The sequence below is a fragment of the Oreochromis niloticus genome, linkage group LG4 (genome assembly GCF_001858045.2).
Source record: "Oreochromis niloticus isolate F11D_XX linkage group LG4, O_niloticus_UMD_NMBU, whole genome shotgun sequence".
Taxonomy (NCBI): Eukaryota; Metazoa; Chordata; class Actinopteri; order Cichliformes; family Cichlidae; genus Oreochromis; species Oreochromis niloticus.
This window is the reverse complement of record NC_031969.2, coordinates 19,648,167-19,791,931: the sequence shown is the minus strand read 5'-3', so window position 1 is coordinate 19,791,931 and position 143,765 is coordinate 19,648,167. Positions and strand designations below refer to the sequence as shown.

At 37.6% G+C, this 143,765-nt stretch overlaps 6 protein-coding genes and 3 long non-coding RNA genes across 23 annotated transcripts in view; 7 read left to right on the top strand and 2 right to left on the bottom strand.

Moving 5' to 3' along the window:
- Positions 1-10,050, top strand: part of LOC100702553 (nuclear GTPase SLIP-GC) — a 10,317-nt gene extending 267 nt beyond the window's left edge. Inside the window, exons 1-22 of one of the 4 annotated variants that reach the window (XM_019357917.2) lie at positions 1-7; positions 149-230; positions 388-500; positions 833-874; positions 987-1,025; positions 1,435-1,459; positions 1,617-1,703; positions 2,017-2,104; positions 3,660-3,876; positions 3,997-4,212; positions 5,393-5,599; positions 5,692-5,867; positions 7,116-7,209; positions 7,292-7,379; positions 7,497-7,618; positions 7,831-8,007; positions 8,099-8,247; positions 8,342-8,459; positions 8,569-8,677; positions 8,764-8,894; positions 9,186-9,273; positions 9,359-10,050. The exon at positions 1-7 is cut by the window's left edge and continues 266 nt beyond it. In XM_019357917.2, the coding sequence (XP_019213462.1) occupies positions 164-230; positions 388-500; positions 833-874; positions 987-1,025; positions 1,435-1,459; positions 1,617-1,703; positions 2,017-2,104; positions 3,660-3,876; positions 3,997-4,212; positions 5,393-5,599; positions 5,692-5,867; positions 7,116-7,209; positions 7,292-7,379; positions 7,497-7,618; positions 7,831-8,007; positions 8,099-8,247; positions 8,342-8,459; positions 8,569-8,677; positions 8,764-8,894; positions 9,186-9,273; positions 9,359-9,555 (2,550 nt within the window). In that variant the 5' untranslated portion in view covers positions 1-7; positions 149-163 and the 3' untranslated portion in view covers positions 9,556-10,050. Of the gene's footprint in view, positions 8-142; positions 231-387; positions 501-832; positions 875-986; positions 1,026-1,434; positions 1,460-1,616; positions 1,704-2,016; positions 2,105-3,659; positions 3,877-3,996; positions 4,213-5,392; positions 5,600-5,691; positions 5,868-7,115; positions 7,210-7,291; positions 7,380-7,496; positions 7,619-7,830; positions 8,008-8,098; positions 8,248-8,341; positions 8,460-8,568; positions 8,678-8,763; positions 8,895-9,185; positions 9,274-9,358 lie in introns of all 4 variants that reach the window. The other 3 variants (XM_019357916.2, XM_019357918.2, XM_019357920.2) reach the window with 3 other exon arrangements.
- LOC102081603 (nuclear GTPase SLIP-GC) overlaps positions 1-30,336 on the top strand; it is an 83,953-nt gene extending 53,617 nt beyond the window's left edge. For 2 of the 4 annotated variants that reach the window (XM_025906215.1, XM_025906213.1), the window contains exons 21-24: positions 28,303-28,433; positions 28,642-28,723; positions 28,897-28,947; positions 29,315-30,336. In XM_025906215.1, the coding sequence (XP_025762000.1) occupies positions 28,303-28,433; positions 28,642-28,723; positions 28,897-28,947; positions 29,315-29,331 (281 nt within the window). In that variant the 3' untranslated portion in view covers positions 29,332-30,336. Of the gene's footprint in view, positions 1-28,302; positions 28,434-28,641; positions 28,724-28,896; positions 28,948-29,314 lie in introns of those variants that run through there. The other 2 variants (XM_025906214.1, XR_003219608.1) reach the window with 2 other exon arrangements.
- A 2,778-nt stretch (positions 30,337-33,114) lies between these two features.
- LOC102082057 (nuclear GTPase SLIP-GC) lies at positions 33,115-51,576 on the top strand. The gene is made up of 25 exons (XM_025906220.1): positions 33,115-33,401; positions 34,594-34,675; positions 34,836-34,948; positions 35,265-35,303; positions 36,061-36,102; positions 36,204-36,245; positions 36,668-36,692; positions 36,835-36,906; positions 37,058-37,063; positions 37,179-37,266; positions 37,470-37,686; positions 37,828-38,025; positions 39,339-39,545; positions 40,083-40,249; positions 46,694-46,751; positions 46,830-46,917; positions 47,047-47,168; positions 47,382-47,558; positions 47,659-47,807; positions 47,898-48,015; positions 48,125-48,233; positions 48,321-48,451; positions 48,981-49,068; positions 49,151-49,237; positions 50,105-51,576. Exons 2-24 carry the CDS (start codon positions 34,609-34,611, stop codon positions 49,231-49,233), a joined length of 2,406 nt encoding a protein of 801 aa, XP_025762005.1. The 5' UTR covers positions 33,115-33,401; positions 34,594-34,608; the 3' UTR covers positions 49,234-49,237; positions 50,105-51,576.
- Positions 51,577-58,471: 6,895 nt separating this feature from the next.
- LOC106098577 (uncharacterized) lies at positions 58,472-63,037 on the top strand. Its single transcript, XR_003219609.1, has 6 exons — positions 58,472-58,530; positions 59,279-59,387; positions 59,474-59,604; positions 60,565-60,649; positions 60,739-60,783; positions 61,653-63,037. It is a non-coding gene; the product is annotated as an uncharacterized LOC106098577 (long non-coding RNA).
- A 1,618-nt stretch (positions 63,038-64,655) lies between these two features.
- LOC109201930 (uncharacterized) lies at positions 64,656-65,419 on the top strand. The gene is made up of 3 exons (XR_002061869.2): positions 64,656-64,920; positions 65,056-65,137; positions 65,306-65,419. It is a non-coding gene; the product is annotated as an uncharacterized LOC109201930 (long non-coding RNA).
- Positions 65,420-71,225: 5,806 nt separating this feature from the next.
- Positions 71,226-77,944, top strand: LOC106098578 (uncharacterized). Its single transcript, XR_002061868.2, has 2 exons — positions 71,226-75,671; positions 75,753-77,944. It is a non-coding gene; the product is annotated as an uncharacterized LOC106098578 (long non-coding RNA).
- A 3,622-nt stretch (positions 77,945-81,566) lies between these two features.
- Positions 81,567-95,063, bottom strand: LOC109194209 (nuclear GTPase SLIP-GC-like). 4 transcript variants are annotated; one of them, XM_019357924.2, is made up of 21 exons: positions 94,456-95,063; positions 93,989-94,101; positions 93,742-93,795; positions 91,608-91,632; positions 90,725-90,835; positions 90,461-90,548; positions 89,607-89,820; positions 89,258-89,509; positions 88,162-88,362; positions 87,912-88,084; positions 87,379-87,433; positions 87,201-87,288; positions 86,974-87,095; positions 86,065-86,241; positions 85,822-85,976; positions 85,568-85,685; positions 85,328-85,436; positions 83,976-84,106; positions 83,716-83,797; positions 83,546-83,628; positions 81,567-83,440 (listed from the first exon to the last, which is right to left on the bottom strand). In XM_019357924.2, the coding sequence occupies exons 1-20, from the start codon at positions 94,520-94,522 to the stop codon at positions 83,555-83,557; spliced, it is 2,409 nt and encodes an 802-aa protein (XP_019213469.1). In that variant the 5' UTR covers positions 94,523-95,063; the 3' UTR covers positions 81,567-83,440; positions 83,546-83,554. The 4 variants fall into 4 exon arrangements, with proteins under 4 accessions (XP_019213469.1, XP_025762004.1, XP_005454936.1 ...); XM_025906219.1 differs by having other exon boundaries at positions 81,567-83,437; XM_005454879.4 differs by having other exon boundaries at positions 81,567-83,416.
- Positions 95,064-108,936: 13,873 nt separating this feature from the next.
- Positions 108,937-127,124, bottom strand: LOC102082117 (nuclear GTPase SLIP-GC). 2 transcript variants are annotated; one of them, XM_019357911.2, is made up of 21 exons: positions 126,563-127,124; positions 124,940-124,981; positions 124,786-124,824; positions 122,082-122,106; positions 121,827-121,913; positions 121,431-121,518; positions 120,328-120,544; positions 119,992-120,207; positions 114,261-114,467; positions 113,993-114,168; positions 112,659-112,752; positions 112,489-112,576; positions 112,253-112,374; positions 111,816-111,989; positions 111,585-111,736; positions 111,316-111,433; positions 111,073-111,181; positions 110,837-110,967; positions 110,548-110,629; positions 110,254-110,359; positions 108,937-109,970 (listed from the first exon to the last, which is right to left on the bottom strand). In XM_019357911.2, the coding sequence occupies exons 1-20, from the start codon at positions 126,836-126,838 to the stop codon at positions 110,274-110,276; spliced, it is 2,529 nt and encodes an 842-aa protein (XP_019213456.1). In that variant the 5' UTR covers positions 126,839-127,124; the 3' UTR covers positions 108,937-109,970; positions 110,254-110,273. The 2 variants fall into 2 exon arrangements, with proteins under 2 accessions (XP_019213456.1, XP_019213455.1); XM_019357910.2 differs by having other exon boundaries at positions 110,278-110,359.
- A 1,813-nt stretch (positions 127,125-128,937) lies between these two features.
- The window catches only part of LOC102083097 (nuclear GTPase SLIP-GC), a 70,411-nt gene continuing 55,583 nt past the window's right edge, over positions 128,938-143,765 (top strand). Inside the window, exons 1-25 of one of the 5 annotated variants that reach the window (XM_019357912.2) lie at positions 128,943-129,276; positions 129,411-129,492; positions 129,663-129,775; positions 129,938-129,979; positions 130,085-130,123; positions 131,602-131,640; positions 131,858-131,882; positions 132,043-132,129; positions 132,438-132,525; positions 134,609-134,825; positions 134,946-135,161; positions 136,557-136,763; positions 136,856-137,031; positions 138,787-138,880; positions 138,963-139,050; positions 139,167-139,288; positions 139,502-139,678; positions 139,770-139,918; positions 140,009-140,126; positions 140,236-140,344; positions 140,429-140,559; positions 140,843-140,930; positions 141,021-141,065; positions 141,145-141,208; positions 141,921-143,318. In XM_019357912.2, coding sequence (XP_019213457.1) covers positions 129,426-129,492; positions 129,663-129,775; positions 129,938-129,979; positions 130,085-130,123; positions 131,602-131,640; positions 131,858-131,882; positions 132,043-132,129; positions 132,438-132,525; positions 134,609-134,825; positions 134,946-135,161; positions 136,557-136,763; positions 136,856-137,031; positions 138,787-138,880; positions 138,963-139,050; positions 139,167-139,288; positions 139,502-139,678; positions 139,770-139,918; positions 140,009-140,126; positions 140,236-140,344; positions 140,429-140,559; positions 140,843-140,930; positions 141,021-141,065; positions 141,145-141,208; positions 141,921-141,984 — 2,565 coding nt within the window. In that variant the 5' untranslated portion in view covers positions 128,943-129,276; positions 129,411-129,425 and the 3' untranslated portion in view covers positions 141,985-143,318. Of the gene's footprint in view, positions 129,277-129,410; positions 129,493-129,662; positions 129,776-129,937; positions 129,980-130,084; positions 130,124-131,601; positions 131,641-131,857; positions 131,883-132,042; positions 132,130-132,437; positions 132,526-134,608; positions 134,826-134,945; positions 135,162-136,556; positions 136,764-136,855; positions 137,032-138,786; positions 138,881-138,962; positions 139,051-139,166; positions 139,289-139,501; positions 139,679-139,769; positions 139,919-140,008; positions 140,127-140,235; positions 140,345-140,428; positions 140,560-140,842; positions 140,931-141,020; positions 141,108-141,144; positions 141,209-141,920; positions 143,319-143,765 lie in introns of those variants that run through there. The other 4 variants (XM_019357915.2, XM_019357914.2, XM_025906206.1 and 1 more) reach the window with 4 other exon arrangements.

The window sequence follows — 143,765 nt, the reverse complement described above, 5'->3', positions numbered from 1 at the left end:
ACAAAAGGTGAGCAGTTTGAACTTTTAATCTGAATTTAATATCAGTGTCTCTGATTATATATGCATTAAAGAAGAAGCTGGTCACAAATGTCTAATCTGTAAAGCAGTACTGTCTGGTTAAATATTACATTTTATATTTCAGTTTCAGTTTCATTTCTTGGTCATGGATGATTTCGTAAGAACCAAACTGGTTGAATGGGGGCTAAGTGAGTGGGTGGAGAAATTTAAAGGTAAAGTATTAACGTGAATCCCTGATGGGTACAGATATTGATCCTGATGTGATCTGTTAACTGTAAAACAGCTCATAGATTTTTCACTCATCTAACAAGAATTTCTGAAGCAAGTTGAAAATAAACTTTATCTCTGCAACTTTATTTTTAATTACAGATGAACAAATCGATGCTGAAAGTCTGTATGATCTTGATGATCGAGAAATTGATAATTTGATCACAAAAGCTGGACCAAGAGTGAAATTCAAGAAGAACCTCAAGCTGTTAAAGGTAATTAAGTTTTTTTTAAACAATTATTGCTATTTCAGTGTACAGCGGTGAATTTTTGTTAGAACTATCTGGATATTAAAAAAAGTTACTTGCAGTAATATTATATAATGTAATTTTTGTTAACTCTTTACTAAGATGGATTTACAATGTTTTTACTGTTGTAGGAAGAACAAAATAAGCTACACAAAAATACCACTGTGTGTTGGAACCTCAGAGAGTGAACACCAAGTGACCCACTGGTGTTTGACAATGTCTCACTGGCAGTAATTATTTGTGGAGTAGTTTTATTAATTTTTAACTAACATAGATTTGAATTGTTTTGATTGTGGCAGGAAAAACGAAACTCAAATCAGGAAACAGTCATTTCTTTTCAAGTAAGTTTAAAACTGTTTTTTCCTTCAGATTTAATGTCCATATGACAAATACAATTTTAATACATTTTTAAGAGCTCAATATTCTACACGGCTTTGTACTTTTTATCAACAGTGTGAACAGGAGCATGAAGAAGCAGCTGATGTGGTTCAGGTAAGGGTTCTACTGAATTTCAGACATATGAGCCAACTACCTGAGACAAAGTAAAGCTCCATTCTCTGGTCTATAGAGACTGACCACTCTCTACAGAAACCAGTAAATGACTGAATCTAAAAACTTAATTCATAGGGGGTTGGAGAATATACATTTTGCTCTAGCTAGGGGGTTCGCCAACCGTCTCTGTAGGTCTTCGTGACTGGGACTTAATAGAATTGTCTCACAGATGTTTACTAAGAAGAAGGTAATTTATAATATATTCTTCATCAGTCTGCTGCTTGAAAACATAACTGCATGTAAGTTTGTTGATTGTAAAACTTGAATGTTAGTGTCCTTTAAATGTTGTTAAAGAGCAATGCCAATGCAAATAGTGATAATTTCCTGTATAACTCATATTCATCCTCAGGTCTTGCCATCCACAAGTGATACAGGTGAGACACATGCATCGTATTTATTGCATCTCATATTAGTCTGTGTTTTAAAGACACCAATAGTTTTTGCAATCTACATAACTTTACTAAGAATAAATTACAATGCTGAGAGAAACACATTTTTAGTTCTTGTTTTTTGTTGTTTTTATCCAATCAGGAAAGAGAAAATCAGACCTTCAAAGTAACCCCAGCAGGTTGCAGTCACCAGCTAAGCGACAGCGTCTGTCAATGCCAGGATTTGAAGGTATTTATGTTTCTTTCTAAACAGTGTCACAGTTTAAGCCACTATAGGGTTAAATTTCTTCGAAGCACAATTTGACCAACATGCCAGTTTCATCTTTGATGCTAGAAATTACTTTTTCTTTGGCCTGTTGTCAAAATTTAACAGTCACATGATGCATGATATAGTAAGTTTGATTGGTAAGTGGTCACATTATGCTCCTCATATACTCTAATTCACACAGGTTTGCTTTTTTTTTTTTAAACATGAGATTTTACATTTTCTGGTTATTCTAGTCTATAAATCATAAATAGTTCTTTCCTTTCTTTGTCCACAGAATCAATCATACTGTCTGATGTGAAAAGCATCATGACATTTGTACATGAAAGACTAAATGACCAAGACAAACTCAGTGCTTTCTTGAAGTGAGTATTAAGTTTTTTTCATATTCTCTGATGTATGGGCCTGGTTCCACTCCTGATCGTGTGACAGTTTCACAAACAGATCAAAGAGAGATTGTTTTTAAAGAAAGCAAAAATGCAGAAAATGGCTGTAAAACATCCTCAGAAGCTGCTAGTTATGTGTAATTTAAACACACACAGAAGATGGTTATGGGCTCAAATTGTGGTCATAAATATTTTGTACTTGACACATACAAATCCTGATTTACAAGTACAAAACTGATTTACACATACAAAATATTTATGACCACAATTTGAGCCCATAGATGGTCCCTTTTCAAGAGTCTTGACTCACACAAAAATAAGCAGTATATTTAAATCACGACAATTAAAATGATTCAGTCCATACACACTTTATGGATGTCACACTATTTACACCAAGATACAGTCACAGGAATGAGTAACTACATCGATGAGGATTTAGAATCACCAATTAACCTAAACGCGCTAATTGCACGTCTTTGGACTGTTGGAGAAAGCCGGAATACCTGGAGAGAACCGAGGCAAACATGGATGAGAGAGAGATGAGAGATGAAATAGACTTTATTTGTCAGTTGCAAGTCTTTTGCCCACAACCGAGATGACAGACCTTGCCGACCGTACATACAATACAAACATCACATTGGGGAGACAGGTCAGGCCAGGTAGCGAGGAAAAAAACATCAAAATATGTAACACAAAAGGATAATACAGGAATGCACAGATATCAACACACCATAACACAATAAACACAGACAAGCAACATGCGAAAGTGTTCCAGTGTGTACATCTGATCTGGGACCGCTGCAATCTTCGACTGCGCCTCCAACTGACCCGATGTCCACATCAGAGGGGAGGTAAGCGTTGGAGGTGGCGTTTGGTAGGGAGGGTGATGCGTCAGTGAGTGCTTATCAGTATCAGTATATGTATGTGTCTGCGTGTCCATAGTTCAGCTGAGACAGTGTCCTTCGCCCTGCCAGGCTAAGTAAACAGTCTTCCAGCCAACCCAGGTGGCCTTGTATGGAATGGGAAGGAACAGACTCAACACAGTCGTTATCAGGGAGTTTTTGTTCAGCTCCAGCCTTGAGCCCACAGCTGGCGCCGAAGGGGTAGCCGCATTGGAGATAACACGTAAACTCAAAACAAAAAGTCCCCCAGCCAGATGGTGGTGTGAGAGAACTATGCCAAACATCATGCCACCGTGCTGCCTGTACATGAACCCTTTTGGTTCAGTATTCATCAATTTGTTTCTTGTGTCAGATTGTATAATGTGTTGGTTCTTTGTCCAATTATTATTAAGTTATACTGCCCACATACAGCAGTACAAATATAGATGATGAAATAATTTAGTAGTAAAATAAAACTACATACAGTAAACAATTAGTGGAACAAGTGTATAAAACTGAAATATGTAGTAATAATTCATTGAATAATCACTACCATGATTATAATGCTCTTTTAAACTCTCACTTTTAAAGCATGCTTAAAAATGTTTTCATGACTGAATCAATTAACCCATGTTTAAAATCTTGTTCAACAGGAAAAAGATCAGTGATTTGGAGATAGAAAAGAGGGAGCTGGTTGGTGTCTTTGGTAAAACTGGGGCTGGAAAGAGCTCTTTGATAAATGCCATCATCAAAGAGAAGAATCTTTTACCCTCAGGAAGCATCAATGCCTGCACCTCAGTCATGATCAAAGTGGAAGCTAACAGAGATAGCTTAAAGTATGAGGCAGAAATTGAGTTCATCACAAAGGAGGTAAAATGAGTTCTGAAAGTTTGATTTTTACTTAAACCTATAACACGTGTTACACTGCAGTTCTTGCAGCTTAAGGCTGGGTACATACCTCAATAAATGGCATGTCATCTATTTTTGTAGGAGTGGAAAGAAGAGTTGTGGTCATTTCGTCAGTTTCTTGACAATAATAAAAATCAGAAAAAGGAAGACGATGATTATCATGATGCTGTTGAAAAGCTGTCAGCACTGTATGGAGAAGACTGGACAAGGTCCTTTGAAAACCTCATGGATCGCAAATATTTCAAAGAAATTCCAGAATTTCTCCAATCCAGGCGGAAGATTTTGACATGTGAATCAGTAAGACAAAAACTCTCATATTACTACTATAACAGACAGTCATGATAGACTACACACGGGATGCTGGGAAGGACACACAGGTGAAACTAGGACAACCTGGACACAAAAGGGAACTGACCAAATAATCAGATTATGCTGAGATCCCATAATGCCATTTAGATGATCACACATCCAGAAAAAAAAAATCTCTTGTAATAACTGTGGTTAACAGATCCCAAGACTGGTCCATTATGTAGAGCAGTGTTTTCCAACCACTCTGAGAAATGATCAGGTGTGCTGTGGAAGACAACTACCTGCTCTAATTAAATGGGTTACCAACTGCTAGTAATACAGAAGAAGAAGAAGAAATTACACAATAGTCATACTGTGAGTGAGACGATGCAGCACGTAATAACAACAGATAAATATTTGGAAAGAAAAAGTAGTCAATCTGACCTGGGTCCAGGAGAAAATTCCGACCCAGATGAAAGCCCCAGCATGAGTAGTGGTAGAAAGAAAGCTAAAAAGGTATATTTTAGACAAACCGAGCCCGGTGCGCGGAAAAATTATCAATATGGTTTTTGGACATTTTTGTTTGGTGGTGTGCCGTGTGATTTTTCTAATGTGAAAAATGTGCCGTGGCTCCAAAAGGTTGTGAAACACTGATGCAGAGCATGATTTATTCATTTTTTACATCGCAGTACGTCTTCACACAACAGTGATCAGTTCCTTGTTTTAACCTACTCTTACCCTTTTAAAATCGCTCTGTAGAAATTCACTGCTGAGCAAAGTCAACAAAGATTAAATCAAAGTGGCCACAAACTTTAGTAAATCAGTGTCTGACAGTCGGTTGCATCAGGAATGGCATAGTGTAAAACCCTGACAGTCAAAACATGCCAAGTTATCCGCTGTAGGGACCTCTTGCAAGTAGTTTCTGCTAATAGTAATTCTGGCTGTTGAGAACAAGAGTGTACTTAGTGTGATTTAAATAGAGAATAATAAAAAAAAAAAATCTATTTTCATTTTCGTTTTGAATAATAATTAGGCACGTTCTTGAAAAAATCAAATGGTTGATTGTTCTAAAAAGGATTTCACATGACCTGATTTTTTTATGTCACTGACTTTTTAATGGTTTTTTTAAAGCACTATCTGCAAGGACTGAAATTACACTGCCCTGTTTTACTTTTAATATTTATTGCAGGCTAATGAACTCTCTGCAAAATGTGTCAAGTACACAAGAAGTGAGTCAAAACAAGGAGAAGGTAATGAAGGAAAAACATGGTTTTGGCCACTAGTGAAGTGTGTGACTGTCAGGGTGCCAAACAATCCTTTTCTCCAGCATGTCACACTTGTGGACCTTCCTGGAAATGGTGACTGTAACAAGAGCAGAGATCAGATGTGGAAAGGGGTAATTCACATTTACTGTTCTTTGCTTATACTGTGTTGTCTGTAAACAGTCATCTTTCAATGAAGCACTGAGACATGTTATTCTCCTTTCAGATAGTTGGAGATTGTTCTACTGTGTGGATTGTGACTGAAATTAACCGAGCAGCATCAGATAAAGCAGCCTGGGGGATCCTGGAAAGTGTCAGTAGTCTGATTGGAAATGGTGGCGAATGTCAGCAAATTCACTTTATCTGCACCAAGTCTGATCTTGTTGATGATTCAGATGATCTGTAAGTAAATTTTAAATGCTGATCAACTACAGGGTGTTTCCATGTAAGATCAATCCAGGCTAGACAAAGAATGAAGCACAGGGTTGAGCCTTTGTTGTAATTAATACAGAACATTTGGGTCAAAAGGAGTCTCAGAAGCAGATACAATTTTATAAAGTTTTGTGAGGATGGTGGACTGAGTAATAAAGAGAGAGGGAGGGGAACAGCGGAGAGTGGGAAAGGCAGTGGAATTATTTTGTTCTGGAGGGACAGCAAGAGAGAAGAGGGTGAGCAATAACAGGAGAGCAGGAGGAGAAAGAGATGCAAATGACATCATGGCAGCTTTAATGTATGTTGCACATAATGTATGAGATTATAGGAAATCATGTATATCCTGGTCCTTACAGTCGAATAATTCAACTATTTTACACTGTAAAGCAAAGGTGTAATTATAGCAACAAAGTTAAAGTAGTTGCTGTGACAAAAAAAAAATTGTATGTAAACATGTCAGCGTGTGGTGACGTCACGATCCAAATAAAACATGCTGGCCTTTCTCCGAGTGCTTTAAGTATAAATGGTACCAATCTCCCATATTTGCGAGTTCATTTGTTTTTTAAACAGTCAAAATAAACAAATAAAGTCATTAACCCTTTAAGACCTACCGTAGAACCAAGTCCGCCAGAGCTTATCTTTATATTTTTACATGCTGTAGTGCCATTTTTAGGAGCATTTCAAGATGCTATACATCAATACAACCGTTATAGCCCAAATTTTAATAATATGTATGCATTAAGTCCATAGTAACTACATAAATTGCAAGAAAGTACAATAAAGTACAAAAAAATTGAAAATCGCTTTTGTTTTTTTTCCATATATTTCTTGTTAGAGAAATTTAAGAGGTTTATCCCTCAAAACTGTAAATACAAGAAGTTGCACAAAATAGTTTCCAACAACAGGAAAATTTATTTTGAGTGTCTTCATAGTTTTATTTTTGAGACACACCAATTTTTATATACAGCAGGAAAAACGAAAATAAATATTGTAATCCAAATTTGCAAAAAAACAGCATGTGCATCAAAATAAAAATAAACAATGAGTTGCAGGTGTGCAACAGTCAGGGAAAGCTCTGCTTGGTCAGAAGGGAGATTCCCACATTTTCACCTAAAGGCCAAGAATAAATCAAAATCACCCAGCCTGCCCCAGATTATTGATGGTGATGGTGATGATAATAGTGATGATGGTAACAGTACATATGCACATTTCTTGTAGTTCATCAGCTGATATCCATGATCAGATAATTAAAAGAAACATTCAAGCCAAGGATGGAGTAAGGAAAGAATTCAACAAGAGAAGCAAGATTAATGTGAGTTTTATAGGCTGACAGAAAATAATACAGACTCTCCACAGTTGCAAGGATGCTTTAAAATAAAATCATTTTTCCCCAGAAACACTTCACTGATGACAGTTTCAAAGTGTTCACAGTGAGCTCCAAAGAGTTCCTAAAAGGGAAGCATCTAAGTCCAGAAGAAACTGGTAGGTGAAGTCTTGATGCACATGTTGTTTTAGTTTGCTCTGACTGAAAGAGGAATTATGTAATTTGAATTTAAGTATGTAATGTCAAACTGTGGCACTGAAATTTCTTCTTAACAGAAATAACCAAACTTCAGGGATTTTTGCAAGATCTGAATGACTGTCACTCAGAGACAGTAAACTATGTGAATGGAGCTTATGGGATTCTGTCTTTGATTGAAGGTGCCAGGCGCAGAAAAGAGGTGAGGTCAAGTTATCTATGTGGAACAATATTTTAATGACAAATTTAAAACTTCAAATGTTTCCATAACTCTGACACCTAACAAAATTTTAGTCATCAAGATTTCTTGACAGGCACTGAGTGACAACATTTCAAAATGATGAATAAAAATAAAAAGTTGTATTTATGTTATTACTGCTTTAATAGAAAATAAATATACTGTTTTAATTTCAGGGTGTTGGAAAAGCAGATGATGTATGTAAAGTCCTTGAGAAAAACATGACAGAACAACTTGATCAAGTGAAAAAAGCAGTTGAAAAAGCGATCAAGGATTTTGAACAATGTCTTACAGAAGGGGTTAAAAATTCCAAAACCTCTGAAGAAAAACTGAAATCCTTTTTGGACCGTGATGTATGTATCTGAATTATAATTAACATCATAGCAACAGATTTTGCACTTTATACGAGCATGTGTTTAGAAATGTTTTCCTGATTTGTTTCAGAAACAGCCTAGTTTTTTCAAGACACTAGAGGCTGTGGTTAGGAAAGACGGCATGCACAAAACAAAAAAAGGGGAACACATAAATCTCAACACAGTATTAGCTTCATGCTTGACTGACAGCATTGATGAAAAATTCAGAAAGACCTTCCCGTAAGAATAAACAAATTTTAAACTATCATATTACACTATACTTAAAATGATTAAAACAAACTTGTCAATACTGCCATCATGAAACATTTTTCAGAAATGATGTTAAAGGCGGATCTTTCAATGGAGTCATCAGTAGATTTTCACTTGACCCCAATTCGCTGATTCAAAAATACCAAGATGTCAAACTGCAGCTGATATTTCTCCAGACAGAGGTACGACATGAAACAATCCAGTTTATCAGTTCATTATAGCAGAATTGACCTATTCACTCTTCAAATGCTAATTTGGTTTATTAACTCATCCATGTTTCATGTTTTTAAGGAGGATAAAATTAAGGCAAAACTCAACAAAATAATCCTAAAAGAGAAGAAAATCATCTACAACAGTCTAACAGAGACAATTGAGAAAAACATGAAAAAGTGCTATGAAGGTAAGAAGATGGTCAACTTGTCACTATATTAAATCACAATTGTACATAAAAAAAATGTTTTGACAACGTTCATTTTCTTCTTGTAGATGCACGAAAAATTTCAGGAAAAGATGCACTGAAAAAAATGAGGAAGACTATTGAGACACATGTATCCTTAAATAGGAACATTTATGAGGACGCAAAAAAGACCATGTTGGAGAAGATGGATATATTGATGGTTTGTCAAATTATAACATATATTGAGACCAAGTTGTGTTTTTTCTATATCTGAGTGCTTTTGCTCAGTCTGAACATTCTCTAAACATTAGTGAGGCTGCTGTTAACATTTGTATTTTTCAGCATTACAAAGATTTAGTCTGCAATGATGAGCTGAACTGAAGAGCTTAAAGTATAAACTGGCCACAAGAACTCTAAACAAACATCTTCTCATTAATTCAGATGTTTCAGTTGTTTTGAACCTCAATATTTGACTCTGTGAAAAGTAATAAAAGCTCTGATGTTTAATTAGACGATCATCTGCAAGGAACTGAAGGAAACCTTGGACCACTCCATTAAACTCTCACTCAAGGCATCAGCTTTGAGTGAGAATCTCCCAGGTAAAGAAAATATAGGCTATGAAAGTAAATCATGTATGTTGAACAATGCCAAACACATGTTTTTATTTATTTGTTTGTTTTTCAGATGTTTCAAAGCATCTTGAAACTGTGCAGCAACATTACAATGAAGGTAAGTGTAGTCAAGAGGGAGAAGTGACATCACAGTACCCAGGTAAATATTTAAATGTTATTTCATGTCACAGGATTATTATTATTAACCGTTTTCTACTAAATTACTTTAACAGTTTCTATGAATTGTCAAAGAAATGGGGTACAATCTGACGACAATCCTAAGCACCTAAATATACAGTAACTTTTAATTTTTTTAGTGTTTAACGTCAATTATTGTCACAAGGGCGGAACAGACTCGGGGGCAGACCAGCTGAATTCAGAATGAAAGTCACAGGTGTTATTTACAATAACACCTGGTGAAACTTTATACATGTGGGGGTAGGGATTTTCAGAGGTCCAGGGAAGGAAGGGAAGCAGGTCCAAAACACACACTCCACTCCTTCGTCCTCTTCAGACACTCACACTCTGCTCCACTTCACTGTACTTTGCCAGACTTCTGGGAAATAGGTCAGGGAATTCCAGGGAATCTATTTCCAAGAAATCACAATCAGAACAGGCTACAGAATCACACAGCCAGGGCTTTGCTAACTGAGGTTACTCAACAATCCAGCGAAGAATATGTCTGTGTAGGTTCTCAGTCATCCAGGTCATCATAGTCTAAGGAGCTTGGAAAGAAAAGCTACTGGATTTCTTTAAGTTGCTTGAAGACGTTTCACCTCTCATCTGAGAAGCTTCTTCAGTTCTAAGGTCAAATGGTGGAGAGTCCCAGATTTAAGCCCTGTGGGAGTGTCCCCCCAAGAGGGACAATGGACCCCCTATGGATCCTCTACCTAATCACATGAGCCAAGGTGTGAAGACGGGTGTAAGTCACAATCAGCCAAGGTTTCGGGTGAGCTCATTGTGAAACCTAGCCCCACCCTATCATGTGATTTCCTGAGGTTACAAGGCCCAGGATGTGAGTGGACGTTGAAGCGAGATCGATCAACTGCAGACCAGACAACAAACGGAGGAGGCACCAGACAAATGCAATCAAATGATGAGTTTATTAACACCGGAGAGGAACCATCAGCATATGTCTTCCTCTGACAAAAATACATTGAATGCTGGTTTTATAGCATAGAAAATTAACGCCCACACATACACGTCAACACAGGTCAAAAATACATTGTTTACAGACATGAGCACATCTCGTACATCTTAATAACTATAAACAGTCATATAACTTCTCTTTTCTATAACACCTGCCTTTTAAGGTAATAAACTTCAAGCTTCGGGATCGTTAAGAGCTAATAATTGACCCTCGTCACCAATCACTAAGTAGACTGAATTGCAGCAAGTCTCAAAAAGAAGCAGAAGACACTTGGGCCTTCGCTCAGGCCTGCTACTAGATTTAATGTGTATTGTAAGCATGCATGCAATTAACCTGCTATGTTCTCATCTTCCCTCAACATGTATCACCTGGACACTCTCACCAGTGAAGCTTAAAACCCTCTTGGATGGAACATCAACTCTAAACAAGCACAGATATGCATTGTGTATAGAATGAACTCAACCTGTGAATAGAAAGGTCAATGTGATGACAAACATATTCAATGCAATATGAACCCTATAAGAAATATTACTGATAATACTGTAAAACATGTTATTAATGCATTTATCATAAGGCAGGTTATATGGTAACAGTAAAAGAATCTCTGAATCCCAACAGCGTTAAGGCGTCTGGGAAGGGATCTCAAAACTGGATTATAGATGGCAGACAGTTGGTGTCCCAGATGCCTTAACGCACACTCACAGAGGTGAAACGTCTTCAAGCAACTTAAAGAAGTCTAGACGCTTTTCTTTCCAAGCTCCTTAGACTCAAGCGAAGAATTCCACTGAACCACCATCTTAAATAGTGGCTTAGGCAATTAGGCAGATCAGAGAGATTTGTGGCAGGTGGGTGATTACACCAGGTGCATGGGCCAAGGGCAGGAGCCCAGCTGAGCTCCGCCCAGGCAGACAGAGGAGGAACAGGGGAGAAAGAGAGAGACAAACAAAAACCAACATGTAGCCTGCAAACTAGGGCTACGTCCACACTAATGTGTTTTTGTTTGAAAACGCATAGATTTCTCTCCGTTTTGGCCTCCTGTCCACACTGAGACGGCGTTTTCGCTGAAGGAAAACGATCTCGAAAACGCATACATTTGAAAACTGTGCTTTTGCGTTACAGTGTGGACAGCGAAAACGGAGACTTTTTGAAAACGATGATTGGTCATATGATGCAGTCATGTCACCAATTAAACTAAGATAGCGGAGGGCATTATACAGCAGTTGTCTTGTTTGCTCTCAATTTTGACAGCCCTATTAAAGATTAATATCAGTTTGTACATGCTTCAGATAGCTTTTCTTCAAATTCTTTAATTCTCACTCGCTTTTGTAATTTTGTACTTTTGTGTTACTTGCAGCAACAACTCCACCTCATTGTTAGTCCATTTAAAAAACTTGGTGCTTTTCCTCAACATTTTGCCGCGACGTTTCAACGAGACGGAAAGTAAATAAACGGCAGACAGAAATGAGGCAGGTTGAATCGTCTTGCGTTTCACGCATGAGCAGTACTGGAACGTAAGCGTTCTCGGCCATTTCAATGTGGATGCACAACTCCGTGAAAACGACTGAAAACGCTTGTGTGGACGCGGTGCGTTTTCAGACAAAAACGCCGTTTTCAAATCTATCCGGGCTAGTGTGGACGTAGCCTAGGTCACCCCAGGAGACACAGAGACCATGACAATTACAAGTTTGTCATAATTTAAGATCAGAAATCGCCATGCTAAACTACATATGGCCATTTAAGAGCTGTCCTTTTCTATTTTCATCATCTCAGCTAAAAAACAAACAAAAAACAAACAAAAAAAAAACAGCTGGTTCTTATCTCACATTGTGCCAGGTAATTTTATGCACCAGTGCCCTAAAAATCCAGACTTCTCTCTGATAAAACGTTTGATTCTTACATTGGATGAGAGTTTTAAAGTGTTAAAGTATGACACCACATACTTTATCTACTTTAAAAGAAGTTTACTTGCAGCTGCTAAACAACTGCTAACAGTGGCGAAAACAGCAGCACTACCAACATAAACGTTCAGGACATGCTCAAAAACTTCCCTGAATATTGTCCACAGTCTTTGGACAGAAGTAACTTATCGACTGATATCGGACTGACAGCTGAGGTAAACATGCTGAATTTGTTATTGCTGCGCACAGACAAAGTATTTGAATAATATCACCACTTATAATTTGCGCTATTTTACCCTTTTTACATCCGAGTCACCTCAAACGTGTTAAAATAAAGTGTTTCCAAAAATGATTTTCTACACAAACAGTAACAGAAACAACAGATATTAAGATCTTTTATTCTAGGGTGAGGAGCTTTCAAGACATTTTAAAGCACATTTTAAGTACTGACACTTGTACTGTTTGCCTGAGTAGCTGAGTGTTAAAAATCTTTGTGCTTATTATTACTGGATGTTTCAGATTTGCTCCACACAGTAACAGCAGAAACCTGATGACCCACTCAACATCTCTGAGGGAACACTGACCAAAAGCATGAGGTCTCTGGATATCACCACAGACATTTTTGTCAAGTTGTGTTGCCTGCTGTCTTTGAATGTTGTGTTTGACTTTTAATGAATTTAATGAAATTAGATTTTTTAGTCCTCACTGCAAGAAAGTCCTGGGTTTGAATCCAGTTTGAGGCCTTTCTGTGTGGACTTTGCATGTTCTTGCTGTGTCTGCGTGGGTGCCCTCCTGGTACTCCAACTTCTTCCCACAGGCCAAAAACATGCATGGGGGTTACAGTGGGTTAAAAAAAGTATTTAGTCAGCCACCAAGTTCTCCCACTTAAAGAGATGAGAGAGGCCTGTAAGTTTCAACTATGAGACATAAAATGAGAAAAAGAATCCAGAAAATTACGTTGTCTGATTTTTATAGAATTTATTTGCAAATTATGGTGGAAAATAAGTATTTGGTTAATAACAAAAGTTCATCTCAATACTTCGTTTTGTACCCTTTGTTGGCAATGACAGAGGTCAAACGTTGTCTCTTAGTCTTCACAAGGTTTTCACACACTGTTGCTGGTATTTTGGCCCATTCCTCCATTCACATCTCCTCTAGAGCAGTGATGTTTTGGGGCTGTCGCTGGGCAACAAAGATTCAAAGATTTTCTATGGGGTTGCGATCTGGAGACTGGCTAGGCCATTCCAATGCTTCTTACAAAGTCACTCCTTCATTACCCGGGCGGTGTGTTTGGGATCATTGTCATGCTGAAAGACCCAGCCACGTTTCATCTTCAATGACATTGCTGATGGAAGGAGGTTTTCACTCAAAATCTCACGATAGTTAGAGACAACGTTTGACCTCTGTCATTGCCAAGAAAGGGTACAAAACTAAAAAAAAAAATACATGGCCCCATTCATTCTTTCCTTTACACGGATCAGTCGTCCTGGTCCCTTTGCAGAAAAACAGCCCCAAAGCAGGATGTTTTCACGCCCTTGCTTCACAGTAGGTATGGTGTTCTTTGGATGCAACTCAGCATTCTATCTCCTCCAAAAACGACAAGTAGAGTTTTTACCAAAAAGTTCTATTTTGGTTTCATCTGACCATATGACATTCTCCCAATCCTCTTCTGGATTGGGAGAATGTCATTCACTGGGCCCCCCCGTGTGGTTTTGGGATTTTTGCTCACTGTTCTTGTCATCATTTTGACCCCATGGGAGATTATCAGTGGTCTTGTATGTCTTCCATTTTCTAGTAATTGCTCCCACAGTTGATTTCATCACACCAAGTCTTCCCAGCCTGGTGCAGGTCTACAATTATGTTTCTGGTGTCCTTGGACAGCTCTTTGTCTTGGCCATAGTAGAGTTTGGAGTGTGAGTGTTTGAGGTTGTGGGCAGGTGTCTTTTATACAGGTAACGACTTCAAACAGGTGCATTAATTAATACAGGTAATGAATGGACAGAGGACCCTCTTACAGAAGTTGTTACAGGTCTGTGAGAACCAGAAATCTTGCTTGTTTGTAGGTGACCAAATACTTATTTTCCACCATAATTTGCAAATAAATTCTTTAAAAATCAGACAGCGTGATTTTCTGGATTTGTTTTTCTCATTTTGTCTTTCATAGTTGAGGTATACCTATGATGAAAATTACAGGCCTCTCTCATCTTTTTAAGTGGGAGAACTTGCACAGTTGGTTGCTGACTAAATACTTTTTTGCCTCACTGTAGGTTAATTGGTGATCTTGAATACGGAAGTACATGTAAGTAAGAATGATTGTGTTTCACTGTTAGCTGTATGACAAAATTATTATAGTTTTGTATTTTGTAATTCATTTTTATTTTATTTCATTTTAACTTTTTGTTTTTATTTCTGTTTAGTTTCAGTAAGTTCCAAGACTGTTCTTGTTTCAATTATTTTTTATTGTTTGAAAATGTTTAGTTTTAGTTCAGTTTTATTAGTTTTATAATTTTTTTAATTATTGTTGTATTTAGTGCAAATGTCAGAGGCAAACTTGAGGAAAACCAGTGCAGGTATTACCATAGAAACATTTCACTTTTTGAAAACAGTTGACCCACTTGTCTTGTAGATGTCCAGTGTCTCAAACACGTCCATCAATGCCATGTCAGGCACATTGTAATAACATTTTTACCAAACTAACAAATACTAAAACTAAAACTATTTCCTCTATAAACTGATTTGTATTTCAAATTAGTTCATATAGTTGTTTCTGATGTTTGTTGTTTTTATTTTGTTTAACTAAAATATTCATATCTAGTCTTAGTTTTTAGTTTAGTTTTAGTTGAGTGGAATAACCTTAGCAACCTGTTCAGGGTGTACTCTGCCTCTCGCCTGACAACTGGGAAAGGCTCCAGCAACTCCGAATTGGATAAGCAGAAGAAAATGGATGGATGGAGATTTTTAAGTATTAATTCCTCCCAGGGGTATTAAGGTTTTAATTGTGAGGGTCTAAACCAAATGGCCAGCATTATTCATTATTTGTAGACCCTAGTTATACAGAAGATTAGATGATTAGATGAAACTTTATTAATCCCTTGGGTGGGTTCCTCCGGGAAATTCAGTCAAATTAGATACAGCAGTAGAACTACAATGTTACAGATTTTAATTTTAGTGTTTTAAACCACAGGAATACTGTGATATTCCGACTCTTTTCAGTTTTAAGGATTCAATTTATGTTTTTCTTTCTATTGTAGATTTTTTTTAGTCATGATTCATTTATTTTCATGATGAATTTGTCAGTTGTATTCTTCAGACTTTTATAGCACATGACTTATGTATACCATTTTCATATTATTTACTGTGTTACAATGGTTTTTTTGGTTGTCATATGAGTAATAAAGCAGCAACAAAAAAACAAGTCTCAGCTTCTACTTTAACTATTATATCATATTGTTTTCAGTTGTTTCTATTCTGTATTGATTCTATGCTGTAAGATGGAAACATGTTTTTCAAACCCTGTTCTTGTTTTTCTGACCCTAAAAATAAGCTGCCTGCCAAAAAGTATTTCACAGCACCACAGCAGTTTGTAACATACAACAAAATTATCTATGAACTGTAAAGACTGAACCACAAACCATTTATCAGTCAGAAGTCGAATGATTGGTGATCCTGCTTCTTTTGAAGGCGTTCTTGTCTCAGTGGCCTTACAGGTCATCTACAATCCTCCAGTCACATCTGTTATCAGCAGCTCTCCCCTATAATCTGTGTAACTGGTAACTAACTGGGTTAAAGTTTAGTGGCCTGCAAAATAGGGCCCAAAGATCTGTTAACTTTTATGGCCAAAGTAACCTTTTATAACCTTTTGTGTGATATTAAAATAATAGAGGTTTTTACATTTACTGTTTCACAAAGGGTTAAAAGACCAATGTCCACAATTTAGACTTTTTGAATGCCGAATATTAAATTAAAGAAATTTAGCAGGAGGAAAGCAAAAGCTCAATCAAGTAATATTAATAATCACTTAATAAAATCACTTGATTTTGTACTTATCTAATTAATCTACTCTACTGTAGATTCCTAATACTGATCTTGGGAGGAATGAGAGAGAGAGGATGGGCTCATCCAGGCCTGAAGATGGATTTATTTCTGTTCCCTGTCAATATAATCCAATAGGAAGGTAGTAACTCTATAGTGTTCTTCAATTACTTTGAAATTATGATCCAACATTGTACGAGTAGAGAAAAAAGCCAAAAAATTATAATTTGTAAGTTCATAGTGTTCGGCAGCACCTAATCCTTTGGCAGTTTTTTTGCTGTCATTTCCAACTGTGAACTACCAAGTCTGGATTTACTGATAATGTTCTCTACCCATTGCTGGAAACTAGAAGAATCCTCAGTGCTCCTAAGTGACCTCTTAGGAGCATTCTTGGCCATTTGGCTATGCTATATGCATAACTTCTGCCCTTCTTCCTCTTACCACATTTGGTAAGAGGAAGAAGGGCAGAAGATGGGCATCCCATCCTGTTGTTTCTCTCACATGTGAATATACTTTCCTTCATACACTTCATGTATAATCATATATATTCTATTAATTACACATGAATTTTTTGCATTTACCAATCACAACATACTTAATATAACTTCTTTCTTAATCATGCACGGTAAACTCAGAGATTCTCACATCTCTCAGACTTCCACAATCTCACACACACACAGAGACACAAGGATGAGCAGCGTAGTCAAAAACACTCCCCCAATCTGGGTGAAAAAGTCAGGCATCAAAATAATTTCATTATTTTCTCTTTCATCATATTGATTAGATTTAAACGTGATAAACTATTAGCAAATAACATCTAAATAAACTCAGTTTTATCACTCTGCATTGCGATTCCCATAAAAAGGCCGGATGTTAAGTCCTTTTATTTGTATTATTCCACAATACAACATTTGAGCATGTTAAATACGCCATTCTAAAAACACAAACACTGATTAAGCAACAACTTTCAGTCAAGATTTATAAATTCTTTTTGCTTCTAATTGTCAGTGAATCTACTAGCTATACACCATAATTCAGCAAGTCAAACTTAACAGTTGCATATTATTTGCTGTTCGAGGGCGGGCTGATGACTGTGACAGAAAATAGTGGCAATTTATATTTTTCTTAGTATTTGTGAGGATTAAAGATGGTATTAATTAAGAATTTTTTTAAAAGTGTTCATCACCCAACATCGTTTCACTTCCTTGTTTAAAAAAAAAAAAAAAAGACCCTTGCTCTGAGGAAGGTTGTTAACTGTCTGCCAGTCACTCCCATCTGCGCTGCACAAACACCTCCTCTTCCTGCTTTTCTCAGTTCTCCGTTCTGCTTTCCCCTGCACCCGCTTTACTCATGTTGGATTTACCTTTCTATTATATGTATAGATGCAGTTGCACCTGTGCAGTCTGAGCCACACAGTTCCAGTTTGTTTTTAACCGTATCTGTTTGTGGACTTTGCTTTTTGCTCGATTTCTTTTTTCCCGCCTGTTTCCTGTTTGTGTCTCGCTGCTTACTTCACATCTCCCTCAGCAGCCTTTTCCTGCATTACTTCTAACAAAAGGTGAGCAGTTTGAACTTTTAATCTCAATTTAATATCAGTATCTCTGATTATATATTGTTGGGAAATCAGTTTTACCCCGGTTCTTTTTTATTCCTCGGGCCTCCAGAGATGCACTGGACCCAGTAGTCATTTTTACAAAATCTTTATTCAACTTTATTCATCTTCATTTAAGCATGCACTTCTAGAAGGGAAGACGAGGCCGGTGTCCCTCTGAAACAATCTTCACCTCTTTGTTAGTTACACCCAGCTTTATAGAGGCGACCCCATCATAAAACCCCCTGCAAACTCTGTGTCTGTGTCTATGTGCACGAGCACGTGAGTGCCTGTGTGTGCACGTTCCCACGTGTCTATGTGAGTGCACGTGAGTGAGTGTGCATGTGGATGTGTGAGTGTAACAGTTAAAACACTGTGGGTGTGTGTCTCTTCCTAGGGGCCATAAAAACCATCTCCCTTCCAGACCACAGTTATCAAGTTACAAATGTTGAGACCCCCACCTAGGTATGCCCTGAGGAATTTCCACTTAACATTAACTCCTTTCTGTCTTAGCTTCACCGTTCAAACTGGGGGGGGGTTGGTCTCCTAAGATCTACTCCTAAGTTCATGACACAGTCAGGCCTTTATTTATATCCAGGGCAGTGTCAGTGTCTCTACCATAATTCTACATTCTATCTTAACACATTTCTAAACTCTAAAACAAACTAAACATTCCTACATATCTAAACTCTAAAATAAGCTAAACATTTCTACAATATGCATTAAAGAAGAAGCTGGTCACAAATGTCTAATCTGTAAAGCAGTACTGTCTGGTTAAATATTACATTTTATATTTCAGTTTCAGTTTCATTTCTTGGTCATGGATGATTTCGTAAGAACCAAACTGGTTGAATGGGGGCTAAGTGAGTGGGTGGAGAAATTTAAAGGTAAAGTATTAACGTGAATCCCTGATGGGTACAGATATTGATCCTGATGTGATCTGTTGACTGTAAAACAGCTCATAGATTTTTCACTCATCTAACAAGAATTTCTGAAGCAAGTTGAGAATAATCTTTATCTCTGCAACTTTATTTTTAATTACAGATGAACAAATCGATGCAGAAAGTCTGTGTGATCTTGATGATTGGGAAATTGATAATTTGATCACAAAAGCTGGACCAAGAGTGAAATTCAAGAAGAAACTCAAGCTGTTAAAGGTAATTAAGTTTTTTGACAATCCTTGTTATTTTAGTGTACAGAGGTGAATTTTTGCTAGAATTATCTGGATATTAAAAAAATGTGCTGGCAGTAATAATATGTAGTGTAATTTTTGTTAACTCTTTACTAAGATGGATTTACAATGTTTTGATTGTAGAGGAAGAACAAAACAGAAATCAAGAAACAGATTTAGCATCTATACAAGAAATACAATTTTTAATACATGTTTAAGTGCTCATTATTATATTTGGCTTTGCACCTTTTATCTGCAGTGTGAACAGGAGCATGAAGAAGCAGCTGATGTGGTTCAGGTAAGGATTATACTGAACTTCAGACATATGACCCAACTGCCTGAGACAAAGTAAAGCTCCATTCTTTTGCCTATAAGGTTACATACTGATTCAATATTAATTTTAGTGACCACCGATTGATGTAACGGAGTGTCATTACTGCCGACGTAAGTTACAGTTTTACTTAGCCAGCAGTTTTAAATTTCCCTCAGTGTCGCCTGTTCTGGTCGTCTTTGCTAGTGTCTCTAGATTCACGTCTCAGAACAGAATCACCAATTACCAGAGTTTGATCCCCGGCGGGTGTGTCACCAAGTGGGGAAAAACAGTTAGACACATGAATGGGTTGGTGGTGTACCAGGGGCTTCTGTTTAAGACTACGCTTCCTCCTCATTGTCACCCAGCCATCTTATTTCCCCGGCTGCTCAGGACAATCTGCCAGAGGGAGCTAACCTTTGGCTGGACAGGCTACAGGGGCCTGGCTAGCTATGGGATTTTTAAGGGTGCTAAGCAGAGTTTCCAATTCTGTGATCCTAACCTCCAGAGCTGCAAATAGGATACATTTAATGCAAGTATCATTATTGCTAAAGGAGACTGAGGAGTAACTAAACATCTGACACAATAAGCAGGAAAGTGCAGAAGGGACAGGTGAAGAGGCCATGCTCCTAGTGAGCTGGCTACAGCCAAGCTAAGCTAATGAATGACAATCATTGCTATGCTAGTGTACAGAGGTGAATTTTTTGTTAGAATTATCTGTATATTTAAAAATACACTGGCAGTAATAATCAGTGATGGAAATAACAGCGTTAAAAGTAACGCCGTAGGTTTTTTTCAGTAACTACTAATCTTAATTATATAACTGCATTTAAGTTTGTTGATTGTAAAACTTGTATGTTAGTGTCCTTTAAATGTTGTTAAACAACAATGCCAATGCAAATAGTGATAATTTCCTGTATAACTCATATTCATCCTCAGGTCTTGCCATCCACAAGTGATACAGGTGAGACATGCATCATATTTATTGCATCTCATATTATTCTGTGTTTGCATAAAATATTGGTGCCTTTCAATCTACATAACTTTACTAAGAATAAATTACAATGCTGATTGAAACACATTTTTTGTTCTTATTTTTTGTTGTTTTTATCCAATCAGGAAAGAGAAAATCAGACCTTCAAAGTGATGCCAGCAGGTTGCAGTCACCAGCTAAGCGACAGCGTCTGTCTATGTCAGGATTTAAAGGTATTTACGTCTCTTTCTAAACCGTGTCACAGTTTAAGCCACTATAGGGTTAAAGTTTTGTGCAGCACAATTTTTCCAACATGTGAGTTCCATCTTTGATGCTAGAAATTACTTTTTCTTTGGGCTGTTGTCAAAATTTACCAGTCACATGATGCATGGTATACTAAGTTCAACTGCTAAGTTGTCACATTATGCTTCTGATATTTAATTCACACAGGTTTTTATTGTTTTTTAACATGAGTTTTTACATTTTCTGGTTATTCTAGTCTATAGTTCCTTCTAAATAGTTTATTTACTACTTTTTTTGTCCACAGAATCAATCATACTGTCTGATGTGAAAAGCATCATGACATTTGTACATGCCAGACTAAATGACCAAGACAAACTCAGTGCTTTCTTGAGGTAAGTATTACGTTTTTTATATTGGTAAATGGCCTGTATTTGTATAGCGCTTTACTAGTCCCTAAGGACCCCAAAGCGCTTTACACACCCAGTCATCCATATATTCTCTAATGTATCAGCCTGGTTCCACACAGCAAAAATGCACAAAATGGACTGATGAGGATTTAGAATCACCAATTAACCTAAATCCACTAATTGCATGTCTTTGGACTGTTGGAAAAAGCCAGAGTACCTGGAGAGAACCGAGGCAAACATGGAGATAACACGTAAACTCAAAACAAAAAGTCCCCCAGCCAGATGGTGGTGTGAGACAACAGTGCCAAACATCAAACATTTTGCCGCCTGTTCATGAACCCTTTTGGTTCAATATTCACCAATTTGTTTCTGGTCTCCTTCTGTTTGGTGTGTTGGTTCATTGTTTAGTTATTTTTAAGTTATACTGCTGACTTATAGCCGCACAATTATAGATGATGGAATGATTCAGTAGTAAACTAAAACTTTCCAAGTTAAGACCAACAAAGACTGATATTTTTAGGAAGTTTTGGTGACTTAGCTACATTTTTTTCCTGTTCCCCGTATCTACCAACTCTTGAGGGAAACATTTTCACTTTAGCTGACACAGAAAGGAAGGTGTGGATCAAAACAACATACAGTAAACAATTAGTGGAACAAGTGTATAAAACTGAAATATCTGCTGATAATTCAGTGGATAATCACGACCATGATTATAACTCTTTGAAATCTTTTAACGCATGCTTAAAAATGTTTTTGTGACTGAATCAATTAACTATATTTAAAATCTTGTTCAACAGGAAAAAGATCAGTGATTTGGAGACAGACAAGAGGGAGCTGGTTGGTGTCTTTGGTAAAACTGGAGCTGGAAAGAGCTCTTTGATAAATGCCATCATCAAAGAGAAGAATCTTTTACCTTCAGGAAGCATCGATGCCTGCACCTCAGTCATGGTCAAAGTGGAAGCTAACACACGTAGCTTAAAGTATGAAGCAGAAATCGAGTTCATCACAAAGGAGGTAAAATTAATTCTCAAAATTTGATTTTTACTTCAAGCAAAATCATGTGTTACACTGCAGTTCTTGGGGCTTAAGGTTGGGTACATGCCTCAATAAATGGCATGTCATCTATTTTTGTAGGAGTGGAAAGATGAGTTGTGGTCATTTCGTCAGCTTCTTGACAATAATGAAAATCAAGAAAAGGAAGATGATGATGACTATCGTGATGCTGTTGAAAAGCTGTCAGCACTGTATGGACAAGAATGGAGAAAGTCCTTTGAAAATCCCATGGACAGCAAATATTTCAAAGAAATTCCAGAATTTCTCCAATCCAGGCGGAAGATTTTGACATGTGAATCAGTAAGTGATTCACATGTCAAGTGTTGCAAGTGTTGCACTGTGAGCATCAGCACTGAACAACTCTGCTGTGTAACAGACTGACTATCACAGAGCGCCATGATAGAATACACACTGGGGATGCTGGAAAAAGCACACAGGTGAAGCTAGGACAACCTGGACACAAAAGGGAACTGACCAGATTATCAAAAGACTAAGAATTGGAAACATAATTCACTTCTGAAAACAGAATGCAGCATAGATTCAAAAGTCTAAAAAACACAAAACACTGAAAACAGATCCAGTAATCGCAACGAAACAGATCTTACTGAGATCCCACAATGAATTTAGATGATCACATATCCATAAAAAAATCTGTTCTTGTAATAACTGTGGTTAACAAGACCCAAGACTGGTCCAGGTCCATTTTTTTTAAATCGCAGTAAGAACCTTTACCTCTTCACACAACAGTTCCCTGTTTTAACCTACTCTTACCCTTTTTAAATCGCTCTGTAGAAATTCACTGCTGAGCAAAGTCAGCAAAGATTGAATCAAAGTGACCAAAAACTTTAGTAAATCAGTGTCTGACAGTCAGTTGCATAAGGAATGGCGTAAAGTGGTGTAAAACCCTGAAAATCAAAACATGCCAAGTAATCCGCTGTAGTGACCCCTTGTAAATAAGGGAGCAGCCTAAAGTGTCCCAAAGTGACAACTGTGCAAAATGACCAAAGGAAGTACTTTCTGTAAATACTAATACTAACTGTTGAGAACAAGTGCGTACTTAGTGTAACTTAAATCGAGAATAAAAACTTTTACATAAATCATAAATATCTATTTTCATTTTGGTTTAGAATAATAATTAGGCACTTTCTCCAAACTATCAAATGGTTGAGTGTTCTAAAAAGGATTTCCCATGACCTGAATTCCCCCTCTCTGCCCCTCAGAGTGGGGGACTGTCTTGGTCCAATACAAAACAAGGGGAAGTTTGTACTAGAGATGGCACGATACCACTTTTTAAATGTCCAATACCGATATCATAAATTTGGATATCTACCGATATGAATCCGATATAGTGTACTTTATAATCAATAAAGCTGTTTTTTTTTATATCTTGCTGCATTTTGTATAAGTTCATACTCAAGTTTTAAAAAACAAAACACTAAAGCTATTCTGTTATACCTGTATGCAAAAAACACACTGCACCCAAAATATTTCATAGTTCAGCAACACTGATCAATCTAATAAACTTAAACCTACACCATCCTCCCTATTCTGGTATTCTAAAGAGTACTTAGCGGAAATATTAAACAACCTAACTAATAGGGTTGACAAATTCCAGCAAAAAAAAAAAAATAGAGAACTACACCCACCCTCCGCCTCATGGTGATTAATCGACATCATCAAATTTAATTTAATGCATGTGTAAAACAAATGCACAGAAACCAATTATTTTTCTACAATGATTAAATAGATTCAACATACATCTTCAACAGAATTGCAGACTGCACAGATGGTACCTTCCCAAAGGAAAAAGTACTATAGCTTACTAGGGTGTATATTAGACTTAATAGTTACTATATACAATAATGGACTTCTATATATTTTTTCATCAAATGAAAACTTTGGTTGCAAGATTCGGATAATTATTTATTAAAAGCTAGACATTTTAAATGAGAATAAGAAAGAAAAGTATTTCTTTGTGCCCCCCTTTTTCCTGTTAATGCCCTACCTGGCACCCTGGCAAAACTTTGCTAGATCCGCCCCTGCACAGTTACCAGCCGTCAGCTACGTAGAAACGGATCCTGGTGTAGAAAGTAATATTAAATAAATTCTAACAACAGTTTATCAAGCTTAAACGTGCTGCTGTTGTTTATCCGCTGGTTTCCTCTTTGTTGCACAAAACGGGCGATAAGCAAATAAGAGAGTCGCGACAGAAAAGCCGATCAGCTGATCATTGATCAGTTTCATGTTTTAAAGTAGCAAAAGGAGAGGGAGGGGGAGAGAAGAGGCAGTCGCTCCATATATCGGTTGTTAAGCTTAACATGGGAATGCTTTACAAACATTCAGAGATGAACTTACACACTTGCTTTACTTCTCTGAGATAACTTTCTCGGAGATGAAATGCCGGTTTGGTAGCGAGGCTCCAAATGCTCAACCAGACCGCTGACAGGTCTCGCACGCCACAGCCGCTCTATCACGTGATGCATATTGCTCCGACTTGCTAAGGTCATGAGCTGGGTTACGCCATGTCGCAAGTTTTGTGAGGTGCTCTTGTGATATTTAATGGATTGCATGGATTACATTTTTTTTTAATTCTCTCCGATATCCGATCCAGCAATTTATGTCAGTATATAATCCGATCCGATACATAATATCTGATCGGTCCATCCCTAGCTTGTACATGACACAATCTGTTCATTTAAATTTAATTTGAAAACTAATTACTCAACTTTTAGTGATCCAATTTCTATAAGTAATTTTTTTATGTCACTGACTTTTTAATGGTTTTTGTAAAGCAGTTTCTGTGAGGACTGAAATTAAACTGCACCACTTTACTTTTATTATTTATTGCAGGCTAATGAACTCTCTGCAAAATGTATCAAGTACACAAGAAGTGATTCAAAACAAGAAGAAGGTAATGAAGGAAAAAAGTGGTTTTGGCCACTAGTGAAGTGTGTGACTGTCAGGGTGCCAAACAATCCTTTTCTCCAGCATGTCACACTTGTGGACCTTCCTGGAAATGGAGACTGTAACAAGAGCAGAGATCAGATGTGGAAAGGGGTAATTCACATTTACTGTTCTTTGCTTATACTGCGTTGTCTGTAAACAGTCATCTTTCTATTAAGCACTGAGACATGTTTTTCTCCTTTCAGATAGTTGGAGATTGTTCTGCTGTATGGATTGTGACTGAAATTAATCGAGCAGCATCAGACAAAGAGGCCTGGGGGATCCTGGAAAGTGTCAGTAGTCTGATTGGAAATGGTGGCGAATGTCAGCAAATTCACTTTATCTGCAACAAGTCTGATCTTCTTGATGATTCAGATGATCTGTAAGTAAATTTTGCATGCTGATCAACTACAGGGTGTTTCCATATAAGATCAATCCAGGCTAGAATGAAACACAGAGTTGAGTGTTTGTTGTAATTAATACAGAACATTTATTGAAGATGGTGGACTGAGTAATAAACAGAGAATTCCCTGGCCAGAGTGGAACAGGCAGTGGAATTTTTTAGTTCTAGAGGGACAGCAAGAGAGAAAAGGATGAGCAATGAGGAGAGCAAGAGGATAAAGAGATATAAATGACATCATGGCAGCTAATGTATGTTGCACATAATCTATGAGATTATAGGAAATCATGCATATCCTGGTCCTTACAGTCGAGTAATTCAGCTATTTTACATTGTAAAGCAAAGGTGCCATTACACTGTCCTTCAGCAACAAAGTTAAAGTAGTTGCTGTGACAAAAAAAACACTTGTATGTAAGCATGTCAGCGTGTGGTGACGTCACTATCCAAATAAACATGCTGGCCTTTCTCCGAGTGCTTTAAGTATAAATGTTACCAATCTCCCATATTTGGAAGTTTTTTTTTTTTTCAAACAGTCAAAATAAATACATTAAACAAATAACGTCATATCATCATAAATGACTGGACCTGCAAGGTGGACAACTGAAGCTTAATAGGTTTATTTACAATGAAAGAAACATATACTATGAACTGTGAATTAGTGGAGAGCACCACACTAAAGTGGTTGGCAAGTAGGAGTGTGAGAGGATATTAACCAGACCAGACATTTAAAAATAGAAAGCAACAAATTGGAGGACCACCACCATCAGGCAGAGAAACATTGCCACAGCCAGTCTTTAAATACAGTCCTAGGTGTTGATAGTGAGTTGCAGGTGTGCAACAGTCAGGGAAAGCTCTGCTTGGTCAGAAAGGGAGATTCCCACATTTTCACCTAAAGGCCAAGAATAAAACAAAACCACCCAGCCTGCCCGAGATCATTGATGGTGATGATAATAGTGATGATGGTAACAGTACATATTTGCACATTTCTTGTAGTTCATCAGCTGATATCCATGATCGAATAGTTAAAAGAAACATTCAAGCCAAGGATGGAGTAAGGAAAGAATTCAACAAGAGAAGCAAGATTAAAGTGAGTTTTATAGGCTGACAGAAAATAATACAGACTCTCCACAGTTGTAAGGATGCTTTAAAATAATATCATTTTTCTGCAGAAACACTTCACTGATGACAGTTTCAAAGTGTTCACAGTGAGCTCCAAAGAGTTCCTAAAAGGGAAGCATCTAAGTCCAGAAGAAACTGGTAGGTGAAGTCTCAGTGAACATGTTGTTTTAGTTTGCTCTGACTGAAAGAAGAATTATTTATTTTGAATTAAAGTATGTAATGTCAAACTGTGGCACTGAAATTTCTTCTTAACAGAAATAACCAAACTTCAGGGATTTTTGCAAGAGCTCAATGACTGTCACTCAGAGACAGTAAACTATGTGAGTGGAGCTTATGGGATTCTGTCTTTGATTCAAGGAGCCAACTCCAGAGGAGTGGTAAGGTCAAGTAAAAGATACCGAACAACATACATGTTGGAATTTCTCAAATGTCTTTGTGTTTCTTATTTCAGTTTTTGTTTATTTATTAATTTATAGGTTATTAATTGATCAATTGATTCATGTTTTTTGCTGTTCTATTTTACTTCTCAGGTCTTTATTACAGGAGAGTGACTTTTAAAACCAACTGAAATTCATAATGTATAAGAAACATTTTTTTTATGGTTTCATTTCTTTAAATATTTTTCAGAAAGTTAAAAAGGGCGAGGCGTATGCAGAACTTGAGAGAATCATGATCCTCCAACTTGATAATGTCAACAACGAAATGGAAGACACCTATACGGCTTTTAAAAAATGCCTTGATGATGGCGTTGAGAAATCCAAATGTACATTTGGAGAAAAACTCAAGATCTTCTTGTATCGTGTATGTATTTTAAATCTAGTTGTAACAAAACAACAGATTTTACATGAATATGTGTTTAAATAATTCTGTTTTGTGCTCTAGGGAAGGAACAGTGCTTTTTGGAGGGTACTGAAGTGTGTCGTTGAGAATGGTGGCGTCCACAAACCAAAGAACGGGACCCTAATAAACCTTAACATGAAGTTGGCTTCATGTCTGACTGACAGCATTGATGAAGAATTCAGAAAGACCTTCCCGTAAGAAAAAACAATTTCTAAACAGTCACATAATATTATCCAATAATGATAGGGCTACTGTGCTACTGCTGTTCCGAGTGTAACTACCGCTGAGGGGCGGTACCGAGGGGCGCAAACGCAAGGCTCTGTTTGCGCCCCTCCCGTCTGTGCTCAGTGCAAACACAAGGCTGACGTGCAGTGTGAAGCGAAAAAAAGTGAGAGAGAAGGCAAGAGAAAAAAAAAATTTAAAAAAAATCCACGCCTCCCAATAAGGAGCCGGGTCGCATTGTTCACTTCAAAGAGTCGGCTCTAAGAGCCATTTTGTTCGCGACCGACCCATCACTATTATCCACGATATGTAATTTATAACATATGATATTTATAAAAAAATAAATCCAACTCTGCCATTAATAACCACAATGTTTACATGTTTTAGAAATGACTCAGAATGTGGAGCATTCAACGGAGTCATCAAGACTTTTTCACTTAACACTGATTCTCTGATTGAAAAGTACAAAAATGCTGAACTGCAGCTCAGATTTCTCAAGACAGAGGTAAGAGATCAAACTTTCCTATACATCAATTCAAACAGTAAAGTACAGTAAAAGAGTAAGAAATAATATCAGAGATTCACAACTTGACACTAAAACACATATTTATATTTATCATTATTCAGTAAGAGAAATCTGATTGGAGCTTTCTGTCTTATTATAGAGGCTGCAGAATTTAGAGGAGAAGGCATGCTGTACTGCATGAGGGAGACTATTAAGAACCATGTGCACTCAAAGAAGGACATGTTTGAGCAGGCAAAAAATACCATGTTGGAGAAGTTGCACAGTTTAATGGTTTGTCATGTTTTATGAAGAAATATGACCATATTTTGTTATAGCTCACCTGAAGGCTTTTTCTGTGTTTAACTGGAATAGAGTTATACAAAAATGTATGTTTCCATTTATGTTTTAAATCCAGTCTGAGAAACTTCTAAATGTAATTGTATTTGACTTTAACACAATATTTTGATCTGTGATAAGTGAATGCAATTTTTCAAATTAGAGAGACATCCTGGAGACTCTGGAGGAAACTATGAAGGAATCCTTTGAACTTTCATTCAAGACTGATGGGAGCTCACTCCCAGGTAAACAGGACAGTTTGCTGTAATTACATTGGTTCCAAGTGCCTGTTAATGCTTCCTTCCTTTTCTCTTTATCTTTGCAATCTTGCACCTGATAACTCAGTCTATGTAACTATTTTTTAATTAACTTATAAATTACTGAGTCACAACAATTCAAAAAATGTTTTCCTTTTCAGATGTTTCAACAGAGCTTGATATGGTGAAGAAACGTTATCATCAACTTGCAGGTACTCCAGATGATGAAGTGTCCCTTACTGGTTAAATCCTAATATGTTATCAATAGTATTACATTAAATATATTAAATTTTACAAAAAAGTAAACAAATTTTTGTCCTTAACAATGTAACATTTATGTTAAGTAAATATGCTGATCAGCCCAGAGGCTGCAATGAGTCCATTTTAGGGGAATCTGCAATTCAACATTTAAACTAATTATAGCAATTAGTATTCTTTAGTGTGAGGAGTTTTACAAGCAATATTAATATTTAAAAAATGTAGAAATTATATTATTTCCATTTGTTATTGCTCATTGTCAAACCTTTGCTCTCTCTTTTTTTTTTTTTTTTTTTTTTTTTTTTTTTGTGGATGTTTCAGATTTGCTGACCAGGTAGAAACTGCAGAAGCCTGGACACAAACAGGTCTTCCCAGAGGAAGTATTGTTTAAAACAAAAAACCATCTGATTTGGTCTCAATCCTTTTCGGTTGTTTTTATTTGTTCTTTTTAAAAGTTGTTTGGTGACATTTGACTTTGATTTTGTGAATGTCATTATAAGTGATTGTGGAGTTTTATTTCTGTAAGACATATTTATCTTTTAATGTTTTAAATCTTGAGGCTGACAAAGAAGTTTGAGGAAAAACTGTAAGAAATTTACATCACATCACTCTACATATGTTTCAAATCTATTTTAATGCTTTTATTCATGAGTTTAGTAATGGCTCATTCAGATGACAATGACATTTATATAGCATATTTCAGTACATGTAAAATCAGTCTACTTAACACAGAAGATGAAAACATGGTAACACTTTATAATACGGCCCACATGTAAGGCGTAATTCCCCTGTAATTAAATAGAATATCAATGTATTTTATCTAGATTTACAATTAAAATTGTAATTGTATTTACCTACAAATATTTAAAGGTAGGGATTTCTAAAATGTTTAGTACTCAAATCTAATGAATCCTAAAATTTATCTTGTAAACATTGATTGGTCAGTTAGGATAAGTAACTCCATCTCATGCAGCTACAGGACTAGTTTTATCCCTCTGCATTGTGTCTAACTTTTTCCTCAAATAAATGTTTAATTTTTCATCTCAACCTTTCACACACAAACACGTGTGTTTTTGACAGGTTTTCATACATTACAGCCACAGCAGAGGGTGTTTTTCTTGAAAACAATATCAAACAATAGATTACATGGATTTGTGTATGAAAAACACAAGTAGTCATAGATTTATTTGTAAAAGTTAACGTTTCTGTTTTTTTTCAAGGACGCATTCACACTTCTTGTCATGCTCTTTAATTGTTGGTTTCTTGTTCCCTACAACCTATTACCTGTCATGTTTATTCTTCACAAAAAATATGATTATATAAACATTATTTTGGTAGTAGTATCAGTGGACTCTGTTGTGATATGTTGACAATGTGTGCAGCTGACAGAATTTGAGTTTGTCTAAGGTGCGCCTCTGTCACACCTAACAGCCATTGTTGTTGTTGCAGGTCTTTCTAAGTATTCTATGCCATTTGAGTCCCCACAAAAGAACTGAGTATATTTTGTATAAAATATATTATCACATTATTTCTAAAAGCTTTTCTTACAATGTTAATCGCAATTTACCTTGGATCTTAATTAGACTTTGTTTTGTTCTTTTTTAGCACAAATATCCTAAAATGCCATCATTTTTGATTAAGTTTAGTTGTTAATATAATTTATAAAAATGAAAAACATTTGACCTTCTCCATTACAGTTGTACATCCTTACTCATAATATTATAGCCAGATGTTATTTGAATTCTATTAATACATTTTCAATACTTAAAGTCTTTGAAATAAGTCCCTGAATTGTCTGTAATCCCCATTATGGAAATCCTTATGAATAGTTATGAAAGGGCATTGTTTTCTTGTTGTTGTTATTTTTCTTTGTTTTCTTTTGTTTTGTTTTTGGACAGCTCTATCTCAGGGCTAACACAGAGAGGCAGACAATTATACTCACTCACATTCACACAATGGGCAACTTATAATTTCTAAGTCTAATATCAGTCTGCAATTGAGTCAAGTTGACAATTGGATGCAATCTGTGTTTGACAATCCAGGAACTGTGATAAATCATCAGATCACATATCTGCTGCTTGTTACGCAGAGAGGTGTAGTGTGGAAAACAGCGGACGTCACTCTGACTTGACTGAGCAGAAAACAACATTAGTTTATTGTCTAATCTTTCACACAAGCAGCAACTTCCAAAATGGCAACCCATCCATATATACAGTATATACTCTCAGACCACGCCGTCTCAATTCAAACTTGACCTATCGCATTATCCTTCCAGTGAGGGAAACGAAAAACACAGAAGATTAATTTTCACAAATAATCCTAACCTAACACAATTGTCAATAATGGAAGCAGATGTGTCATATATGCACATACACAATTTATAAATCATTTGACACTTCTCTAATTACATTTCTTCAAATGGTTGACCAACCAAACTCCTACTCTTTCCAGCTCACACCCTATAAAAGAGCTACATTTAAAGAGGGCTTCCTCTTTCCCAGCAAGACAAGATGGTTGCCACAGAGGAGTGACTTAAACCAAACATTTTGCTTATATGTTGGTGCACAGACAGTAGCGGTTTTTAATATGGGCGACATGGGTGGTTGCCCAGGGCGGCATCACAGGCATCAGCAAAAAAAGTTGCTCGTACTCATGCTGCCCCAACATCATGCCAGCACATTTTGGGGATGGCATGGGCACCGATCGGTGTTCTTACGGCCATTTGCTGGGAGTAAGGGCGCCCTCCGTTTGCGAGGTGCGCCTGCTGCTTGCTGCACAGGGAGGAGAGGGCGGGGCGGCGGGGGATTCTTTGGCTGGCTGGAGCAGCATCTAATAACCAGCTCGCAAAATAAAACAAAATAAAAACAAACCAACAAACACGAAAACACCAGACATTATGACACAGACTTATAATTTGCACCGATGTTTTTTTGAAATTCTATGCGAAAAGTGAGCGCGAGAGCCCTCGGTGCGCCTGCTTGCTGCTGTGCTGAAGTCAAAGTAAACTTTATTGTCATCTCCGCTATATACAGTACAGTATATAGAGAGACGAGACAACGAGGCTCCAATTACAACAGTGCAAAAAAACAAACAATAACTATAAGAAGAGTAAGAAAATAAATATACACTTTAGGGGTAAAGGAAACAATAACAATTTAAAGTTTATAGTTTAAAGTTTGATAATTTAAAGTCTCACACACAACCTGTCGAAAGGGAAGGGGGGCCCTGCTGCTTCCAAATAGAGCACATTTCATTCATAATGTTGTAAATCCAAGCCCATTATGTATTCATGATTTGAATCCTGGGTTGTGTGAAATCCCAGAAATAAACCATAGACAAAGCGAATCTGTGAACTAAGGTGTAGGTCTGTTAGGTTATGTTGTGGTGATCCTCGCGTTGGGGGATGGGTGTTCATACTGGAGTGCAACATTAAAACCAATGGAAGATGGACAAGACAAGTTCAAAGCCATCAGGTGCTCAGTTTAGAAAAAAGAGCAAAGAAGAGGAGGAGAAACGAGCAAAAGATACAGGTAATCAGATGTGTCATCGGGAGTGTTCGCCCAGGGTGCCAAACAGGCTAGGACCGCCACTGCTTGAGGCTGTTGTTGTTGCAATTTGGTGATCTTTAAATAACACTGAAATGAAATGCATAGTAATAATAAAGATTTTTTTTTAAATGTCTTAATCACCCAACATTGTTTCACGCCTTTATTATCAGTACAATGTGGCAGCATATAATAAAACCTATGGTGATATTTTTAATCTAAGAACCTTAATGTAGTTTGGCAACTTAATAATGTTAGTGGCTCCATAATATAGTTATTTTTCTGTTTGCCTAAGAAGTGAAAGATCCCTGATTTGATTCTGGTTAGCAGCACAAATTCTTAACATATGAAGCTGTCTGTTGTGATGAGCTCTTGTGAAAAAGGGAACAGCTGAAAGAATTTTTTCTCCCTTTTTTAATGTTTTTTTCCAGTGTACTTTAAGTATAGATGAAACTGCGTTTTTAAACTATAATATTTGTAAACTTTAATCCCTTTGATTGATTTTAAACAAACAAACAAACAAAAAAATCCCACTTCCTCTGAGGCAGGTTACCCGTCTGCCACCCACTCCCATCTGCGCTGCACAAACTCCTCCTCTTCCCGCCTTTCTCGGTTCTCCGTTCTGCATTTCCCTGCACCGGCTTTATTCATGTTGGATTTACCTTTCTATTATATGTATATGTACATTTCTATTATATTGCAGTTGCAATAGTGCAGTCTGAGCCACACAGTTCCAGTTTGATTTTAACCGTATCCATTTGTGGGCTTTGCTTTTTGCTCGATTTTTATTTTTTCCGCCTGTTTCCTGTTTGTGTCTCACTGCTTTCTTCACCAGCCTTTTCCAGCATTACTTCTAACAAAAGGTGAGCAGTTTAAACTTCTAATCTGAATTTAATCTCAGCGTTTCTGATTATGAGAGTGCGACGATGGCGCACTTGGACAGTTCTTTTAAACTTGACCAACAAACAAAGTCTCCACTGTAATTAAATCTAGCTTTTACCAATTACGCCAAATTGCCAAGGCCAAGCCTTATATACCCAGTAAGGACCTCGAGAAACTTATCCATGCCTTTATTGCCTCTAGATTAGACTACTGTAACTCCCTCTATTTTGGCCGCCAATCTACCCTTCTCCGCAGACTTCAGCTTGTTCAAAATGCGGCGGCACGCCTCTTAACTGGAACTGGCAGGTTTGATTCTATCACCCCTATCCTCGCTGACCTCCATTGGCTTCCCATCAAATACCGTATTGATTTTAAATGACTATTGGTTACCTTTAAAATTATAAATAACATTGCTCCCAGCTATCTTGTTGAACTTCGCAGCGTGTACACTCCTAGTAGAGCACTGAGATCAATGGGCCAGTTGCTCTTAGTGCAACCTAGGGCACGGCTGAAGAACAGAGCTTACTAGAGTGTAAATAGGAAGAGGTTTTATCTTAAAATGGCATAGGAGGTTGGCTAAATGGCTAGTGCCACCAAGGCAAAGACTAGTGAGCTCCCTGGAAGCTTGCCTCAGGTATGCTTTTATCCACACCTGACTAGGTGTGGCCAATTAGCACCAGCTGAAAACATTGAGGGGATCGTGCTTTTGCCATAGTTGCACCCAAACTCTGAAATAACCTTCCTATTGCTATTCGTGAGTCTGAATCAGTTCAATATTTTAAATCGCGGTTGAAAACCTTTTTATTCAATTTAGCCTTCCCTAGTTAGTATTTGTATCCTGCAAATGTTCTTTTATGTAGTTTTAATGATTTTATTTTATTTTCTTGCTGAATAATCTCCTAGTCGAGTTGTGTTTGTATTTTCTTTTACATATTTTCACTGCGCTGCGGCTAATTAGTGCTCTCCACCTGTTGGTGTATTTATTCCCTGTTAATGTTTCCTTTCTTTAAATTATTGTATTACTGTAAAGCACTTTGGTGTACCGCTAGTTTTAAATGTGATATACAAATAAAGTTCTGTTGTATTCTGTATGCATTAAAGGATTAAAGTTGATCACAATGTCTAATCTGTAAAGCAGTACTGTCTGGTTAAATATTGCATTTTATATTTCAGTTTCATTTCTTGGTCATGGATGATTTCGTAAGAAACACACTGTTTAAATGGGGCCTAGCTGAGTGGGTGGAGAAATTTAAAGGTAAAGTATTGATCTGATTGACAGATATTGATTATGATTTGATCTGTTAACTGTAAAACAGCTCATAGAACTGTGCGGATTGCTTTTTCACTCTTTAGCGAGAATTTCTGAAGCAAGTTGAGAATAATCTTTATCTCTTCAATTTTACTTTTAATTACAGATGAAGAAATCAATGCGCAAAGTCTGTATTATCTAGATGATCGAGAAATTGATAATTTGATCACAAAAGCTGGGCCAAGAGTGATATTCAAGAATAACCTCAAGCGGTTAAAGGTAATTGATTTCTTTGACAATCATTGTTATTTTAGTGTACAGAGGTGAATTTTTTTTTAGAATTATCTTGATATTAAAAAGTACTGGCAGTAATAATATGTAGCATAATTTTTTTTAATTCTTCACTAATATGGATTTACAATGTATTGATGGTGCTAGAAAGAAATAAACACAAATCAAGAAATAGTCACTTCTTTTCAATTAAGTTACAAACTATTTTGTTTCCTTGAGATTTAGTATCTATATGAGAAATACAATTTTTAATACATGTTTAAGTGCTCAGTATTTTATTTGGCTTTGCACTTTTTATCTGTAGGGTAAACAGGAGCATGCAGAAGCAGCTGATGTGGTTCAGGTAAGGATTATACTGAACTTCAGACATATGACCCAACTGCCTGAGACAAAGTAAAGCTCCATTCTTTTGCCTATAAGGTTACATACCGATTGAATATTAATTTTAGTGACCTTCGATTGACATAACCGGATGTCATTATTGCCGACGTAAATTACAATTTTACTGAATTTATGTTTACCCTTAGCCAGCAGTTTTAAATTTCCTTCAGTGTTGCCTGTTCAGGCCGTCTTAACTGATGTCTCTAGCTGTACATGTCTCAGAACAGAATCACCAATTACCAGAGTTTGATCCCCTGCGGGTGTGTCGCCAAGTAGGGAAAAACAGTTAGACACATGAATGGGTTGGTGGTGTACCAGGGGCTTCCTCCTCATTGTCACCCAGTCATCTTGTTTCCCCGACTGCTCGGGACAATCTGCCAGAGGAAGCTAATGGGGCCTACACTACCTTCGGCTGTGCCGGCTAAAGGGGCCTGGCTAGCTACAGGATGTTTAAGGGTGTGAAGTCGAGTCTCCAATTCTGTGTTCCTGAGTGAATGGTTGAAGATTACACCTTGAAATACGTTATAAGTTTTTAATTAAATTGGCTACCCAGATAAGCTACACAAAACCACCACTGTGTGTTGGAACAAGGAGTCATACTCTAATGCAGAGAGCGAACACCAAGTGACCCACTGGTGACAGTGTTTCACTGGCAGTAATTATATTTAATTGTATTAATTCTTAACTAATGTAGGTTTTAATTGTTTTGATTGTGATAGGAAGAACAAAGCTCAAATCAGGGACCAACTGTTTTTTTTCAAGTAAGTTAAAAACATTTTTTTTTTCCCTTCAGATTTAATGTCCATATGACAAATACATGTTTAAGAGCTTAATATTAAACACTGCTTTGCACTTTTATCAGCAGTGTGAACAGGAGCATGAAGAAGCAGCTGATGTGGTTCAGGTAAGGGTTATACTGAACTTCAGACATTTGGGCCAACTGCCTGAGACAAAGTAAAGCTCCATTCTCTGGTCTATAGAGACTGACCACTCTCTACAGAAACCAATAAATTACTGAATCTAAAAACTTAATTCATAGGGGGTTGGGGAATATACATTTTGCCCTAGCTAGGGGGTTTGCCAACCGTCTCTATACCTCTTTGTGACTGGGACTTAATTATGCGAAAGAATTGTCTCATAGTATCACCAATGTTTACTAAGAAGAAGGTTATTATAATTTATTTTTCATCAGTCTGCTGGCTAATAAAAAAAATAACTGCATTTACGTTTGTTGATTGTAAAACCTGTATGTTAGTGTCCTTTAAATGTTGTTAACGAACAATGCCAATGCAAATAGTGATCTGTATAGCTGATATTCATCCTCAGGTTTTGCCATCCACAAGTTCCAAAGGTAAGATATATACTATCTATTACATCTGATATTCATCTTTCAAAGCAGAAATATTTTTATTTTGACTTAATGATTCCATTGAGCTCAAGTTTGGATATCGAGAGAGACCCAGCCAACAAACGGATATTTTTTTGTGGATTAGGAAAGCGAAAGTCGGATCTTCAGGCTGAGTCCCTCAAATGTTCCCCAGCAGCTAAAAGACGTTGTGACTCAGGTATTTTTATTTGTTTCTAAACAACATATTCAATGAAATTTTTCTTGTATAGCAAGAAAAAACTTTATCATCAGGTTGCTGGTATCTGAGGTATCATATTAAATTTTTCTTATTTCAAATCAAACATTGAACAATCAACTTGTGCCATAAGTACTTGGTAAGTGGTCCATAAAAACCTGATACATTACCCTTTTTGGATATCAGTCTATCACATTGTGTGTTATAATGGTTCATAATTCCTGCTAAACACTTCTTTACTTTCACTTTGACAGACACCAAAATATTGTCTGAAGTGAAAAGCATAATGAAACAAATCAAGGACGATATAAACGACAAAGAAGAACTTGGTGCTTTTATAAAGTGGGTATATAAACATTTAAGTAAGACCTTTTACTTAAGGTATAATGAAGCTTTATTTATATGAGATCCAGATCTCTTTTGTAAGACCATTCTGGTGAACGAAAATCATGCACACAAGGTGTTCACAAAGAGATGGCTTTCTAATTTTGCGATACATTTCATTGTTGAATAAATTAACTCACATTTAAACTCTTGTTCAATAGGAATAAAATCAGTGATTTAGAGATTGACAAGAGAGAGCTTGTTGGTGTCTTTGGAAGAAGTGGGGCTGGAAAGAGCTCGTTAATCAATGCCATCATTGATGAGAAGAATCTTTTGCCCACTGGAAGTATCAGCGCATGCACCTCAGTCGTGATTAAAGTGGAGGCTAACACACGTAGCTTAAAGTATGAAGCGGAAATTGAGTTCATTAAAAAAGAGGTACAATCAAATTTATTTTTTACAGTATATGTATATATAAGTATGTATATAATACATAATTATAATAATTATAATTTCTAGTTAGTCTGCATGACATTTAAAAAAAAAACAAAGATTTTTTTTGTTTTTGTCTTGTTTTAGGAGTGGCATGATGAATTATGGTCACTGAAAACTTACAAGAAAGGTGATGATGACTATCGGGACATGGTTAAAAAGCTGTCAGCCCTGTATGGAGAAGAATGGAGAGACAAATCCCCTAAAAACCTTATAGAACCAAAGTATTTCAAAAATATTCCAGAATTTCTAGCGTCCAAGCGGAAATCTTTGAGTTGTGACACAGTAAGGTCTATTCTATTACTTAGAATGTTTCTTGTTTTACTGAGTGAAATTTGTTTGCAAAGTCTGAAATTGATATAATTTATAGACAGCCTACTCTATGCAAATTGGGCTTTAACTGTTATTAAGAAATGAAGAAAAAAAAAATAGAAGCAGAGTAGAATATAATGCATCTTTGATAAGTGCTACAGACCAAAATCACAAAACAAATCTGTTCTTGCCTTATCAAACCTCAGTGCTGCTTTTGACCGGTTTGAAAACTAGATGTGATCAAAGGACCAAAGGCACAAAAGTTTGGAAGGCACGTGAATGTTTATTTGCACTGTTTTCCAGCTGCCTCCTGCAGCTCAGCACACTGAGCTCCCTTGTCAGGTCCTGCCATCCTACTTAAATAGGGGAGACTGATTCTTATATAGATCTTTTTTACTTTATCTGAGCACTCAGAGAGTGGAAAAACAAAAACCTCATTGAAGAAAAGCATTTCAGACATATTCCAGAATTTTTAAACTCCATGAAGAAATCTTTGGAATGTGACACAGTGAGCTCAGAAACTCTAAATAAAGCATTCTTTGAGAAAGTATTTATGTTTTCAGTTTGCAAAGACTGACATAATTTACTGTGGGCCTACTCTATAGAAATTGGGCTAATTTAACTGCAAGTTTAGTGGATTTGTAACTGAGAACATTTTTATTTATCACACCTCCAAATCCATAAAATGACAACCAAACGTACCAGGGCAGGTTCTAATTCTTTTTTGTTTTTAGTTTTTTAACAGAATGAGTGATAGTCGCTGTGCAACTCAGCAAGTTCATCAAGGAATAGCTTTAAAAAAGGAGAAAAAAAACACAAATTTGAGTTGCACTGAAATGGATTTAGAGGATTTGAAACAAACAAAAAAATCATGTTATGGATAGATGGTATGAGAAAAGCTTTCATAAAGTTTTTCATCCTAAAGATGTCAGTAGTAGCTCCTGAGGTCAAGAGTGTACATATGGTTGTACGTACTTACATTAGCCTGTGCTGTATTTGGGGTTTTCTGCTCCTAATTTACTGATGTAATTGTAAGTTTTAGCAAGATTGTAAAGATAGATAGAACTTTATTAATTCCTTGGGTTGGTTCCTCCGGGAAATTCAGTTAGGTATAGGTACGCATTCAGGTATAGTATCACTAAAAGCTACAATACTCACTACACGTTATCATTGCTCTTCAGTCATATTTTACGTTGCACTACTTCTTTAATCCAATTTGTAAGACACGTTCAGTGATTGTACAGGTTACGTGTTTTGCATTATCATATTTATTTCATTTATTGCAGGCTCAAGAGCTATCTCAAAAACTTCGTATATACACAAAGGGTGGACCAAAGCAGGAAGATGGATATACAGCACCGCAGTGGTTTTGGCCACTAGTGAAAAGTGTGACTGTCAGGGTGCCACACAATGAGCTCCTCCAGCATGTCACACTTGTGGACCTTCCTGGAAATGGTGATCGTAACAAGAGCAGGAATGAAATGTGGAAACAGGTATCTTGATGTATTCTCAATCATCCAGGAAAGTAAATCTCCAAAAGTTGATTCTGTTCATCTGGACGTAGCGTTTTGTGGGAGAAACGTTTCGTCACTCATCCAAGTCACTTCTTCAGTCTCAGCTGACTGCAGGTTTCCCCAAATCTTATAAACAGTACATTTGCATCAGTGTTCTTTGATCAGTGGGTTTTGGTCAGTGATTGTTGATCAATGGTCATGGGAATTTGCATAATTATGATTAAGGAACTGACCTCATAGCCCATTGTTCCTTCAGTGGGCTGGTTTCAGTCATTATGCAAATGTACTGTTTATAAGATTTGGGGAAACCTGCAGTTAGCTGAGACTGAAGAAGTCACTTGGATGAGTGACGAAACGTTTCTTCCACAAAACGCTACGTCCAGATGAACAGAATCAACTTTTGGAGGTGGAAACAGGTAATTTATTCACATCCACTGCATCTTGTTTTGTCCTGTGTTGTCTGAACATTGTTTTGTGTAATTATTTAAAATTGACATTCTATGATTCTCCTTTCAGATTGTTGTAGATTGTTCTACTGTGTGGATTGTGGCTGAAATTACTCGAGCAGCATCAGAAGTTGAAGCCTGGGAGATCCTAAAAAGTGCACATGGCCTCATTGGAAATGGTGGTCAATGTCAGCAAATCCACTTTATCTGCACCAAGTCTGATCCTGCAGATGATCGGTAAGTGAATTACCAAACCACACAGTGCTGGATGTGTTGGCAAAAGTACTCAATAACTGATATCAAAAATCATATTAAAGACACATACTATTATCAAGACTTAGATAGTACCAGTTTACTAGAGAATGCATTTCTTGAAGAAAATTCAGTGTGAACGCTGACAGCTGAATGGTTTGAGTTGAATTTTTATAATTACTTAGTCTTGTACACCAGTGTGTACACTGAATACACCAACTCATTCACATGAGAGCAGAAGTTCACACAGAAGAAGTAGTTTCAGAGTTTGAAAGTAGCTGAGCAGAATAAGCTGATTAATGACAAAAGAAAATTTAGACTTTGAAACTTTTTCTGTGTGAACTTCAGCTTTCAGCAATTCTGCACTTTGACTTTCAGATGAATGATTCAGTGTATTTCAGCTCAATGGATATTTTTCCAACCAAAGATTCAGAAGTTATGACATTTCATCTCAAACAATTCAGCTATCAGCATTCACACTTGAGTTTTCTTTAGGAAATGTGTTCTGTAGTTATTCCTTTGTTGTTATTTCAAGGGCAGGGATTTTTAAAATATTTTGAAAAGACTTAAGGTGTTCCAATTGCATGTTAAAGAATAAATTGTTCCATGGATGTTAATGTCAGCGGCCATTTTGTTTATTTGTATTTTCATTGGATCGTTGTAAAGCAGCAGCCATTTTGCTTATTATTATTCTGTCTTTAGCCGCTAACTAGTCTCACACTGTTTGTCGCTTGTCCGTGAGCTGCGTGCTTCCATTCAGATTTTTAAAATTTTATACACTTTCTGCAATATTCCACTTTTCTGTTGATAGGGTCACATTGACTTTGAATCACTTTCCTTCTTTTAGGCCATATTTCTCCCACACCGTTTGACTTAGACACTACTGTTACACCAAATTGACCAGAACAACTGTGTCTGCAAAACTAAGATATTTATTTCACTTCATTTCTACAGTTTTTCTCTCTCTCAAATCCCTCCCCATTCATGTGTATTGGAGAGTTAGCATGAGGCTAGTGTGAGACACACAAATCCTCGGGTGAATTTTTTTTCTTTAACATGTAGATACATGCTCAATCATCCAAGTAAGTTAATCCCCAAAAGTTGATTCTGTTCAACTGGACATAGTGGGAGAAATGTTTCGTCGTGACGAAAGCTTACTGCAGGTTTCCCCAGCCTTATAAACAGTACCCGGAAATTCACTCCCTGTTTAATTTCACCAACCACTTTTGGAGCAAAGTTTTTACAGAACATTTTTTAACTTGCACTTGTGACCTTAAATTTAAGCTCTATACAAACAAAAATCCACACATGTGTAGAACAACTTCTTGGGATCCCCACAGTTTTTAAAGCACATCGATATCACGTTCACTTCCCAATTTATAAGCCATAAGGCAACAATTCACTCTATTACAGCATCCCTCATTTGAATATAATTTGTGTACTGGTTTGTCTGTGTCTCACCATAGTCTGGGCCCCACCTATGAGGTAATACTCACCACAAGGCTCATCTACAGTTTGTTAGCTTGTCATGTGTCTCACTGAGAGGTTTAGTGGGTAAACTGCTACTCTTTCTGTGGGGGGCCATTGCGTATTGGCTGTAATGCATTCAGTGTGAATGCAGCAACAGCCAATGAAATAAAAAACAGAACCGTCAGAGAACAGGTTCGAGGCCTGGTAGGGACAAAGCTTGTGTTACATTATCAAAGGATAAACACCAGTTTGTACTTAGATAATGTAGGTAACATTAATTTTTCACATTACTTTATGATTTTATTTGATTGTCTTGTTTATTTGTAAATTATATTATATAGTGTTACCACCCTTGGGGCTGTGTTTCTGCATTAATTACCTATACTTTCATGAAGTACATTTGAGATGATATCCTGCTCGCTAAACACTGTTCATAGTGTTGAACTCTGCTTGTTAACCCCTAACTATGGTTGAACTTAGCTTGAGTAGATTTTTGTGGTGTTACTGCTCGTGAGGTTAGCCTTAGTTAGCTTTAGGTTTTAGGTTTAGTTAATTTTGTGCTGGTTATATTATATTCCTTTCGACCTCCACGCATCTGATTCCATTGCACTGTTCAAATCACAACTAAAAACCCACTTATTCAATCTTGCCTTTCCCTCTAGTTAATATTTCTTTTATGATTTTATATGATGCACTTTTATGCTCATTTAAATTCTTGTTTGCTCTGTACCTGTTGCTTTCCTATGTATCAGTGACAGCTACCTGCTTGCATACTTAGTACTTGCTTTGGTCCTATTTCTATTATCCTCCTCCTATTCTCTATCTTACTTGTTAAGCACCTTGGCATACCCTTGGTTTTTAAGTGTGCTTTATAAATAAAGTTTATTATTATTATTATTATTATATGCCCAGTGGTCTGCAATACAGAAACAGAAACCCTGCCGGTTTTCTGTTTGAATTTTGCAATAAAACCTTTATTTCACTCCCTGTCCCCTAGCAGAGGAGGTTGTAACAAAACCATGATAATCCTGTGTTGTTTATTAGGTGTATGCAAAGACAGTGTTTTGCACCAGGAAGCATCTCTGTATAGACAGTATAATTTAGAAGGGCAGTAAAGAAAGTCTGCATGCAAGTATGGGCAAGATGCTGACCCCTGATTTGCTTTTGATTGATTGATTGATTGATAATATGTCAAGAGATTTATTCTAAATGACACTTCTTCAGCTGAGGGTCAGAGAGTGGAGACACACACACGCTGCAGATTTTACTTGCAAGGGCGGTCACAGAGCGCTCACACGAGAGTGGGGGTCCTGTGATCAGCGCTCTGTTCTTGCACTTGTCTTTATTTATACACGAGAAAAGTAATACAATAATGAATACATTTGTTCAGTGGAATGTTGGTACGTGAGCATGTGCGTATGTGATTGTGTGTGTGTGTGTGTGTGTGTGTGGTGGAATGTGGGAAGCAGCTCTTTTTCCTGGTAAGAGGTCAGAACTGCTTGTTGAGCTTCTTACTATTGCTGTGGGAAGATTCAGATAAAAAGATCAGAACAAGTTTTATAAAGAACAATCAGTTCTAAGTAATAAAAAGGTCATCATGCAGTATTCTATCACATGTAAATTTATATCATTAAAAGCTTATACTGACTACTAAGTACAATTTTCCATTGACATAATACTTTATTCATCCCGAGGGAAATTGGGTTGCTGCCAGCCTTGCCAGCGCCATCTTACCCTTCCGACCATACATACATTACGTCACATGGGGAAGACAGGTCAGAGAGGTATAACAATGGAAGGGGTTAGGGCAGGGGTCTGCAACCTTTAACACCGAAAGAGCCATTTGGACCCGGTTTCCACGCAAAAGAAAACACTGGGAGCCGCAAATACTTTTTGACATCTAAAATGAAGATAACACTGTATATATATTTTTTACCTTTGTGCTTTGTGTAAACAACTAAAGTAAGTAAGTAAAGTTTATTTATTAAGCGCTTTTCACAGACAGGCAGTCACAAAGCGCTGTACACAAATATTAAAATAAACAATACAATCAATAGACATTATACACAATGTAAAAGATCAAATGTAAATAATGTAAAGAATATAAAATACATAGATCAACAAAAGGCTTGTTTGAACAGAAAAGTTTTTAACTGCTTTTTAAAAGAATCCACAGAGAAACTACGGTGTGTTGCTTATGAAATCCATGAAGTGCTACAGAGAAAATTACGTTTTATTTATGCAATTAACACATTTTGAACTCATAATGAAATATAACAAAAGGAAAGACACCCAGCTGAACTTAAATGATCCATGTAGCAAACAAAAACCATTGTGAGCCGCCACCCTCACAACAGTTTTTTTTTTCCAATTAAAAAGTAATTGAAAAAAAAAAGCACTATGCCGCTAAAAAAATAGATATTTGCAAAATTCTGCCTAAATATGTATTTTACCTGGTTAATGTGTGTGGCGGGGCGTGGTCTGCAGTGCTGCTGCATGGGAATCGGACGCACCTGAGCGGCACCCGCAATCACGCCTCACCGCCTTAGAGTCTGTGCTCTCTCTGCTGTTGTTGGTATATGTCGGGCTGTGAGCTGAAAAGCTACAGCCGGCTTTATGTGTACAGCAACCATGTGTGAAAAGTGGTCAATAAAGAGATGCTGAAAAGCATGTCCATGTAAACATCGTCGGGTCTGCCGTGATATGTTTACAATGAGACTTCTGGTCCCGAACCTCGGCGCACAGCGTCTGCAAATCGGGGCTTTCATCTTTACGCAGGACTGTAAGCTGTCATCTGTGAGGCGTGAGCGGCGTTTGTTTTTAACAGAGTTCACGGTTGAGAACAGCTGCCGACATAATGTGAATTCGAAGATCCATAATTGGCCTACCTGGGGTCGAAAGTCTCGATAAATGCACGGCGTTTCGGCGGGTATACCGGCTTCCGCAAGTGTGACGCTTATTGTGAGCGATGAAATAATAAAATATAATTGTATTTTTATATTTCAAAATCACAATAATCTTCCAATTTAGAACTACAAGTTAAAAAAGCACTAACATAAATAAAATACACTTCAGCTAAATACTTCTAATTTATTTTCCCAAACCACCCGGAGCCGCAGTATAAGGACAAAAGAGCCGCATGCCGACCCCTGGGTTAGGGGTTAGGGAGGAGAAAAAAGAACTCCCCCCAGACTGAGCTCCAACAGGGAGATCAGTTTGACACAGAAAAAAAAAACACCTCAGCACATAGCACATGAATCATCACATCTTACAACATAGAAGACATAAGCTTCCAAGGCGTTTGGAGGGGGTGGGGGGTGAATGTAGGTCTGTTTCAGTGTACATGCGTGTGTGTGTGTGTGTGTGTGTGTGTTCCGTGTTTAGCTGATCTTCTTCTCCAAGATCTTATCCATATTGCGTTCAATAAACACAGTCTGAGTACTCACAGCCCTGCCCATCGTCTATCATGTCAGCCAGCCTTGTGGGATTTTGAACAGCTGTAGCCGCTTCTTGTTCTTCAATAAGCCAGGTCCGAGCCAGCTCCAATCAGCCAGAATTCTGTTATCGTGGTTCCAAATTGATAGATGTCATTCAATGTCCTCCATCAAGAGTGTCGCCAGACACACGACGCAACCGACCATCTGATGTATTCATCTTAGTTTGAATGTTAGATATAAAACACTTGGATATAGAAAAAAGTGTTTGAATGAAATTTTTATTTAAAGACATGAAAACAGCAGGTCTGTGCTCTATTTCTGTCAGTGAGCGTTTCTAATGTTCGTAAGATATGAACACAACACTGTCAGAAACCCACCCAGCTTATTTACCATTACAACATGACAGCAACACACGAATAAATGAAACCTCCCGTTCATTCATCATTTAGCTCGTCACTTCAGCACAACTGACACAACTGTTTAACCAAATGATGGACGCCAGCTGTCATAAATCAGATAACCCTTCAAAACACAGCTGCATATTCGTTCTGTCGGTTTACTCTTATTTCAGATAACCTTTTTCTTACCTGTGATTAATGATCACAGAGCTCTGAGATCTGATTTCTTCTCTGGAAGTGGAAAGTTTTAAAAGTGCCGCGACTCAGATTTGAAACAGCGCCGGAAAACCATAGTGGACAAAAGTATATTACATCTGTAGTGATTTAGCACTACCATACAAAACGAATGCGAAACAGTTTAGATCTGTTTATCTAAGGTTGTGGGTTCAAGTACAGCATGGGACATGTTTCTCATTTTCCACTTTCAGCATGTTTGACAAAAAGGTGCCACTTTTAATATATCCCGTGGTATACACATAGCTAAACACAACTTTCTAGAAAATCACAAAGCGTTGTCCTTTTATACTTCAGAACAGGGTCTCAAACTCCTGGCCCGGGGCCACTTGCGGCCCACGTCACCCCCCCCCCCCCCCTCCTTGCAGCCTGTATATTGACGTGAAGAAATATATTGCAATTTGGCCCTTTAAGTTTGTTGTTGAATGCAATGTTAAAATAAGTTATTTAAAAATTATTTAATATGAAGGAATATAAGCAGAGAGTACAAACATTTTGAGGAATTGTGTTAGTTCAGTGATTCAGTTATTTGTAAATAAAACTATTTTCACTAGCAGTCAGAAATATTACTTTAACTACTGTGGTCTGCAGAATCTGTATAAGCATGTGGCCATTTACCATTGAATGAAACCATAAACAATAAAAAAAAGGGTCAGGAATAATAGAAAGCAAGATCCATCAGAAAATAAAAAGAAGGCAGAAAAGCGGGGCCTGAAGTGGTCAGTCCTTTAATTATGCTGATCTTATTGACACATCTTTTTGAAGTGGTAAAGGTATCTTGCACTCCACATGCAAATCCTTTGAAAGACAAACACTCAGCTATTTTCTTGATGTGTTGCTGTATGATTAAGCTATATGTTGAATCCAGTTTTCCTTTCTATCCATTTAAGAGTTCCAAAAAACAAGGAAGCCAAGGAAGAAGTGATGAACGAATTCCAGGAACTGAGTGTGAGTTTTAAAGATGTTCAAACAGTTTTCTGTAATGGCGAGGCAAAGCTTCATTAAAATTAAAACACATTATTTCAGGAGCAGTTCAGTGATAAAGGTTTCAAAGTGTTCACATTGAGTGCTGATGAGTTCCTGAAAAGAAAACGTGTAAAAGAAGATGACAATGGTAGGTTGTAAGCATGTCAGAATATTTTGTGATTAAAAGAAAACAATCTTATTCAATGCATATCTTGTTTTATTTACCCTCTATGTAAACCAGGAAGAAGTTACTAGATTAAATTACTTTTATTTACAGAAATACCCAAACTTCAAGACTTCCTGCAAAATCTCAACGACTGCCACTCTGAGACAGTAAACTATGTGAATGGAGCTTATGGGATTCTGTCTTTGATTGAAGGTGCCAGGTGCAGCAAAGCGGTGAGATCAAGTTATCTATGTGGAACTATATATTAATGACAAATTTATAACTTCAAATGTTTCCATAACTCTGACACCTAACAAGATTTTAGTTATCAAGATTTCTTGACAGGAACTGACTGAAATACAACTCTCTATTTTCATTCATCATTTTGAAAATTTTTTATGTTATTACTGCTTTAATAGAAAATAAATATACTGTTTTAATTTCAGGGTGTTGGAAAAGCAGATGATGTATGTAAAGTTCTCGAGAAAAACATGAGAGAACAACTTGATCAAGTCAAAAGAGCAGTTGATGAAGCGATGAAGGATTTTGAACAATGTCTTACAGAAGGGGTTAAAAATTCCAAAACCTCTGAAGAAAAACTGAAATTTTTTTTGGACCGTGATGTATGTATCTGAATTATAATTATTATAATTAACATCATAGCAACAGATTTTGACCTTTATATGAGCATGTGTTTAGAAATGGTTTTCCAATTTGTTTCAGCAAGAGCCTAGTTTTTTCAAGACACTGGAGGCTGTGGTTTGGAAATACGGCATCCACCAAACAAAAAAAGGGGAACAAATTAATCTCAACACAGTATTAGCTTCATGCTTGACTGACAGCATTGATGAAGAATTCAGAAAGACCTTCCCGTGAGAATAAACAAATTTTAAACTGTACACTATACTTAAAATGATTAAAACAAACTTGTCAATACTGCCATCATGAAACATTTTTTTCAGAAATGATGTTAAAGGCGGATCTTTCAATGGAGTCATCAGTAGATTTTCACTTGACACAAAGTCACTGATTCAAAAATACCAAGATGTCAAACTGCAGCTGATATTTCTCCAGACAGAGGTACAAGATGAAACAATCCAGTTTGTCAGTTCATTATAGCAGAATTGACCTATTCACTCTTCAAATGCTAATTTGGTTTATTAACTCATCCATGTTTCATGTTTTTAAGGAGGATAAAATTAAGGCAAAACTCAACAAAATAATCCTAAAGGGGAAGAAAATCATCTACAACAGTCTAACAGAGACAATTGAGAAAAACATGAAAAAGTGTTATGAAGGTAAAAAGATTGTCAACTTGTCACTATATTAAATCACAATTGTACATTGTACAAAATGTTTTGACAACGTTTATTCTTTTCTTGTAGATGCACGAAAAATTTCTGGAACTGATGCACTGAAAAAAATGAGGAAGACTATTGAGACACATGTATCCTCAAATAGGAACATGTATGAGGACGCAAAAAAGACCATGATGAAGAAGATGAATATATTGATGGTTTGTCAAATTATAACATATAATGAGACCAAGTAGTGTTTTTTCTGTATTTGAGTGCTTTGGCTCAGTCTGAACATTCTCTAAACCAGGGCTAGGCAACTCCAGGCCTCAAGGGCCGGTTTCCTGCAGGTTTTAGATATCACTCTGGGTCAACACAGCTAAATCAAATGATTAGTTCGTTACCAGGCCTCTGGAGAACTTCAGGACATGTTGAGGAGGTAATGTAGCGATTTAAATCAGCTGTGTTGGATCAAGGACACATCCAAAACCTACATGACACCGGCCTTTGAAGCCTGGAAGTTGCCCACCCCTGCTCTCTAAACATTAGTGAGGCTGCTGTTAATATTTTTATTTTTCAGCATTACAAAGATTTAGTCTGCTACGATGGGTTGAACTGAAGAGTTTGAAGTATAAACTGGCCACAAGCACTCTAAACAAACATCTACCCATTAATTTAGATGTTTCAGGTGTTTCTAAACCTCAATATTTGACTTTGAAAAAAGTAATAAAAGCTCTGATGTTTAATTAGACGATCATCTGTAAGGAACTGGAGGAAACCATGGACCACTCCATTAAACACTCACTCAAGGCATCAGCTTTGAGTGAGAGTCTCCCAGGTAAAGAAAATATAGGCTATGAAAGTAAATCATGTATGTTGAACAATGCCAAAGCATGTTTTATTTATTTTTTGTTTTTCAGATGTTTCAGAGCATCTTGAAACTGTGCAGCAACATTACAGTGAAGTTAAGCGCAGTCAAGAGGGAGAAATGACATCACAGTAACCAGGTAAATATTTAAATGTTATTTCATGTCACAGAATTATTATTATTAAACGTTTTGTGCTAAATTACTTTAATACTTCCTGTGAATTCTCAAAGAGAGGGGTGAAATCTGATGACGATCCTAAGCACCTAAATATACATTAACTTTTGTCATAATTTAAAGATCCGAAATAGCCATTTTAAATTACATATGTCCATTTAAGCTGTCCACTTGTATTTTCATCATCTCAGCTAAAAAAAAAACAAACAGCTGGTTCTTATCTAACATTGTGCCAGGTAATGTTATGCACCGGTGCCCTAAAAATCCTCATTTCTCTCTGATAAAATGTTTGATTATATTCTTACATTGGATGAGAGTTTTTTCATTAAGTGTTAAAGTGTGACACCATAATGTTAGATTTACTTCAAAAGAAGTTTACTAGCAGCTGCTAAACAACTGCTAACAGTTGTGAAAACAGCAGCACTACCAACATAAACGTTCAGGACATGCTCAAAAACTTCCCTGAAAATTCTCCACAGTCTTTGGACAGAAGTGACTTATTGACTCATATCAGACTGACAGCTGAGGTAAACATGCTGAATTAATTATTGCTGAGCACAGACAAAGTATTTGAATAATATCACCACTTATAATTTGTGTTATTTTACCCTTTTTACATCCGAGTCACCTCAAACATGTTAAAATAAAGTGTTTCAAAAAATGATTTTCTACACAAACAGTAACAGAAACAACAGATATTAAGATTTTCTATTCTAGGCTGAGGAGCTTTCAAGACATCTTAAAGCTAGCTGTAAGCACTGGCAATTTTACTGTTTGCCTGAGCAGCTGAGTGTTAAAAATCTTTGTGCTTATTATTACTGGATGTTTCAGATTTGCTCCACACAGTAACAGCAGAAACCTGATGACCCACTCAACATCTCTGAGGGAACACTGACCAAAAGCACGAGGTCTCTGGATATCACCACAGACATTTCTGTCAAGTTGTGTTGCCTGCTGTCTTTGAATGTTGTGTTTGACTTTTTATGAATTTGGTGAAATTAGATTTTTCAGTCTTCACTGAGAGAAGGTCCTGGGTTTGAATCCAGTTTGAGGCCTCTCTGTGTGGACTTTGCATGTTCTTCCTGTGTCTGTGTGGGTGCTCTCTGTGTACTCCAACTTCTTCACACAGGCCAAAAACATGCATGGGGCTTAGGTTAATGGGTGTTATTAGTTTTGTATTTTGTCATTCATTTTTATTTTTCATTTCTGTTTAGTTTCAAGACTTACAATTTCAATTTATTGTTTAATGTTTGAAAATGTTTACTTTTAGTTGGTTTTTATTACTGTTACGTTCTGATTTTATCTACTGTTTTTTTCTTTTAATCAATTTTAAGTCATGCTTTTTTATTGTTTTTTAATGTCTCTGTAAAGCACTTTGAATCACCTTGTTGTTGAATTGTGCTATATAAATAAACTTGCCTTGCCTTACTGTTAATTTTTTTAAATTATTGTTGTATTTAGTGGAAATATCAGAAACAAAATTTAGGAAAACCAGTGGAAACAATAGAAATGTTTCACTTTTTGAAAACAGTTGACCCATTTGTCTTGTTACATGTCCAGTGTCTCAAACATGTCCATCAATGCCATGTCAGGCACATTGTAATAACATTTTTACCAAACTAACAAATACTGAAACTAAGGCTATTTCCTCTATACACTGATTTGTATTTCAAATGAGGTCATTTAATCATTTCTGTTGTTTATTGTTTTTATTTTGTTTAACTAAAATATTCATATCTAGTCTTAGTTTGTACTTTAGTTTTAGTTGAGTGTAATAACCTTAGCAACCTGTTCAGGGTGTACTCTGCCTCTCGCTTGACAACTGGGAAAGACTCCAGCAACCCCGAATTGGATAAGCAGAAGAAAATGGATGGATGAAGATTTTTAAGCATGAATTCCTCCCAGGGTTTTTAAGGTTTTTAAGGGCAGCACTCTGTGCAAATATGTTTTGATGTCTATTTTCTTCATTTTGTTGTATTTGTTCATTATTTGTAAACCCTAGTTATAGAGAAAATTATACAGCGGTAGAACTACAATGTTACAGATTTTAATTTTAGTGCTTTAAACCACAGGAATACTGTGGTTTAAAGAGATTCTTTCCAGTTTTAAGGATTCAATTTAAGTAAATTTGAAAATTTATTTTCGTGATGTATTTGTCAGTTTTATTCTTAAACTTCTATAGCACATGTCTTATGTATACCATTTTACTTACATTTCTAACATAAATATTAATTTACTGTAATACAATGGTTTCTTTGGTTGTCATAAGTAATAAAGCAGCAGCAAAAATGTCTCACCTTCTACTTTAGTTATTATAGCTTATTGTTTTCTGTTGTTTCTATTCTGTATTGATTCTATAGTTGTAAGATGGAAACATGGTTTTTCAAACCCTGTTCTTGTGTTTTTTTTTTCTGACCCTACAACTAAGCTACCTGCCAAAAAGCACTTTGCAGTATCACAGTAGCTTGTAACAAAGAGCAAAATTATCTATGAACTGTAAAGACTGAACCACAAACCATTTATCAACCAGAAGTCAAATGATTGTGGATCCTGCTTCATCAAAAAGGGTTCTTTTCTAAGTGGCCTTACAGGTCAAATACAATCCTCCAGTCACATTTCTTATCAGCATCTCTTATCATGCAGGTAGGGCATTAACAGGGAGAGGGGGGCACAAAGAAATACTTTCTTATTCTCATTTAAAATGTCTAGCTTTTAATAAATAATTATCTGAGTCTTACAACAAACGATTGATAGATTGATACATATATACCATCAGAACAGTGTACATCACTGTCACAACAGTGTTTGTTTTCATTCAAAGGCTTTATGATTTTTCCTATAATGGTGGGCCGGTCTCTAGTCAAAATGCCCAGGACGATTTTTTGTCCCAGTCCAGCTCTGTATGCAGCTCATCTGCAGTCTGGTGTTGTCTACATCTTCCTATTCAGAAGACAGAATTTCCGAGTTCTGAGTACAATCAAAAGCACCACGACTGCAGTTTTTGTGTTGGATGTAAAAAGCGCACATGACGCTGTGACGTAGGCTAGAATCATGGTGGCGTTCAATGACGGTCCAGGCGTGGGATTTCTCTCGTGGAAATATGCACATTATTTTTTTTCCTTTCTATTGGTAGGTGGCACAGTGCACTTGTGGCAAGTAAGCAAGCTAGAAGACTGGCACTCTCTCTGGGTATCCAGTTACGGAAGCAGCAGATTAATTTTGAGTAAAACCAAAGTTACTTTCCCTAGTAACTAGTTACTTTGAAAGTAACGAGTAACTTGAAGTAACTGAGTTACTTTTGATGGAAGTAACTAGTAATGTAACTAAGTTACTAATTTAAAGTAACTTACCCAACACTGCCCCCCACCCTTCCCCGAATCCAATGACTCCCATCCAATGTGGACAGCGGCTCAGCTTCGGATGCACGATCGCTGCGTCCCAGATGCAGCTGTGCACATTGGCCTATTCCCCGCCTGTTGCTTGTCTTGTTTGTCATGGTGTTAAGGTGGGAAAATATCCAGGCTTCTTTTGTGCTATGGAATTTTTGTTTTCTTCTCATACTGATTCCCTTTTGGGGACCAGTGTGAGCAGAGTTTTTTTTTTTTCTCTTCGACTGCCCTTTTGTGTTATACATTTCACTGTTTTTCCTTTATGCCACCTAGTCTGACCTGTCTCCTCAATGTGATGTTTGTGTATTGTATTTACGGTCAGCAAGGTCCAATTTTCAATACAGGCAACTGCAAGTGACAAAGATTCATTCATGATTCAGTAGTAAACTAAAACTATCCAAGTTATGACCAACAAAGACTGATATTTTTAGGAAGTTTTGGTGACTTAGCTACATTTTTTTCCTGTTTCTGGTATTTACCCATTCTTGGGGGAAACATTTTCACTTTAACTGGCACAAAAAGGAAGGTGTGGATCAATTCAATTCAGTTCAATTTTATTTATATAGTGCCAAATCACAACAGCAGTCGCCTCAAGGCACTTTATATCATTATTTATTAGATCAAAACAACATACAGTAAACAATTAGTGGAACAAGTGTATAAAACTGAAATATATAGTGATAATTGATTGGATAATCACTACCATAATTATAACTCTCTTTTAAGCTCTCTTTTTAAAACATGCTTAAAAATTTTTTCATGGCTGAATCAATTAACTATATTTAAAATCTTGTTCAACAGGAAAAAGATCAGTGATTTGGAGATAGAAAAGAGGGAGCTGGTTGGTGTCTTTGGTAAAACTGGAGCTGGAAAGAGCTCTTTGATAAATGCCATCATCAAAGAGAAGAATCTTTTACCCTCAGGAAGCATCGATGCCTGCACCTCAGTCATGATCAAAGTGGAAGCTAACACACGTAGCTTAAAGTATGAGGCAGAAATTGAGTTCATCACAAAGGAGGTAAAATGAGTAATCAAAGGTTGATTTGTTCTTGAAGCTAAATCATGTGTTACACTGCAGTTCTTGGGGTTTAAGGCTGGGTACATACCTCAATAAATGGCATGTCATCTATTTTTGTAGGAGTGGAAAGAAGAGTTGTGGTCATTTCATCAGTTTCTTGACAATAATAAAAATCAGGACAAGGAAGACGATGTTTATCATGATGCTGTTGAAAAGCTGTCAGCACTGTATGGAGAAGACTGGAGAAAGTCCTTTGAAAACCTCATGGATCGCAAATATTTCAAAGAAATTCCAGAATTTCTCCAATCCAGGTGAAAGATTTTGACATGTGAATCAGTAAGACAAAAACTCTCATATTACTACTATAACAGACAGCCATGATAGACTACACACTGGGGATGCTGTGAAATGCACACAGGTGAAACTAGGACAACCTGGACACAAAAGGGAACTGACCAAATTAACAAAAGAGTTTTGGAAACATAACTCACTTCTGAAAACAGAATGCAGCATAGATTCAAAAGTCTAGAAAACACAAAACACTGAAAACAGATCCAGTGATCCCAACGAAACAGATCTTACTGAGATCCCATAATCACATTTAGATGATCACATATCCCGAAAAAAAAATCTGTTCTTGTAATAACTGTGGTTAATAAGACCCAAGACTGGTCCAGGTCCATTATGTAGAGCAGTGTTTCCCAACCACTCTGAGAAATGATCAGGTGTGCTGTGGAACTACCTGCTCTAATTAAATGGGTTACCAACTGCTAGTAAAAATGAAGAAGTCATGCTGTGAGTGAGACGACGCAGCACGTAATAACAATAGATAAATATTTAAAAAAGAAAAAGTAGTAAATCTGACCTGGTTCCTGGAGAAAATTCTGACCCAGATGAAGCCCCTAGCATGAGTAGTGGTCAGAAGAAAGCTAAAAAGGTATACTGGAGACAAACCGAGCCAATTCCGCTATACCTGGTGCGCGGAAAAATTATCAATATGTTTTTTTTCTTTTTTTGTTTGGTGGTGTGCTGTGTGATTTTTCTAATATGAAATATGTGCCGTGGCTCCAAAAGGTTGGGAAACACTGATGTAGAGCACGATTTATTTATCTTTTTAAATCGCAGTAAGAACCTTTACCTCTTCACACAACAGTGATCAGGTCCCTGTTTTAACATACTCTTACCCTTTTTAAATAGCTCTGTAGAAATTCACTGCTGAGCAAAGTCAGCAAAGATTGAATCAAAGTGGCCACAAACTTTAGTAAATGAGTGTCTGACAGTCAGTTGTGTCAGCAATAGGGATGGGTATCGTTTAGGTTTTATCCGATACCAGTACTAAACCGGTACTTTTGAAATGGTGCCAGTGCTTAAGTGGTGCTCAAACCGGTGCTTAAAGAATGGAGAACACAAAATTAGTCCAAAAACCTCTCATGTTCAGCTGTTTTTTTTTGTAAAAAGATATCAATGTTAGCCTTTTCTGCAGATATAGGGGATTTATGGCATCACTCTTGGCTGGAAGCAGTGCTTAAACAATGGAAAAAACACAAACTTTGTCCAAAAACCTCTCATGTTTAGCTGTTTTCCACTTTTTCTTTGGTCATTTTAGCCTTGAAGCCGTGAAGGGAGTATCTGCCATCAAACAAGAAGACAAACAAGAAGACAGCCGACTGTGTTTGCTAGTTCACCTTACATGCATTAATGTAATAATGTGGTTAGCGTACTCAACGTAAATTACACACGAACAACATTAAGCTACTCACGCAGAGAAGAACGGCTGCTGCTGCCATCATCATCCGTCATCATTTCTGCTACGCTGACAGGGCTAGGGGCCAGGACTCTACTCTTCGGGTTTTTGGGGGATGTTGCTAACTCCGGGTCAGATAACAGGCACCCCACCCGCAGTAGATTTGCATGGTGTGAGGTCTCGCAGCAAGCTATCAAATACGGCGCATTTCTCTGCTTTTACAAAATGCTATACGTCGCCAGGTGTTTCATCAGATTCGAGGTGTTACCTCCTTTGACATAATGGCACCGGATACTGGTACCCATCCCTAGTCAGCAATGGCATAAAGTGATGTAAAACCCTGACAGTCAGAACATGGCAAGTTATCTGCTGTAGTTATCCCTTGTAAATAAGGGAGCAGTCTAAAGTGGCTTATTAATGTCCCAAAGTCGTGGACAACTGCAAAATACACAGATCAAGTAGTTTCTGCCAATAGTAATACTAACTGTTTGAGACCAAGAGTGTACTTAGTGTAATTTTAAATAGAGAATAAAAACTTTTAAATTAGGCACTTTCTTGAAACTATCAAATGGTTGATTGTTCTAAAAAGGATTTCACATGACCTGAATTTTTATGTCACTGACTTTTGATGTTTTTTGTAAAGCACTTGCACTGATGATTATAATTAAACTGCACTGCTTTTAATATTTATTGCAGGCTAATGAACTCTCTGCAAAATGTGTCAAGTACACAAGAAGTGAGTCAAAACAAGGAGAAGGCAATGAAGGAAAAAAGTGGTTTTGGCCACTAGTGAAGTGTGTGACTGTCAGGGTGCCAAACAATCCTTTTCTCCAGCATGTCACACTTGTGGACCTTCCTGGAAATGGTGACTGTAACAAGAGCAGAGATCAGATGTGGAAAGGGGTAATTCACATTTACTGCTCTTTGCTTATACTGTGTTGTCTGTAAACAGTCATCTTTCTATTAAGCACTGAGACATGTTTTTCTCCTTTCAGATAGTTGGAGATTGTTCTACTGTGTGGATTGTGACTGAAATTAATCGAGCAGCATCAGATAAAGCAGCCTGGGGGATCCTGGAAAGTGTCAGTAGTCTGATTGGAAATGGTGGCGAATGTCAGCAAATTCACTTTATCTGCACCAAGTCTGATCTTGTTGATGATTCAGATGATCTGTAAGTAAATTTTAAATGCTGATCAAGTACACGGTGTTTCCATGTAAGATCAATCCAGGCTAGACAAAGAATGAAGCACAGGGTTGAGCCTTTGTTGTAATTAATACAGAACATTTGGGTCAAAAGGAGTCTCAGAAGCAGATACAATTTTATAAAGTTTTGTGAGGATGGTGGACTGAGTAAAAAACAGAGAGGGAGTGGAACAGCGGAGAGTGGGAAAGGCAGTGGAATTATTTTGTTCTAGAGGGACAGCAAGAGAGAAGAGGGTGAGCAATAACAGGAGAGCAGGAGGAGGAAGAGTCTGTAGTGAACAGGTAAGTATTTTGGTGTGAGGCTCTGAAAACTCAGGTTTGCAAGTAGGAGTATGAGAGGATATTAACCAGACCAGATATTTAAGACTAGAAAGCAACAAACTGGAGGACAACCACCATCAGGCAGAGAAACATTGCCACAGCCAGTCTTTAAATACAATCTACATGTTAACAATGAGTTGCAGGTTTGCAAAAGTCAGGCAAAGCTCTGCTTGGCCAGAAAGGGAGATTCCCATTCCCCATTCCATTTTCACCTAAAGGCCAAGAATAAAACAAAATCACATAGCCTGCCCGAGATTAATGATGGTGATGATAATATTGATGATGGTAACAGTACATATTTGCACATTTCTTTTAGTTCATCAGCTGATATCCATGATCGAATAGTTAAAAGAAACATTCAAGCCAAGGATGGAGTAAGGAAGGAATTCAACAAGCGAAGCAAGATTAATGTGCGTTTTATAGGCTGAGAGAAAATAATACAGACTCTCCACAGTTGTAAGGATGCTTTAAAATTAAATCACATTTTCCCCCAGAAACACTTCACTGATGACAGTTTCAAAGTGTTCACAGTGAGCTCCAAAGAGTTCCTAAAAGGAAAGCATCTAAGTCCAGAAGAAACTGGTAGGTGAAGTCTCAGTGAACATGATGTTTTAGTTTGCAGTGACTGAAAGATAATTATTTAATTTGAATCAAAGTATGTAATGTCAAACTGTTGCACTCAAACTTCTTCTCAACAGAAATACCCAAACTTAAAGGATTTTTGCAAGAGCTCAATGACTGTCACTCTGAGACAGTAAACTATGTGAGTGGAGCTTATGGGATTCTGTCTTTGATTGAAGGTGTCAGGCGCAGAAAAGAGGTGAGGTCAAGTTATCTATGTGGAACAATATTTTACTGACAAATTTAAAACTTCAAATGTTTACTCTGACACCTAACAAAATTTTAGTTATCAAGATTTCTTGACAGGCACTGAGTGACAACATTTCAAAATCATGAATTTTTTTAAAAAGTGTTGTATCCATGTTATTACTGCTTTAATAAAAAAATAAATATACTGTTTTAATTTCAGGGTGTTGGAGAAGAAGATGATGTATGTAAAGTCCTTGAGAAAAACATGACAGAACAACTTGATCAAGTGAAAAAAGCAGTTGAAAAAGCGATCAAGGATTTTGAACAGTGTCTTACAGAAGGGGTTAAAAATTCCAAAACCTCTGATGAAAAACTGAAATCATGTGTTTAGAAATGTTTTCCTGATTTGTTTCAGAAACAGCCTAGTTTTTTCAAGACACTAGAGGCTGTGGTTAGAAAAGACGGCATGCACAAAACAAAAAAAGGGGAACACATAAATCTCAACACAGTATTAGCTTCATGCTTGACTGACAGCATTGATGAAAAATTCAGAAAGACCTTCCCGTAAGAATAAACAAATATTAAACTGTACACTATACTTAAAATGATTAAAACAAACTTGTCAATACTGCCATCATGAAACATTTTTTTCAGAAATAATGTTAAAGGCGGATCTTTCAATGGAGTCATCAGTAGATTTTTACTCAACACAAATTCACTGATTCAAAAATACCAAGATGTCAAACTGCAGCTGATATTTCTCCAGACAGAGGTACAAGATGAAACAATCCAGTTTGTCAGTTCATTATAGCAGAACTGACCTATTCACTCTTCAAATGCTAATTTGGTTTATTAACTCATCTATGTTTGTGTTAGGATGCCTGGGTCGTTGACCCAGGATTTTGGGGTTTATTATATTATTTATAATTTCTAGTCTTTGGGTTTTTGTTAGAGTTATGTCTTATGGTTTGTCTCTGTGTAATCCTTAGTTGCTGTCTCCCCTGTCCGCTATATCCCCGTATCCAGTCAGTGTCTGTGTCTGCCCTGGTCCCACGTCTCTGTTCCCTCTGTTGCAGTGCTTGCCTGTGAGTCTGTGTCTTTAAGTTCAGTCTGTGTTAGGTTTCCTGTTTTACTTTGGAGGTGCGTGTCTTATGTTAATGTGTCTGGCTTTGCTTCCTTGTCTCGTTAGTTCTGATTTCTCCCAGCTGTGCCCTCCTTCTGTGTCTCATTCCCCTCGTTACTTCCCAGTGTACTTAAACCGTGTTTCTTTGAGTCAGTGTCGCGTTGTCCCCCATGCTGTGTGGATCTCCCTGTGTTTCTCGTGAGTTTATGTTGTTTCCCAGTTTAGTTTAGTTTGCTTTGCTTTGCTTTGCTTTGCTTTGTATGCTTGTTTCCCTGTGCCAGCAAATAAAGCTGAGTATTTTGAGTTCATCCCTTGAGTCTGAGTCTGCACTTTGGGTCCACCACTCCTCGTTGCCAGCCTGCCACACAGCCAACCTTAACAGTTTGATGCTTTTAAGGAGGATAAAATTAAGGCAAAACTCAACAAAATAATCCTAAAGGGGAAGAAAATCATCTACAACAGTCTAACAGAGACAATTGAGAAAAACATGAAAAAGTGCTATGAAGGTAAGAAGATGGTCAACTTGTCACTATAATAAATCACAATTGTACATAAAAAAAATGTTTTGACAAAGTTTATTCTTTTCTTGTAGATGCACAAAAAATTTCAGGAAAAGATGGACTGAAAAAAATGAGGAAGACTATTGAGACACATGTATCCTTAAATAGGAACATTTATGAGGACGCAAAAAAGACCATGATGACGAAGATGAATATATTGATGGTTTGTCAAATTATAACATATAATGAGACCAAGTAGTGTTTTTCTATATTTGAGTGTCTCCAAAAGTTGATTCTGTTCATCTGGACATAGCGTTTTGTGGGAGAAACGTTTCGTCACAGCTGACTGCAGGTTTCCCCAAATCTTATAAACAGTACATTTGCATAATGACTGAAACCAGCCAACTGAAGGAACAATGGGCTGGGAGGTCCTCGTCAGGCCAGGACTCTGCAGTCTATTTACACCTACAGGCCACTGGACACTCTTTCAATGATGAGGATGTACACATACTGGACAGGGAAGAACGCTGGTTTGAGCGCGGAGTCAAGGAGGCCATTTATGTGAATAGGGAAAGACCATCTCTGAATCGAGGAGGGGGCATAAGGGTACATCTTTCACCATCTTACAATGCTGTGATTGCACCCATTCCCCAACTCTCTGTGAATGGTACTCATGGCCATTGATCAGTGGTCATGAGAATTTGCATAATTATGATTAAGGAACTGACCTCCCAGCCCATTGTTCCTTCAGGGGGCTGGTTTCAGTCATTATGCAAATGTAGGTTTATAAGATTTGGGGAAACCTGCAGTCAGCTGAGACTGAGTAAGTCACTTGGATGAGTGACAAAACGTTTCTCCCACAAAACGCTACATCCAGATGAACAGATTCAACTTTTGGAGATTTACTTTCCTGGATGATTGAGAATGCATCAAGACCTATATTTGAGTGCTTTTGCTTAGTCTGAACATTCTCTAAACATTAGTGAGGCTGCTGTTAATATTTTTATTTTTCAGCATTACAAAGATTTTGTCTGCAATGATGAGTTGAACTGAAGAGCTTAAAGCATAAACTGGCCACAAGAACTCTAAACAAACACCCACCCATTAATTTAGATGTTTCAGTTATTTTAAACCTCAATATTTGACTCTGTGAAAAGTAATAAAAGTTCTGATGTTTAATTAGATCGTCTGCAAGGAAATGAAGGAAACCATGGTCCACTCCATTAAACTCTCACTCAAGGCATCAGCTTTGAGTGAGAGTCTTCCAGGTAAAGAAAATATAGGCTATGAAAGTAAATCATGTATGTTGAACAATGCCAAATACATGTTTTTAATTATCTGTTTGTTTGCTTTTCAGATGTTTCAGAGCATCTTGAAACTGTGCAGCAACATTACAATGAAGGTAAGGGCAGTCAAGAGGGAGACATAACATCATAGTAAAAAGGTAAATATATAAATGTTATTTCATGTTACTTTAACAGTTCCTGTGAATTCTCAAAGGAAAAAGGGTAAAATCTGACAACAATCCTAAGCACCTAAATATACAGTTACTTTTAATTTTTTAGTGTTTAGTGTCAGTAATAAGTTTTTCATAATTTAAAGATCAGAAATGGCCATTTTAAATTAAATATGGCCGTTTGAGCTGTCCCTTTGTATTTTCATCAGCTAGAAAGAACCCAGCTGGTTCTTATCTAACATTGTACCAGGTAATGTTATGCAGTGTTAAAGTATGACACCACAATGTTAGAGCTACATTAAAAGAAGTTTACAAAAAGCTGCTAAACAACTGCTAACAGTGGTGACACCAGAAGCACTACCGACATAAAAGTTCAGAACATGCTCAAAAACTTCCCTGAATATTGTCCACAGTCTTTGGACAGAAGTGACTTATTGACTCATATCAGACTGACAGCTGAGGTAAACAGGCTTAATTTGTTATTGCAAAGCGCAGAACAAGTATTTGAATAATATCACCACTTATAATTTGTGTTATTTTACCCTTTTTGTATCCGAGTCACCTCAAACATGTTAAAATAAAGTGTTTCCATAAATGATTTTCTACACAAACAGTAACAGAAACAACAGATATTAAGATTTTCTATTCTAAGGTGGGGAGGCTTCAAGACATTTTAAAGCAAATTTTAAGTACTGACACTTGTACTGTTTGCCTGAGCAGCTGGCAACCTTTGTTGTGATTTGGCGCTATATAAATAAAATTGAATTGAATTGAGTGCTAAAACTCTCTGTGCTTATTATTACTGGATGTTTCAGATTTGTTCCAAACAGTAACAGCAGAAACCTGATGACCCACTCAACATCTCTGAGGGAACACTGACCATGAGGTCTCTGGATATCACCACAGACATTTTTGTCAAGTTGTGTTGTCTGCTGTCTTTGAATGTTGTGTTTGACTTTTAATGAATTTAATGAAATTAGATTTTTTAGTGCATGTGGGTTAGGTTAAGTGGTGATTTTGAATATAGATGTGCATCTGAGCAATAATAATTGTGTTTCTCTGTTAGCCGTGCAACAAAGTTATTATAGTTTTGTATTTTGTTTTATTTTTATTTATTTTTATTAAGTTTTATTTTATTTATTTGTGACTTTTTGTTTTTATTTCAGTTTAGTTTTAGTAAGTTTCAAGATTGTTTTTGTTTCAATTTTTATTGTTTGAAAATGTTTAGTTTTAGTTCAGTTTTATTACTTTTATACTTTAAAAAAAAAAATTATTGTTGTATTTAGTGCAAATGTCAGAGGCAAAACTGAGGAAAACCATTACAGGTGTTACAATAGAAACGTTTCACTTTTTTTTTTAAAACAGTTGAACCACTTGTCTTGTAGATGTCCAGTGTCTCAAACACATCCATAAATACCATGTCAGGCACATTGTAATAACATTTTTACCAAACTAACAAATACTGAAACTAAGGCTATTTTCTCTAGAAACTGATTTGTATTTCAAATTAGTTCACTAATTCATTTCTGTTGTTTTTTGTTTTTATTTAACTAAAATATTCATATTTAGTTTTAGTTTTTACTTTAGTTTTATTTGAGTGGAATAACCTTAGCAACCTGTTCAGGGTGTACTCTGCCTCTCGCCTGACAACTGGGAAAGACTCCAGCAACCCTGGATTGGATAAGCAGAAGAAAATGAATGGATGGAGACTTTTAAGTATTAATTCCTCGCAGGGGTATTAAGGTTTTAATTGTGAGGGTCTAAACCAAATGGCCAGCACTCTGTCCAAAAATGTTTTCGTCTCCCCCCCTTGTCATATTTATTCATTATTTGTAGACCCTAGTTATACAGAAAATTAGATACAGCGGTAGAACTACAATATTACAGATTTTAATTTTAGTGCCTTAAACCACAGGAATACTGTGATATTCAGACTCTTTTCAGGTTTAAGGATTCAATTTATGTTTTTCTTTCAATAGCAGATTTTCTTTCCCTTGTAGTAAATTTGAATATTACAATTTAATGTCTTTGGTCATGATTCATTTATACTCATGATGCATTTGTCAGTTTTATTTTTGAGACCTTTATAGCACATGACTTATGTGTACCATGTTCTTACATTTCTAACATAAATATTATTTACTGTAATACAATGGTTTAATTTGGTTGTCACATGAGTAATAAAGCAGCAGCAAAACAATAAGTCTCTGTTTCTGCTTTAGCTATTATATCATATTGTTTTCTGTTGTTTCTATTCTGTATTGATTCTATGCTGTAAGATGGAAACATGATTTTTCAAACCCTGATCTTGTTTTTTTCTGACACTAAAAATAAGCTACCTGCCAAAATATTTTGCAGCACCACAGTAGTTTGTAACATACAACAAAATTAACTATGAATTGTAAAGACTGAACCACAAACCATTTATCAGCCAGAAGTCGAATGATTGTGGATCCTGCTTCCTCTGAAGGTGTTCTTGTCTGGGTGGCCTTATAGGTCATCTACAATCCTCCAGTTACATCTCTTATCAGCAGCTCTCTTCTATAATCTGTGTACCTGGTAACTAACTGGGTTAAAGTTTAGTGGCCTGGAAAATAGGGCCCAAGGATCTGTTAACTTTTATACCCAAAGTAACCTTTTATAACCCTTTGTGTGATATTAAAATATTACAGGCGTCATCGACCTGGGTCTGAGCGACCCAGGGTCCATGAGCAGTTGGGGTCTCATTTTATATATTTTTCTGCACTGTGCTGCCTTTCCCATGTTCATGCTTGTGTGTGTATAGGGAGGTGTATCTGTGTGCGTGTGTAGCTGTGACAGGCACCTTCAGGCTTGGTGGGTGTGGCCCTGCCAGGTTGCTGGCCACACCTGAAGATCATCACACACACCTGGAGCTGATCAAGCCTCGTTGGGCAGCTACTTAACAGTGTGGCTGAGTGCTTCTTGATGCGGGATTGTTGTGTGAGACTCCATGTCAGTTTCCTAGAGTTACAAGTTCAGTGTGTATATGCCCGCCGTTATAAAGTGTCCTGACGGCTGCCTCTATTATTTTTCCCCCAGGAGGAGCGTGGAATGGTAGAGAGCAGCAAGCATGGAGAGTGCAGAGGCACGGGAGCAGAGAACACTAACACGGACATTTTGGGAGAAGACACTGCACGGGAGTCGACGAATGTATTGTTATGTAACATTCTCTTCACTGTAAATAAACACACTGCTTTCATCGCATCTTACCAAGTGTGGTAAGAGGAAGAAGGGGGGAAGATGGGCATCACATCCTGTTGTTTCTTTCGCATGTGAATACACTTTCCTTCATATACTTCATATATTCTATTAATTACACATGAATCTTCTGCATTTACCAATCACAACACACTTAATATAACTTCTTTCTTAATCATACACGATAAACTCAGAGATTCTCGCATCTCTCTGACTTCCACAGTCTCACGCACACAGAGAAACACAAGGATGAGCAGCGTAGTCAAAAACACTCCCGCAATCTGGGTGAAAAAGTCAGGTATGAAAATAATTTCATTACTCAAACTGCACTTTCTGTTTCATCATATTGATTAAATTTAAACTTGATTAACCATTAGCAAAATAACATCAAAGTAAACTCAGACAGACAGAAAATAGTGGCAATTTCTATTTTTATTAATACTTTTGAGGATTAAAGATGGTATTAATAATTTTTTTTTTTAAAGTGTTCATCACCCAACATTGTGTCACTCTGTTAAAAAGTAAAACAAAAAAGAAAAACAAAACACTTGCTCTGAGGCAGGTTGTTACCTGTCTGCCAGCCACTCCCTGCCACACCTCCTCTTCCTGCTTTTCTCAGTTCTCCGTTCTGCTTTTCCCTGCTCCCGCGTTACTCATGTTGGATTTACATTTCTGTTTTATGTATAGATGCAGTTGCACCTGTGCAGTCTGAGTCACACAGTTCCAGTTTGTTTTTAACCGTATCTGTTTGTGGACTTTGCTCTTTACTCGATTTCTTTCTTCCTGCGTGTTTCCTGTTTGTGTCTCACTGCTTCCCTCACATCTCCCTCAGCAGCCTTTTCCTGCATTACTTCTTAACAAAAGGTGAGCAGTTTGAACTTTTAATCTGAATTTAATATCAGTGTCTCTGATTATATATGCATTAAAGGAGAGGTCGATCACAAATGTCTAATCTGTAAAGCAGTACTGTCTGGTTAAATATTACATTTTATCTTACAGTTTCATTTCTTGGTCATGGATGATTTCGTAAGAAACAAACTGGTTGAATGGGGGCTAAGTGAGTGGGTGGAAAAATTTAAAGGTAAAGTATTAACGTGAATCCGTGATGGGTACAGATATTGATTCTGATGTGATCTGTTAACTGTAAAACAGCTCATAGAACTGTGCTGATTGCTTTTTCACTCATTAACAAGAATTTCTGAAGCAAGTTGAGAATAAACTTTATCTCTGCAACTTTTTTTAATAAAAGATGAACAAATTGATGCGGAAAGTCTGTATGAGCTTGATGATCGAGAAATTGATAATTTGATCCCAAAAGCTGGACCAAGAGTGAAATTCAAGAAGAACCTCAAGCTGTTAAAGGTAATTAAGGTTAAAAGAAAATATTGCTATATACAGAGGTGAATTTTTGTTAGAATTATCTGTATATTTAAAAATGCACTGGCAGTAATAATCAGTGATGGAAACAACAGTGATAAAAGTAACGCTGTTACTTTTTTCAGTATCTAGTAATCTAACTAATTCCTATTTCTATCGTTACAACGCTGTTACTGTTACTAACAAGAAAATGTGGTGTGGACGCGTTACAGTTTTTCAACACACAGATGGTTTAAGCTGTCTTCAGCTAATTTAAAGTGGATATTATAAATTAGATAGATTTTTGTACCTGTTGTACCTCGTCAATCTCTAGCTGTGAGAGCAGTCCCTTCTTTCGAATTTTGGAACACTGAGCTACTAGTTGTTTCGCCGTCATTGTGGATGTTGGGTATCGAAGAATCCATAGGTCCCTCATCCTATTCATGTAACCCCTTCCGCTAGGGTTACTTGCGTAGTAGCATTCAAACAACGCCCTGTTTTCGTCTCTTGCCCACCGATGCCTTCTTGTTCCAGTAGCCCACTTGTCGTCAGGGTCCCCTAATTCATGTAACACGACTGACTTTTGCTGTGCCAAAGTGTTTGAACAATATAACATGAATTTAAATAAATTTAATTAGACTAACTTGGTACAGACATGTTGATTGAATAAAAGTCAAATTAATTGTATGTTAATGTTAATATTATGTTAAACCTACAAACATATATCGTGTTGAAACAACACAATCAAGATGGATTAATATAACATGATTTGTTTAGATGGAATATAAGTGGCAAGATAAAATGATGTTCATCCAATGAATTATTTTTCTGAGTGCAGATCAGACCACACATTATCCAGAATCCTATGAAATGTATTCAATATGCCAGAATAGTGAAATATTCCCCCTGCTAAAGTTTCAATTTTGTTTGCTGTTTTTGTTCTGAGCAATGTTCCTCCACCTTTGGGCAGAAAGGGATGCTGAAGTTTCAGGATGGAGAGCAGGGTTGATAAATCCATCAGGGAAATGCCAAACTCAATGGCCAGTCTGCAAGAGAAGCTCTTAAACAGAAGTGCTCTCACTGCATGCATCCATGTCCATTTCATCAGAATCATCAAACCTATGTTCTGCCTCCACAGTTAGACTAAGCTCACTCTCTTCTTCACTATCAGTGTGCATCTCTTCACACCCACCTGATTCCTCAATGCTTAAGCCTACCTCCATGTTTTTATCGTAATCTACATTATCCTGGTCATTTTCCAATGATTCCACAAGTTTTTTGTACCTTCTTCAGTGCTCGCCTTCGCATATTGCTCCGCTCATTGTAAGCCCAGTTCCCCTCCATGTCACTTATATGTCTGTTCTGCTTCGTCAAGCCTAAACACAGCCCTGAAAAGTAAAGAAGTAAATAGGATTAATTGTAATAACGCAATAATTGGTAAATATTCAGATTCAGTTTACAGTTATCATATTTCATTTAAAACATATCTATGCCTAGCCAAAATACACACGAGCAGCTACCTGGGAATGTGTGTCCCCTGCTCCCAAGTGAGCTTGAAAAGGGAGCACTTGCCAACTCCTTTGTGAGTTATGTAGCTACTGGCAGACCTAAAGGTCGCTAAATGACATAACCGCTTAATTTGCATAGATTATGGCCCATGCGTGATTCATTTGTAGTTTAGACACGAATAAATGAACATCTCCTGCTCTGAAACCAGCTTGAAGGGGCTGCTGAGCGAGGTCTGGCCGTCTGTCAGTGCTTTGTCATGGGGGATGTGCCTATGGCAGCACCCGCTGCTTGTTAAGAGTACTAACAATATGTGCTCTCCCAACAGTCTCCAATACCACCAGAAAAAGTTGCTAGATTTGTCACTCGTCGCTGTTTTCAAAGAAAAAAAAATCACTAGAAAGATGCTAAATATATTGACAAAGTCATTATGTTAGAAAGAATGACCAAGCTAAGCAGGTAGAGTAATGTACACAATATGACCGTAAGTAGCTAGCGTGACGTATTTTTCATTCCCGCTTTACGGGCAAAGCGGGAAAAATGATGTAACAATAGGTAAATAACTAATACGAGGTTAGTCATTAATGTACTGCTGCATGGGCTGGGCTGTAGTTGCATCCTAAGGTTTTAAAAACTGAGCTTTAAAATGATTAGTGGTAATAAAAACCGAGAGAGGCTGACAGTGATCACGGACTGTTTTTAGGGGCTTGTTGAGACAAAATAGAACAAGTCACAAAGCATTAAAACATGTTTAAAGCACAATAGCCCTATTAAACACAACGTAGTTTGGGCCCAGAAGCAGGATTCAGCACGCCATCACTTAAAGACCGGATAGCAGACACATGGCAAACTCGAATATTCCAGCTTCCCTGAATTGAATGTAGTTTAAGATACCAAATTATTTCTTAATGAACAATACAAAATAAAGTTTTAAAATTGTAAACTCACCTTGACTTCTCTTTCTGCTCGAAATCTCGCATTCATTCCTCTTTGTGCTCTTTGTAACAGAATGTAGTTAGAGCCAATTACAGCATAGGAAACGGAGGGAGTGTAAAGGACAAGATTGATTGGTCGTTTGGTTGTCAAGCCACCAGCCCCAAGAAAACGCCCCGATTGCTAGCTCAAATGCACCGAAAATAATTAAATATATAAATACAGATCACAGAAGTAGAATCACTGAATCGTTAACACATAAGGAGCTATGGAATATCACATTCCAAGAAAAAATTAAAATGTTTTATGCCTTGGGCAATAGAGTTTCTCTTTATGGACTTGGATTTGGGAATTGGAAATCTCGGATACTTAGTTCTCATGGCTCAAATTTCAGTTTTATAATAATTTTTTAGAGGAAGGACATTTTGTTTGGACAAAGATATCATATATTTTTATATCTGCTGTCTTACAAAATGTTATCACATTTATCAGTTAAAAGGTAAACACCGTCCACTGTAATATTTTTCTGTTCAAGCACTGAAATACTACCTATACTGTTTTTGACTAAATACATAAGTGCTTTTGGAATGTTAGTTTTTTTATTCTTAAATAGGGATATTTTAGTTCATTTTATTTAGATCTAAAACTAGTATTTCTAGATTAAAATCTGTTAGGTGTACAATAATGAATATAGACTTCTTTTTATGGGAATGTATGATCTTATTGGTTCAGGTGTTGGATCCACAACAGTGTGTTTAGTAGAACCATTTCCTCTTTTATTTACTTAGAAATATTTTTGATGAATTAGTCCAAGTTTCACAGTGAGTATTTACTTTCACAGTAAATACTGGGAGATATAAGAAAAAGTCAATCTTAAATCTTAAATTAGACTGTTAAGTCACAAAATCATATCTACACAAATGTTTCAACCCCAGCAGTCTAAATAGGTGACATATCAATAATCAGTTGCATGCCTTGAATTTCTATTGGCTTATTAATGTTTGCATTTATCAGCAAACTGATATGATGACAGTGTTTTAATACAATTTTAACGTATTTCATGTGAAATAAATGAGTCAGGCTAAACCAACACACCTTTTTTAACAACAAATTGAAATTCCTGGAAACTGAGAACAAAATAAAAATATCTTATTGAATCTGTCTCCGACCCCACAGGATGTGAGGATTTGCGACATCACGTACAAATAGTAACTTGATGCTGCTAGAAAACACATTCATGTCTGTAAGGTGACAGATCTGGGCCACATAAGCCAAACCACAATCGAACCAGCTGCGGTATGCCATCACATAAACCAGTGGTTCCCAAAGTGGGGGGCGCACAGAGCCATTGCATGGGGTGCGTGGTATGAATTTAAAAAAAAGAAGAAGAAGAAGAATGCTTGGACACTGCTAGCATAATGGACAGGTTTTTTGAGGGGGCTCCCACAAAAACACAAAGATGAGGTTGAAGCATCGCCAAACATGCTTCCAAACCGACTCAGGTGTTACGGGATTATTTCAATAAACAAAGAACATTCTGACTGACAATTATTTGTACTCTTCTGTAACTGTACAGAGCTAAAACTTCCAACACTTCAGGAGCAATAAGTCATTATAACAAGTGTTTGTGACAAGGGCGTAGATTTGGCATGGACGGAAGGGACATGTCCCCACCAATATCCAGCAATTGTTGAATTGTCCCCACCAATAATTTGATCTCTTCGAGTAAAGGAAAAAAAAAAAAAAACGCGATAGAAAGAAAAAACAAACAAACGATCTGTCAACGTCTCATTCACCCAGCGGTGCAGAAAGAGTTACATTACGTTCTCTACTGGAGTCCTACCTCATGTGACAAATATGGCCAATGTGATTGGCTGTGCCTTTCAGGGAGCTCTGTTTATTTTTAGCAGCGGCAAGCCTGCACTGCAAGGACCTGCAAGGAGAAGAGGAGGATGGCAGCAAAAAGGAAGAACCTGGATATAAGAAAGTATTTTTCAAAGAAACCTGTAAGTCACTTAAAGTCAAGTTTACTCATAAAATGTGTCCGTCATAATAACGTTACAGGCTATGCTAGGCTTTGGCCCACATCAGTCTAAACTTGTATGTAACTATGAATAACGTGTTTTGGAAACTAACTGCACAACAGGCAGCACTATTAGTTATCTCAGTCTCCCAGAGTAGCATTTCTAATTTTGATTGAAAGTGTCAGAGAAAACGGAGCCTCGAGCCAGCCAGGATATTAGTTTACAGAGGCAGTTAAAATTATATGTCTAACGTTAAAATGTTGGTGACACAATAATTTCATCCTAGTGATACTGACATATTCATAGGGTTAATTTTTGAGACAAAATATCATGAAGTAGTCATGATTTTGCAAATATTCCACCTTGTAGTGCAGTTTGCTCAAATTGTTTTAAAAATGCACTCACCCTACAAACATTAATGACGAGTCAAGATCTGCACAAAGTGACAGAAACACTGAAGCAGCTACACATTTTATTCTTATTGTCATGTATGTCCTATTTGTCAGGTGACAGAAGAACCAACACAAAGCTCAGAGAGTAATGGTGACACAAGATCACAGGTGAAATTGGATGATGACTTTGTGGTTCATGACTGTATTTGAAGCACATGTGTGACTGCATGTATTTGGAATGTCTCACTGTTATTTATCAGGTGACAGAGGCAGCTCTGCCATGTTGTAGCTCGGACAGAGGTGAAGAGGCGAGGTCACAGGTGACTGACTGGTGATTTGGTGCTATAGATTAACTAGTATTTATTATCATAACAATTGTTAGGCTGCTGATGCAAATTGATTCATTAGTGTATATTTGACAAAAAATCTGAATTGACATGTCTCACTTTTTATATGGCATGAATCAATGTGTTATTTTATCAGGTGGCAATTTGTCCTAGTGCAGTCAGAGGGGAGGAGCCAGGGCCAAAGGTGAGGCACATCAAGCACATAATAATAATTTTGTGGTAATCTTAGATGAGTAGTTTTATGGACAAAAACCACCAGGTCATTCAGTGTTCCCTTAGTGCTAATGTATCAGAGATGTTGCTGTACTATAACTGAAGTAATGTTGTTAAGTCCTTAAAGTCATATTCTTTTATTGTCAATACTGTATTTGAAACTTTTTTTTGTATGATACCTGATTTATATGGAATATGGCTGAAGTAAACTAAAGTCTAAAATACTTAGTAATTTGTTTAATAGTAATTTAACATTATATAATTCACATATAAAACTATGAATTGTAATTTTAAATGGTTTAAAAGCATGTAGAATAGCATATGTAGGCCAGTATATTTCTCCCTTTTTCATCAAGAAGCAAAGACAAAAAGGAAAAAAAAAAGAAACAGGCCAGGGTTCGGTGGTTGAATCATCCGTCCCCACCAATGCCAAAAACCAAATCTACGCCCTTGGTTTGTGAACTAAAAATTAATCATGTGGGATACCGTTTGTACGTGCTTTAGAAAGCCAGGTTTGTGCTCCCTTGGCATGGAATTTAAGCTATTATAAATGACTTGTTGACTTTAAATCTGTCAAAAATAAGTCAATCATATCTCTCATGAAGAACATCAAGTAATTTAGAGATCATTCCTATCACAAAGTAATTGCTACAATCAATTTTTGGCAAAGTAACTGTTATATATCCTTTATTTAGCCTGTTAAAAAGTAATTGACAAATAAAACGTTTATTTCAAGAGAAAGCTAACCAAGAGCGCTGCAGAAATAACAACTATAACATCACAGTTCTATAAAGAAAAAGAACTGGATTGATGACAATATGGGTATAAATACGCATAAAGTCATAAAGATACTTAGAAAGGAGATCATTTGTTTATTTTATATACAACCCCTTCATAAACCCCGTTGACTAAATCTGTTTACTAATATAAGTAAAGACAGACGTAAAAAAGAAAAATGTCGAAAATCACTCTTTGGCAGACGCTCACCTCCCCTGCCAGCAATCTTGCTCCCATGTGGCAACCACAGAACCGGCACGATGGTCCTTTGTGGAGAGTTCCAGCCGGCCCAGATGGAGCGGATTTGATGCGTCACCAAACTGAGCTAAAAGGTTTTGTAGCACCAGGGTCTGCCACTCAGCCTGGGCCTGCAGGTCTTCCTGATGATGCCGGTGCTCTGCCTCTCGCTGCTGTTGCAAGGCCGCCATGTTGGCCATCATTTGAACCAGCATCTGAGCTAGCTGGAGGTTCTGCGGGTTTGACATGTCGTAGCGGCAAACTAGGCACCACTGTAACACTCTGTTACTGATCTCCGGTATGACGCACAAGGAGACAGTTCTGCATCACGTTTCAATAATTCTTTTTATTCAGTTCACAACTCGCTTCACATACTCGAACTCTCACTGGCTCACCTCTCTCACTCAGCAGCTACTAAAATAGGAAGAAAGGTAATCATCCTGACAGGCATCAGCCCTTTCTCCCACCCTCCCCTGCCACTGTCACCCTCCCCGCTGCTCCACCCCTCACCTGCAGCTAAACCACAAACCTCACCCAGCCACAAACTGACACATTGTTAATGTAATTGGCGCACCATAATAATTCTAAAAAAAAATTCTGTAAGCATTAATGTAAGTGACATTTTTTAGAAGAAATGTTACAAATGTTATAGCATTCAGTTAATTAATTTATTTCTCTCTAGGCCCCCCACCCCTGCTTCCCTCCACCTGAAAATAAGTAAAGCATTAAGGCTTTTTAACTGGACAATTGCTTAACCATTCCTCTGAACCACCCTGACTCTCTTTTCCCACTTTTCCCCTCAACTCTTGAACCACAGTTTCCCCGTCAAGCTCAGCCACTCTAAGCTCCTGTTCCCAGCACTCTAGTCTGCAAACTCATAGTTCATGTTTATTTGCTCTAGCCTAATTCATAGAGTTAGCTCTTGTTTACCTTGTTCTTACCATGTCACTGTAAATAAAGTTTTCTGGTCACTATACTCTGAGCCTCCGTTTGAATCTGCTCTTGGGTCCACTTCTTGTTTCTGTCTGCTAAAGGCATGACAGGAGAAATGTTTCATCACTCATCTAAGTGACTTCTTCAGTCTCAGCTGAACACGTTACTGCCGATCTCTGGTGTTCACTCTGTGTTGTAGCGTCCTGATGACACCCAGTTTGTGCCCCAGTGGATGATGAGAGCCAAACCTTAAATACTGTTTATAAGGTTGGGGAAACCTGCAGTAAGCTGTGCAGAGGTCTCTGCACAGGAAAAAGAAGTAAGACAAGAAATTGAAACACATGTTTTACATTAATGCTGTTTAGATCCAGTGATCAGTGGTTTATTTAGTACTTCTTTAGCACTGGTAAATCTCCAGCACAGACTAGGAAGGTGCAGCAGAAGCCAAAAAGCCCCACTACCAACTGATGTGAAGCACAGCTGTGGAATTGTATTACTTTTTAATTAATTTTGTGTTTCCCTCAATGAAATTTCTCGATGACTGTCCTCAGAAGTATTTTTTTGTTTGTTTGTTTGTTTTTTTTAACATACATTCATTATTCTTTTCCTGGAGTCTTGAAGCAAAGCCAAGGACAAACTGTTTGTGCCCCAGGACAGTTTAAATGTCAGGGGCAAGTCTGTACCGGTACAGATTGTAAAACATCTATTATAACACACCCATTGCCTGAAGTCATTTTCTGGATAACCATTCTTTTTCAGCACATTGTCCACCAAGGTTTAAATATTTTTTATTATAATTAATTCTAATTCTAACATCATTTGTCACATATTAATAAAAGCAGCAGTCTTCAGACACAACCTGCGTTTGACGTATAAACAAAGATATTTGTTTACACACTGGCATGCTGTTACATTAATTGTAAGGGGCAAGTTTGTACTTGTCCAGTAATTATTGTACCAGTATAGTACCAGTAAACATTGTAGTCATTCTTTCTTAGCTCAGTGTCTGCAAAACTTTAAACATTTTTTGTCTTTAATAGATAATTAATTACAGTTCTAAAATTATTTTAGTCACATATTCATAAATGTAGTTGTCTTCAGACGCACCCTGCCTTTAATGTATTTAAAGTCATCATAGCGTGTTTTTCTTTTTTTTTCAGAAACACTCCAGAGGAGAGGGTAAGGCACTCTGAGAAACTGAAGTAGCAGCAGCGTGACACAATATGCCCTGACCTGTTAACTGGAGTTTTTACTCTTTAAATGCAAACCTTTCACCACTAAGACTTTAGTCAGCGCTGCTGACCACACGATGGTCCTTGAATTAGCTTTGGAAATTCACATGAATGTATTCACGAGCAAAAACAGCATCACGGTGCTGTTGGTTTGACTGTTGCCACTTGCCGAAATATTTTGTGTCAACAGCTGTTTCTTAATGAAGGACAAAATAAGTAGCTGTAGTTAAATGTAAGTTAAAAGAAGCTAAATTGAGTACTTTGTCTTTGTTATCTGTCATGTTTTTGTCATGTGACTCAGGGCTTTTGTATAAATTAATATTATCTTATCCCTGTCCATGTGTTTTCTCTATTCGCTGTCTGCGTGGATATTAGCCAGGCCAGCTTCCGGGAGAATGGTTCTGGCCCCTATTTGTTTGCTTACAGGGCGATGACGCGAGGGGAGCCGCGGTGGAGCAATGGACTCCAGTGCAGAGTGCGCGCTGGGCTGGGACGTGATGAGCCCAGTGGAGGGAAGAGATGGGGATAGGAGGCTTCTCCTTTTCTGCCTGGGACGAGGCTGGTGTGGACCCTGCTCTGAAGGAGGAATTTCGGTCCTGCTTGTGAACACCTAACAAACATTTATCCTTTCTTGTGGGACAGTTACATTGTGGGACAGGGTGGGAGTTTAGTGAGCACAGAACATTGTGTTTTATATGTTTGGTTTTTTTTATATTGGGTTTGTTTATTCCTGGGGATTTTAGTACCTTGACAACATTTTATTGCTTGTTTTTAGAATTGTTTGTCATTCTTGCTCCCTGGTTTGGAAATAATCTGTTTCTGATCAGAACTACATCATCTTTGTGCCCTGGGTTTCTAACTGGCGCACTCCCCCCTTTGGATGAAAAGAACCAGCCTCTATACTAAGACATTCGCACCAGCATGTCTACATATTCACGAACAAAAACAGCATCACAGTGCTGTTGGTTTGACTGGTGCCACTCGCCAAAATAATTTGTGTCAACAACTGATTGTCAATGAAGGAAAAAATAAGTAGCTGTAGTTAAATGTAAGTCAAAAGAAGCTAAATTGAAAACACTTAAAAACAGTTGTGTGCCTAATTACTCTGGCTGTGTTATCTGTCATGTTTAAGCATGCATATATTTAATAACAACTGCTTATAGCTTTACATCCAGTTTTACACAGACAGTCAGATAATTTAGTTGTGGTGAAAATACAATATTTAAAGGTATATGATTTATTCATTGCATTTTTTCTTCAAGGGCTTTAATTACCTGATACATGCTTAAACATCAAGGTAAGTAAATCCCAAATGTACTGTTTGGGAAAACCTGCAGTCACTTGAGACTGAAGAAGTCACTTGGATGAGTGACAAAACGTTTGTCCCACTGAAAACACGACGCCTAGATGAACACAATCAACCTTTTGTTTTCTTCTTTTTCTATGCTGAATTTTCAGTTCTCTGTGTCATACCAAAGTGTTTTAGTATTTGGTTTAAATGCCTTATGAAAAGGAAAAAAGATACGGTCTCTGACATCTTCAGTATTCTGTTTATTTTTTCATAAACTATAAACTACATTCACTCCTACAGGAGAAAGCCAAGTGCCCCAAAGAGAGAGTGGCTCTTTCTGCTGCCACACATCGGTCTCTGGACAGGAAAAAGAAGTAAGACAAGAAATGGAAACACATGTTTTACATTAATGCTATTGACATCCAGTGATCAGTGGTGTATTTGGACTTCTTTAGGGTTGGTGAATCTCCAGCACAGACTAGGAAGATGCAGCAGAAGCCAAAAAGCCCCACTACCAACAGGTGTGAAACACGGCTGTGGGATGTTATTACTTTTTTGTTCATTTTGCGTTTCCTTTTATGCAATTTCTGGATTATATTCTCCAGAAGTTATTTACATACATTCAGTATTCCTTTCCTATAGTCTTGAAGCCAAGCCAAGGATATACGGTTTGTGCCCCAGGACAGCTTAACCGTCAGGGGCAAGACTGCACTGGTACATATTGTAAAGCACCTTTTATAACACAACCATTTCCTGAAGTCATTTTCTCATGCTCTCTTCATGCTCTTTACATTAATTCTTTCACATTAATGTGCTTCACACGACCACAGATGCACAGCAGGCATTCAGTATGGACTTTGTTTCAGAAATGACTCAAAAAATAAATTAATAAGACCAAGAGATAAAATAGGATGAAAAATAATATAAGACATTTTATAGATACAGGACAGAGAGAGAGACAAAAGCAAAAACAATATTTGGCCTGAAACTAGGTCAACCAAAGAGACACAGAGACTGACATGATTTAAATTATATGGAATTTAATTCATGATACCGTTAAACTAAGTCAACTTAAGCCATAAGTCTATTATTGAGCCAGTAAACAAGTTCAACATGGTTTCAAACAAGGATCCTACTTAGATATTTAATTCTGGCGTCTGATAAGGTAATAAAGCCACATATGAACAGTGGTCATGTTTATTTTTCAAAAATAGATAAAAATTATTTACTGTATTTACACATCTTGTTTGGAAATTATTTGAATTTACTCTGAATACCACCACAAATCCAGAGTGAATAAGCATGCCAACCAAATTTTTTTCAGTCATATTTAAAGTAATAAGAATTTAATTTTAATCATTTTTTACTTGGCAGAATACAAACATTCTTGAGCAAACCAATCTGTATTATATTCAACGGACTTGTCAAATTCCAACATTAAGCAGAATAAGTCTCATTTATTGTTCTCATCAGCCATTAGACAATATTATGAGGTGATATGAAGTTTTTATCTCTGTAATAGTAATCTGTATCAGGATACAATAAACCACATTTATCCACTCGCCCTGGATTTTTAGCATGAATGCACAAAATGTTTATATGTCACAATAATTTGCATTTCATTTTGAATAGAGGTAAACTGACATGTATGAAAATTACTTAGTGAATACAAAGTTGGGAAAGGTAAGCTTGTGCCTGTTTACTAATAATTGCATAATCTAGGTCTGTTTCCTACAGGCACATATGGTAATTAGTGATATAATCCTACATTGCACTGATTACATTATGTCCACACTGTCACACCAAAAGAACGCTTAAGGAACTGATCTCACACACATATGGATAAAATGACTCCAAACTGTTTAAAAAGCCAACCATCATGCATTTACACCTAACATCCTTCAAGAAGAAGGCTTTGAGCTGAGTTGTCCTTTCCACTTCCACAAAGATAGTCCTTGATGCACTGTCAGGAATCATCCTGCTGTCCTCTGCATCACATTATCTGCTTGCACTGACTCAGCTTTCACTGAAACATGAATGGTAACCAACTAACTCAGAGGCTGAGAGGCTGCCAGGGTGTTTTTGATGCCCCAAATCATTATTGTCTCTTATCATTAACAGAAATAAGAATATATATGTGTATATATATGTGTGTGTGTATATATACTCCCCCCCCTATTATTTCACACAGAGAGACCACTTATCCAGTGAAAGAACTAAAGCTATGAAGTATATCAGACAACACCATTTACTTCAAATTGCTTAAAATTTGGGATCTCAGTGTTCTATATATATATCTCAAGTATGTCAAAAAACAAAAGGGAATTGTTCTAAAAAATAACCATAACCTGAAAGATGTTTTTCATACAGGCCAGTAGAATGAGGGAGGGTCTAAGCTTGTTATTGTGTTATCACTGTTCTTGTGTAATTTACGAGGGGATGGAACATAAACCATGGGCCTTTTTCATTGTTTTGTTCATTTCTTTTTAAAATAATCTGAGCTTTTGTGTCTGCTCTCCTGGTTTGCCATTTATCCTTCAACTATGAACGGCTTTGAGTTAAAAGGGAAAAGGCTCTTTTCTTTTTAGTGCTTGTTTATTTCGAGTTATTGTCATGTTTGTGAAAATAAATTTTTCAGTTGGAAAAATGTTAACATGTGGTCATTTTTCATATACAGGGAGTGCAGAATTATTAGGCAAGTTGTATTTTTGAGGAATAATTTTATTATTGAACAACAACCATGTTCTCAATGAACCCAAAAAACTCATTAATATCAAAGCTGAATGTATTTGGAAGTAATTTTTAGTTTGTTTTTAGTTTTAGCTATTTTAGGGGGATATCTGTGTGTGCAGGTGACTATTACTGTGCATAATTATTAGGCAACTTAACAAAAAACAAATATATACCCATTTCAATTATTTATTTTTACCAGTGAAACCAATATAACATCTCCACATTCACAAATATACATTTCTGACATTCAAAAACAAAACAAAAACAAATCAGCGACCAATATAGCCACCTTTCTTTGCAAGGACACTCAAAAGGCTGCCATCCATGGATTCTGTCAGTGTTTTGATCTGTTCACCATCAACATTGCGTGCAGCAGCAACCACAGCCTCCCAGACACTGTTCAGAGAGGTGTACTGTTTTCCCTCCTTGTAAATCTCACATTTGATGATGGACCACAGGTTCTCAATGGGGTTCAGATCAGGTGAACAAGGAGGCCATGTCATTAGTTTTTCTTCTTTTATACCCTTTCTTGCCAGCCACGCTGTGGAGTACTTGGACGCGTGTGATGGAGCATTGTCCTGCATGAAAATCATGTTTTTCTTGAAGGATGCAGACTTCTTCCTGTACCACTGCTTGGTACAAGGTGTCTTCCAGAAACTGGCAGTAGGACTGGGAGTTGAGCTCGACTCCATCCTCAACCCGAAAAGGCCCCACAAGCTCATCTTTGATGATACCAGCCCAAACCAGTACTCCACCTCCACCTTGCTGGCGTCTGAGTCGGACTGGAGCTCTCTGCCCTTTACCAATCCAGCCACGGGCCCATCCATCTGCCCCATCAAGACTCACTCTCATTTCATCAGTCCATAAAACCTTAGAAAAATCAGTCTTGAGATATTTCTTGGCCCAGTCTTGACGTTTCAGCTTGTGTGTCTTGTTCAGTGGTGGTCGTCTTTCAGCCTTTCTTACCTTGGCCATGTCTCTGAGTATTGCACACCTTGTGCTTTTGGGCACTCCAGTGATGTTGCAGCTCTGAAATATGGCCAAACTGGTGGCAAGTGGCATCTTGGCAGCTGCACGCTTGACTTTTCTCAGTTCATGGGCAGTTATTTTGCGCCTTGGTTTTTCCACACGCTTCTTGTGACCCTGTTGACTATTTTGAATGAAACGCTTGATTGTTCGATGATCATGCTTCAGAAGCTTTGCAATTTTAAGACTGCTGCATCCCTCTGCAAGATATCTCACTATTTTTGACTTTTCTGAGCCTGTCAAGTCCTTCTTTTGACCCATTTTGCCAAAGGAAAGGAAGTTGCCTAATAATTATGCACACCTGATATAGGGTGTTGATGTCATTAGACCACACCCCTTCTCATTACAGAGATGCACATCACCTAATATGCTTAATTGGTAGTAGGCTTTCGAGCCTATACAGCTTGGAGTAAGACAACATGCATGAAGAGGATGATGTGGACAAAATACTCATTTGCCTAATAATTCTGCACTCCCTGTATGTATTATAAAACACACAACTACATATTAGTTTGTTTGGTTTTTTTAAACTTAGACTACCAGTGAAATATAATAGCATTCATATTTAATTTTAAGTACAATTTTGATGAAGTTCAGTTTACAAAATTAAGTAATTTGAACAAAATTTTGGATTAAATGACCATCTATATTTCAGTTACATTGACCAAGCAAGTCAGTGTTATTTACTCAATTTTTTTGTGTGGTTTTCACTTAACCTTACATTTGTTTTTAACTCATGATTTCTGTTATATTTGCTCAATTTTTTCGTGTTTGTGTAACTACTACAATTATTCATTTCAACTAAATTTTTTTAAGCTTTAGTTATTCAATTGATCAAGTATATTGAACCGTTTTGACTGGTTTCCAATCTACTCAATATTTTTAAGTGTAAAAGTTGCATCAAAAATGTTAAGTAAATGTCAGTTTTAGTTTTTAGAGTGCATCACCTCTTTTCCAAGTGTCCTGTTACACCCAAAGCAAACAACCTCACGCAAATAGAATACACCATATTTACTCAAAAGCAAAATGAAGCTTGAACCACTTGCTGAGCACAGGGCATCTGATTGGTATAATATCAGGCAATGTTCTCTATCATTCAATATTCTCACTGTGATCCTCCTTTTCTTTAATTTTTTGCTCCTTGTTATAATTTCTGTTGGCAATTAGAGTGATATTGCGTGATGAAATTGTGCAAAACGTATCTTAGATATCATAGTTTTTAAAGAAAGATTTAAAAATCATTTGATTTCAAAATCATCTAAATTGCTTATAGGTGTGAATGGCTGTTTGTCTCTGCGTGTTAGCCCTGCGACAGACTGGTGACCTGTCCAGGGTGTACCCCGCCTCTCGCTCTGTGACAGCTGGGATAGGCTCCAGCACCCCCTGCGACCCTGAAAAGGATAAGCGGAAGCGAATGGATGGATGGATGAAATAACTGTTGTCATGTCATCTTTGGAGATGCTTTACACAACAAGTAAACTGAAGTTTATTTTTGTTGATGATGTAGTTATCATCTGCATCCGATTGGTCTTCTGTCCTTGATAATTGGCCTCTTGCCCTATGGTAGCTGGGATAGGCTCCAGCACCCTGACAAGGAAAAGTGGCAGATGATGGACATAGTTATCATTAAGTGATCATGCCTGTGGTAATGACTGCTTCCCTGCTAGACAACAGAAGTAATGTTTTTAATAATTGTTAAACTTGTGATGAAGTGAAAACCCTACTTACTCTAAAGTGAGGCCATTCCTCTCTGAAAGGTTTACAAGATAAATCTTAAAGGTCAAAAGGGGATTAGTATTTCTTAACTGGCTTGGTGCATTTCTCCAAATATTAATCGCTCCCTCAACAGTAACACATCATGTTTGACCACAAAAAGACTCCAACCCAATTTTCCAACTCAAATATGCAAAGTTTTCATGTCAAAGAATAAGAAATTGTCACAAATACGAGAGGCTAATCTGATACTGTGTAAAACATCATGAATAAAATATAATAAAGATAAAAAATATAAAAGATATACAGAAAATATCTTTAGTTTTATCCAATATCATATCAGAGTGTGATGTAAATCTTGCACTCTGGCTAAGATGTTCGTTAACCTATAATCTGCATAATGTAAACTGTAATTTTTGTGGTGTGTTTTAAACTACAGTAGTGTGAAAAAGTATTTGCCCCCTACCTGATTTCCTTTTTTTCTTGTATGTTTGTCACACTTAAATGTTTCAAATCATCAAACAGGCGACATAGGTTTGGATTTTTTCCCTCTTAATAATAAACACCTTCATTAATAAACTCCATTTTGTTTACTTGTATTATTTTTGTCTAATTTTTTTATTTGTTTGCTGTTCTGAAAAACTGAAGTGTGACAAACACAAAAAATGAAAATCAGGAAGGGGAGCAAACTTGTCTCACCACTGTATGTTGGTCCTGCAATGTAATCTTTTGGTGGTTTTAGGGTAAAAAGATCGGGCTATAAAAAATATGTTTCCATCTTATGACTAAAATAAATATTTGCTTGCACTTAAGATTTATTGAACAGTATACAATATCAAATACATGCATTCTTTTAGAATCATTACAGATAAGGAAGCAAGAAAACTAAATGGTATATTAGATGCATCACAATGTGCTGGAGTAAAAACACAGTTAAGGGACTACAACAGGAGTCAAAATAAACAATGTGACCACCAGTGAGCTTTAATAATTGATAAATTGTCAAACGAGCAAAATCCCAGGTACATGCCCTGCAAAGGCCAGGTTTGTTTGCTTATAGAGATATTGAAAGGGCTGTACACTTCAGCTTTACAGTCATTTAAAGAGCTGCCTGCTTTTGCTTTACAGTCATTCACAGAGCTGTATGCTTTTGTTTTACAGTCACTTAGAGGGCTGCATGCTTTTACCGTACAGCCGTTTAAGGAGCTGCACGCTTTTATCTTACAGCCCCAGAAAAGGCCCCAGGCCTTTCCTTTACAGCCCTCCAAAGAGCTGCATGCTTCTGTTGTACAGTCGTTTTTAAAGGGCTGCACACGCCCCGAAGCAGTCCAGTTAAACGCAGCTGCATGCTTATGCTGCACAGTTAAAGGCAGCTGCATACCAAGAAGTGTCCTATGCCCATACTTTAGCAGTCTCAAGCTGAATTAACCGTTTGTTGGACTAGTCACAGTTGGCCATAACACTATCAAAGGTGTCTTCCTGATCCTCATTGTTACATTTTCAAACAGTATTAATCAACATGTGTTCATACAACAAGTGGCACAAATCTTTCATTAATACAATGGTAGATATATTTAACCTAAATATATGGGTCATGTGATTTAAACATGCAAGGTAAATGCCTAACACAGTGACTCCACTATATAAACACTTCATTGTGAGTATGCATAGTATATATGAGTATATGTTATTAAACACAATTTATGAGAGTAACTGTGATTACATGTCTAGTGTATACAGGTATATATGCCATAATAAAATCCACAACACATTGTCGGGGGAGGAAACACGAGAGACTTAATGAAAACAAAAAAAACAAAGCAGGAATTCAGCAATGTGCACAGAAGTAAATAAAATGTAATACACTTAAAATAATAACAAAAAATAACACAAAAAACCCTCAACCTAAACCCAAACTGTAATATATTCATCGATAATTCCAAACCCAGAAAAAGCAAAATGGCAGGGAGATGACAGAAGTAGCTGATAATTTTCTACAGCTTTACTTACACCTATTTCTCATTTGTCATGTACACACATGTTATAACTACAAAAAAAACCAAGTATTCGTATTTAGAAGTATGAAGTAAAAGTGTTAAATATCATTTCAGTGCTGGATAAGGCTTAATGTTTAACTGATAAGCATTACATTAAAATAAATGCTCCCATCCAAATGAACCAACAGTATACACATCAACTTAAAACATTAAATTATGATATTTAAAACATGCAACAAAATCAAAATGCTTTTGGAAACTGTAATCTCAGACTCTTACAATTAAAACCATAAATCTCAGGTTTAAATCGGGAAATGCATTACATGTCTTTACGCTCTGCTATAAGTGATTAAAAACTACTACAAATTTTTAAAAAAAAAAGAAAGAAATCAAAGCATGATTTAGACCCTTGTGATTAATACCTTATTATTAGCAGTTTTACCTAATATCTTAATTAATTAGCAGTTTTAATTAATATCTATAATATTCAAAATGCTCTGTGTAAAAAATTCATTAAAAGTCAAAAGTACACATCAACATATCATTAAAAGAGAGCAAAACAAATATTATTGTGACAATATGTAAGGACCTCCTGTCTCTATCAGTGTTTCCTCAGAGATTGTCTGTGGGTCATCAGGCCTCAGCTGTTTCTGTGAAGCAAATCAGATCAACTGCTGGATGGATCAGTTATATTGTGAATAAACACATTGTTCACAGTAATCAGAAAAATAGTTCATGATCAAAGCCCTTTAAACAATTTGTGAGATTTTAAGATTTACCCAGTGTGGTTACTTTTTTTCATCTTGACCGCCATGAAGTTCATCATAATGTTTCTTCACCACCTGAAGATGATCTGAAACATCTAGAAACAAAGTATTTGTATTTATTAAATATTTATTGTTAGTGTTTGTATTGAGAGGATTCGTAATACTTTATATATTCTGTTTACCTGGCAGTGAGCAGGCCTCAGTCTTGAGTGAGAAGTCAATGGATTCCTTCATGGTTTTCTCCAGTGTCCTCAGAACGGTTTCCTAATTTATTATCAAACCCTTTGTTAGTTTTTACAGAGGCAACTATTGAATCCAAGAATAACTGGACAAGAGATAAATTATTGATATGTGTTTCAAAGCTGCTTCGGCATTTTTGCGCATCTCATCAAAATCAAGAAAACACATTCATATAATTTGTTGATTTTAAATTGTAACAAACCTTCAAATCGCTCAACTGCTCCAACATGACATTTTTTGCCTCTTCAAACATGCACTTCTTTGAGTGCACGTGCCTTTCAATAGTGTGTCTCATCTTCTTCAGGGTGCCTCGTCCTTCAAATGCTGCTGCTTCTACAAGGAGACAAAAAAATATTTATGCACAGTTAAATGGAAATACAGTGGTCCCTCGCTATAACGCGGTTCACTTTTCGCAGCCTCGCTGTTTTGCAAATTTTTTTTGTGTGCAATTTTGCATGTTGTATTTTTTTTTTTTTTTACAGCGCATTGTATTGTGCGTCCTGATTGATTGACAGTGGTCTACAGCGAATCTCATGCTGTGTCTTCTGTACAGTACAGAATGCACTCAGCTTGTCAAATGTACACAAATCTTTGATCGCTAACAGTGTAACTCTGAAGTGCTGCACTGTGTGTTTGTAAGTTTTCTCTCCAACAACAACAAAAAAACCCACACTGCAAAGCAGAAGATGAAGCATCACCAAACTTTCACCAAGGTTACTGTCATGGTCTGGGTGAGTGCCAGTGTTTTTCAACAGAGCCGGGTGTTCCACCTCTGGGAGGAGCCACCGTGTTCCTGCTCATTGCTCTGACCTGTGGGTAATTAAGCCATCAACATATAAGGCCAGCACTCTCAACTTCTCTTCGCCAGATTCTCACCGAACCACTGTTAGTGCAGACCACCCCCGTATTTTGTACACATCATAGCAAACTACCTTGACGTCATAGCAAACCATACCTGAACTTATTTCAGTGGCTTTGACCCTTCCCTGTGACCCAGCCATCCAGTCTGACTCTCCCTTTGGCCCAAACAACAGTTGACACTTCACTGATTGTTTATGTAGCTCAGGTCGCAGAAGTGCTCCTTCATTTTGGTTTTGTTCTTAGCGCAAGTTAAAATACACAGCTCAGTTTTCTAGCCTTGTTTCCTTACACTTGTTGTGTAAAAATAAACTTTGTCACTTAAACGCTCTCTGTGCTCCATCCATGTGCATCATGCATTTGAGTCCTTTTTCTCTTGAGTCAGCTTCGGCCGTGACAACCGTGAGCAAATGCTTTGGGACTTCATCTGCTCTGCACTACCCGACTCACTGGACCCCCTACAATTTGCATACCGCCACAACAGGTCCACTGCTGACGCCATAGCCCTGACACTACATACTGCCCCCTCGCACCTGGAGAAGAGAGCCACATATGTGAGAATGCTGTTTGTAGACTACAGCTCAGCATTCAATACCAGTATCCCCTCAAAGCTGGGTACAAGATTTTCTTGTAAAACAAAGGGGGGCCTAGCAAAAAAAATTTGGGAACCACTGCCTTAATTCATGTCTTTCTTACCTCTATAGCATTTTTTCATATTATCCTTGATTGTCTCTGTCAGACTGTTGTAGATCAGTTTCTTTTGTGTGAGGATGGTTTTGTTGAGCTTTGCCTTTATTTTATTTTCCTGAGAAACATGAAATATGGATTAACATTATTTAAAACAACATCAAGATAAAATACGTACTAGTTCAGGGTTTAAATGACTTTCTAATAATAGATAAGCTATCAGGGTCATTAATAGGGAAGTTCTTTTACCTCTGTCTGGAGAAATATCAATTGCAGTTCAACATCTTTGTACTTTTCAATCAATGAATCAGTGCTGAGTGAAAACGCATCGATGGCTCCATTGAAATGTCCACATTTTATGTTGTTTCTGAATGTGGCAAAGATGTGGTTAATAATGGCAGTATTAGCAAGTTTATAATATAATACAATTTTATAATATAGTGCGATTTGGATACATGTATTGTTGTACATATTGGTGCTGTTCAGAATTAGATTATTCTCACGGGAAGGTCTTTCTGAATTTTTCATCAATGCTTTCAGTCAAGTAAGACGCTAAAGTCATGTTGAGGTTTTTTGGTTTTCCTTTTTTTGGTTTCTGGACGCCATCATTCCTAACTGCAGACTTTAGTGTCCCGTGAAAAGCTCTGTCACTCATTTTCTAAAACAAAGCAGAATTTTTTTTAAGTTTTTTTAAACATGGTAACAAAGTAACCAGTTTTTGATCTAATTGTAATTAAAACACATACACTGGGATATAAGAAGGACTTCAGTTTTTTTTCACATAAATTTTGGGATTTTTCAACTCCCTCACTTAGGCGTTGTTCAAAAGCTTTTATAATTTTTCCAATTGCTTTTTTGACTTGATTAAGTTGGATGCTCAAGTTTCCCTCAAGGAGATCATACAGATCGTTTTTTTGTTCAACCTGAAAAAAAGAAAGATCATTATTTAGGGCAGTAAAACATAACATAATGGTTCTTTACTCATTTTTGAGGTGGTCTTGACAAACTCAGGTTTTTAACATGAATCTCATGCATAAGTTCAGTCAGATAGGTCTGTCATCATTCGACTGCCTCAGTCTATTCTTCAGCTCACTTCCATTTTCCCACACTATCGACCTCATTACTCTAGTCCAATGATATCTTTTTTTCTGCAAGCAAGTTTTTGCTTGCAGCAAAGCAGCTTCTGTTCTCTGTGCTTTTATCTCCTCTTCTGTCATTCTGCCTTTCAGACTCTCAATCATGCAACTCGCCTCCTCCCCATCGTCACCCTACCCTTCCTGCGGTCACTCAGAGCCCCATCCAAACTACCATCTTCACTTCCAAAGAATCTAGACTCTGGGGGTCCTGTCCTAACTCCCATCATTTCTGTGCTCTCATCGGTTCACTCGAGTCTAATTGGCAAATAACTATTTCTTCAAATTCTATATCTCAATAAATAGTATTCAGTTCTTCCAACTGATCAGCCCTTACTCAGTCACTAATAATAAATTACCACATATAGATTTATGATGTCCAATATTCCACATTTTCAGTGAATGTGAACATACTTTAATATATGTAAATACACTTTAGTTTGTGGCTATGAACATTTTTATTTTATGCATTTTTATTAACTTTAAAAAGATTATGAATGAGGCTTTATTGCCTGCTCTTACCACTTCTCCACTTCTGGCTCCTTGAATCAAAGACAGAATCCCATAAGCTCCAGACACATAGTTTAATGTCTCTGAATGAGCATCATTCAGATTTTTCAAAATTTCCTTAAGTTTTGGTATTTCTGTTAAAAAATTGAAAAGGACATGAATCTGAGCAATACATTTTCCGTTACACAAAAACATACCTTAAGTCGCTATATGTTCATTCATAAAGTGACTTCACCTACCATTGTGATCTGGATTTACATTCTCCCCTTTGAGGAACTCTGTGGAGCTCACTGTGAAGACTTTGAAACAATCCTCACTGAAGTGATTCTGAGAACATTTTTGGTAGTTAGTTTTTCTTTTTGGGGCAGAAGATAGAAGATATTTGTTTTAGATTTTGCTGTCAGATTATAAATTTACCTTAATTAATTTCCGCCTTTTGAATTCATTCATCACTGCACTCTTGATTTTCTTTCTTTTAGAAAGGAAAGAAAATTGGATGTAAAATTAATTTACTGTTAGTATTGTAATGGAAAATTTTGATTATTCTCATTTAAGCTGTAAGCATTTGATTATTCTCATTTAAGCTGTAAGCATTTGAGTGCATACTCAGTTGTGTTTTTTAAATATATTTTGTAAAGAATATTATACATCGCATATTGTGATATTAGGAGCAATATCTCATAGAATGTAATAATAATATATTAGACATTCCTTATAATGTCTAATAACGTTTTATTAGATGAAAATAAGCAATATTAGCATACCTCTAAAATCGCAAATGATAGTTCTAAAATTAATTTGTCATTTGTATCAAAGTGTGGCCTACTACAATGGGAAACCTTAGCTTCTGTTGTAATGGACATCCTCAGTCTTAAAATAACATGAGTGAAGTGTATGGTCACCATGTGCATCTTTCTTTGTAATTTGCATTTTTGGTATATTTGACTTACAGATCATCTGGTTTTTCATGATCTGACTTGGTGCAGATAAAATGAATTTGCTGACACTCGCCACCATGTCTCAGCAGGCTTCTGGCATTTTCCAGGATCTCCCAGGTTTCTTTTTCTGATGCTGCTCGATTCATTTCAGTCACAATCCACACAGTTGAACAACTGGCAACAAACTGGAAATGAAATAAAAGTATGTAAATTATAAATAACTAATGTTTTGATGAAAGATGACATGACTTCTGTGAATTACCCCTGTCCACATTCTATCTCTGCTTCTGTTACAGTCACCATTTGCAGGAAGGTACACAAGTGTGACATGATCAAGAAAATCATTGTCTGGCACTTTGACAGTCACACACTTCACAAGCGGCCAGTACCACCTCTTTACTTCTTCGCTCTCATTTGAGTCACTTCTTGTATATTTCACAAATTTTTCAGACAACCCTTCAGCCTGCAAAGTAATAACAGGATGGATTACATTAAAATGAAGACATTTTAATGTATGTGCTCATAACAAAGGTTTTATAAATTGCATGAAAAAGACAGTAAATGAAAATAAATGCTGTCTCAAAAATCTGAAATGAAAATCAGGAAAATAAATCCAAAGCAATCCAAAGTTTCTTTTTTTTTTAATAAAAAAACAAAAGCTTTTTTAGATTTTACTGTGGATCACACTAAGTGGATTGGTTATTATATGGTGCTTTCTTTTACTACATGTAAACATTTAAAGCACTTTTTACAACTTGCCTCATTACCCCAAACACTTTTTTTCTAGGTATGCTTTTTCTAGCTAACATTTACAAATATTCACACTCTGATGGATGCATTGAAGATCAACTGGGGGTTAAGTAGATATTTGGCATGCAGACTCGGGGGAGCCAGGGATTAAACCACCAACGCTCTGATTAATAGGCGACCTGCTCGACCTCCTGAGCTACACCCACTGAGGCAACAGTAATTGCATTAGCATGTGAATTAGTAGCATAGGCTAATGAATCTTTACTGTTTTATAATAAGCTGAGCCAGTCAGCAGACTTCAAGTCTAAAATACTGTGGTATGTGTTTTTTTTCTGCTTCACCAGAGCTTTTTTTCTGTCTGCACTTTCCAAGTAGGGAGGCATTAAATAGCATGGACATCATCTTTATACTGAAAAGGTGCAGCGTCATCGTAGCTTAACACTTCTTTAGTGACTTCCTACTGCTCTCTATGTGATGTTCACAAGCCACACATTGATCTTGTATCTCACCAAAACTGAGGTCTAATATATGCTTTAAACTGCAAGTATTCCTTTGTTCTACAGGAGAAGAACTTAATTTTATTTTGGTCTGTATTACTGCACACTTACTGAGTCACTTTTCAAAATTTTTGTCTTGGATGTTCGAAACTCTGGAATATCTATGAAATATTTGTTGTCCATGAGGCTGTGAGTGGATCTTTCTTTCCACTCTTCTCCATACAGCGCTGATAACTTTCCATCAGGGTCAAGAAAATCATCATTACTACCACCACCACCACCATCATCATCATCATCATCATCATCATCATCGTCGTTGTTTTCAAGAACCTCTTTTAGTGACTTCAACTCGCTTTTCCAATCCTTAAAAAAATACAATGAAATTGCATCTTGATTTTTGCAGCTACATTGTAACACATTACTTTACTTCAAGAATCACCATGTTCATATTTCATTCTACCTCTTTTGTAATGAACTTAATGTGTGCCTCATACTTTGATCCACTGGTAGCCTCCACCTTTATCATTACTGAGGTACATGCAAAAACACTTCCAGAAGGCAACAGGCCCTCATTATTAATGATGGCATTGATTAAAGAGCTCTTTCCAGCCCCAGTTTTACCAAAGACACCAACCAGGTGCCTTTTTTCTGTCTCCAGATCCTTGATTTTATCCCTGTTGAAAGAGTTTAAATATGGATTAACTGATCCAGTCTCAGAAACAAACTGAAAATGTGGCAAAATCAGAAAGATTTGTTTTTGAAAATTTGTTTTAAAAAATTATTAGAATATTTATTGTTGTCTATTGTTTTATTTTAAAGTCTCTGAAGACTACATACATGCAAAACGTGAAATATTAATCAGTATTCAAAAGCTACTGATCACCTCTAAAAACTGAGATTATGGTTTCTGGTACAATTCACCTTAATACTGGAATGAACTGCATCACAGCTGCATGCTGAGCTCTGACAGAGTTTAAATCTTTAGTATCTCTATTATACCAAATTACAGCAAAATGTTCCTCCATTTCTTTGTTTCTTTTGTTTCTTTTTGGTACAACTTACTTTCTAGCTTTTTTGCCCCTTTCCTAATCTTTCTGAGACATGTTGACATCAAATACAATATGACCTTATTTTCTCTAAAAATGGTGTATTTTCTCATCTTAAGAATTTGATATGTTTTTGTCATCTATTGTCAATACAATTTCAGAGTAAAAGATTTCATGAATGTTTTTATTTTCATTTGACAGATGTCCCAGCTTTCTTGGAATTGGTTGGAACAACATCCAACAAAAATAGGAAATCTTTTTTACTCACTTTAGGAAAGCGCCGAGCTTGTCACGGCCATGTAGTCCTTCACTGACACGTCTCATTATGTCTTTGACATCAGACAGTATTTCTGTTTCTGTCAGAGTGAAAGTGAAGAACTAGTAAGTAGGAACCAGGAACCAGTGTAATACAAAATGTGGCCCACTGATATGCAAAGCAGGAAAACGTGAGGATTTTCACATGTTTATACTATGGCTATTATTTTTTTTAAAATGCCCATTAGTATTTTTCATTATATATTTATATATGTACCTGACTGTGATCCTGCTGCACAGTTGTATTGATGTTTAGGAGCTGGTTGCCATTGGCTGAATTCACCCTGAAGATGATCTGACTTTCTCTTTCTTTTTTGGATTTCTTTTTCTTTAGAAAGAAAAAAAAGAACAGTTTCTCTCAAGATTGAAACTTCTGATAACACAGGTCAACAAAATTTCTTTTTGTAGTCATCAGAAACCACAATACACTTTTCTAAACCAGTTTTTCATACTGATTTCAGATCTGCTTTCATTTTTTTTTCCAGTCACATCGACTTTTTAAATTATGACTAATTCAAAGTTTACTAAAACTAATAATTTTAACTAATTATAGTTTGCAATGGACTTGCATGCAGTTTTTATTCAATAATTTCATTGTGAAGTCAGATAGATGCACACTGTCGCATAGATAAATGATCAGGGTCAGTCAGCTACCACTGTTTCTTCAAAAAAAGATTTTCTTGTGTATACTGTGTCTGGATTGTCAGGCAATGGATCATCACAAGTAACAGGCCTTACTGCAGAAACCAGGCTTTTTGTGCTTATTTTCAGCTGAGAATCTTGTATTGGCACGACAAAAACAGCAATCATTGATGATCTTGCGGTTCCTGCCACATTATCGGGACTTCAAATGGTATTGCTACCCTTTGTAGATTTAGCCAGTCATGCAGTCCATTGGAACATTTAGTCCTGCTCGGCCAGTGGAGAGCCAAAGTACAATTTGTATATCTTCTTAAGGTCTGTGGTAATGGGGCGACATTATGCTTTCAAACTTATCTCTGATGATTTTGACCTGTGTAACGAAGTTTAAAAGCTGCAAAAATACTACTGAATAAACATATTAGATACAATAAAATGAGAATGACAGACATTTTTCTTACCCTTTTCACTTTTGGATGGCGAATCCTGAGGATGAATAGAAATATTTGACTTTCATGTTTGAAATTAAACTACTATAGTTGTACATATCTGCACAATTGAATTTATACAGGAAATTATAGCACCGGTATAGGGACACATTGCTCTTTAACAAACTTAAAAAAACAACAACAACAACAACAAAAACAACTTTCATGTGCACTTTTTACAGTGTGCAAACCATGTAAAAATAAGTATACGGACGTACATACTCCATTAGTACAACGATTAAAAAATGAAAAGCTTTCATATCCTTGCCTCTCAATAAACATGATCCCATGAGTCAATGTTTCTGCCTCATTCAGCACCAGTGACACAGACCTAGAGACCAGTTGATAACCAATGTTCCCTCTAATTTTTCACGTGTCTGAGCGAACACACAAACTCCCTGAGCGATCCCTTGGACCACTGTCAGCGACATCAGACGTGTGCACTGTGGTCACGCCAGCGTCGAATCCATCCAAGTTACATGGTTTATTAAAATAATAAAATTACAGCATTTACATTTCTGTTAGACTACGTTTAATTACTGCTTTAGCCCACTTATAATGAAAATTAAAAAAAAAAAAAAATCTTGTTCATGACCTGTGTAGTATGTTAACACTATTGGAAGTAAAAATAACTTGAACTCCAATTTGGAAAACACAACTTTCTTCTTCTTTTTTTTTTTTTTAAATAAAGCTCTGACTTGTATTATGAGTCTGTGGTCTGTGAGAGAGTCCTGTAACTCTCTATCTGCAAAATACAGTATATAATGACCAATGTTGGGCAATTAATTATATAGTTGCTTCTTCAAAAAAGTTACTGAGTTTTGCAAACAACAAAGTTTTTTGGAGCTCTTTACCTAAAAATGCAGCCAAGGCGGTTTTTTAAACAAACATTTCAAACTATTTACAGAACAATCAGCTGTTCTGCATCAAATCTGATGCCACACAAATTATTTGTGCCACTCCAAAAAATAATTTCTGTCCACTATGAGATAAAGGAGAACAACAGCCTGATACCTGCAGGCCTGACAACAGGAGATGTATCACTCCTGTAACACCTGTAACATTCAGCAGTCGCCTCATTGTTCTGACACACACAACAAAACTATTGACTACACTACACACTAACTACACAAGATTTGCGCTAAAGGTTGCAAATGTCTCACATCTCAGAACACCGCCGTCATTCCTAAAACTTCCTCCCGTTTCTGAACAACTAAATGCCATGTTGTGATTGGTCGACATGGTACATTTTTCGACCAATGGGAAAGGGTGGGGTGTTTTGGTTTCGTCTCTGCTCACAGGCGGAGAGTGCTTTCGAGAGCGTTTTCCTTATAAGACGCTGTTTTTACCGTTTCTTCCCATAGTAAATATGAACAACGATAGTATTCAGGAAGAAAACCAAACATTGCATATTTTTTATCATAGCTATGGTTTTACATGGCCTATCAACACAATTTAAAAACTGTTATAAAGTCCACACCTTTTCCGTCAATTGTTCCGTCTGTCCTGCTCACATCTCCAATGGTTGTACACGTTGTCATTAATGTGGCTTCACTGCACATCAGCCACGCTGCTTTGCTAGCTAAAACACCGGTGTCGGCAGGTATTTACTTTAATTTCAATTCAGGTTAGAATTTTTTTTGTGTGTGCGCAACGCAGATTTTCTCTGCGCAGAGACCGTGCCAACAGTGCGCAATTGCGCACGTGCGCAGCTTAGAGGGAACATTGTTGGTAACCATCCCGTCCCTGGCAACCACCAGCTGCTAGGGTAAAATGTGTACTCAAACATCAGGCAACTACATCAGTTTAGTGTTCAGTGGAGGTTGTAAGGATTTTAGGTTGCCGACTAGTCTCTAGGGTTGTGTGACTGGAGCTTTACTTTGACTTAGGTCACCTTAGTGTATAGGCTATGTATGACAAATGAAGGCATGCTGGTTCATTATCTGAATTCCAATAATCCTTAGCTGATCCAAATCAGCTGTTTCTTTAGGCTCTTGTTTGCAGAGCAGGTAAAGCTAAGTGCAAATCAATGTGAAATGTTTACTTTAAAAATGTAAGTTACAGTACAGATGCTGAAAGAAGTGCCATGAAACTGTTTTTGACTTACTTGAACAGAAGTATTAACTGCTTCCTTTTGTGGTTGAGTTGCATTTTGCTCTTCCTAACATAATGAAAACATTGCAAATCCATCAGCAAAACATAAAAGAATTTTTGTGAATAATATTGCTATCATAGATACATTGAAAGTTAAAGTAGTTTGCACATAATAATTCTACAACAAATTCATCTGTAATCATTAACAAGAGTGAGATTTTTCCAGACAAAAGGAAAGAAATGTTGAAGGATTTAATTACCTTTAACAGCTTTAGTTTATTGTTGAATTTCACTCTAGGTCCAGCTTTTGTGATCAATTGATTAATTTCCTGATCATCGAGATGATATAGAGTGTCCTTATCAATTTCTTGAGCTGTAATAAAATTAAATAGCAGAAAAAATCATTATTTATAGAATTACTTGAGAAGTACTTTTTTTTAAAGGAGTTCTGCATTGATGTATGGAGTTGAACACATTTAATTCCCTTTTATTTTAAGTAACTATCACTTTCCAGTCTTAGGACATTTTCTTTTGCTTACACATTTTGTGTAGTTAATATGAAAACCGCAAGTGCTTTTCTACTCTAAGCATAGACAACATTCAAAACTGATCATGCTATAGTACAGAACACCATTTAAATGTGTATTAATAGGCCTTATTTTTCAGAGCTAAGAGAACACATAAATATCAGTATCTGTAGCCATCACTGATGCACAGTAATATTTACCTTCAAATGCCTCAATCCAGTCACTTAGTTTCCATTCAGTCAGTTTGTTTCGCACAAAATCATCCATGACCAAGAATAAAAGCTGAAAGATAAATTGTTATTTCTGATCCTGTCAACGTGAACGAGCGGACTCAAGCGCAGAACTCTGAAAGGTTTCAGTTAAAGAGAGTTTATTTACAGTGACACCAGGCGCTATAAACAACGGGTGCTCCCGGGAATCCAGGGAAAAGTGAACACGTCCAAAACTCCTCTTCTCACTTGCCAGTCACTCACACGTCCTCTTTTGTACGATACACGACGTCCACATACGAATATCCTAACTCACGACAAAGTCAAGGTAAAACAGGCAGGGGTCCAGGAGGGTCTGTGCACAGGGAGGGAACGCAAATTAGAGATCCACAGAAACACGACTACGGAAAGCACGATAAACCAGAGAGAGAGCCAGTACTACTGACTTAAATGGTAAAACGATATGTGACAAGTAGCACAGAGCCGCCGCCCTGCGCAGCCGGTGAGTGGAGAGATAGCAGGTGCGTATGGCAAAGAGCGTGAACCAATGACTGTAGAAAATGTGGGCGACCTGACAGCTCCCCATAATGCTGGCTACATTGTAGATCATAAACCCCGTCTCCCCCTCAGATTTTTTTTTCTTGAGTTGCATTCTGCCATTTTAAGTAGTTCTTATCACATTAATTTGGGTTTAAGGGGTCGTTTTTCTCATAACTTTATTTTAATAATTAACTAGATCACAGGTGTCGAACTCCAGACATCCAGGGCCGGTGTCCTGCAGGTTTTAGTTGTTTTCTTGATGTTGTAAAGTCAAGTGAGCCGTCATTTGTGAGCCGCGGTCAAGCCAGCCGCTTCTTATCCGCCGCATAAATTTCCTTGCGCTTTTACACCAGTCTTTACGGTAGCGCCTTTTCGCTTTTTATCCCGATTGAAAGCCTAGACCCGCGCACACGTGCACGCGCGCGAACAGTCACAACAGTAAACTCGTATTCAGTGCAATACAGTTTTTACGCTACAATTATGTCAATTTTCAAAAATTCATTAAAAATCATCCTTAGTAGTTGATGTCCAACTTTCAACACATCCCTCCCCTGGGACACTGTACCTCTGTGCCAAGTTTCATCCAGATCTACTGTAAAATTCCTCAGAAATTAAAGGAAACTTGTATTCAATGCAATACAGTCAATGCAATAGAATTATGTCAAATTCAAAAATTCATTACAAATCATCCTTAATAGTTGAGGTCCAACTTTCAACACATCCCTCGCCTGGGACACTGTACCTCTTTGCCAAGTTTCACCCAGATTTACTGTAACAGTCCTCAGAAATTAAAGGAAACTTGTATTCAATGCAATACAGTCAATGCAATAGAATTATGTCAAATTCAAAAATTCATTACAAATCATCCTTAATAGTTGAGGTCCAACTTTCAACACATCCCTCCTCTGGGACACCTACTGTACCTGTGTGCCAAGTTTCATCCAGATCTACTGTAATATTACTCAGAAATTACAGGAAACTTGTATTCAATGCAATACAGTCAATACAATTATGTCAATTTTCAAAAATTTATTAAAAATCATCCTTAGTAGTTGAGGTCCAACTTTCAACGCATCTCTCCTCTGGGACACCTACTGTACCTCTGTGCCAAGTTTCATCCAGATCTACTGCAAAATTCCTCAGAAATTAAAGGAAACTTGTATTCAATGCAATACAGTCAATGCAATAGAATTATGTCAAATTCAAAAATTCATTACAAATCATCCTTAATAGTTGAGGTCCAACTTTCAACACATCCCTCCTCTGGGACACCTACTGTACCTCTGTGCCAAGTTTCATCCAGATCTACTGTAATATTACTTAGAAATTACAGGAAACTTGTATTCAATGCAATACAGTCAATACAATTATGTCAATTTTCAAAAATTTATTAAAAATCATCCTTAGTAGTTGAGGTCCAACTTTCAACGCATCTCTCCTCTGGGACACCTACTGTACCTCTGTGCCAAGTTTCATCCAGATCTACTGCAAAATTCCTCAGAAATTAAAGGAAACTTGTATTCAATGCAATACAGCTATAATAAACTATAATTGTGTCAATTTCAAAAATTCATTAAAAATCAGCCTGAATAGTTGAGGTTCAACTTTCAACACATTCTTCCTGTGGGACATCTACTGTACCTGTGTGCCAGGTTTCATCTCAATCCGCTGCATCAATAATTGTTTAATATTGATGGATCAAAAGTGTTGCTGAGAGAGTCATGACAGGGACTATAAAGAGACGGCATATTTCAGCCATATTTGCTTGTCTTCACTAACTCGCTTTGAAATCCAGATTTTAATTTTGGAATATTAGGTGTACTTGTGGTTCCTATAAAATTATAAGGTTGAACGGGAATCAGAGTCTTCATCTCTCAGGCCTCTCTTCTGTGGATGCAGCTCACAATATTAATTCAGAAGACAAACACCTGTCTCTGGTTTTGAGATTAGCATTAAAACCCTCAGTTTTGACAAATAATACAGTTAGAGTGGATCAGGTGACCCTGAATCTTCCCTTATTTGTGCTGTCATAAGCCTAGGCTCTTGCGGGCTTCCCATGATGTATGAATTTTTTCCTTCTTTTCTCGTTCTGTGTTTATACACCTCTCTGCATTTAATCATTAGTTAGGATGTATCTCTTGCTCTCTTGCACAGTGTATATGTTGTCCTGTCTCCTTTTCATCAACCTCAGCCAGTCACAGTAGATGGCTGTCTCTCCCTGAGCCTGTTTCTGCCAGATGTTTCTACCTCTTCAAATGGAGTTTTTCCTTCCCACTCTCACTAAATGTTAGCTCATATGGGGTCATTAAATTGTTGGGGTTTTCTTTGTATTATTGTTGTGTTTTTACCCAGCAACATAAAGTGTCTTTAGGCAACTGCTGATGTGATTTGGTGCTAAATACATAACATTTAACTGCTAACACCGGAATTAATTAAATTGTATAAATTCAAATTATATATTCATTGTGACATACTCCTTGTCTTTTGAAATACTTTATTTTCTGTTTTTGGACACCTTTTAAAACAACATTCAATATTACAGGAACAGAAGCTCTTCTATTTCATGAACTACCAAACTTACTGCTAGTAACACACACTGCAACTGGGAAACACCAGGGAACACTTAATTAAGGCACAATACACAATATATAGGTGAATTGATTTTGCCTCTTCACCACATATGACACTGAATACTGTAGCTCCTGTGAAAAATAAGGCCTCAAATCAGAAGTACTTGACCCCGTGGTATAATTCTCTAACACATAGCCTAAAGCAGATAACTCGTAAGCTGGAAATGGCGTGTCACAAATTTAGAAGATCATCATTTAACCTGGAGAAACACTTTGCTGCTTTATAAGAAAGCCCTCCGCAAAGCCAGAACATCTTACTATTCATCACTGATTGAAGACAATAAGAACAACCCCAGGTTTCTCTTCAGCACTGTAGCCAGGCTGACAAAAAGTCATCTAGAACTCCCTGACTCCTCCGCCAGACTTCTGTTTGCTGATTTCTCATCAGCGTTCAACACTCAACAATAGAATAAAATATACAATAGGATAAAAATAGAATACAAATTCTATGTACAACTGAGTAAAAATACAACTTTGTCAGAAAAGAGTATTGCACTTAGTCTTATTGCACATGTGTGGGTTTGTGTGTGTTCGATCAGTTGAAGTCTTTGTTGTGGAGTCTGACAGCAGTGGGGAGGATAGACCTGCAAAATCTCTCCGTCCCACACCGTGGGTGCTGCAGCCTGCCACTGAAGAAGCTGTTCAGTGCTGTTAGAGTTTCCTGCATGGGATGGGAGGGATGAAAGCTTAGCCACCATTCTCCTGTCACTCACCACCTCCACTGGGTCCAGAGGGCATCCTAGAACAGAGTTGGCCCTGCGGATCAGCCTGTTCAGTCTCTTCCTATCCCCGGCAGAGATGTTGCCACCCCAGCAGACCACACCATATAAGATGGCTGCAAAACATGCTGTAGGTGTTACAGGTGCTGTGCTGCAGTGGTTTGTATCATATCTATCTAATAGACTCCAATTTGTTCATGTAAATGGAGAGTCTTCTTCACATGCTGAGGTTAATTATGGAGTTCTACAGGGTTCAGTGCTAGGACCAATTCTGTTTACATTATACATGCTTCCCTTAGGCAGCATCATTAGAAGACATAGCATAAATTTTCACTGCTATGCAGATGACACGCAGCTCTATCTATCCATGAAGCCAGGTAACAAACACCATTTAGTTAAACTGCAGGAATGTCTTAAAGACATAAAGACGTGTATGACCGCTAACTTTCTGCTTCTTAATTCAGATAAAACTGAGGTCATTGCATTTGGCCCTGAAAATCTTAGAAATATGGTATCTAAGCAGATTCTTACTCTGGATGGCATTACCTTGGCCTCCAGTAACACTGTGAGTAACCTTGGAGTCATTTTTGACCAGGACATGTCCTTCAACGCACATATTAAACAAATATGTAAGACTGCTTTCTTCAATTTGTGCAATATCTCATAAATGAGCAATATCCTGTCTCAGAGTGACGCTGAAAAACTAGTTCATGCATTTATTACTTCCAGGCTAGACTACTGTAATTCATTATTATCAGGATGTCCTAAAAACTCCCTGAAAAGCCTTCAGTTAATCCAAAATGCTGCAGCAAGAGTCCTGACAGGGACAGGAAAGAGAGGCATATTTCTCCTATAATGGCTTCAATTCATTGGCTCCCTGTTAAATCCAGAATTGAATTCAAAATACAAGGTCTTAAATAATCATGCCCCATCCTATCTTAATGACCTTGTAGTACCATATCACCGTATTAGAGCACTTCGTTCTCGCACTGCAGGTTTACTTGTTTTTCCTAGAGTACTTAAAAGTAGAATGGGAGGGAGAGCCTTCAGTTTTTAGGCCCCTCTTCTGTGGAACCAGCTTCCAGTTTGGATTCAGGAGACAGACACTATCTCTACTTTTAAGATTAGAGGCAAAAAAAGTTTTTTCTTTTAAACAGTACATTGCATAATAACTGAAAATGCAATGTACTGTTTATAGGGCGATCATGGCTCAAGAGTTGGCAGTTTGTCCTGTAATTGGAAGGTTGCCGGTTCGAGCCCCGGCTCCCACAGTCTCGGTTGTTGTGTCCTTGGGCTAGACACTTCACCTACTGCCTAGTGGTGATGGCCAGAGGGGCCGATGGCGAGATATGGCAGCCTTGCTTCTGTTAGTCTGCCCCAGGGCAGCTGTGGCTACAACTGTAGCTTGCCTCCACCCGTGTGTGAATGAATAGTGGAATTGTAAAGCGCTTTGAGGGTCTCGAAAAGCGCTATATAAATGCAATCCATCATTATTATTATTATAAGATTGGGGAAACCTGCAGTCAGCTGAGACCGCAGAAGTCTCTTGCATGAGTGACGAAACTTTTCTCCCATTGAAAACGCTACGTCCAGATGAACAGAATCAAACTTTAGGGATTTAATTACCTGGATGATTGAGCATGCATCAAGACATTCTCTGTGTTGTTTCTGAATTCTTTGTCACCTTATGAATAATGTATATAATTTTGAATAATTTCATGTCTTATTAATAGAAACTGAGGAAAGAATGTAATGTTTTTACACTTCTTGATACTTGGATATGGGGATTAATAGGTAGTTATTTATATATTTTCATTATGTTCTGTATTTCAAACTGTAAATTAAGCTTGTTTGGTTATATTTTTTATTGCATTCTTGTAATTTTTCATGCTTGTACTTTTAATACATTTTTGATAACATAAAAATAAATTCTGAAACAAACCTGCATTTTTCAATACAAAATTCACAGATATTTTCAAAAATTGATTTGGCATGCAGTGTTACATTGGTAAAGTATAATATATTGCAATAGAAACTTTCACAGGATCAGTACTGGACTATATCAAGTTCTGTATTGCAAATGTGACTGTGGACAAAAGCATTCGGGTTTTCCCAAACCAAAAACCCTGGATGACCAGCGAGGTCTGCACACTCCTCAAAACCCACGATGCCGACTTTAGGTCAGATGACAGAGCTCTGTACAGGTCTGCTCGAACTGACCTGAAAAGGGGTCCCACCTGTCCAGCAACAACACACGAGAGGTGTGGCAGGGAATAATAGACATCATAAACCACAGCGGCAGAACTGTGAAAACAGAAAACCTGAGTGTGCAGCTAGCAGAGGAAATAGCTTCTTCGCCCGCTTTGAAACACCACAACAGCAGCATTCATCTGCCTCAGCCCTGCTCCCATCCTCATTCTCACCTGGTTCCTGCACCGCTCCATTCACTGTAACGGAGCACGATGTCAGATGTGTGTTCCAGTGAACCCCAGGAAGGCGGCCGGTCCAGACGGAATACGTGGTAAAGTGCTAAGAGCATGTGCCCACCAGCTCACCCTCATCTTCACCAGAATCTTCAACCTCTCACTGGATGAAGCAGCCATCCCATCCTGTCTAAAATCAGCCACAATCATCCCAGTGCCAAAGAAGTCTCCCATCACCAGCCTGAACTATTATTGCCCTGTGGCCATCACACCGGTAATCATGAAATGCTTTGAGAGACTACTCCTTCAGCACACCAAGGATTACCTCCCCCCACCAGTTTGCATACCGCGCAAACAGATCCACAGAAGACACCATCACCCTCCACTTGGTGCTGAGTCACCTAGAACAGTGGCAGAGATACGTCAGAATGCTCTTCGTGGACTACAGCTCAGCCTTTAATACAATAATGTGTGGTTAATTCTTCAAAAACGCATTAAAAAAAAAGCATTTTTAGGCATGTTAATAAAATTAATTAATGACTGCTCTTAAATACCTAAAAAAATCAACTGGCGTGGTGTCCAATTGTGTGCAAGAATTGGACATTTTTGTACAACGTCTGGATATTCATGTATTGACAGCACTGTAATTTTTCACTGTTTCACTTTAAAAACATAAATCTTTGCACAGATGATGTTTATATGTTGGTACGGTTCTTATTTTGCAGAAAAAAAGAGACTGCTAAAAATAAAAACATGAGAGGTTTTTGGATGAAGTTTGTGTTCTCCATTCTTTAAGCACCGGTTCGAGCACCGTTTAAGCACCGGCACCGTTTCAAAAGTACCGATTTGGCACCGGTATCGGATAAAACCTAAACGATACCCATCCCTAGTGGAGGAGAGACTAAAGGCTGAGTATGGAGAGGCATTAGGAGCAGCATTGAGTACAAGACAGACTAGGCGTGAGAGGAGACAGAAAGGAAAGAAAGTGAACACAAACATTGCAACCACATATTCATCCCTGACAAAGCACAAAAAAACATATGGTGTTTCAGCCCTAGAGTGTGAAGATGAAGAAAGTTTTTCTCCTGAACCTGACCCATTCCATGAGGTGAGCACTTACCCTATGGTAGAGGTTGCTAACCCACATTTTGGAGTGGACGGGGATAACAGCCGCACTATTCATGTTTACCGGTCATGGACCGAGTCTGAATGTGCTGATGCTTGCAAGAGCCTTGGAGACCCATTGACTAATATTGATGAGTTTGTAGCTCGACATAGACAGCTTTGTTCCTCGTACCGTTTAAATGGACAGGAAACTGAAATTACTTTTAGGAGATGCCTCACTTATAATTGGACCCATGTCAGAGGAAGGTACACAGGTAAAGGGCCAGGTGATAACACCCTGCCCTATGGAGATGCAGATCTCATTGTCCAAATTAATGGAGTGTACGATCGTCTCAGAGATACTTTTAGAACAACTGCAGACTACACCAAAATTTCACAATACACACAGAAGGAAGGAGAAGATATTCATGAGTATCGAGGTAGATTGGAGGAAGTGTTTAAGAGGCATAGTGGACTTGAAGAGAATGCAGACGCAGCAGGCCCCTATCAACAGCAGCTGAAACATGCCTTAATGAGTGGGTTCCATCCATCCATTGCAGATTTTATCAGAAAGCAAAATGTAAATCACACCACAGATGGAGTGACTCAATGCATGAACTGGGCAAGGCATGCACAGGATGTGATTAAGAGTAAAAAGAAAAAATTGCAAAATACATTAAATGCTGCCACATTTTATGTTGATGAAGATTCTCAGGTACTTTTTCAGGGGCAGACTAGACGAAGTAGAGGTAGAGGAGATAGAGGTAATTGGAGGGCCAGAGGAGAACGAAAGAGAAGGGATGAAAGGTGTTACAACTGTGGGAAAATAGGTCACTTCATTAGAGACTGCCTTGAGGACCTACGTGAGGAGTATAGATGACCAGGTCCACATAACCCCTCATATAATAAATGACTAGTATCTGCTGCCACTGCTAATACACATGCATGTTTAAACACCCCATCAGACTGCCAGAAACAACAATCAGTGCCCCAAACCATAGATTTGACTGAAGTGTTGTTGAATTTATCAGGGAAAGAAGTAAAACCCTTTCGCACATTAACAGTGGAGGGGAAAACTATACAGTTTTCATGTGACTCAGGGGCAGATAAAACCATCCTGAGGGACCATGTGTCAGGAATAGACCCCCTCGAACGGCGTCATTTATGTAAAATCTGCAAACGGACAGTTAAATCAACACAGAATCTCTAAGCCAGTATGGATCAGAGATCCATCTACAGGAGAGGCAGCTCAGGGTTCAGTAGTAATGTGTCCGACATGTCCTGTGAACCTTTTGGGTAGAGATATGATGGTAAAACTTGGAATCTCAATCATTCCCACGGCTGTTGGAATGATAACTGCAGGAAAAGGAGAAACTGCAGAAACAATGGTTCACCAGGGCAGTGGTGATGTACATTACTACTGGACGCTTGACCTGTCAACCTCTAGGCCAGATCAGATAAACTGTAAAATGTTGACCACATCTGAGGAGAGATTAGCTGAGGGCTATGATAGACAGGAGCCAGATGAGATGCACATCACACTTAGGTTTAAAACGACACCAGGACCTGATGATGCTTACACTGACAAAGTAATGAAATTGGGTCCTCAAAGAATTACTGTAAAAGCTGTATATACTGATGGAAAACAAATGGCAGGATGCAGTGTGATAATTTCTGAAGCAGCTCAACAACTTTTCAAGGGAAAGGTGCCACATGTTTCACTAACTAAGTGTAGCACGGCTGAGTGGGAAGATTTAGCATTTTTAGTGGAGCAGGGAGAGCACACAAATGAATGGCAGCAATGTGGAGGGGGATGGGAGACAAACATGCATAGCAGTATCTTCCGTAAGAAGCATGCAACACCTCAGATACACTTAGAGGGAAGTGAGAATGAAACAGCAGAATGACATATGGTAGATCTAAATGATCATCCTGAGCTTAAACAGATTCCAGACTTTTTGTGGTCAAAAGGGAAGACTGATGTAGGGTTAATGATAACAGCAAACCCAGTAGTAATAAAGCCTAAAACCTCATATAGACCTAGAGTGAAACAGTATCCCCTCAAACCAGATGCAGAAGTAGGGATCAAGCCTGTAACAGAAGACATGATTGAAGCAGGAATACTGGTAGAAGCTCCAAATGCAGCATGTAACACGCCCATTTTTCCAGTGAAAAAAGCAGATTCTCAATCGTGGCGCATGGTCCAAGACTTGAGGGCTGTAAATCAAGCTGTAGAAAGTATTGCACCATGTGTTCCAGACCCCCATACCTTGTTCAATCAGATAAGACCAGGTATGACATATTTCACAGTAGTAGATCTGAGTAATGTTTTCTTTTCCATACCAGTGCATGAGAACTCACAAGGTTGGTTTGGATTTACATACCAAGGTAAAAAATATACCTACACTAGATTACCACAAGGTTTTTGTGACAGTCCTACCCTTTTTATGCAAGCAATAACCAATTGTCTGTCTGATTTCATAATACCATCCCATTCACAGATTCTAGTTTACGTGGATGATATTTTGATAGCGTCCGACTCAGAACAAAATTGTAAAACTACGTCTATAGCACTGTTGACACATTTAGCAAAAACAGGGAATAAAGCGTCACTTTCGAAGTTACAGTGGGTACAGAAGGAGGTGAAATTCTTAGGTCACCAGCTCAGTGCAGCGGGAAAAAGCATACACCCAGAAAGGAAAGCAGCTATTTTAGCAGCTCCTAGGCCAGTGACAAAGAAACATATGATGCAATTTCATTCGTTCATGGGTACCAAATTTTGCTGAAGTAAGTCAACCACTGTTAGACCTGATGTACAGTGAGTCTTTAGCTATGTCAGATAGTCTAAGCTGGACTCCAGAGGGAGAACAGGCATTCTGCATGTTGAAACAACTGTTGACAAGTGCGACTGTGTTAGGATTGCCTGATTATAATAAGCCATTTGTCCAAACAGTTGACTGCAAAGGACATTTCATGACTTCAATGTTAGCACAAGACAGCGGGGGAAGAATGAAGCCAGTAGCTTACTATTCTAAAAGATTAGATCCAGTTGCTTGTGCTTTGCCTCCATGTGTGAGATCAGTGTGTGCAGCAGCTCAAGCCATTCAATGTTCTGGGGAAATAGTTCTATTTCACCCTTTGACACTGTTAGTTCCACACGAGGTTTTACTACTGCAGACTAAAATGACATTTCTGTCACCTGCAAGACATTGCCAGTATGCATTTGCTACATTACATTTCTTTGTGCAGTGCGTGAGACGAGGTGTGACAGCCTCTACAGGGAAACCTGTAGAACACGCCAAACTCCTGCAAAATCTGCTGGAGGCAGTGTTATTACCCAGTAGAATTGCCGTTTGTAAATGTGCAGCACACATGTGAGGGAAAGATCCAGTTGCATTAGGGAATGCTTTTGCAGATAAGATCGCAAGAGAGGCAGTTTTAGGAGCACATGATGTTAACATTTTAGCAGTGCAACACCAGCAGACGTTGCCTATTATGCAAGGTGTACTGGCAGACATGCAGGCCCACTCACCTACTGCAGGAAAACAGTTGTGACTTACAGAAGGAGCGAGCTTGCAGGATGGTGTTTATTATTTGTGTGATAAACCACTACTGCCTTACAATTTGTGTAAGACTGCTGCTATTTTGAGCCATGGGCCATGCCATGTCGCAACAGGAGGGAGAAGACTCAGAAGATGATGGCAGCAGTAATGATGGCAGCAGTAGTTTATATTCTAGGATTAAATACCTTTAAAAAAATGTTTTGCAGGTCATGTTTGACATGTTGCAAGCATAATTCTCGGGGTAATTTGAGACCTAAGAGAGGGAAATTCCCTAGACCCAGTCACCCATTACAAGTTATTCACATGGACTATAGAGCTGTCCAACTGTAGTAACTATGAGTACTGTTTAGTGATAATGGTCCACACTTTGTAAATGAAGTGATTAGATTAATGGCACAATATCTAGGGATAACACTAAAAACATCATTGTTTATATCACCCACAAAGTGCAGGGTTGATAGAGGGAATTTTAGGAACAGTAAAGTTAAGACTCAGGAAGTCAATGGAAGAGACAGGCAGGACATGGTTAGACTGTATAGAATTAGTTAAGATGTACATGAGGATTACTCTAACAGAGAATGGTCTGACTCTTTGAGATTATATATGTTAGAGTATTTAGAGTTCTAGTCTTCTGTAGTGATGATAGAAAAGCAGAAGAGAGAGCATTTTAGCAGATTAGATGCTTAAAATGTTTAAAAGTAAAGAAGTCTTGAGAACAAATGATCTGCCAGATGATTCTGTTTCTCCGCAGGAGCAGAGTCTGAAGTCTGGAGATTGGATGTTGATAAGGCCATGGAGAGGAAGTGCTGGTCCAGTCCACGGTGGGAAGGTCCCTATCGGGTGCTGCTGATGACGCCCACAGCAGTGAAGATTGCTGAAAGGAACACTTGGATACATCAAGCGCACTGCAAAAAGGTGACACACATCCAGGCCAGCTCGGAGTAAGTGGCAGGAAGACCGGGTACAAAGGGGGGGAAAGCCTCCAGGGCCCCTCGTCTCAATCCGGTGAAGAAACCAACTGAGCCACAGGTACTCATCAGAAGGGCTGGGAATGTGCTGTGCACGTTCTTGAGCCTGTGGACCCTGAGTGGGATGACAGGACGTGCACTGGGACAGAGTAAACCACACCCAGTACTCGCATGGGTTTTCAACCAACTACTGGTGGCAGTTTGTGAACACAACCACTCACATAAAGAACGAGACGAATTTTTATGCTTGTGAGGCCACTGTCTAAACATTCTTCTGGACTGTGGCCATATAGCACCACTGAGAGCGAGACAGTGTGTTTGGTTGCCTTAGCAACACATCCAGGAGTAAACGTACTTGGAACACTGCCAACTTTTCAACTCCTCTTGATTCACCAGTAGCTAGGAAGGTGAACTGCTCTGGTGAGACAGACCTGCTAGTCTGACTCCAAGTTGCTGCAGGATATTGAACAGCTAAACGAACTGGAAACAGGCCAGTTACCTATGTGTATGAAGGGCAATGGATTAGTCCAAGTTGGAGATTTACCATGGAATTTGTGCAACGTCACCTATTCTTTTTGTCCTCTGCAAGAAGGGATGTCAACAGAGAAGCCTTTTGTCTACATTTACATCATAAACACTTCTCTAAGCTGGTTGAGGTTTTGAGCCAAGAAGATCAAAACACCTTGATCCAATTTCCTTTACAAAGCGTTTCCTGTGGTCACAACAGGACAGGAGAAGAGTTGTAAATGCAGATAATTCACCAGTTAACTCTAACCCCCACAGAATGCCTACAGTGAGAAGATTTGGGGGGGTTGATAGGAGTCATAAAGAAGGGTGTTGACCAGGCTACAGCTTTGAAGTCAGCTGAGAGCCACATGGACAAACAATAAAGTCAACTGATGTGTTTGAATGTCTATGTCTGTATACAGTTGTATTGTAGTGACATATGATTTTTGAGAATGTTGATTCTTCTTGTTTGACTGTTACATTCAGTTGTTCACTTGCAGAAATGCATGATGAATTGCACGACAGGAGTAGCTGCACCACAAGGCTGGATAGCTTGGTTAATGTCTGGTCCTTGGTGGCATCTTCTTTTGAAAATATTAACTCCTGTTTTTTGACTGTTGACATTGATTTGCTTATGTATAGGATGCATTTTACCGTGTATAAGATCAATGCTAACGAAAATGATTTCTAATACATTTGTTAATTATGTACTCTTACGACAATATGAAATGACTGAAATGAATGACATGACAGAAGCCTGTGTATGAATGACGCCTGCGCTGAAAATGTCAAGCAAGAGGTGCATGGCTGAGAATATACCACACAGGAATAATTTGGAGCATAAAAATAACAAAACAGAAGGGAAATGTTAAGGTGAATTGTTAAATGTTTGTCATTTTTATGCTTACCATCTCTACATTGTTTTAACTCTGTGATGAAAGAAATTCTTTCTGTCTTCCCCTCCCCAGATTCTCGAGGTTCTGGGTGGGGGCTGTAGTCTTTTATTACAGACACATCCTTGTGAAGGTCTTTTTGATGTAAGCTTCCTGCCCAGCAGGAGGCCACACACACACATGCATACAGTGCCTTGTCTTTGTAACCAAGGGGGGTTACGAGGGGAGGTGTTTGTAAACTATTGTTTGAATATTTTCAATAAAAGGCAGAGAGAGGAGGCCATCGTCGGGGTCATTCGTAATGAGCTGGAATACCGACGAGGCCTCCCTTGCAAGTAAACCGATCGATCGCTGTTGCCTTGTTTTTCTTTCACGGGAATAAGTCCTGGATACAGCGGGGTCTGAGTTTAGATCCAACAGTGGTTTCTGACGTATAACAAGTAAGTCAAACTTCCCTTGTTGCCTGGTTTTAGACTTCTTGTGTTGTGCTAGATGAGCCTTCTCAGTAAAGTCAAACACCTTTTTAAGAGTATTCTCACCTAGAAGCATTGTAAGTCTCTGTCGGATGACTGAGCATGCATCAAGATGCAGCAGAAGTAAAAAAAAAACCCCGACTACCAACAGATGTGAAACACAGGTGTGGGATTTTTTTACTTTTTTTGTTCATTTTCTGTTTCCCTTTATGTAATTTCTGGATTATACTGCAAAGAAGTTATTTACATACATCCAGTATTCCTATCCTAGAGTCTTGAAGCCAAGCCAAGGAAAAACGGTTCCTGCCCCAGGACAACTTAACCGTCAGGGGCAAGTCTGTACTGGTACATATTGTAAAACGCCTTTTATAACACAGCTATTTCCTGAAGTCATTTTCTAGATAATGATTCTTTCTCAGTGCATTGTTCACCAAGATTTAAACATTTTTTTTATAATTAATTATAATTCTAACATAATTTGTCACATATTCACAAAAGTAGCAGCCTTCAGACACAACCTGTTTTTCACATTTAACAATGATCTTTGTTTACACACTGGCATGCTGTTACATTAATGCACACACAGATGCACAGCAGAGATTCAGTGTGGACTTTGTAATTACTGAAGAAAACAAAACTGATGAGACCAGGACATAATATAAGCCATTTTAATAAAATAGCATTTCAATATTTATTGTGAAGAATAAACACAGATGACAGTTTAGAAAGGTTGTTGGGAGCAAGGAAGCAACAAATAAAGAGCATGACAAGAAGTCTGAATGTGTCCTTGAAAAAAAACAGAAACTCTAACTTTACAAATAAATCAATAATTTCAAAACAAACACCCTTTGCTGTGGCTCTAATTTATGAAAACCTTTCAAAAAACACATATTTGTGCGTGAAAGGTTGAGATGAAAAACTACTTTTCACCTCACAATCAGACAATTAATTCCATAGTGAAAAGAACTACTGAAATTAAACATTTGAGGATGGATACAATGTAAAGAGAAAAAACTAGTCCTGCAGCTGCATGGAGATGGAGCTACTTACCCTAACTGACCAATCAACGTTTACAAGATAAATTGCAGGAGTCATTACATTATACTACTAAACATTTTAGAAATCCCTACCTTTAAATATCTGTAGGTAAATAAAATTACAATTTTAATTGTAGTTTTAGATAAAATACATCAATATTCCATTTAATTACAGGGGAATTACACCTTAGTTGTGGGCTGTATTATAAAATGTTACCATGTTTTTATCTTCTGTGTTAAGTAGACTGATTTTACATGTACTGAAATGTGCTATATAATTGCCATTGTCATCTGGATGAAACATAACTAAACTCATAAAATAAAATGATAGATTTGAACTATATGTAGAGTGATGTAATGTAAATTTCTTTCAGTTTTTCTCAAACTTCTTTGTCAGCCTCAAGATTTGAATCATTACAAGATACATGTCTTACAGAAATAAAAATCCAAAATCACTGGTAATGACATTCTCAAAATCAAAGTCAAATATCACCAAACAACTTTTAAAAAGACCAAATGAAAACAAATAAAAGATTACTGAGACCAAATCAGATGTTGTTGTTGGTTTTTTTTTTTGTTTTAATCAGCACTTCCTCTGGGAAAACCTGTTTGTGACCAGGCTTCTGCTGTTTCTACCCAGTCAGCAAATCTGAAACATCCAAGAGCAAAGGTTTGACAATGAGCAATAACCAATGGAAATGGAAATAATATAATGTATACATTTTTTAAATCCTAATATTGATTGTAAAACTCTTCACACTAAAGAATACTAATTGCTATAATTAGTTTAAATGTTAAATTGCAGATTCCCCTAAAATGGACCCATTGTAGCCTATGCTGATCAGCATATTTACTTAACATAAATGTTAACACTGTTAAGGACAAAAAATTGTTTACATTTTTGTAAAGTTTTAAAATATTTATTGTAATACCATTGATAACATATTAGGAGTTACCCAGTAAGGGACACTTCATCATCTGGAGTGCCTGCAAGTTGATCATAATGTTTCTTCACCATATCAAGCTCTGTTGAAACATCTGAAAAACCAAACACTTTTTGAATTGTTTCCCCCCAGAGTGTTTCACATAATTATGTGTGTGACTCGGTAATTTATAAGGTAATTTTAAAAAATAGATAGACAAATCGGTAAAACAGCAGTGGTATCAGGTACAAGATTGCACAGATGAAGAGAAAAGGAATAATTACAGCAAACTAGCCTGTTTACCTGGAAGTAAGCTCCCATCAGTTTTGAATGAACATTTAATGGATTCCTTTGTAGTTTTCTCCAGAATCTCCCGGATGTTTTCCTATTTTTAAAAAACTAATCACTTATCACAGATAAAAATGTGTTAAAGTAAAAAACAATGACATTTAGAATTTTTTCAGACTGGATTAAAAATATAAATGGAAACATACATTTTTGTATAAGTCTAATCCAGTTCAACATAGAAAAAGCCTTCAGGTGAGCTAAAACAAAATACGGTCATAATATTTCTTCATAAAACATGACAAACCGTCAAATCATGCAACTTCTCCAACATGGTATTTTTTGCCTGCTCAAACATGTCCTTCTTTGAGTGCACATGGTTCTTAATAGTCTCCCTCATGCAGTACAGCATGCCTTCTCCTCTAAATTCTGCAGCCTCTATAATAAGACAGAAAGCTCCAATCAGATTTCTCTTACTGAATAATGATAAATATAAATATGTGTTTTAGTGCCAAGTTGTGAATCTCTGATATTATTTCTTACTCTTGTAGCCTTCTTCCATAATGTTCTCAATTGTCTCTGTCAGACTGCTGTAGACTCTTTTCTTCTGTTTCCGGATGATTCTGTTCAGTTTTGCCTTCATTTTTTCTTCCTTAGAGACAAAACATGAAATATGGATGAACATCGTTTCAAATCACAAGTCACAAAACTAATGTTAATTTTTCATGTTTTACTTTACTGTACTTTACTGTCTCAACTGATGTATAGGAAAGTCTCATCTCTTACCTCTGTCTTGAGAAATCTGAGCTGCAGTTCAGCATTTTTGTACTTTTCAATCAGAGAATCAGTGTTAAGTGAAAAAGTCTTGATGACTCCGTTGAATGCTCCACATTCTGAGTCATTTCTGAAACACGTAAAAAATTTGGTTTATAATGAAAGAACTGGCAATTTTATTATCATTATTTAATGTTTTTATGTTAAAAATGTGGTATGTAATAAATTAAATATTTTGGATAATATTATGTGACTGTTTAGAACTTGTTTTTTTTTATTACAGGAAGGTCTTTTTGAATTCTTCACCAATGCTGTCAGTCAGACATGAAGCCAACTTCATGTTAAGGTTTATTAGTTTCCCGTTTTTTGGTTTGTAGACGCCACCATTCTCAACAACCTGCTTCAGTACCCCGCAAAAACCACTGTTCCTTCCCTGGAACACAAAACAATTATTTAAATATATATTTGTGTAAAATGTGTTTTTTTGTTACAACTAGAGTTAAAATACATACTTGATACAAGAAATTCTTGAGTTTTTCTCCATATGAACGTTTGGATTTCTCAACGCCATCAGCAAGACATTTTTCAAAAGCCAGAGAGGTCTTTTCCATCTCTTTTCTGACATTATCAAGTTGGAGGATAGTGATTCTCTCAAGTTTTGCACAAATCCTGCCTTTTTTATCACCCTGAAAAATATTTGAAGGGATAAAACCATAAAAATACTTGTTGTTTCTTATAGATTTATGAACTTCACTTGGTTTTAAAAGTCACTCTCCTTGATTAATGAACCTGAGAAGTAAAATAGAACAGCAAAAATACATGAATCAATCGATCACTTAATAACTCATGAATTAATAAATAAACAAAAAACAGAATTGTAAACACAAAGACAAATGAAAAATGCCAACATGTAAGCGAATGTTGTTGTGTATCTTTTACTTGACCTTACCACTCCTCTGGAGTTGGCTCCTTGAATCAAAGACAGAATCCCATAAGCTCCACTCACATAGTTTACTGTCTCTGAGTGACAGTCATTGAGCTCTTGCAAAAATCCCTGAAGTTTGGTTATTTCTGTTAAGAAATTTCAGTGCCACAGTTTGACATTACACACTATAATTCAAAATAAATAATTCTTCTTTCAGTCAGAGCAAACTAAAACAACATGTGCACTGAGACTTCACCTACCAGTTTCTTCTGGACTTAGATGCTTCCCTTTTAGGAACTCTTTGGAGCTCACTGTGAACACTTTGAAACTGTCATCAGTGAAGTGTTTCTGCGGAAAAATGATTAAATTTTAAAGCATCCTTGCAACTGTGGAGAGTCTGTATTATTTTCTATCAGCCAATAAAACTCACCTTAATCTTGCTTCGTTTGTTGAATGCCTTCCTTACTCCATCCTTGGCTTGCAGGTTTCTTTTAACTATTCGATCATGGATATCAGCTGATGAACTACAAGAAATGTGCAAATATGTACTGTTACCATCATCACTATTATCATGACCATCATTAATCTGGGGCAGGCTGGGTGGTTTTGTTTTATTCTTGGCCTTTTTGGGGAAATGTGTAAAATCTCCCTTTCTGACCAAGCTGAGCTTTCCCTGACTGTTGCACACCTGTAACTCATTGTTAACACGTAGATCGTATTTAAAGACTGGCTGTGGCAATGTTTCTCTGCCTGATGGTGGTGGTACTCCAGTTTGTTGCATCCTATTTTTAAATGTCTGGTCTGGTTAATATCCTCTCACACTCCTACTTGCTAACCTGGGTTGTCAGAGCCTCACACCAAAATACTTACCTGATCACTACAGACTCCGTCTCAGCCGTTTTTCTAAACAGAGTAAGAAGAACTCCGAATTTCTCTGAAAACATTTGATTTTGTTTCGTCCCTGCGAGTTATTGGATACTCTCTCCCAGACCACCACCTTAGGGTGGTGCTCTCTGCTAATACACCAGTTCATTTTATATATTTGTTTCATGGTAATTAAACCTCTTAAGCTTCAGTTGTGTGAGTCTGCCTTGCAGGTCCAGTCATTTATGATGATATGACTTTATTTGTTTAATGCATTTCTCTTAAAAAAAACAAAACAAACAAACAACTTCTAAATATGGGAGATCGGTAGCATTTATTCGTAAAGCACTTGGAGAAAGGCCAGCATGTTTTATTTGGATCGTGACATCAACACACACTTGCTTACATACAAAGGTTTTTTGTCACAGCAACTACTTTAACTTTGTTGCTGAAGGACAGTGTAATGCTACTTATGCTTTACAATGTAGAATTCTTGAATTACTCAATTGTAAGGACCAGGATATGCATGATTTCCAATAATATCATACATTATGTGCAACATACATTAAAGCTGCCATGATGTCATTTGCATGTCTTTCTCCTCCTGCTCTCCTGTTATTACTCACCCTCTCCTCTCTTGCTGTCCCTCTAGAACTAGAAAATTCCACTGCCTGTCCCACTCTCCACTATTCCACTCTGGCCAGGGAATTCTGTTTATTACTCAGTCCACCATCTTCAGTAAACCTTATAAAACTGTATCTGCCTATGAGACTCCCTTTGAGCCAAATGTTCTGCTTTCATTACAACAAAGGCTCAACCCTGTGCTTCATTCTTTGTCTAGCCTGGGTTGATCTTATATGGAAACACCCTGTAGTTGGTCAGCATGCAAAATTTACTTACAGATCATCTGAGTCATCAAGAACATCACACTTGTTGCAAATAAAATGAATTTGCTGACATTCGCCACCATTTCCAATCAGACTACTGACACTTTCCAGGATCTCCCAGGCCTCTTTCTCTGATGCTGCTCGATTAATTTCAGTCACAATCCACACAGTAGAACAATCTCCAACTATCTGAAAGGAGAATAACATGTCTCAGTGCTTAATAGAAAGATGACTGTTTACAGACAACACAGTATAAGCAAAGAGCAGTAAATGTGAATTACCCCTTTCCACATCTGATCTCTGCTCTTGTTACAGTCACCATTTCCAGGAAGGTCCACAAGTGTGACATGCTGGAGAAAAGGATTGTTTGGCACCCTGACAGTCACACACTTCACTAGTGGCCAAAACCACTTTTTTCCTTCATTACCTTCTCCTTGTTTTGAATCACTTCTTGTGTACTTGACAAATTTTGCAGAGAGTTCATTAACCTGCAATAAAAAACAAAAGTAAAAAGCTTAAGGAAATTCGATCACTAAAAGTCGAGTCATTCGTTTTTAATCTCACATTTAAATGATTACATCATGTCATGGTTCTGGGTCATTTTGACCCAGCATTTTCAGTTTCTTGTGTTTTGGTGTTTTTTCTACATTATGGTTTATTTTCTGATTCATTAGTTAGTTGTCCTGTTTTGAACATTATAATCCTGTTATCCAGTGTTAGTCTGGTTAAGAGTTTTGTTCTTAGTTTGAGTTCAGTGTCTAGTCTGTGCCTGTCATGTTCCCTGTTTTACTTTGAAGGTCCGTGTCTCATGTTAGAGTGACCAGTGTTATCCTCTCCTGTGTTGTCATTATGTTTCATTCAAGTCAGCGGTGTCCCCATGTGTCTCCACTTCCCCTGATCACGTCATGTATGTATTTAAGTCCTCTGTCGCCCTTTGTCGTGTTACCTGTGTTACCCACCCCATATTTGGTCATAGTTCATTGTCACAGTGTGTTGTCATAGTTCAGGACTTAGTAGTCAGTATTTAATAGTTGGTCTTAGTTTCCTTGGTTTTCATTTTCAACACCTGCCACCAGCCCTATAAAGGCTTCTTTTTGGTTCTCAAGTTCCGTCTCGTTGCCTCTGTCTGCTTCTGGGTCCTCAACACAAACCCACACACGGTCTGCCTCCATAGACCGTGACAGTACAACACGACCACATATTGGACACAGCAGACCGCAAACTGTTCAAGCGCCAGGAAGCAGCCATCGCCACCCCCAGCTGGAGGGGGAGCTCCGCTGGAAGCCGTGGCGCGCTCTGGATTATGAGCGGCTATTCCATGGAACTCCGCTAGCTTTTGTAGGTCCTCAAAGCTGTCAAAAGGCTCTCCCTGTGGTCCCACTGGCACCCAAGCCTTGACCGCTCCAGGTGGGAATCCTCCGCGTTTCCACACTCATGCTCCGGCCTCTGATTGGTTGTGCCCAGCGTCTGAGGCTCAGCTGCGCACTCTGCCCGCTTCTTCTGACCATAGGAAGCGGCGCACACGCTGCTATAAAATGGACCCTGCTGTGTCTTTTAATTTAAGAGAATATAAACTCACCCCAGACACGTTCGGTGTTTCCCTTTTTCTGTTCTGCTCCTTCTGAGCTGGAGAAAAACTCATGTTTCTCAGACTGTGAACACTGTAAGATTTAAGACTGTTAACACCAATAAATCAAAGACTGTTGTTTCAAATAATGTTTTTCATGGCGGAAAGGATTTTGAATCCATCTTTGGTGAATCAGTGTTTTCCAAGCCTTGTCGTGTGAACTCAGACACTGTAATTTCAAACACTATGATTTGTGGTGGTAGAAAAGTCAAGCTTATATTGAATGTGTCAGTGTTTTCTGCGCCACCTCCTCTGCCTCCTATCTCTGTGCTCAGAGCAGCTAGGGCCCGGCCTTCTCCTTCACCCGTGCCAGTTCCTCGGGTGAGGGTGGCACCCTTCCAATAGCCAAACCCATCTGTTCTCTGATTGGATTGTTAAATTTGTGATTGACATGACATTGGCCAATCAGATGAAAGGAAGAAAAATGGTCAAAATTCATACTTGTAACTTGAAACTTGAGTGCAGAGTTTCACACGTATCTTTTTTACACTCACACAAATTCTTTTTACACATACAAATCCTGATTTACAAATACAAAACTGATTTACAAGTGCAAAATATTTATGACCACAATTTGAGCCCATACTGCCAGGTCACAGTCTGTCTCCACACCTGTACCTAATCCTCGAGTGGGAGCGGCTAGGGTTCAGAAGGTGCCTGCACCCATTCCTGTCTCCACTGGAAGCTCAATTGAGCCCGTCCAGCTGTTTTCCTTGTGTTCTGAAGGCTCAGAAGGCTTAACTCAGCCACCATCCTCTCATCTTTGACAGCAACGTCGCTGAAAACTGGCGTAAGTTTGAGCGCGAATATGCCATCTTTCTCAGCGCTGCCCACAGTAACAAAAAATGCTAAGACTAAGGCCTATATACTCCTCAATCTGGTGGGACCAGAGGCCATCAAAAGAGAGTGATCATTCATGTATGCCCCCGCAGTCATATCAGCTGAAGGCGTAGTAGAAGTCGCCATGGAATCGAGGGAAAACCCCGCATTTCTAAAAACAAGTTCAGGGAGATCTGCAACCCAGAGACCAATGTCATAATGGAGAGGCACAACTTTAACAAAAGACAACAGAAACCCGGTGAAATCATTGAAGCATATGTGAGCACATTAAAGAACATGGCCAGAACCTGCAGCTTTGTTGCACTACAAGACGAGCTAATCAGAGACAGATTAGTATGTGGTATAACCAGAGACAGCGTCAACGGTTCCCTGCTTAAAGACATGGAACTCGCACTTGCCAAAGTGGTGCATATATGCCAAATAAGCGAGCTCACAGATCAACATAGCAAAGCCCTCTCTACACCAAAACATATTACATCTGCTAATGTGGACGCTGTACAGATTAAACATGGCAAGTTCAAGAGGAAAACAAATAAACCCCTAATGAACATTCAAAATTGAAGAAACTGTGGAGGTTCACATTCAGCCAAACAGGAGCAATGTCCTGCTTTTGGACAACAGTGTCACATTTGCAAAAAATACAATCATTACAAAAAAAACAAACCAATGCAGATCAGCAAAACCACATCAAAAAGGCAACAAGTGAACCAGATTTCAGAGGATACCAATCCAGACAGCTATGAGATATTTTGCATTGAGGAACAAACAATGCAGGGCGAGAACAAACACATAAAAGAAGGATATTTCACAGTCAAAGTTTTAGATAAGGCCCTCAAATTAAAGGTAGACACTGGGGCAAAGTCCAACGTAATCTCATTAGACACCTAAAGAGACATCTGCAACAGCAAGTCACAAAAACAGGTAAATCTCGTTGCTTTTGGAGGCACGAAGATTAAGCCCACAGGCACAATTACTCTCAAGTGCAAGCTAGCTGGGCAGTTATATGACCTGTATTTTCAAGTTGTAAAACACGATGTGCAATCCATTCTCGGATTAAAGGACAGCGTGCGAATGCAACTGGTTAGTTTCAGCAAGGAAGTCTACCATGTTGACATAGATCAGGATGAGACACTAGCACAGAAAGTGTTTCATGCAGACCTGTTTAAAGATGAAGTCGTTGACTTACCTGTAACCTACTCAATGAAATTTACTCCAAACATGTCACCTGTCGTCAACCCTTCAAGGCGCGTTCCTGTTCCCATGCAGAAATGAGTTAAAGAGGAACTCCAAAGAATGCAGGCCTTGGGAGTAATTGAACTGGTGGAGGAACCCACAGAATGGGTATCCAACATGGTCGCAACACACAAAAGAATACCAATGATGTTCATTTCTGCATTGATCCAAAGGAATGTGAACAAGGCACTAATGTGACCTCACCATTCCATGCAAACTGTGGAGGAAGTAGCTGCTCAGATGTTTGGAGCAACCATCTTCTCAATTCTGGATGCGAAGAGCTCCTTCTGGCAAATCAAACTAGATGCTGCCTCATCTCTTCTGACTACATTTGCAACACCTTTCGGCAGATTCAAATTCTTGAGGATGCCCTTTGGCATCAACACCGCTTCTGAAGTCTTTCAGAGAGACATGGAAGAGATATTCACGGGATATGTCATGATTCGGCTGTGTGGCAGGAAGGAATTGGACCCAAACGCAAGCTCACGGAGGAATGAACTCAAAACACAGCTTTATTGCTGGAGAGAAAAAAAACATACAAACTAAACTGGAAACTATAACGTATTACACGGAGAAACACACGGCCATGAATGAGGGAGAACGCGACACCGAAGAGAGGGAGACTTGGACATACACAGAGGGTTAACGAGGGAAGTGGGGGCACATGGGGAACACAGGTGACACTGATAATAATAACGAGACACGGCAGGAAAAACACAACACTGACGTACACTGACAGGAGTCTGTCAAAGTAAAAACAGGAATTACACAGAGGCACAGACAGGAAGGGAGGAGAGAACACGGGGAGAGCTCAGACATAACGGGCTGGCGAACACATGGAATAAAACATGAGGGGAACGAGGCAAGGGAACTGAGCTACGTGGAGGAGGACACAGGGTAAAGACATGAGGGGGGAATTCTAATAAACTAAACTGAACAACCTAGGAACCACAGCATAAATAGAGAACAAAATACAAAAACACAAGAGAACTAAGAACGCTGGGTCAAAATGACCCAGGACCATGACAGGATATTCAATTCAATTCAATTCAATTTTATTTATATAGCGCCAAATCACAACAAAAGTCGCCTCAAGGCGCTTCATAATCATGCACAGTGATTGTAGATGACTTCCTAGTGGGAGGAAAAGGAATAGAGGAGCATGACAAAAAATTTTAAAAAGTCCTGGAGTGGGCCAGACAAGTAAAACTCCCACTGAATCCAAAAAAGTGCAAGTTCAGACTCAAAGAAATGAACTACGTGGGACATATATTCACAGATGAAGGACTAAAAGCAGATCCAACTAAAATCACTGCGATCAAAGTAATGCCACCACCAGAGGACAAGACAGCTCACCGTTTCCTGGGAATTATCAATTACCTGGGAAAGTTCATCCCGAACTTAAGTGAACTGTCAGCACCACTTCATCAGCTGTTTCACAAGGGTGTGGTGTGGAGCTGGGCTCAACATCACCAGGATGCTTTCAACAAACTTAAAGCGTGCCTACTTCAATACTATGACAGGTGCACAAAACAGTGACTCTCATATGTGATGCTTTCCAGCATAGTCTAGGAGCGGCATGCCTTCAGGATAACAAACCTGTGGTGTATGCATATGGTACGCTCAGATAGAGAAGGAGTCACTAGCTGTAGTCAAAGGAGCTTGCAAAGAAAAGCGTCTGGACTTCTTTAAGTTGCTTGAAGACGTTTCACCTCTCATCCGAGAAGCTTCTTCAGTTCTAAGGTCAAACTGACTGAAGAAGGCATATTAAAACGGGTAAGAGTTGATTAAAATAGGAATCTGTTGTGTGAAGAGGTAAGGGTTTATACTGCGATTTAAAAAAAAAAATAAAAAAAAAATAATGCTCTACATAATAGACCTGGACCAGTCTTGGATCCTGTTAACCACAGTTATCACAAGAGCAGATAAGTTTTTTTCATTTAGATGTGATCATCTAAATGTCATTGGGGGATCTCAGTAGGATCTGTTTTGTTGTAATCACTGGATCTTATTTTTAGTGTGTTTGTTTTTTGGACTTTTGAATCTATGCTGAATTCTGTTTTCAGAAATGAGTTATGTTTCTACTTCTTAGTTTTTTCTTAATTTCTTCAGTTCGCTTTTTTGTCCAGGTTGTCCTAGTTTCCCCTGTGAAGAACACAGGGGAAACTAGGACAGCATCCCCAGTATTTAGTCTATCATGGCTGTCTGTTATAGTCAGTCTGGAACACAGCGGAGTTGTTCAGTGCTGACGCTCACAGTGCAACACTTGCAAGAATGCTTCCTATAAAGTAATATGAGAGTTTTTGTCTTACTGATTCACATGTCAAAATCTTCTGCCTGGATTGGAGAAATTCTGGAATTTCTTTGAAATATTTGCGATCCATGAGGTTTTCAAAGGACTTTTTCCAGTCTTCTCCATACAGTGCTGACAGCTTTTCAACAGCATCATGATAATCATCATCTTCCTTTTCCTGATTTTTATTATTGTCAAGAAACTGACGAAATGACCACAACTCATCACGCCACTCCTACAAAAATAGATGACATGCCATTTATTGAGGCATGTACCCAGCCTTATGCCCCAAGAACTGCACTGTAACACATGATTTTGCTTAAAGTACAAATCGAACTTTGGGAATTCATTTTACCTCCTTTGTGATGAACTCAATTTCTGCCTCATACTTTGAGCTACATGTGTTAGCTTCCACTTTGATCATGACTGAGGTGCAGGCATTGACACTTCCTGAGGGTAAAAGATTCTTTTCTTTGATGATGGCATTTATCAAAGAGCTCTTTCCAGCCCCAGTTTTACCAAAGACACCAACCAGCTCCCTCTTGTCTATCTCCAAATCACTGATCTTTTTCCTGTTGAACAAGATTTTAAATATGGGTTAATGATTCAGTCATGAAAACATTTTAAGCATGCTTTAAAAAAAAGAGTTTAAAAGACAGTTATAATGGTAATAATGGTAGTTATTATCAAATGAATTATCACTACATATTTCAGTTTTATACACTTGTGCCACCAATTGTTTACTGTATGTTGTTTTGATCCACACCTTCCTTTTTGTGTCACCTAAACTGAAAATGTTTTCCCAAAGAGTTGGTAGATGCCAGGAACAGCAGAAAATGTAGTTAAGTCACCAAAACTTCCTAAAAATATCAGTCTTTGTTGGTCTTAATTTGGATGGTTTGTTTTACTACTGAATCATTCCGTCAACTATAATTGTACAGCTGTAAGTCAAAAGTATAACGTAAAAAAACTAAACAAAGAACCGACACATCAAACAGACTGACACAAGAAACAAATTGGTGAATACTGAATCAAAATTGTTCATGTACAGGAAACACAATGACTTGATGTTTGGCACTGTTGTCTCACACCACTATCGGGGGCCTTTTTATTTTGAGTTTACGTGTTCTCTCCATGTTTGCCTCGGTTCTCTGCAGGTACTCTGGCTTTCTCCCACAGTCCAAAGACATGCAATTAGTTCGTTTAGGTTAATTGGTGACTCTAAATCCTCATCGATGTAGTTATTCATTCCTGTGACTGTATCTTGGTGTAACCATTGTGACATTCATAAAGTTTAATTGGATTAAATTACACATAACTAGTAGCTTCTGAGTATGTTTTATAGACATTTTTGCTATCTTTAAAAACAATCTGTCTTTGATCTGTTTGTGAAACTGTCACATGATCAGGAGTGGAACCAGGCCCATACATTACAAAATATGAAAAAAAAATACTCACTTTAAGAAAGCACTGAGTTTGTCTTGGTCATTTAGTCTGGAATGTACAAATGTCATGATGCTTTTCACATCAGAAAATATGATTGCTTCTGTGGACATAAAAGTAAAGAACTATTTGGAAGGAATTATAGACTAGAATAAACAGAAAATGTAAAATCTCATTTTAAAAATACAAACAAAACCAACCTGTGTGAATCAAAGTATATCAGGAGCATAATGTGACCACTTACCAATCAAACTTAGTATACCATGCATCATGTGACTGTTAAATTTTGACAACAGCCCAAAGAAAAAGTAATTTCTAGCATCAAAGATGATGTTGGACAAATTGTGCTGCACAAAATGTAACCCTATAGTGGCTTAAACTGTGACACTGTTTAGAAAGAGACGTAAATACCTGCAAATCCTGGCATAGACAGACGCTGTCGCTTAGCTGGTGACTGCAACCTGCTGGCATCACTTTCAAGGTCTGATTTTCTCTTTCCTGATTGGATGAAAACAGACAAAACAACAAAAAAAATAAGAACAAAAAACACATTTCTCTCAGCATTGAAAGTTATTCTTAGTAAAGTTATGTAGACTGAAAGGCATCAATATTTTTTGCAAACACAGAATAATATGAGATGCAATAAATACAATGCATGTGTCTCACCTGTATCACTTGTGGATGGCAAGACCTGAGGATGAATATCAGTTATACAGGAAATTATCACTATTTGCATTGGCATTGTTCTTTAACAAAATTTGAAGGACATTAACATACAAGTTTTACAATCAACAAACTTAAATGCATTTATGTTTTCAACCAGAAGACTGGTGAAGAATACATTACAGGGAGTGCAGAATTATTAGGCAAGTTGTCAAAGGAATTTGCAAAGAAAAGCGTCTGGACTTCTTTGAGTTGCTTGAAGACGTTTCACCTCTCATCCGAGAAGCTTCTTCAGTTCTAAGGTCAAATGGCCGAGAGTCCCAGATTTAAACCCAGTGGGAGTATCCCCCCAAAGAGGGACAAAGGACCCCCTGGTGATCCTCTAATCACATGACCCAAGGTGTGAAAGCGGGTGTGGTACCTAATCAGCCAGGGTTTCGGGTGAGCTCATTGTGAAACCTGGCCCCACCTTGTCATGTGAATTCCTGAGGTCAGATGGCCCAGGATGTGAGTGGGCGTTAAGGCGTCTGGGGAGGGAACTCAAAACTGGATTATAGATGGCAGACAGTTGGTGTCGTGCCACATGACAAGGTGGGGCCAGGTTTCACAATGAGCTCACCCGAAACCCTGGCTGATTAGGTACCACACCCGCTTTCACACCTTGGCTCATGTGATTAGAGGATCACCAGGGGGTCCTTTGTCCCTCTTTGGGGGGATACTCCCACTGGGTTTAAATCTGGGACTCTCGGCCATTTGACCTTAGAACTGAAGAAGCTTCTCGGATGAGAGGTGAAACGTCTTCAAGCAACTCAAAGAAGTCCAGACGCTTTTCTTTGCAAATTCCTTTGACTACGATGACCTGGATGACTGAGAACCTTCACAGACATATTAGGCAAGTTGTATTTTTGAGGAATAATTTTATTATTGAACAACAACCATGTTCTCAATGAACCCAAAAAACTCATTAATATCAAAGCTGAATGTTTTTGGAAGTAGTTTTTAGTTTGTTTTTAGTTTTAGCTATTTTAGGGGGATATCTGTGTGTGCAGGTGACTATTACTGTGCATAATTATTAGGCAACTTAACAAAAAACAAATATATACCCATTTCAATTATTTATTTTTACCAGTGAAACCAATATAACATCTCCACATTCACAAATATACATTTCTGACATTCAAAAACAAAACAACAATAAATCAGCGACCAATATAGCAACCTTTCTTTGCAAGGACACTCAAAAGCCTGCCATCCATGGATTCTGTCAGTGTTTTGATCTGTTCACCATCAACATTGCGTGCAGCAGCAACCACAGCCTCCCAGACACTGTTCAGAGAGGTGTACTGTTTTCCCTCCTTGTAAATCTCACATTTGATGATGGACCACAGGTTCTCAATGGGGTTCAGATCAGGTGAACAAGGAGGCCATGTCATTAGTTTTTCTTCTTTTATACCCTTTCTTGCCAGCCACGCTGTGGAGTACTTGGACGCGTGTGATGGAGCATTGTCCTGCATGAAAATCATGTTTTTCTTGAAGGATGCAGACTTCTTCCTGTACCACTGCTTGAAGAAGGTGTCTTCCAGAAACTGGCAGTAGGACTGGGAGTTGAGCTTGACTCCATCCTCAACCCGAAAAGGCCCCACAAGCTCATCTTTGATGATACCAGCCCAAACCAGTACTCCACCTCCACCTTGCTGGCGTCTGAGTGGGACTGGAGCTCTCTGCCCTTTACCAATCCAGCCACGGGCCCATCCATCTGGCCCATCAAGACTCACTCTCATTTCATCAGTCCATAAAACCTTAGAAAAATCAGTCTTGAGATATTTCTTGGCCCAGTCTTGACGTTTCAGCTTGTGTGTCTTGTTCAGTGGTGGTCGTCTTTCAGCCTTTCTTACCTTGGCCATGTCTCTGAGTATTGCACACCTTGTGCTTTTGGGCACTCCAGTGATGTTGCAGCTCTGAAATATGGCCAAACTGGTGGCAAGTGGCATCTTGGCAGCTGCACGCTTGACTTTTCTCAGTTCATGGGCAGTTATTTAGCGCCTTGGTTTTTCCACACACTTCTTGCGACCCTGTTGACTGTTTTGAATGAAACGCTTGATTGTTCGATGATCACGCTTCAGAAGCTTTGCAATTTTAAGACTGCTGCATCCCTCTGCAAGATATCTCACTATTTTTGACTTTTCTGAGCTTGTCAAGTCCTTCTTTTGACCCATTTTGCCAAAGGAAAGGAAGTTGCCTAATAATTATGCACACCTGATATAGGGTGTTGATGTCATTAGACCACACCCCTTCTCATTACAGAGATGCACATCACCTAATATGCTTAATTGGTAGTAGGCTTTCGAGCCTATACAGCTTGGAGTAAGACAACATGCATGAAGAGGATGATGTGGACAAAATACTCATTTGCCTAATAATTCTGCACTCCCTGTATAAATGACCTTTTTCTTAGTAAACATCTGTGATCCTACAAGACAATTCTTTTGCATAATTAAGTCCCAGTCCCAAAGACCTACAGAGATGGTTGGCAAACCCCCTAGCTAGGGCAAAATGTATATTCTCCAACCCCCTATGAATTAAGTTTTTAGATTCAGTCATTTATTGGTTTCTGTAGAGAGTGGTCAGTCTCTATAGACCAGAGAATGGAGCTTTACTTTGTCTCAGGTAGTTGGCTCATATGTCTGAAATTCAGTATAATCCTTACCTGAACCAAACCAGCTGCTTCTTCATATTCCTGTTTACACTGCAGATAAAAAGTGAAAAGCCGATTACAACACTGAGCACTTAAACATGTATTGAAATTGTATTTGTCATATAGATACTAAATCTCAAGGAAACAAAACTATTTTTTAACTTACTTGAAAAGGAATGACTGGTTCCTGATTTGAGTTTTGTTCTTCCTACCACAATCAAAACAATTCAAATCTATATTAGTACAGAATTAACTAAAAATATGCTAAATATTGTTACCAGTATTGGGCAAATTGCTTTGAAAAGGTAATTAGTTATAGTTACTTCTTCAAAAAAGTATTTAATTAGTATCTGGGTTAAAAGTAAGTTATTACTAGGAAAAGTAACTATTGCATTACTTTAAATGATGCTTAAGGTGGATGAATCATCAAATTGCTAAATCTAAATGAATTTTCATGACTTTTAAGTGTTTGGGGGGATTTTTTTTCCCCTTTGGATTATTAATTAAAACCAAGGACAGAAATAATAAAATGATAAGTCGCTATCACTTCTACTTGTAGTTTAAGTATAGTAACTATACAGTATCCCTTTCACAGTTAACACTAAAGGGTAATTATATTCAATCAAATATGAGCCATGATATATTCTGCATATTTGTTTCGATTACAGTAAATGTTGCTATGACTGTTTAAAGCAGCGACATTTACCCTGAGGGCCAGGTTGCCCTTTTGATGAATCCAGGAGTAACAAAGAAACCGAAACTGGTATCCCGAAAAGTTCATTGTTTTTAGTTGGAGAAACGTTTCGTCACTCATCCAAGTGACTTCTTCAGTCTCAGCTGACTGTAGGTTTCACTTGTTTTGCCAAGGTAGGTATCCCCGACAGAATTTGTTTCCCTTGCATCGGGAGCGTTCGCTGGGCAGGGAGAGCGGATCCAACTGATTCCGCCTCCATTACAACCAACTTAGACGTGGAAGTAATGAACTGTTTTAGTGAAAAAGTGAAAAATGAGTGTCATTACATTACCGTTCAGTTTGTGGGTTACAACAGAAAATGATACATTTATTGTTCTCACGTGTTATCGGGCGGGATTATTTCAATAAACCAAGGACATTTTGACTGATAATTATTTATATCCTTGTGTAACTGTAGACAGCTAAAACCTCCGAAATTTCAGGAGCAATGAGTCATTATCAGAAGAGTTTCAGAACTAAATATCAAGAATGTGTGCTTCCGACGCAGGGGGAACCTACCTTGGCACGGAATTTAAGCTGTTATAAATTCGGTGACAGATTTTAAATGACATTAAAATCTGTCAAAAACAGGTCAATCATATATCTCACGAAGAACACAAGTAATTTAGAGATCATTCCTATCACAAAGTAGCTGCTGTCGTCAATTTTTGGCAAATTAAATGTTATATATCCTTTATTTATCTGGATAAAAAGTAATCAACAATTAAAGTGTTTTTTCCAGGAGAGAGCTAGCCAAGAGCAGCAAATATAACAACTATAACATCACAGTTCTATATATATATATTTCATATATATATATATATATATATATATATATATATATATATATATATATAAAAGAACTGGATTGATGACAATATGGGTACAAATACGCATAAAGTCATAAAGATACTAAGAAAACAGATAATTTCTTTATTTGATATACATAACCCCTTCATAAACCCTGTTGACTAAAGTGTAATTACTGATACAAGTAAATATGCTAGACGTAAAAAACCAAAAAAAACCCAAAAACGCTCTTTGGCGGACGCTCACCTCCCCTGCCGGCGGTCTTGCTCCCATGCGGCAACCACAGAACCGGCAACGTTGGTCTTCTGAGGAGAGTTTCAGCCGGTCTAGATGGGGCGGAATCGCAGCGGCCCCAAACTGAGCCAAAAAGTTTTGTAGCACCCGTGTCTGCTGCTCAGTCTGGGCCTGCAGATCTTCCAGATGACGCCGGTACACTACCACCTGCTGCTGCTGCAAGGCCGCCAATTCGGCCATCGTTTGAACCAGTATCTGAGCTGACTGGAGGTTCTGTGGGTTTGACATATTGTAGCGGCAAGCTGGGCGCCACTGTAACACTCTGTTACTGATCCGCGTTACGACGCGGGCACACACAAGGAGACAGTTCTGCGTCACGTTTCAATAATCCTCTTTATTCAATTCACAACTCAAAGCCACTCGTTTCACACACTCCAACTCTCACTGCCACAGCTCTCTCACTTCGCTCTCAGTTCTCCAGGCCCCAGCAGTTCCTAAAATAGGGAGAAATGTAATCAGCATGACAGCTCTTTCTCCCAGCCTCCCTTGCCGCTGTCACCTGAACCCGCTGCTCCACCCCTCAACTGGTGCTAAACCACAAACCAGAGTGTGTCTTGTCGTTTTCGTTCAACTATTAGCGCACCATAAGAGTTCTAAAACAAATTCACCTGTAAGAATTAACGTAAGTGATATTTTTCAGAAGAAAGGTAGCAAATGTTAAAGCATTTAATTAATTATTATTCATAAGCCTAATAATTCCTACTATAAGATAAGATAAGATAAGATAACCTTTATTAGTCCCACACGTGGGAAATTTGTTTTAGTAGGAATAAGGATTATTCCTAATAAGGATTATTCATAAAATTAGTTCAGAAATACCTTTTTAAAGGAGTTCTGCATTGGTGTATAAATTGAATGCATTTTAATTCTCTGTGTTTTAAGCAAACTGCTAAGAGTTTTTACACCAAATGAGAAAAGCAAGAGAAAAGCTCTGTTTCATGGTTAATATTACATAAAAGTATCAATATATGTACCCACAATAAATGAAATATGTGAAACAAAACAAATTTAATAATTTACTTTCAAATGTCACTATCCTTTCACTTAGTTTCCATTCAGTCAGTTTGCTTTGCACAAAATCATCCATGACCAAGATTCAAAACTGAAAGATGAATTGAAATTTCAGATAAACCACTCCTACTTTATAAATTAGGCCTTTCAGCTGAAATTGAATGAGTAGAGCAGTTACATAGATGCACAGATTGATCAAAACTTCAATTTTGTTAGTGTGCTCGGCTGTTTGGTCAAGTCCAAAAATGGTCAGTTATGGAGGATGAAAATAGCAGGCAAGAGGAGAAGTGCAACAACCAGCATGATTAAAGAAAAACAGATTCAGATTTAAAAAAAAAAAAAAAAAAAAAAGCTAGACATGAATGGTTCTATTGGAGCAAAAGACTGTCTGTCAGAAAGCAAGTAAAACCTGACTTGCACATGTACAGACACTGATCAGGGAATGAGAAAAGCAGGGAGGGCTGACGAGAATGGCTGGATGTTTGTTAAATGTAGAAATTGTCTTGGATCATTGTTGTCTGTATGACAAAGTTCAAATGAGTTAAAGGGGTTAAGTAGAAAAAGAAAAAAAAAACTTTGCAAAATGAATATATGAAATAATAATAATCAAGAAGAAAAAGTAAAACCACTTACAACAGTAACAATGACTTTTAGAACAACTATCCTTCTTCCAAAGCTGATTTTCACCTCACTAAGACGAGGAGACTCGGCAGGAACAACATTGGACACCGTGCCATAATCAATGTCCCAGGACAACGTGGTGGTAACATAACTATGTGTGCAGATATAAGTCAAAATGTTGTTGTTCACCATCATGCAACCCTGGGCCCATATAACACTGCACACATTATTACATTCCTGGACACCTTACATGACATGCTCACTAATGTTCAGTGACCAGAGCAGACCAGATACGTCATCATATGGGACAACGTTAGTTTCCATAGGGCTGCTTTGGTCCGCAACTGGTTTACAGATCACCCACTCTTCACTGTACTCAACCTCCCCCCATACTCTCCATTCTTGAATCCAATTGAAGATTCCAATTGAATCCTGTAAAAGGGATATGCGTTGATGGGGATGACGGTCATAGACCTTCCAGCTCCAGGCAGAGAAGGCAATGGAGGAGGCATGTGGGGATAAATAATAATAATAATGTACACACGTGGCAGCATATAAAAAAAACCTATGGTGATATTTTTACTCTAACTACCTTTGGCAACTAGAGTATACTTCAAGTATACATAAAGCTGTTTCTCTCTTGTTTTTAAACTATAATATTTAATCCCTTTGATTTATTTTAAACAAACTAAAAAAACAAACACTTTCTCTGAGGCAGGTTGTTACCTGTCTGCCAGCCACTCCCATCTGCGCTGCACAAACACCTCCTCTTCCCGCTTTTCTCAGTTCTCAGTTCTGTTTTTCCCTGCACCCGCTTTAGTCATGTTGGATTTACCTTTCTATTTTATGTATAAATGCAGTTGCAGTTGCAGACAGTTGTGCAGTCTGAGCCACACAGTTCCAGTTTGATTTTAACCGTATCCGTTTGTGGACTTTGCTTTTTGCTCGATTTCTTTTTTCTGTTTCCTGTTTGTGTCTCACTGCTTCCCTCACATCTCCCTCAGCAGCTTTTCCTGCATTATTTCTAACAAAAGGTGAGCAGTTTGAACTTTTAATCTGAATTTAATATGAGTGTCTCTGATTATATATGCATTAAAGGAGAAGTTTGTCGCAATGTCTGATCTTTAAAGCAGTACTGTCTGGTTAAATATTACATTTTATATTTCAGTTTCATTTTTTGGTCATGGATGATTTCGTAAGAAACAAACTGGTTGAATGGGGGCTAAGTGAGTTGGTGGAGAAATTTAAAGGTAAAGTATTAACGTGAATCTGTGATGGGTACAGATATTGATCCTGATGTAATCTGTTAACTGTAAAACAGATCATAGATTTGTGCCGATTTCTTTTTCAATCATTTAACAAGAATTTCTGAAGAAAGTTGAGAATAAACTTTATCTCTGCAACTTTTTTTTAATTACAGATGAACAAATCGATTCTGAAAGTCTGTGTGAGCTTGATGATCAAGAAATTAATAATTTGATCACAAAAGCTGGACCAAGAGTGAAATTCAAGAAGAACCTCAAGCTGTTAAAGGTAATTACCTTTTTTTAAGCAATCATTGTTGTTTTAGTGTACAGAGGCGAATTTCTATTAGAGTTGCCTGGATATTAAAAAATGTGCTGGCAGTAATATTATGTAGTGTAATTTTTGTTAACTCTTTACTAATATGGATTTGCAATGTTTTGATTGTGTTAGGAAGAAAAAAACACAAATCAAGAAACAGTCATTTCTTTTCAAGTAAGTTACAAACTGTTTTGTTGCCTTGAGATGAAGTATCTATATGAGAAATAAAATTTTTAGTATATGTTTAAGTTTATTTGGCTTTGCACTTTTTATCTGCAGTGTCAACAGCAGCATGAAGATGTAGCTGATGTGGTTCAGGTAAAGATTATACTGAATTTCAGACATATGACCCAACTGCCTGAGACAAAATAAAGCTCCATTGTTTTGCCTATAGGGTTACATACTGATTCAGTATTAATTTTAGTGACCTCCCATTAAGGTAACCAGGTGTCATAACTGCCGACGTAAATTAGAATTTTATTCAATTTATGTTCACCCTTAGCCAGCAGTTTTAAATTTCCCTCAGTGTCGACTGTTCTGGTCGTCTTTGCTGGTGTCTCTAGCTTCACATGCATTAGAACAGAATCACCAATTACCAGAGTTTGAGCCCCGGCGGGTGTGTCTGCAAATGGGGAAAAACACTTAGACACATGAACGGGTTGGTGGTGTGCCACGGGGCTTCTGTTTAATACTGTGCTTTCTCCTCATCGTCACCCAGTCATCCTGTTTCCCCAACTGCTCGGGACAATATGCCAGAGGGAGCTAACCTTTGGCTGGACAGGCTAAAGGGGCCCGGCTAGTTATGGGATTTTTAAGGGTGCGAAGCAGAGTCTACAATTATGTGATCCTGGCCTCCAGAGCTGCAAATAGGGTACATTTAATGCAAGTATCATTATTGCTAAAGGAGACCGAGGAGTAGGGATGGGTATCATTTAGGTTTTATCCGATACCGGTGCCAAACCGGTACTTTTGAAACGGTGCCGATGTTTAAACGGTGCTCAAACCGGTGCTTAAAGAATGGAGAACATAAACTTTGTCCAAAAACCTCTTATGTTTTTATTTTTAGCAGTCTCTTTTTTTCTGCAAAATGATAACCAAGTTAGCCTTTTCTGTTGATACAAGATATGTCCTTTGGTTGGAACCAGTGCTTAAACAATGGAAAACACAAACTTTGTCCTATAACCTCTCATGTTTAGCTGTTTTTGTTGTAAAAAGATAAGAATGTTAGCCTTTTCTGCAGCTATAGGGCATATATGGTATCACTCTATCAAACAAGAAGACAGCTGTATGACATCTCAAGAAACAAAAGCACTGAAATAAAGCACCAAAATGTGTGCTGCTTTTCTGGTTACTACCGTTTATGTCAGAACCGGTACCCATCCCTGCCGAGGAGTAACTAAACATCTGACACAATGAGCAGGAAAGTGCAGGAAGGACAGGTAATTAGTGAGTAAATACACAGAGAGTGTGTGAAGATTACACCTTAAAGTAAGTTATACGTTTTTAATTAAATTGGCTACGCAGATAAGCTACACAAAACACCACTGGGTGTTCGACAGTGTCTCACTGGCAGTAATTATTTGTAGAGTCATTTTATTAATTCTTAACTAATATAGATTTGAATCGTTTTGATTGTGATAGGAAGAACAAAACTCAAATCAGGAAACAGTCATTTCTTTTCAAGTCAGTTTAAAACTGTTTTTTCCTTCAGATTTAATGTCCATATGACAAATAAAATTTTTAATACACGTTTAAGAGCTCAATACTCTACACGGCTTTGCACTTTTTATCTGCAGTGTGAAGAGGAGCATGAAGAAGCAGCTGATGTGGTTCAGGTAAGGATTATACCGAATTTCAGACATTTAGGCCAACTACCTGAGACAAAGTAAAGCTCCATTCTCTGGTCTACAGAGACTGACAACTTTCTACAGAAACCAATAAATGACTAATCTTGATTGTAAAACTTGTATGTTAGTGTCCTTTAAATTTTGTTAAAGAACAATGCCAATGCAAATAGTGATAATTTCCTGTATAACTCATATTCATCCTCAGGTCTTGCCATCCACAAGTGATACAGGTGAGACACATGCATCGTATTTATTGCATCTCATATTATTCTGTGTTTGAAAGGCACCAATATTTTTTGCAATCTACATAACTTTACTAAGAACAACTTTCAATGCTGAGAGAAACACATTTTCTGTTCTTATTTTTTGTTTTTGTTTTTATCCAATCAGGAAAAAGAAAACCAGACCTTGAAAGTGATGCCAGCAGGTTGCAGTCACCAGCTAAGCGACAGCGTCAGTCAATGCCAGGATTTGAAGGTATTTACGTTTCTTACTAAACAGTGTCACAGTTTAAGCCACTATAGAGTAAATTTCTGCTCAGCACAATTTGACCAACATGCCAGTTTCATCTTTGATGCTAGAAAATACTTTTTCTTTGGGCTGTTGTCAAAATTTAACAGTCACGTGATGCATGGTATACTAAGTTTGATTGGTTAGTGGTCACATTATGGTCCTGATATACTCTAATTCACACAGGTTTGCTTTTTTTAACATCAAATTTTACATTTTTTGATTATTCTAGTCTATAATTCCTTCTAAATAGTTCTTGACTTTTTTGTTCACAGAACCAACCATACTATCTAATGTGAAAAACATCATGGCATTTGTACATTCCAGACTAAATGAGCAAGACAAACTCTGTGCTTTCTTAAAGTGAGTATTATGTTTTTTCATATTTTGCTGACATACAGCAGTACAATTATAGATGCTGAAATAATACAGTAGTAAAATTTATTGGAAAGTTTTGGTGACTGAGCTACATTTTTTTCCTGTTCCTGGTATCTACCAATTCTTGGGGGAAACATTTTCGCTTTAACTGACACAAAAAGGAAGGTGTGGACGAAAACAAAAACAACAATTAGTGGAACCAGTGTATAAAACTGAAATATATAGTAATAATTCATTGAACAATCACTACCATGATTATAACTCTTGTTTAAACTCTCTTATTTAAAGCATACCTAAAAAATGTTTTCATGACTGAATCAGTTAACCTATATTTAAAATCTTGTTCAACAGGAAATTGTGCTGCCTGTTCATGAACCCTTTTCGTTCAATATTCCCCAATTTGTTTCTTGTGTCAGTCTTTTTGGTGTGTTGGTTCACTGTCTAGTTATTTTTAAGGTATACTTATCTTCCCTGCTTAGCTTCTATGTCCTTGTCTAGTGTCATCTGACTCTAACCCTGAGAGAGCCTCTCATTCTTGTTCTTGTTCTCTAAAACCTAAAGAAGAACTCGTCCCTAAATTCTGGTCCCTAAATGCAATTGACACTCTATTCTCGATGAGAGGGCCAGGGTTCGGGAGAGCCCGAGTGTCCTGTAGGGACGTTTCCTGCTGGATACACCATGGACGGGAGGCAGAAGTGGCATGTCATGTGCCTAGCGGGACTGTCTATTGAGGACATTGAAGACATCTAGCTATTTGGAACCATGATAACGGGGCTCTTGCTGATCGGAACTGGCTTGGCCCTGGCTTATCGAAAATTGAAGAAAGCGGTGACAGCTGTTCAAAACCCCACAAGGCTAGCCGCTATGACTGAAGGTCTGGGAAGAGCTGTAAGTACTCAGACTCTTCTTATTGAACGTAACATGGGAAAGATCTTGGAGAAGCTCCCGGCTCTTCAACGGGAGATTGATACACCTGGTGACCAGTGATGAGCATTAAGAACAGCTGTAAAAGTCAAATGCAGTCTGTTTGTCCTAAAACAACACAATCAACATCTTTCATGCGGCTACCCCCCCTACACGACAGCGCCAGCTGGACACTTAAAGGTCGATGCCGACAAGAACAAAACAGTTCTTCCCCGAGAAACGATAATTCACCGACTCTCTTGCCCGATCCCGCAAAGCCACCTACGTAGGCTGCGGACTGTTGATTTTCGCCTAATTGGGCAAAAGGACACTTTCTCAGGCTGAACACAGGACACACATTCTCCCACGCACACACACACATACACTGCCACTGATACGAATTCACCCCCCCACCCCCACCCCCACCCCACCCCACCCTTCCCTGAATCCAGTGCCTCCCATCCGATGTGGACAGCGGCTCAGCTTTGGATGCACGATCGCGGCGTCCCAGATACAGCTATGCGCATTGGCCTATTCCCCCCCTGTTGCTTGTCTTGTGTTTCATGGTGTTAAGGTGGGAAGACATCTCTGCTTCTTGTGTGCTCTGAAGTTTTTGTTTTCTTCTCATACTGATTCCCTTTTGGGGACTAGTATGAGCAGTTTTTTTCTCCTCGATTGCCTTTTTGTGTTATACATTTCACTTTATGCCACCTAGTCTGACCTGTCTCCCAAATGTGATGTTTGTGTATTGTATGTACGTTCAGCAAGTTCCAATTTTCAATGCAGGCAACTGCAAGCGACAAATACAAGCATTCATTCATTTATGATTCAATAGTAAACTACAACTATCCAAGTTAAGACCAACAAAGACAGATATTTTTAGGAAGTTTTGGTGACTTATCTATATTTTTTTCCTGTTCCTGGTATTTACCAATTCTTGGGGGAAACTTTCACTTTAACTGACACAAAAAGGAAGGTGTGGATCAAAACAACATACAGTAAACAATTAGTGGAACAAGTGTGTAAAACTGAAATATATACTGATAATTGATTGGATAATCAAAACCATGATTATAACTCTCTTTTAAACTCTCTTATTTGAAGCATACCTAAAAAAAAATTCATGACTGAATGAATTAACTATATTTAAAATCTTGTTCAACAGGAAAAAGATCAGTGATTTGGAGACAAACAAGAGGGAGCTGGTTGGTGTCTTTGGTAAAACTGGAGCTGGAAAGAGCTCTTTGATAAATGCCATCATCAAAGAGAAGAATCTTTTACCCTCAGGAAGTGTCAATGCCTGCACCTCAGTCATGATCAAAGTGGAGGCTAACACATACAGCTCAAAGTATGAAGCAGAAATTGAGTTCATCACAAAAGAGGTAAAATGAGCTATGAAAGTTTGATTTTTACTTAAAACTATAATATGTGTTACACTTCAGTTATTGGGGTTAAAAGTTGGGTACATACCTCAATAAATGGCTTGTCGTCTATTTTTGTAGGAGTGGAACGAAGAGTTGTGGTCATTTCGTCAGTTTCTTGACAATAATAAAAATCAGAAAAAGGAAGACGATGATTATCATGACGCTGTTGAAAAGCTGTCAGCACTGTATGGAGACGACTGGAGAAAGTCCTTTGAAAACCTCATGGATCGCAAATATTTCAAAGAAATTCCAGAATTTCTCCAATCCAGGCGGAAGATTTTGACATGTGAATCAGTAAGACAAAAACTCTCATATTACTACTATAACAGACAGCCATGATAGACTACACACGGGATGCTGGGAAGGACACAAAGGTGAAACTAGGACAACCTGGACACAAAGAGGGAACTGACCAAATAAACAAAAGACTAAGATCTAGAAACATAACTCACTTCAGAAAACAGAATGCAGCATAAATTCAAAAGTCTAAAAAACACAAAACACTGACAACAGATCGAGTAATCACAACAAAATAGTTCTTACTGAGATCCCATAATGACATGTAGACGATCACATATGCAGAAAAAAAATCTGTTCTTGTCATAACTGTGGTTAACAGGACCCAAGACTGGTCCAGGTCCATTATGTAGAGCAGTGTTTCCCAACCACTCTGAGAAATGATCAGGTGTGCCCTGGAACTACCTGCTCTAATTAAATGGGTTACCAACTGCTAGTAAAACAGAAGAAGAAGAAGAAGAAATTTTACAATAGTCATGCTGTGAGTGAGACAACGCAGCACATAATAACGATAGATAAATATTTGAAAAGAAAAAGTAGTCAAGACCCTGGTCCTGGAGAAATTTCCAACCCAGATGAAGGCCCTAGCAAGACTAAGGCCTTCAGAAGAAAGCTAAAAAGGTATATTGGAGACAAACCGAACCAAATCCGCTATACCACTAGGTGAGCGGAAATATTATCAATATGCTTTTTTTTTTTTTGACATTTTTCTTTGGTGGTGTGCCGTGTGATTTATCTGATGTGAAATATGTGCCGTGGCTCCAAAAGGTTGGAAAACACTGATGTAGAGAACGATTTATTAATTTTTTTTACATCGCAGTAAGAACACTTACCTCTTCACACAACAGTGATCAGTTCCTTGTTTCAACCTACTCTTACCCTTTTTAAATCTCTCTGTAGAAATTCACTGCTGAGCAAAGTCAGCAAAGATTGAATCAAAGTGACCACAAACTTTAGTAAATCAGTGTCTGACAGTCAGTTGTGTCAGCAATGGCATAAAGTGGTGTAAAACCCTGACATTCAAAACATGGCAAGTTATCCGCTATAGTGAATAAGGGAGCGGTCTAAAGTGGCTTATTAATATCTCAAAGTGGTATAATAATTGAGATCAGGTAGTTTCTGCTAATAGTAATAATAACTGTTGCGACCAAGAGTGTACTTAGTGTGATTTTAAATAGAAAATAAAAACTTTTAAATAAATCATAAAAATGTATTTTAATTTTGGTTTTGAATAATAATTAGGCACTTTCTTGAAACTATCAAATGGTTGATTGTTCTAAAAAGGATTTCACATGACCTGATTTTTTTATGTCACTGACTTTTAATAGTTTTTGTAAAGCACTTGCATTGCGGACTGAAATTAAACTACAATGCTTTTATTATTTATTGCAGGCTAATGAACTCTCTGCAGAATTTGTCAAGTACACAAGAAGTGATTCAAAACAAGAAGAAAGTGATGAAGGAAAACAGTGGTTTTGGCCACTAGTGAAGTGTGTGACTGTCAGGGTGCCAAACAGGCCTCTTCTCCAGCATGTCACACTTGTGGACCTTCCTGGAAATGGTGACTGTAACAAGAGCAGAGATCAGATGTGGAAAGGGGTAATTCACATTTACTGTTCTTTGCTTATACTGCGTTGTCTGTAAAGAGTCATCTTTCTATTAAGCACTGAGACATGTTATTCTCCTTTCAGATAGTTGGAGATTGTTCTACTGTGTGGATTGTGACTGAAATTAATCGAGCAGCATCAGACAAAGAGGCCTGGGGGATCCTGGAAAGTGTCAGTAGTTTGATTGGAAATGGTGGCGAATGTCAGCAAATTCATTTTATCTGCACCAAGTCTGATCTTCTTGATGATTCAGATGATCTGTAAGTACATTTTGAATGCTGATCAACTACAGGGTGTTTCCATGTAAGATCAACCCAGGCTAGAAAAAAAGCAAAGCACAGGGTTGAGCCTTCGTTGTAATGAATGCAGAACATTTGGGTCAAAAGCAGTCTCATAGGCAGATACAATTTTATAAAGTTTACTGAAGATGGTGGACTTAGTAATAAACAGAGAGGGAGGGGAAGTCGAATTTCTTTGTTCTAGAGGGACTGTTTAGAAGGGTTAAAGAAAAATGAGCTGGCAGCAATCGCTTCAGTCTCAGGTCAGAACCCCTGCAAATGTTCGGAGGAACAAACAGGCAGAGTCCAGGAATAAAGTTGTCATTCTTTGTATTTCCAATTGAGAATGTGCCCGCAGGTGGGCGAGAGAGCGTGTGTGTGTGTGTGTGTGTGTGTGTGTGTGTGTGTGTGTGTGTGTGTGTGTGTGTGTGGTTTCTGTAGACAAAACATAATGATACAAACCAATTATAACTCAAATTACACAATAAACATAAAGATACAACTGAGGTGTACTCAAATGCAGTATGCCATATTTCTTCAGACTGGTTACATAAACTTAGTCAGACATTATGCATTAAGACACCGCATACAACTATGCACTGAAGGCAACTTTACACTGTTTATCATCTGGTACACAGAGCAGAGAACCAACAACACTTTTACTTGGTATCAGATCGGAAAGGAAATCAGTGGTATGGCACATCTCTGAACTGAAGCTGCGGAAATACGGCTATGGTGCATTCAGGGGGTATGGGAAATCCCATACACAAACCTTACCCTTTTGCACAGGGACAGCAAGAGAGGAGAGGGCGAGCAATAACAGGAGAGCAGGAGGAGAAAGAGATGCAACTGACTTCATGGCAGCTTTTATGTATGGTGCACATAATCTATGAGATTATAGGAAATCATGTATATCCTGGTCATTACAGTCAAGTAATTCAACAATTTTACATTTTAAAGCAAAAGTACCATTACACTGTCCTTCAGCAACAAAGTTAAAGTAGTTGCTGTGACAAAAAAAATTGTAAGCATGTCAGCGTGTGGTGATGTCATGATCCAAATAAAAGATGTTGGCCTTTCTACGAGTGCTTTAAGTATAAATGGTACCAGTCTTCAATATTTGCGAGTTTGTTTTTTAAACAGTCAAAATAAATACATTAAACAAATAAAGACATATTATCATAAATGACTGGAGCTGCAAGGCAGACAACTGAAGCTTAATAGGTTTATTTAGAATGAAACAAATATATAAAATGAACTGGTGAATTAGTGGAGAGCACCACGCTAAGGTGGTGGTCTGGGAGAGAGTACTCAATGACTGGCAGGGAGAAATTGGGAGTTGTTCTTACTCGGTTTAGAAACACGGCTGAGACGGAGTCTGTAGTGATCAGGTAAGTATTTTGGTGTGAGGCTCTGACAACCCAGGTTAGCAAGTAGGAGTGTGAGAGGATATTAGCCAGACCAGACGTTTAAAACTAGAATTCAACAAACTGGAGGACAACCACCATCAGACAGAGAAACATTGCCACAGCCAGTCTTTAAATACAATCTACATGTTAACAATGAGTTGCAGGTGTGCAACAGTCAGGGAAAGCTCAGCTTGGTAAGAAAGGGAGGTTTTACACATTTCACCAAAAAGGCCAAGAATAAAACAAAATCACCCAGCCTGCCCCAGATTAATGATGGTGATGATAATAGTGATGATGGTAACAGTACATATTTGCACATTTCTTGTAGTTCATCAGCTGATATCCATGATCGAATAGTTAAAAGAAACATTCAAGCCAATGATGGAGTAAGGAAAGAATTCAACAAGAGAAGCAAGATTAAGGTGAGTTTTATAGGCTGACAGAAAATAATACAGACTCTCCACAGTTGCAAGGATGCTTTAAAATTAAATAATTTTTCTTCAGACACACTTCACTGATGACAGTTTCAAAGTGTTCACAGTGAGCTCCAAAGAGTTCCTAAAAGGGAAGCATCTAAGTCCAGAAGACACTGGTAGGTGAAGTCTCAGTGAACATGATGTTTTAGTTTGCAGTGACTGAAAGATAATTATTTAATTTGAATCAAAGTATGTAATGTCAAACTGTTGCACTCAAACTTCTTCTCAACAGAAATAACCAAACTTAAAGGATTTTTGCAAGAGCTCAATGACTGTCACTCAGAGATAGTAAACTATGTGAGTGGAGCTTATGGGATTCTGTCTTTGATTGAAGGTGCCAGGCGCAGAAAAGAGGTGAGGTCAAGTTATCTATGTGGAACAATATTTTACTGACAAATTTAAAACTTCAAATGTTTCCATAACTCTGACACCTAACAAAATTTTAGTTATCAAGATTTCTTGACAGGAACTGACTGAAAAAAATATCAAAATGATGAATAAAAATAAAAAGTTGTATTTATGTTATTACTGCTTTAATAGAAAATAAATATACTGTTTTAATTTCAGGGTGTTGGAAAAGCAGATGATGTATGTAAAGTCCTTGAGAAAAACATGACAGAAAAACTTGATCAAGTGAAAAAAGCAGTTGAAAAAGCGATCAAGGATTTTGAACAGTGTCTTACAGAAGGGGTTAAAAATTCCAAAACCTCTGATGAAAAACTGAAATCGTTTTTGGACCGTGATGTATGTATTTGAATTATAATTAACACCAAAGCAACAGATTTTGCACTTTATATGAGCATGTGTTTAGAAATGTTTCCCTGATTTGTTTCAGAAACAGCCTAGTTTTTTCAAGACACTAGAGGCTGTGGTTAGGAAAGACGGCATGCACAAAACAAAAAAAGGGGAACACATAAATCTCAACACAGTATTAGCTTCATGTTTGACTGACAGCATTGATGAAAAATTCAGAAAGACCTTCCCGTAAGAATAAACAAATTTTAAACTGTACACTATACTTAAAATGATTAAAACAAACTTTTCAATACTGCCATCATGAAACATTTTTTTCAGAAATGATGTTAAAGGTGGATATTTCGATGGAGTCATCAGTAGATTTTCACTTGACACAAATTCGCTGATTCAAAAATACCAAGATGTCAAACTGCAGCTGATATTTCTCCAGACAGAGGTACGACATGAAACAATCCAGTTTATCAGTCCATTATAGCAGAACTGACCTATTCACTCTTCAAATAGTAAGTTTTTTTATTAACTGATCCATGTTTCATGCTTTTAAGGAGGATAAAATTAAGGCAAAACTCAACAAAATAATCCTAAAAGAGAAGAAAATCATCTACAACAGTCTAACAGAGGCAATTGAGAAAAACATGAAAAAGTGCTATGAAGGTAAGAAGATGGTCAACTTGTCACTATATTAAATCACAATTGTACATAAAAAATGTTTTGACAAAGTTTATTTTCTACTTGTAGATGCACGAAAAATTTCAGGGAATGATGCACTGAAAAAAATGAGGAAGACTATTGAGACACATGTATCCTTAAATAGGAACATGTATGAGGACGCAAAAGAGACCATGTTGGAGAAGATGGATGAACTGATGGTTTGTCACATTACAAATTAATTTGAGACCATGTTGTGTTTTTTCTATATTTGAGTGCTTTTGCTTAGTCTGAACATTCTCTAAAGATTAGTGAGTGGCTGTTAATATTTGTATTTTTCAGTATTACAAAGATTTAGTCTACAATGATGAGTTGAACTGAAGAGCTTAAAGCATAAACTGGACACAAGAACAAACATCTACCCATTAATTCAGATGTTTCAGTTGTTTTGAACCTCAATATTTGACTCTGTGAAAAGTAATAAAAGCTCTGATGTTTAATTAGATGATCATCTGCAAGGAACTAAAGGAAACCATGGACCACTCCATTAAACTCTCACTCAAGGCATCAGCTTTGAGTGAGAGTCTTCCAGGTAAAGAAAATATAGGCTATGAAAGTAAATCATTAGTAAAATGTTGAACAATGCTAAGCCCATGTTTTTATCTATTTGTTTGCTTTTCAGATGTTTCAGAGCATCTTGAAACTGTCCAGCAACATTACAATGAAGGTAAGGGCAGTCAAGAGAGAGAAATGACATCACAGTAACCAGGTAAATATATAACTCTTATTTCATGTTACTTTAACAGTTCCTGTGAATTCTCAAAGAAAGAGGGTGAAATTTGATGACAATCCTAAGCACCTAAATATACAGTAACTTTTAATTGTTTAATATATAAAATATAATATATAAAATATGTTTATTTGTGTTTAGTGTTAATGATAAGTTTGTCATAATTTAAAGATCAGAATAGCCATTTTAAATTACATATAGCCATTTAAGCTGTCCTTTTGTATTTTCATCATCTCAGCTAAAAAATCCAACTGGTTCTTAGCTAACATTGTACCAGGTAATGTTATGCAGTGTTAAAGTATGACACCACAACGTTACATCTTCTTCAAAAGAAGTTTAGAAGCAGCTGCTAAACGACTGCTAACAGTGGTGACACCAGAAGCACTACCAACATAAAAGTTCAGGTTTTGCTCAAAAACTTCCCTGAATATTGTGCACAGTCTTTTGACAGAAGTGACTTATTGACTCATATCAGACTGACAGCTGAAGTAAACAGGCTGAATTTGTTATTGCTGAGCACAGATGAAGTATTTGAATAATATCACCACTTATAATTTGTGTTATTTTACCCTTTTTGTATCCGAGTCACCTCAAACATGTTAAAATAAAGTGTTTCCCAAAATGACTTTCTACACAAACAGTAACAGAAACAACAGATATTAACATTTTCTATTCTAGGGTGAGGAGGCTTCAAGACATTTTAAAGCACATTTTAAGTACTGACACTTGTACTGTTTGCCTGAGTAGCTGAGTGTTAAAAATCTTTGTGCTTATTATTACTGGATGTTTCAGATTTGCTCCACACAGTAACAGCAGAAACCTGATGACCCACTCAACATCTCTGAGGGAACACTGACCAAAAGCATGAGGTCTCTGGATATCACCACAGACATTTCTGTCAAGTTGTGTTTACTGCTGTCTTTGAATGTTGTGTTTGACTTTTAATGAATTTGATGAAATTAGATTTTTCAGTCCTCACTGCAAGAAAGTCCTGGGTTTGAATCCAGTTTGAGGCCTTTCTGTGTGGACTCTGCATGTTCTTCCTGTGTCTGTGTGGGTGCTCTCTGTGTACTCCAACTTCTTCCCACAGGCTAAAACATGCATGGGGGTTAGGTTAATGGGTGATCTTGGATATAGATGTGCATGTGAGCAAGAATAGTTAGCTGTGTGACACAGTTATTATAGTTTTGTATTTTGTCATTAATTTTTATTTTATTTCTGTTTAGTTTCAGTAAGTTTCAAGACTGTTCTTATTTCAATTTATTTTTTATTGTTTGAAAATGTTTAGTTTTAGTTGGGTTTTATTACTGTTATAATTTTTTTTTAATTGTTGTGTATTTAGTGCAAATGTCAGAGGCAAAATTTAGGAAAACCAGTAGAAACAATAGGAACGTTTCACTTTTTGAAAACAGTTGACCCACTTGTCTTGTAGATGTCCAGTGTCTCAAACACGTCCATCAATACCATGTCAGGCACATTGTAATAACATTTTTACCAAACTAACAAATACTGAAACTAAAACTATTTCCTCTATACACTGATTTGTATTTCAAATGAGGTCATTTAATCGTTTCTGTAGTTTGTTGTTTTAATTTTGTTTAACTAAAATATTCATATCTAGTTTTAGTTTTTAGTTTAGTTTTAGTTGAGTGGAATAACCTTAGCAACCTGTTCAGGGTGTACTCTGCCTTTTGCCTGACAACTGGGAAAGACTCCAGCAACCCTGAATTGGATAAGCAAAAGAAAAAGGATAGATGAAGATTTTTAAGCATGAATTCCTCCCAGGGTTTTTAAGGTTTTAGTTGTGAGGGTCTAAACCAAAAGGCCAGCACTCTGTCCAAAAATGTTTTGATGTCTATTTTCTCCATTTTGTTGTATTTGTTCATTATTTGTAGACCCTAGTTATAGAGAAAATTATACAGCGGTAGAACTACAATGTTACAGATTTTAATTTTAGTGCTTTAAACCACAGGAATACTGTGATATTCAGACTCTTTTCAGTTTTAAGGATTCAATTTAAGTAAATTTGAATATTTATTTTCGTGATGTATTTGTCAGTTTTATTCTTAAACTTCTATAGCACATGATTTATGTATACCATTTTACTTACATTTCTAACATAAATATGAATTTACTGTAATACAGTGGTTTCTTTGGTTGTCATATGAGTAATAAAGCAGCAGCAAAAAATACGTCTCACCTTCTACTTTAACTATTATATCATATTGTTTTCTGTTGTTTCTATTCTGTATTGATTCTATGCTGTAAGATGGAAACATTTTTTTTCAAACCCTGTTCTTGTTTTTTTCTGACCCTAAAACTAAGCTACCTGCCAAAAAGCACTTTGCAGTACCACAGTAGCTTGTAACATAGAGCAAAGTTATCTATGAACTGTAAAGACTGAACCACGAACCATTTATCAACCAGAAGTCAAATGATTGTGAATCCTGCTTCATCTGAAGGCGTTCTTGCCTGGGTGGCCTTACAGGTCATCTACAATCCTCCAGTCACATTTTTTATCAGAATCTCTCTTCTATAATTGTATAATAATTAACTTTTATGGCTAAAGTAACCTTTTATAACCTTTTGTGTGATATTAAAATAATAGAGGTTTTTACATTTACTGTTTCACCAAGG

Coding starts and splice junctions, on each gene's coding strand:
- LOC102082057 (XM_025906220.1), top strand. CDS start 34,609: ATGGATGATTTCGTAAGAAACACACTGTTTAAATGGGGCCTAGCTGAG. Junction 36,246..36,667: donor AAGCAGCTGATGTGGTTCAG/GTAAGGGTTATA, acceptor ATTCATCCTCAG/GTTTTGCCATCCACAAGTTC. Junction 48,234..48,320: donor CATGAAAAAGTGTTATGAAG/GTAAAAAGATTG, acceptor CTTTTCTTGTAG/ATGCACGAAAAATTTCTGGA.
- LOC109194209 (XM_019357922.2), bottom strand. CDS start 94,522: ATGGATGATTTTGTGCGAAACAAACTGACTGAATGGAAACTAAGTGAC. Junction 88,085..88,161: donor GAGATAGAATGTGGACAGGG/GTAATTCACAGA, acceptor TTTCATTTCCAG/TTTGTTGCCAGTTGTTCAAC. Junction 83,629..83,715: donor TGAGGCCTGCTCACTGCCAG/GTAAACAGAATA, acceptor CTTTGTTTCTAG/ATGTTTCAGATCATCTTCAG.
- LOC102082117 (XM_019357910.2), bottom strand. CDS start 126,838: ATGTCAAACCCACAGAACCTCCAGTCAGCTCAGATACTGGTTCAAACG. Junction 121,519..121,826: donor GTCTATGCCAGGATTTGCAG/GTATTTACGTCT, acceptor TTATGTCCACAG/AAGCAATCATATTTTCTGAT. Junction 110,360..110,547: donor TGATGGGAGCTTACTTCCAG/GTAAACAGGCTA, acceptor TTGGTTTTTCAG/ATGTTTCAACAGAGCTTGAT.